This window comes from Larimichthys crocea, chromosome XI (assembly GCF_000972845.2).
Source record: "Larimichthys crocea isolate SSNF chromosome XI, L_crocea_2.0, whole genome shotgun sequence".
Taxonomy (NCBI): Eukaryota; Metazoa; Chordata; class Actinopteri; family Sciaenidae; genus Larimichthys; species Larimichthys crocea.
In genome coordinates this window covers 6,989,367-7,111,787 of record NC_040021.1, presented here as the reverse complement: position 1 = coordinate 7,111,787, position 122,421 = coordinate 6,989,367, and the positions used below count along the sequence as shown (strand labels likewise).

General features: G+C 40.5%; 4 protein-coding genes across 6 annotated transcripts; 1 reads left to right on the top strand and 3 right to left on the bottom strand.

Annotated features, from left to right (window-relative positions):
• Nucleotides 1-1,234: 1,234 nt before the first annotated feature.
• Nucleotides 1,235-5,227, bottom strand: nup43 (nucleoporin 43). Its single transcript, XM_019266459.2, has 8 exons — nt 4,957-5,227; nt 4,450-4,572; nt 4,003-4,080; nt 3,572-3,734; nt 3,282-3,417; nt 3,043-3,194; nt 2,824-2,940; nt 1,235-1,777 (listed from the first exon to the last, which is right to left on the bottom strand). The coding sequence occupies exons 1-8, from the start codon at nt 5,074-5,076 to the stop codon at nt 1,548-1,550; spliced, it is 1,119 nt and encodes a 372-aa protein (XP_019122004.2). The 5' UTR covers nt 5,077-5,227; the 3' UTR covers nt 1,235-1,547.
• A 2,898-nt stretch (nt 5,228-8,125) lies between these two features.
• pcmt (protein-L-isoaspartate (D-aspartate) O-methyltransferase) lies at nt 8,126-14,943 on the top strand. Of its 3 annotated transcripts, none has more exons than XM_027284492.1 (8): nt 8,126-8,374; nt 10,534-10,638; nt 10,738-10,769; nt 11,134-11,238; nt 11,380-11,500; nt 12,928-13,013; nt 13,190-13,315; nt 13,918-14,943. In XM_027284492.1, the coding sequence occupies exons 1-8, from the start codon at nt 8,194-8,196 to the stop codon at nt 13,921-13,923; spliced, it is 762 nt and encodes a 253-aa protein (XP_027140293.1). In that variant the 5' UTR covers nt 8,126-8,193; the 3' UTR covers nt 13,924-14,943. The 3 variants fall into 3 exon arrangements, with proteins under 3 accessions (XP_027140293.1, XP_010738236.2, XP_010738237.2); XM_010739934.3 differs by having other exon boundaries at nt 13,190-13,416; XM_010739935.3 differs by having other exon boundaries at nt 8,128-8,374; nt 13,190-13,359.
• Nucleotides 14,944-16,018: 1,075 nt separating this feature from the next.
• On the bottom strand, nt 16,019-21,995 carry lrp11 (low density lipoprotein receptor-related protein 11). Its single transcript, XM_010739937.3, has 9 exons — nt 21,074-21,995; nt 19,951-20,108; nt 18,593-18,734; nt 18,336-18,461; nt 18,029-18,232; nt 16,867-17,034; nt 16,710-16,766; nt 16,537-16,629; nt 16,019-16,452 (listed from the first exon to the last, which is right to left on the bottom strand). The coding sequence occupies exons 1-9, from the start codon at nt 21,645-21,647 to the stop codon at nt 16,298-16,300; spliced, it is 1,677 nt and encodes a 558-aa protein (XP_010738239.3). The 5' UTR covers nt 21,648-21,995; the 3' UTR covers nt 16,019-16,297.
• A 1,305-nt stretch (nt 21,996-23,300) lies between these two features.
• map3k5 (mitogen-activated protein kinase kinase kinase 5) lies at nt 23,301-87,992 on the bottom strand. The gene is made up of 30 exons (XM_019266486.2): nt 86,960-87,992; nt 70,346-70,485; nt 67,746-67,769; nt 64,109-64,302; nt 60,659-60,827; nt 59,055-59,161; nt 54,397-54,567; nt 51,904-52,016; nt 50,636-50,795; nt 49,113-49,266; nt 48,857-48,964; nt 48,181-48,233; nt 45,980-46,075; nt 43,534-43,615; nt 41,957-42,090; nt 39,668-39,795; nt 39,170-39,306; nt 37,977-38,082; nt 35,263-35,420; nt 32,799-32,976; nt 31,706-31,723; nt 31,002-31,179; nt 29,881-30,049; nt 29,598-29,783; nt 28,739-28,844; nt 27,640-27,883; nt 27,364-27,476; nt 25,898-26,019; nt 25,662-25,738; nt 23,301-24,626 (listed from the first exon to the last, which is right to left on the bottom strand). Exons 1-30 carry the CDS (start codon nt 87,405-87,407, stop codon nt 24,566-24,568), a joined length of 4,134 nt encoding a protein of 1,377 aa, XP_019122031.2. The 5' UTR covers nt 87,408-87,992; the 3' UTR covers nt 23,301-24,565.
• Between the last annotated feature and the right edge of the window lie 34,429 nt (nt 87,993-122,421).

Genomic DNA, 122,421 nt, shown 5'->3' with positions numbered 1-122,421 from the left:
TGTTAATACAACAACATCCAACAGTTAAAACATCCTAAACATCCTAAACATATGGCAGTAATGAAAATAATAATTAAAATATTAATAATACTGAAAAGGACAGAAATAACTGAATAATTAAATAAATGTAGATATAATAATACAAATAAATAAATAAAATAAAATTATAAATAATAAAATAATAAACTGCACTAATTTATCAACAAATTTCAGAGGTGTATTTTTGTTTTTATTTTGTAATACCAGGGTGAAGTTTTGGGAAACACAATTTAATTTACTTTTTTTGTACCTAACCTAGATCTAACCTGAGCACAATTTCCATCCAGGGTGACAACTGCTCTGGAGCTGGTTGTAGGGAGAAGGATGCTCCATACACTTCTGAGCATCATGGATAACACTTCAGATTCAGTCGGAAGACTCCTGCAACTCCGCTGTAAAAAGGACCGCTACAGGAAGTCATTCCTGCCCACTGCCATCACACTTTATGACTCCCCTCTGTGTAGGGAGAGGAGACTCATCCTGTGACAGCTTAATTTCTGGATATGGACAACAATACATAACTTGCACTGACTAAGAATGCACAGTGTGCATTTTTTTCACAAGTTACTTTATAGAGTTTATGTATATTTTATACAGGTATAGAGCTATATGTTCATCCTTCACTTAAAGTTTTTAATTCTCTTTATATTGTAGTCACTTTAAACCTATCTTATCTTATCTTATCTGCCTCATGCCTTTGTATACATCACATGCCTGTATTGTGTCTGTAATACATACAACTGTGGCTCTAACACAGAAGAATTTCCCTTTGGGGATCAATAAAGGTTTTTTCATGACCCTGGCTCTGAAGTCATGACAAAAACAATCAGAAATCAGAAATACTTTATTAATCCCCACAGGGAAAAGAAGGTGAGAATGAAGGCAAAACCAAAAGAAATTTAGTGTTTCACAACTCAAAAACAGAACAAACTTAACTAAACAAAGGGAAAGATGAGGCGTGTTTATTGGTAACATCAGTAGTGAGGGTGCGTGTGTTGTGTGAGTGTAACGCGGTGTGTGTGAGTTAACGCATGAATGAAAAACAAAGCCATGCGGCAGAAAAGAGAGAGTCAATGAGGTGTGGTTTATATATATTGGAAATCACCAGATGCAGGTATCAACTATGGCGATAAGCCTGCTTCTCAGGTACCTGCTGCAATCTAACACAACATAAAAAGAGTAAACAACCGGGCATGCAGTGACTGCAGTATTCATGATACCGTCAGTGGACTCATGAGACATCTGTGTAAAGGTTCATTTATTTATTTCAAAACAGTTTTAAATGACATCCATACAAACATACTGCTGAGTTGAAATACTCTGCTTGGAATGATAAAAAAAAACAAACCTTGATCCATGATGATTCATTACTGAAACTGTAATAGAAATGCGCAAACATGACATGTATGCAACATTAACTGACGAATACACAAGTTTTCAACACTGTTTTTGGGCGTCCTGTATGATCAATAGAGACAATAAAACATGTCCTGACGGCAACAAGTCTTTCAAACCGGGACCTGTCTGTTGACGAAAATAGCCTCTCCGTCTGTCCCACAAACGAGACATTGTCCGAGTACGTCCAAACTGTTGACAGACAGCGTTTGGCTAGGCAGCATGTGAGTCGTCTCCAGGCGGCCTTTACTGGAGTCTCCACTGAGCCAGGCGCTAATGAGCGACTGGTTTCCTCCAGCCGGGGCCATCGCACTGCGAGAGATCATGCTGTTGTTCCTGCCACCTGGAAAACATTAATAAAAACACACGGTGAATATTTTAGAAGCCTATTTGATGACTGTACTTTTATTATGTTGTTTAGTTTACTTAGCATGTTGATAGGCCAGTTTTTTTAGTTCGTGCTAATCTGTATTATGCCAGCTGAGTCAGTGTTTCATGGTTGCTCTGACGACCAAAACAATAACCGAGTTGTATGACTAATACATGAAATATATAAACATGTGCCGTCAGGTGTATTTGTCTAATTTTAACACAGATATTTGCTGATAAAGGCCACTAATGCCTGAATACTCAAGTAAAGCAGCTCAGAACTGTAAATGCACTCAGTCACATTTCTAAAACTGTGAGCATAAATCCTTTGAATAGACAGAATAATATTTCAGAAACTCCAACCTGCGGCACCTACTGCTTTTTTCTAGAGCCTGACTGATATACAGCAACCGGCCACTTCATTAGGTACAATCCAATGTGATCAAATACAACAACTCTGCCATTAATTCGATTTTTACAACATTTATGACGTATGCTACTGTAAGGTCTGCGGTCCATTTTCATTCCATCTTAGAAATTCACTGTATTGGCCACCATATCTGTAATCAGTGAATTTTACCCCGCTGTGGCTCACAGGCAGAGCGGGTCGTCCACTAATCAGATGATCGGCGGTTCGATCCCCGGCTCCTGCGGTCTGCATGTCGAAGTGTCCTTGGGCAAGACACTGAACCCCAAATTGCTCCCGAAGGCTGTGCCATCGGTGTGTGAATGTGTATGAATGGTTAGCTCCACAAACTGATGAGCAGTTGGCACCTTGCATGGTAGCCAATGCCATCAGTGTATGAATGTGTGTGAATGGGGTGAATGAGATATGTAGTGTAGAGCGCTTTGAGTGGTCGGAAGACTAGAAAGGCGCTATATAAGTACAGTCCATTTACCATTTACCATTTAAAGTCGGTACTGGTATTAGTTTCAAAGATCCAATATCAGTCAGGCTCTAGTGTTTTTCTTTGGAAAATAGTTTGTTACCTCGCTGGCTAAACTTAAAAGCAGACTTGCCTTGTAAGAACGAGGGCATCTCTGAATGTGCGGAAGTCTCCCAGTGCAGCAGCGAACCGTCCTCTGAGCACGTGAACAGATGATCTGGGTTGGTTGGATGGAAGTGGACTTCCCACACTGAGCAGAAAAACAAAGAAATAAGACATAAGAAATCTTCCCATTTACAACTTTTTCAAAATTGACTTCAAATTAAATCAGCTGTGCAGTATAAAGCCTTACTTTCAGTAGAGTGCGCCTCCATGAGTGAGAAGGGCGTGTTGCCTTGTCTCACATCCCAGACACAGAGCATGCCGTCCTGCCCTCCTGTGGCCACAATGTGCTGTTGGTTAGGATGTCTGTCCACGCAGTGCAGAGGGACTCGATCACCTGACCTGAAAGCAATGAATTAGAATTGCTTATGATCACGATAACCGGAGGAAAGAGCAGAACAGATTAATGTAAATGTTTGAGGATCTTACAGGGAGAGAATCTGAGACGGAGAGTTGCTCTGTTGTCTGAAATCCCACAGCTTGAGTTGACCGATAGAGTTCACTGTCAGAATCTCTGTTGTCCTCAGGTACGTCACAGCATGAATCGTGCTGCTGTCTGCATTCTCTGCCAATGACAATGCAATAAAAAAATATGTTAGTCACATTATACTTATTCCACATGACCTGAAAATGGTTTCATATGCTAACAATTGTAATTGTGAGTGTTATTTTAATGTGACATGATCGTACGGCTGCAGCAGCTTAATCTTAAATCTCACCTATGACTCGCATCACTCCCTCCTGGTCGGCTCGGAAGAGGATGATCCTGCCATCTTCACCGACCGTGACGATCTCAGGACTGCTGCACACAACGCCAGTACAAGGAGCGTTGTCACACGGGTAACGATGTGCTCTTGCCCAGCGCTGAGAAACTGATACTGTCTGCAGAGAGAGAGGGGAGACGTAGGAAATGAGTATATTTTCCTCTTACCTCTAAATTCTCTTGTTACATAAGAGTTTATAAAGTCATTAATAACATACCTTGAGGCAAATGTTTCTCTAGAGTTCATCCCAAAATATCAAACATAGTTTCACTGTGAATGCCTACAATGCGTCCCCATGTTATAGGCTTATTGTGGATGCCCTCCCACATAGACTGGAGGTGGATGAACTCACTGTGTGTGAAAGACAGAACTCGGCCTTTGCGTACCTGACTGTTTTGGTGGTGGCGGAAGATGGTGACTGCCCCAGTTGACGACGCTGTGACAATTTTGTCTTGGTCCAAAAACTGTAACATAAAAAAATGACAAAGGTGAGATTATCCCTACACAGGGATTCAATGCATTTGGTATGATATTGTGTATTTGTTTTTGTACTTTATAATAGAGATTCTCTCTGCAAATCAAAGCCTCACTGAATTAGGGCTGCACCTATTCAATGTGTATTCAGTAATGCATACGGATTTTAAACACCGAGGAAGAGAGCATCATTAATAGATCAGTTTTGGGGTAAAAGCTGGATTTGTGCATTTCTGAATTAATTAATTAATTGTTGGCAGATGCCTATTTCATACCAACAACCACCCAGCTGTAGGAACTTTAATATTCTTTACTACAGCACCAGTTATTGGCCGGTAAATGAGTTATGGGTATCTTACTTGAAGGTCCAGAACGTCTCCATCATGCTTGTGTTCACACAGAAGCTGTGGGTCTCCTTCAAATCCATCTTCCAGGCCAGAAGGTCCATTATTCCCGATGGACCAGAAGGAAATCTTGTTGTCCTGTAGTAGACACACACACACACTGGGGTTATTATTTAAGTCTAACTTGAACTTGTTGTTGTTTAAATCAAATACAATGTGGAGTAAAGAAGAGAGGACTATCCTGACAGTTAGTTCTAACACAACAGTAACAAGTCAGCCACTGCTCTGTGTCAGCTTTGCAGGATTTTTGCAGACATAGCTCGACCAGTCTTTATGTTTTCATAGTAAATACTGGATTTAGTTTAACATGATGTCCCTACAGCAAATGCAACACTCATTAAACACTGGCTGCATGCAGAGTGAACACCATGAATCGTGTTTAGACAGTTACAAACAGTGTGTAGAGTAAGATTCAGACATCCTCATGTGAAGTTTGGTGATAAATATTAACAACTTGCCAACCTCGTTATCCCACGAGCCTGTCGCAAAGATCTCTGGCTGCTGCAAAGACGAGTTTGAAACCGGTCGCCACCTCGTTTTACTGATTTTCTGGGACACGTATTTGGCGTTTATGCTCTCCATTTAAACGAACAAGTCTTTAATTTATTTAATTTAGATTGAAAACAACGCGATTGTTGGTGTTAGCTTAGCATTCACGGGCAACGCTGGAAACGTACGCGCCTGTTACTTCGTACGTAACTACGGTGGCCCTGTGAGGTCAAACTGTCATCCCAGCCGCCTTTTTTTTTCTTCTACTCTTTCACATTTACTACTAACTAGTGATGTGTCGATCGTGAACGAGCCGGTTCAAAGAGTCCTGAGTCGTTAAGTGCTGTAAATGTAATGAAAACTATTGGCTACAGAAATGTATTCATATTAGAAAATGTAATTTTTTTACTTTTAAATACTTCAGTACAAAAGAAGTATTGAATAATTTTTTACTTTTAAATACTTCAGTACAAAAGAAGTATTGAATAATTCAAGTGATTTATGTGTACACATACAAATCACAAGTCAAAACGGTGCTAAATTTGGCTGTTTTATAAAAAATTATGTTTCACACAGGATCAGGTGTTGAGGTAAGTCGTAGGGTTGAGGGGAGCTGAGGTGTGTTGCTGTGGGTGTGTCTGTACGTGCTGAATGTAACCGCTGTTAAACAATCAGGAAATAACTTTTTATTTCTCTGATTAACAACTTAATCAAGGCCGGTGTTGTGACTTCTCTGTTGCCAATTCCCTATTGAATTTCCTCCTCTCTCTTCTCCTGGGCTAGTTTTATACTTATGGACAAACAACAAACATCCTAAGAATGTCCCCTTATGGAACCAACATCTGTTGTCGCCTTACATAGCTGACTTTGTTATCTCAATCTTTACCACTTATGGACACAAGATATTCTATTTAGAGAGAGAGAGAGACAACAGGTCAGCAAGAACCTATTCCTTACTGAGAGAGAGGTCACCTTGCAAATTCCTTTAGTAATACACTTAACATTCAGCTTCTTCATTGGTGAGATCAATGAAATGTTTGTAAGAAAATACACCACTCGCTCTCTGTTATTGTTACATCGTTGTTATGTCTCTCGACCAAAACTCTTTCTCTTGCTCTCATCATCGAACACAAATCAAATCAAGCCTCTTCGTGTCTCTATTTTAAATAGCTAGAAATTAGATTTAGATTTAATAGATTTAGAAACTGGTACACGAACTAAACAAAGTCAGAATCGTCTCTCAGACATTTCAGGCTGTCTGTGGAGGTTTGACCAATCTGAGTGCCTGATTGGCTTGCGGATCGTGACGTCGCGCTCCGTTTTTTCCAAAAGTTGGATCTGGATCAACTTCTCTCCCGCACTCTGGCACGTTTTTTTTGCTAACCCCCTTGTGTACTGATGTGGAAATGCACGACGCTCACTGAAATGAATGGAAAAAACCCTACGTTGAGTGCCTGATCCTGTGTGAATCCATGCTAAGTCATCGACCTTCATCAAATAATAATTTCTTCATCTAAGCTCTCTCTCTCTCTCTCTCTCTCTCTCTGTCTCTCTCTCTCTCCGTCTGTGTCTGTCTCTTTCAGCGTTATGCCTAGTCATGTCTCATTAATGCATGTTACTAACTAAACTTCCTCTGAGTTTCTGTGCTCTATCGTCCAGCAAGGTCTCGTGAATCGTGGCTGCTGCTGTGGTCCTGCATGAAGTCCACTTCACATATTACCACTCTCATTATGCTACCATATCTCCATTACAGTTTATAGTTAGTTTATGATTTGCTGCTGCTGTGCATCTGTGTCTCTATCTCTATCACAGGTTCCACTGCTACTGTAATCATTTTATCATTCATTGTAATTCATTGTCATTTTAACATTTATTGTAATTGTACAATATGTTTGTGTTGATTTGTTCGTACACATGACATCTATTGCACGTCTGTCCTTCCTGGGAGAGGGATCCCTCCTCTGTGGCTCTTCCTGAGGTTTCTTCCACCTTTTTTCCCTGTTAAAGGGTTTTTTTGTGGGCAAGTTTTTCCTCACTCGAACCAAGGGTCTAAGGACAGAGAATGTCACTCCCTGTACAGATTGTAAAGCCCTCCGAGGCAAATGTACTTTGTGACTTTGGGCTATACAAATGAAATCTGATTTGATTTAAGAACATCAACTCACTCTCACAATTCAAGTCTGCACTTAAAACCCACCTGTTTAAAATAGCTGATTCAATTGCATTGTTCTATTTTAACCTGTTTTTAATGTTGTATTCTTGTAATTTGATATACTTTTATGGTTCTTGGGTGACAGAGAGGTGCCTATGAAATAAAATGTATTATTATTATTATTACTATTATTATTATTATTATTAACATGAAGAGCCGTTTGGGAACCGAAGCTGAAGCTGAGTCAAATGATCCGGCTCACTAAAAAGAACCGAACTACATGATCCTCTGTGGCTCTTCCTGAGGTTTCTTCCACCTTTTTTCCCTGTTAAAAGGGTTTTTTTGTGGGCAAGTTTTTCCTCACTCGAACCGAGGGTCTAAGGACAGAGAATGTCACTCCCTGTACAGATTGTAAAGCCCTCCGAGGCAAATGTACTTTGTGACTTTAGGCTATACAAATGAAATCTGATTTGATTTGATTTAAGAACATCAACTCACTCTCACATTTCAAGTCTGCACTTAAAACCCACTTTTTTAAAATAGCCTTTTTCCATCTGATTCAATTGCATTGCCCTATTTTAACCTGTTTTTAATGTTGTATTCTTGTAATTTGATATACTTTTATGGTTCTTTTTGTTTGTTTCTGTTATTTGCTGTCTACTCTCATTTATTGTAAGGTGTCCTTGGGTGACAGAAAGGCGCCTATGAAATAAAATGTATTCTTCTTCTTCTTCTTCTTCTTATTATTATTATTAACATGAAGAGCCGTTTTGGGAACCGAAGCTGAAGCTGAGTCAAATTATCCGGCTCACTAAAAAGAACCGAACTTCCCATCACTACTCCTAACAAGTGTCGCACTCCCCTTAGCGGCCACCGTCTAAGTTACTGCGGCAAATCTGATAATTCACTGACTGCAATGTTTATTTTAAAAAAACAAACAGTGTAATTAACCTCGGCTGAGGCTTATATTTAAAACATGTTAATTTATTCATAAAATGCCTCCGTTGTGCGTGAGCGCGTTGCGTTAGAGAGGCCGCCCTGCAGTAAAAACATCTCGGATGTCTGGTGACGTACCCGCCGCTCCGCCGTCTGCTCTGGAGGTTGTCAGCTTCATCGGCAAAACAGTTGGCGCAGGCGCGGCACTGACAGCTGCTGTCTACTTACTCCGCAAAGTCTGTGTAATAATGGCCTGGAAATCTGGAGGAGCCAGCCACGCAGAGCTTGTTAACAACCTCCGCAGTAAGTCACATTGTTTTCTACCGACGTCTTTTCCCACAAGACGCCCGAAAACGGTGAAGGTTCTCCGGGAGAGGGCGAGGTTAAACACCGCGGGAGCGGGTTGCTAGGTGGTTGCTAAGCTATGTGCTATGTTGTTGTTGTTGACCCAGCGTTTACCTCTCTCCACCCCTTTTCCAAACCACGTTCACACCGTGGGACCACATGCACACCCTCTTGTCGTTGCAGGAATTTTTAAATTACAAACACACTTTTGCGTTTAATGACCGGATTATTCCCGCAGCTTCAGTTTTAGGTTAACTTAGCCTCGCTAGCTCTATGTGCGTCATTTGGGACGTTGCGTTAGCAGCGCTGCTAAGTGCCCTGCCCACCACAATCCATTGATGACCGATCACTTTTACTGTCTGTGCGTGAATGACACCGGACAGCTGGACATGTGAGGCGGTGTCTAAGGTGCCTTTTGTTCAGTGGATGAGCGGAAATGAACGGTAGTTAGCTGCGAGACAAGAGCAGTGACTCAGTGTAATGTTACCATCATGCTACACACACGGCTGCTATCTGGTGCCATCGACACCACCACATGGTTCATTGTGCGATCAGATACTTGACAGACACTGTAAACAACATACAGATGATATTCTGTGACTCCCTCTCTGTGCGCAAGCCTGGTTTCAATATAAAGTATCTGCTCAGGCTATTTATATTCTGTGCAGTTCAGCAAAGCGTTGCAACAGATAGTCCAAGCTGCAAGCGTTTGGCCAAAAGCTGCACGCTTTGCGCACAGTCATGTCCTGTTTGCGTTTAAAATGCGTTTTTTTGTGTCATTGCGCATGTCGAAATTTAAATAAAAACAGCTCCCCACTATGCAGAATGCTGTAAATCCATTTCCTTTTAAGGCTTTTTAGTCGTCCCCCTTATGATTTGTGCCAATTATGCGAATGAAACTTTTAACTGGCTGTTAAATGTCCTTGACGTTTGAATTTTCTGCTCCTCCTTTATAAAACTCTGAAGCCGGACACTGACCCATTTACACACATGAATGGCTTAATTTTAACCCTCAGTTTGCATAATAAGCTGGATTTTAAGCAGGTCACACTCAGGATGCATACTAATTCACAACTTTTCTTTTTATTGTCTGTGTCCTCCTGACCAGTGCTCAGGACTGCTTCCACCCACGTACATTTTGTTTTTTTTACGACTGCCTCATAAATTCTCAAAGTTCAGCTTTAACTATATAATTGATTTGCTTATCCCGAGGCTCACAAAGATGGGTTTTAAAATTCCGGGAATAATTTTGAATAAGCAGCTTGAAACGCGTTCATTTCATGTCAGAAATCCATCTGGCAGCCCGTGTGGTGTATTTGTAATGTTTCCTAAAGCGGCACGTAGCCCTGAGAGGGAGAGGAGTCAGTAATGAGAGCAGCGCCGGCTGTCGTTGGCTTTTCTAGCCTTTGGCTCCAGCTGCTACAGGAACCTGTTACGACCGATTATTCTGAAGACACTAGCTTCTTCTTTTGGGAGCGTCCAACACTCGCCTGTAAACGTTGACACCGTCTGACCTCCCTGTAAATCAGTTCATGTCAGTGACGCACAGGTGTATATGGTTTCTTATTCTTCGTTCCTTTTTTGTCTCAGTGTTATCCACTGCTATCTCTGCACACATGCATTAATTATTATGCATTCATACAGCTCATTCATCTATAATTATATATAATATGCAAGATCAGGACTTGTCCAGGGTGTGCTGGAATAGGCTCAAGTCTCCGAGACCTTGATAAGGATTAGCAGTCACAGAAGATGGATGCATGGGAGGGTTATATTTGCAAAATCTTCTGTTACAATCTATTGAAAGGTGTCAGGATAGAATCACATTTCTAGTAAATAATTTGAGAAATTGTTAAGAGGTTGAAAACCAGACAGGGACGTCTGTTAAGGCGACATAAGTCATTGTATCACACACCACAAATGTGCCAGTATTTTGGTTGTGTAACGCCAAATCCAAATCCACAAACCCACTCTGTCCTTTCTCGTGTCTTATTTTCCTTTTTGTGTATTTCTATTTGCATCTCCAGCACAATTATGTAACACATCTCCTGCCTGGCGTTTGTACTTGTCCGCGTCTCCACAATGCGCAGTGACACAAGCTCTCTTTGCATCTCCAGAAAATGGCATTATTAAGTCCGACAAGGTCTATGAAGTCATGCTGGCCACAGACCGAGCCCATTTCTCTAGGTGTAATCCATACATGGACTCGCCACAGTCAATAGGTACGTCTGCTCGTTCATGCATCACAGCACAGTCTGAAACACACTCTGATGTCAGAGGATTGAACTAACCCGAATCTGTGCCTCTCTTTTCACCAAAAGGCTATCAAGCAACCATCAGCGCTCCACATATGGTATGACTTTCTACATTCATGAATCACAACAAAGAGAAACTTGATCCTTTTTATTCCAGATCAAACCTAATCAAATCTGTTTAGTGGATTACAATGTCAGTTAACCAAATCCAGGCAGTTTTCTGTATTTGTGTTGATAGTTTGCATGTTAGCTCTGTCAGATCTCTTTAATGCGGCTGTCAGACGTGTCAACAAATAGAAAATGAGCCGATGACTTAGTAATGCTGACAGACGCAGAAAAGACGTAGTAGTAGTGATGTCGGCTGGGTGGGATTTCCTTCATCTCAGTCAGAGCTTGATGCAATATGAATGCCGACTGGCGGGGTTGTAATGCAGTTTCCATGTTGACATCCCCTCCACCCAGCACGCCTACGCCCTGGAGCTTCTACACGACCAGCTGTACGAGGGAGCCAAAGCTCTGGACGTCGGCTCCGGCAGTGGAATCCTGTCCGCCTGCTTCGCACGAATGGTGAGCCACACGTGACGGGTAAAAACATACGATTTCTCTTTGGTGGCATTCTGATTACGATTAATTAGCTTGTCCGACCAATCAACGATAGAATGAGATAAACCATCCCTCCATCTCTCTCTGTCTCTCTGTGCTTCACAGGTAGGTCCCAAAGGGAAAGTTATAGGAATTGATCACATCAAAGAGCTGGTAGATGACTCTATAACCAATGTGAAGAAAGATGACCCCAGTTTGATAACATCGGGCAGAGTCAAGCTAATAGGTAAGACGTCACTGATTAAAGGTAACAGAGCTGCAGAGCTGTTCCTTTGACGACGCTCTTCTCTTTAAACTAAAACTTACAGTAGCTCTGCAGACAGAGCAGTGCTAAATAATTGGGCTACCTACTTTCACTTGCTCTGCAGGGGAGTGAGAGTGGTGATGCCAACAAGGCAATTAATAAAAGCAGGCGTTCAACAGGCATGCGTTGTTTGTATTTTTAAAAATGTTGCAACTACACTGACAGATTGTTAGTGTGGGTGGGCAAACATAGCTGTTTACTTTGGGTCCAATATTTTTCCCTTGTGATCTTACGTCTCCGTTTAGTCAGTCGACAGAAGATAAATTCCAGTTTTTTCAAACTACTTCAGTACCAAGTACCAAACGTTTGCTGGATACTGTATTTAAATTTTATTTCATATTTATTTGGATCTGTAAAAAACTCCCAACAAAAAAGTACAGAAGCATCTCTGTCGACTGAAACAGTGTGGGCTGAAACTGCTGCTGATTGCACCTACCTCGTCTTACAAAACACACTTTAGTTGATGTCATAAAGCAACATCAGAAGCGCAGCTTTGGCTTATTGATATCAGAGGAAGCTATTTTTTAGATTAACAAACGTTCACAAGTATTTACCTACTAAGAAACAAGACGCCGTCCTCAAATTATTGTCATGTCACTGGTACAGAATCAAAAGTGTTGAGTCATAATCTTGTGGCAATATCACCCATCTTTGTATCTTTGAGCTTTTGTAACGTGTGATGGGAATATGTCTGTATTTGTGACAAATCTTAGACTAAATAATGAACCTACTAATTAAAAACATGATCAGTAGATTGGTTGAGAGTGACCACCTCCAAGCCTGAGGTCATGGTTCTCATGGTTGCTGCGCCAAGTGAAGGAGTTCAAGTATCTCGTGGTCTTGTTCATGAGTTATGGGGAAATAGAGCATGATATGGAACGATGATGCTGCGTCGTTAGTACTGAGGACACTGTACTGGCCGGAAGGCAAAGTACTCCAGTCCATCTTCATTCCAACCCTCACCTATAGTCATGAGCTTTGGGTAGTGACTGAAAGAATCACAGATCGCAGATACAGTACAAGCAGCTGAAATGAGCTTCCTCTGTCAGGAAGCTCAGCCTAGATAGATAGGGTGAGGAGCTCGGACATCCAGAGGAAGCTTGACTCCTTCGAGTTCAAAGGAGGTGGTTCCCTGGGTGACTTCCTTTGGAGGTGTTCCTGGCACGTCCAACTAGGAGGAGACCCCGGGGTTGACCCAGAACCCGATCTAGCCTGGGAACGCCTCGGGATCCCCCGGGTGGAGCTGGAATACGTTGTTGGGGTGTGGAACGTCTGGAGCAGACTCCGGATAGGCAGAAGAAAATGTATGTATGGATCAGTAGATTAATCACTAAGTCTGTGTGTTTCAGTGGGAGACGGGCGGATGGGCCATACTGAGGAAGCGCCTTATGACGCCATCCATGTTGGCGCAGCAGCACCGACTGTCCCTCAAGCTGTGAGTTTGCCTGAATACTTTTAAGAGCTGATGATCAAAGTCACATTGTCCCAATTCACTTCAAAACAATCCATGAATACCAATGCCCATATAATTTTTATTTAGTTTATAAACAGGATTAAAATGGCAGTGCTGGAATGTCTTTTTGCATCACGTACGCCTCATTTCTTTCCCAGCTTCTGGATCAGTTGAAGCCCGGCGGCCGCCTGATTCTGCCCGTCGGCCCGGCAGGAGGCAACCAGATGCTCGAGCAGTACGACAAAATGGAGGACGGCAGCACCAAAATGAAGCCCTTGATGGGGGTGATTTATGTGCCTTTAACAGACAGAGACAAGCAGTGGTCCAGGTGGAAGTGACTTCCTTCTCCCCTTCTTCCCCTTCTCTCCTTCTCACAGTGGCAAAGGTGAAATGGTGTGGCTTGGAGCAGGCAATGGATCACAAGGGGCTGCATTTTTGCTGCTTGTTGACATTATTTTGCTTCTTCCATGCCATACCAACCCGCTGCACGTTTCCTTCATCTTTTTTTTTTAACTCCGTAGTTCCAAATTGGTTCAATAAAACCTGCCTGACTAATGAATTTGAAGTCATAGTCATAGTTTTGGAACCGAAACACTAAAATAACCTAAAATAGACAGCAGTGTGAAGGCTTGGTTTTCAAGAGCATGACTACTTTTGTCAATCTTGGATGATCCCAATTCTTCTGTTTGGTCTTCTACTCTGTGAGATGTAGACAAAAAACCAATATGTGTTTGGATTGTGAGAGTGTATCGTAACGTTTTGCATGTCGTGTCTTAACTCTTGACTTCGTGTTTGCATGACTGGTGTACGGTTGTGTTTCTTTCTTTCTCGCATGCCGCTCGTCTCTCTTCCGCCTTTCCTAACATCTTACTTCTGTTTCTCACAGGGATGAACTTTGAAGAGGAAGACAGTCCATAATCCACCTTTAAGTTTGAACCTGGAGAAAACTTGCGATGAGGGGGTCTAACAAGCCCATGACATGACATGCTTGTTTTTTTTTTTTTTTTGGTTTAAGTCTAATGATGGACTAGAGTATCACACTGATGACAGCCCAGAGGGGCTGGGAAGAAAGACTGCTTGAAGCTCAGCACAGAAATACTGCAGAAGGCTTCTTTTTGTTTTGTTTTTCTTTTCAGACCTGCATCTTTTTTTTTTTTTTTTGGTTGTGTTTTCCTTTTAAAACTGCTGGATTTTTTTTTTCTTTTTTTGGGTTTGTTTGGTTGTTTTTTGTGATTTCATCATTTGAATTGCAATCAGCCATTTTTACAGTATTACATTTCAGCAGCATCAAAGCTGAATGTAGGAGGAACGCCGGACTACGACAACGAGGAAAGCCTGAAACTTTTAGATAATTCACCTAGCTACAGCGTGTGTGTGTGCGTGTGCGTGTGGATCATCTAACTGTAGACGTCTCTGCTAAAATATGAGCTTTTTTTCCCCAATGCCAGCAGTGTTAGGAACACACACACAAGACAGGCAACACAATGGCTGACGTAACCCACACATCCCATTTGATGTGCAGCACCCTTAGGTTACTCTACACATAGCGCAAGCAACGCGTCAACGGATCATACTGAATATACTCCAACAAACGTAGAGAGCGGAGCACTAATAACACAGACACACATGCACATACAGGGCTGTGCTTTTTTCACCTGGTGATGTGTTTGCTTTCTGCCGCTGGTTTATTTTCCATTACAGTTTTGCGCAGGCTCTTCTGGTGACTGATGACGCTAAATGGGATAGTCACTGCTTTGCCAAAATAAACTCCAACGATACAAAGCAAATGTCTGTTTTCTTCGACAAAACAAAAAGCACATTTTATTTTGGGTGATCTAAGTCATGGATGATATTTGGCTTTCACAGTGTCTGGAACAGCATATGAAAATAAAGAGATGCTTATGTTTTTGTCTGCCTTTTTGTCCTTGGATCTTTTGTGTTGCAGGCTGGTGTCAAGACAGACTTTAATGATCCCACACCGGGGAAATTCACTTGTCACAGCAGCTTGTTTACACAAGGCTGATAAGAAATGGCTCATAAATAATAAATCTATAGAAAAAGTCATGCTGGTGTTGAAGAGTCTGACAGCTGTTGGAATGAAGGACCTGTGGTAGAGCTCCTTCTTACATGGTGGGAGTAGCAGTCTTGCTGAAAGAGCTGTTTAAGGTCTCCACAGTCTCGTGCAGGTGGTGAGAGGAGTTGTTCATGATGGATGTCAGCTTTGATAACATCCTCCTCTCCTCCACTCCCTCTATGGAGTCTAGAGGGCAGTCCAGGACAGAGCTGGACCCCTTGACCAGTTTGTTGAGTCTTTTTCTGTCTTTTAGAGTCCTATACACTCCAAAGGAGGTGACAAATACTTCCAAATCTTTAAGCAACACTGACATTTTTGACTAGCCACCAAGAGAATAGTTTGTCAGATTGTATGAATGGAAAAAATTTTTGTCTTAAAAACAGTCAAATTTGAGGTACTGACTGAAAACATTGAATGAAAACACCACTTATAGTTTGTGTTTATATGCCCTTTGTTTTTGTGAATTACGTACACATCACACCAGTGTGTTTTTGATATATAATAAACTTTTAATATCTCACATGAAAGACAGCACTCTGGGGGAATACATCTATGCAAATATAGTACACATAAAATATGCAACAAACCTCAGACAGGAATAGATTTTGAAGAATACAATTTGCTTTTATGGCTTTGTATGATTTGGAGAAACCTAAGGAACAATATGTCGTGCACCACAAGAGGCATGTGTAACAATTCTTTGTCCAGTCAGGTAGGTTGACTTAAAATGTACAGCTCAAACAAGTGTCACCCACTGGCAGACATACACCATCTTTTTGTGCGGCACTAGTCAGGAAAAAAGGAGAGAAATAAATGTTTGATATCAAAGTAACTAATGTTTTCAGGGGAGAAAAGAGCCTCTTCATCAGCGGGGGAATATAGTCAGTATCAAACTACGAATCTTGACTCATCATGGATTCACAATCAGGTTTTATTAAAACAACGTAAATATGAATTCACAAGCATCTTAATATGTATCATTGGCTTTGAAGGCAGCATCTACCAGTCAGTGTGAGCACGTTCGGAAACATGACGGCAGAGAGTTGGAGTGAGGACAAATTAGAAACTGCAGAAACTGGGGCTTCAAGAAATACAGAGTGACAATTGAAAAGGTCCTGGCTTAGGTCTGGTGACAACACACAAGTCTCTCTTTCTCAGATAGGTGGGGCTCTTGTGTTTCCCGGCTGATTGGCTACAGGTACATGCCATTGATGAGGTAATCGGACTCCTCCGTGGTGAGTGGTCTGGCTTTCTTCAGCTTGTGACGCACAAGTCTGAGTCGACAGCTGATCATGAGCAGCAGGAGGGCGGTTATGATCAGGCCGAGAACCAGCGGAAGGATTGCACCTGCAGGAGGAAACATTAGTAAGAGGACAGTAGAAGATAACACATGAAATAAGAACAAGGCGTACAGCTTCATCTAGGTCCTACCTGACTCTGGTACTGGATGTCCTCCCATTACTGGAAATGGTTTGGAGATGGGGACGTCACTCTCTGTTTGGCTCTGGGACACTTTAGGGGCAGCTGCAAGAAAAGCACAGATACAATTTAGATTTGGAAACATTTAGTTAACACTATGTTGCTGCCATGTCAGTGAAGTTTACCTATCTCAGTCTGTTTGGTGACTGGAGGAGCCACGGTTGCTGGTTTGAAGGCTGGACCTAAAAGATATTTCAATGATTAGTAAAAAATATATTCCACTTCTGCTACCTGACACACCGGACCTTTAAAAAAAAACAGAAAGAAGAAGCAGGTTCTCACTTTTTTGTATACATTCACTGACACAGTCAGACTCCTGGAGGAAGTTGTTATGGTTGCCCTGGCAACCGCCATACAGGAAGTGCTTGCATTCTCCCGCACTCTGGTCGTAGTACCAGCGTGGGAAGGTGCCTTTACAGGGTCCGACAACTGGAGCTGCAGCACACGGATCTACAGAGGAAGAGGAACACAAACAACTTCTTGTTTACCTTTGACAGCTCGGTTTGAAATATATTACGTTTGCCTTACATGGAGGGTAGAGCTGAATCGATCAGCTGATTGATCGAACTGGTCAACAACAGTTTACAACTACCTCATTATAACTCTGCAGTTCCCCTCAGCATTATGTAACACTTTAAAGTTTTGGGTTTGCAGCCCACAAGCTTTCTGTTGTAGTTAACTCTCCTTGCTCTTATCTTTTTTTCCAGCTGCAACAACACCTCTGATAAACTCACTGTACTGCACCAGTTTGCTGAGCATTTAGACAAGTGACAAGGTGTGCAACGATTCTATATTTTGATGTTATGATTATAATATGAGAAAACCCCCTTTTTTTATTACAGTTTTAATACATTAATTTATTTGTTAAGAGTTAACTTTATGCTCCTTGTCCTTGGAGTAGTCGAGCCTTTATTAAACCGTGGTTAATAGTGAAAGGGGTTAACTGGTGCATCCCTACATGGGACTGAGCATTAAAGAAATGTAGGAAAGACACCTGTTAATGCACCTCGTCCATGTAATACCTGTGGTAAAATACCAGTGGAGGATGAAGCCCTTTTGGTCGGTCTCAGCCTGATTCAGGGATCAGATGGCAGAGGGGACAGAGGCGCTTTGTTCCAGCACTCAGAGGGGACTCAGGCAAAGAGCCGCTTTCCCAAGGAATGCAGAGTGTCCCTGTGGCTTTGCCAGCTTTTTGGGCTCAGTACTATGACTCAATGGCTACCTACAGGGGCTCCATCTGCTTCTATGTCCAGTTCTCTGCCTCGTTACAAAGGGATACTGTGCTAATGGCACAGCGATGGAGGATCATATTGTGAGGCAAACATTTTAAATGCTTGTAGATTCCCATCCAACCATGTGTTAGGACTCTATTTCATGTCACTACACTGCAGGGCAACATGTTCTGAATGTGAATAAAGTGCTTCAAACATAAACACAACCTTACCTTGACTGACTGGAGCGTCCTGCTGACTGGGGCTTTGTGGAGGAGTGACCTTGCTGCTGTCTTTAGGTGGTACGATGTTCTCTGTGGTCTTTCTCGGCACGGTCTGGAGCATGGAGTCATCTCCAGCATCCTCTGTTTGGGCTACAGGCCGACGTGCATTTGGCAGATCAGCAGGGTGGGTCACTGACTTCCTGCTGCTGTCAACTAAAGAAAAACAAATGAATGGTGGAGAGGTTGTTGATGTTTTGCCTCATTCTTTCACTCCTTCAGCTGATCTTGAGATTATATTATCTTACTAGTGTCTTACAGTTTGGGCAGAAGTCTTCATCAGACCGATCTGGACAGTGTTGTTTCCCATCACAGGCGTATGTGATGTCAATACAGCAACCGTCATCACACTTGAACTGGTAGTTTGAACAGTGACCTGTACATACTGTGGGAAGAGAAAGAACAGAAACTGTAACCACAACAACAACAATATTTTAATCCTTTAAAAATAGTACTGTGTATATATTTTTTGACTTTATCTGGACTTAAACAATAACCCTGACTTCCTGGGCTCACCTTCTGCTTGGTGTTTTGGTGCCAGAACAGTGACGGAGACGTTGTCGGAGCTCTTCTGGCCTGCTGTGTCAGTGACAGTCATCTGAAAGGTGTAGACACCCTCCTGGAGGCCGCTGATCTTTAGCAGTCCCGGATGAGTTGCCTTCAACACATACCAAAAATGTTTAAAGAATCACATGTGCACAGATTGAGAGTTTCTTCCTCCAAAGTTCACGTCGCTTAAAGATGCCAACATGAGTCTGATTCCAGCATCTTTAGTTTTAAAGCTTATCTGGCTTGGGAAAATTAATTCATCCAAATCACTGAAAAGCTCTTAGTGTGCAGTCATGCCAAGATTTATTCTCTGCCAAGATGGAGGTGAAATAATTTTTCTTAATGGTTTTCAGTGCATGAACAAATAACATCTGCTGGATACCCTCGTGGCCTAGGGGTCAAATTAAGTCATAAATTGCACAAAAAGGAATAAAATAATACTAATTAAATCCTTGTTCATAGTTTTTATTGTATATTACAGTATATATTTTATGGAAAATCAACAGAGAAAATGTTAATGGATAAAAAAAACAGTTTCGAGTTTTGGCTTCAGCAAAATAGGTTCCTAAAACATCGAAGGACTTTATTACAATGACGGAGAAATCATATAAGAATCCAATAACCATAAAATTGTCCTGAACAATGATTTACAATATTGCCCACAATGTCCTAAACATTATGGCAGACAGTATAGCGGACAAACAGATACCATCACATCACTCAAACCCTGAATAAAATGAAAACAAAAAGTGTTTTCAGCAACCTGTAACTTTCAAGAATTAACAAAGTGATTGACAGGTTGGTGCCATTACAGACGGTTTGTTTGAGCACCCAGGCGTCATTCTTTTTACAATCAGTGAAAACTATATTATGTTAAAGTTGTTTATTTTATACTGAGCTTATGTTGTTATGTTGGCCAAAAGGTGGGGATTGACCACAGATTAAAGTGTGAGCTCTGTAGATTTATTTTAAAAGTAGGACCCATTGTACCAGACGCTCAACGTGTCGCCTCTCAGGCTCACAGGCTCCAGCAGTGCTGCTGTCCTTGGGGCAGGTTTGGACCTAATAAACTCTTATCTCTGCTGGCACAGCGAGGCATTATGGAGCTTTGTTGACTTAAGTAATACAAACAAGAAATTGGACACTAGCGTCGGAGGGCGATTAGTGACTATTCAGGCTGCACGTTTAAATTCAGAATCATCTTTTCCCTGAAAGGAGAAAATAGCAGAGCTGAGTATTCCTCTATATTTTCTTTATTCCTCCCAAATGAAACTGCATGCAGTCATTTTACAGCAACTATTAACATTCACTGAACAGACACTGACCTTCATATTGATGGCTGTGTCCCCCTTGACAAGGGTCCATTCATAGTGGGTGATCCTGTGGTCGTCCACGCTGTCCCGTCCATCCAGGACGGCCCAGTCTGTGGGCAGCTGGATCACCACATCCTGTCCAGCATCGCTGCGTGGAGGCTCGTCCACCTCTGCAGAATCAAACAGGAAAACCAGGCTAATGTAGAGGACGTGTACTACACGCCATGCTGTTTCCCTTTGACTCATTTCTGCTCTTAATGAATATTCATTTTACTAATATCATCTACTAATGAGCTGATTATTTGAGCTGTGAAAAATACACAATAAAGACATCAATCAACGTCTTCGGATGTTAACAGTGCAAAACCCAAATATGTTTAATTTAAATTAATAGCAAAGGTTACAAATATGTACTTTGAAGAAGAGTATTTCTGTGGAGGACTAATGCTTTAAACTTATCATTTCACAATTAAAACTGCACTAGCACATGCACACTTTCCCCACTTTGATGGAAATCACTGGTAAATAAACACAAAGAGATAACTATGGTCATAAAAACACCTGCTGCTGTCCTCAGGTGAATTTGCAGGCACCAACCTAAAAGGTAAATCATTAACTTTAACCTTGCCCTGCTTTATCAAGACAGGCAGCTGCTGTTAGAAACTAAACTTAACCTGCTGCTATGTTAGAAACCTTGTCGCACTTTATATACTGTCCATAAAATCTGATGATCTTTAATCTGCAGCCAGGAGGCTGAAACTGCTTTGAATGATTAAGGAAATGATCCTTGGATATAAAACATACTGCCTTGGGACTATTGATCAGCCTTATGTAGCAACTTTGCTCAGCTTTAAGGAAGAATAACATGTTAATGAATAACTCAATCTTTCTGGTAACCTACAAGGAGTCTATTTTTGTATTTCCCTGATGTGTTTGTTCATCTTAACTTATTTTCCATCACTCACAAGCAATTTTTGCACATTCAGCATGTTAATTAAGTATAAAAACCATCATATTGTATCCATGGTGACGTGTGAAAATCCTTATAAAGGTAACCATGTTGACAAATAAACAAACTAAGCTCTAAAATAGTGATGAATAAATAATCTTCATATGGATGTTTATGTTAAGCCACCTTGTGTGTCAGCCTCCTCAGCTCGTCCTTCCCCGGGCCTCCTGGCCGAGCCGCCGGGTGAAGCAGGGAGGTGTCCCTGCGTGGTGTTGCTGCTCCGGGTGTATGTGGTGAAGGCTTGCTGCGGCGCGAAGGAGCAGACATTTTTATTCCTGTAGGTGCAGTTGAACAGGTAACAGCTGAGACTGTCCCCGGGCTGCCTCGGGTCCTCTCGGACCACCGCCACGGTGCAGTGAGGGTGGGAGCAGCAGGCGTGCAAACAGTCCTTCCAGGTGTACACCCGCTCCGGGACTAACAAGAAGGTGGCTCCCTGCTCGATGGAGGCCTGAGTCCGGATGATGCGCTCCCCGAGGGGGTTGAAGTCGTCCACGCAGGAGTCAATCACATCCCCTACCTTGTACGCCTGGTCCTGCTGGAGCTGCTTGCGGAATTCCTCCAGGAGCTCCTCTACGCCTGATATTTTAGACTTTAAATCCGATATGGGCGAAGAGCGAGAGTCGACATGTTGGATCATCAACAACAACAACAACACGGCAGAGGCGAGCAGCAGCCGCCGAGGATGCTGAGGAAGAGCCATGTTGTTCACGCAGCTAAACGGCGTCTCCCTCTGCCTCTCCGGCGAGTCTCCGACGCATGAGCGTCCTCACAGCAAAGATAACGTCCCTACATGAAATATATCTGCGTGATAGTGACGGGAAACACGGTGTTTTTTACATAATAAATCACGAGAGGCGCTCAGCAGGTAACGGTTTGTTCTCTGACGATGCTAAAAAAAAAAAAGAATCTGGCGTTGTCATGGTGAGGAGGGGTACGGGCACGAGACCACGACGTTTAACCACTGACGTCACAGCGATGGATGCATAGAGCTAACACACCTGTCTTTATTATCACAGATACAATTACATTTAAAAATACGACATAACATATAAAGCATATATATCCAAATTCCATAACAAATGTACCTTTTGTAAAAACCGAACCTGGAAATGTAACTAATTTATTTTATGGTTGTCTACATAGTAGTACATTTTGGAAAGAGCTTATAGAACTATATACTGTGTAAAACAAAACATAAAATCAGCAATGAGGGAAAAACATTATTACTTATTTTGAAAACAAAGAAAAGAAACTATGAATATTGTCAACCTCTATATTTTCATATGGAAATTTCAAGATTCATCACCATCATTTAAGCTATTTTTGATAAGTTGATTATTTTAAGTCTCTTAAGTTAATTACTAATAAGAAATGTCTATCTATAATGAATATTCATGCAGATACTTTCAACCAGTAACCTGTCACAACAGTTATAACTAGAACTTTATATGTAAGATTACAAAGTCTGTCACATCTAGGTTTTATTTTTGCTTTTCTGTTTTCATGCTTTTCCCTTTTGATCCTTACTTTACTATCATGTAACTATGTTGGTGCTATGTTACTATTCAGAATCAGAATCAGAAATACTTTAATAATCCTAGGGGGAGATTATTTTTGTTACAATACTCCAGGTTATGTTAAACAAGTAATCATCAATTACATTGCACAATGTGAACTAGTATGACTGAATTCTTTGTTTGTTTGTTCTTTCAATAATGTTTGGGGGAAAAAAATGTCTATTATCTCTTTATATCTCAGATTTTACTACTTTACTCACACAAATAGACCCAGTACGTAGTTATTGAACACCACAATGCAACACACAAGAGACTAGAATCTGTTGAAACATGTTTTATTACTTTCGATTTTAAATAGTTTGTGTTTTCAGTTTGTTTTTTAACTGAATTGTCTATATTAGCTTGATTTCTTCAAATAAACTTAACCTTTTCAAAATAATTGTGTACAAATGTTTTAAGTCACAAAAATAGTACAAGTACTTCACTATATTTTGCAAGTTTACATCTTTATTTATCAGTTTATATGACTTATGTTTTGACGTCACCACTACACCTTTTAAAAACAAGGCCTGAGGTAGAACCTAAAGAGGTTCTTCATGGTGACGCCACAGGGGAACCTGTTTTGGTTAAGCAAGGAACCTTTTGGCAATTGTTCCTTGAAAGAACCATTTATTATTATAAATTATGTATTTATATTAATTATTATGAATACATACTATCAACTTCTTCCTTGAATTACGTAAAAAATTGTTCTTGTTTTGGAGTTCATTCGAGATACAATTGAACAAATGAATTGAATAAAGTTATTTTCTTGTTATGCTCTCTATAAAAAAATCATAGAATTTTACCCTTACAATTAGAAATGTCAACACAACAATAATTTCTACACACAGCCACAAGTTAGTCAATAGATTTGACATGTAGCATTTACAGTTACAGAATAAATCTAAACACATTTCTTTCACAGTTTCAAGATGAAAAGTTTTATTTTAACAATAGGACACAAAATTCTTGAATAATTTCAGATATGAAACAAAACGGACACACTTCTCATGATTATTTTACCCCATTTCTGACATCATGTTTTAAAATTAAAATAAATAATAATAATAATAATAATAATAATAATAATAATAAAAAGGTAAAGGCTCTTTCTTATGAAATTTGTTTGCATTTCAGATTTTTCAATACAACATAACATCTGATGTAACAATCACAAGTTAAGATAAGCACAATTTTTGTCAGTGTACAACAATAAAAACAGAGCAAATGATCGGATGTAATATTAATTACTAAATAAATGATTTCTGACACTAGAAAATACATTACTATACAATTCATTTTTCAAATGTGTTCCTTACAGACTCTCTCCAATCCACATGGAGATTTACCTGTTGACCAATGTATTTTTTAAGTACATAAATGTCATTCACATATAATTTTGTCACACAATATTTACACATTTCTGAAAAATAAAAATGTGGATTCGTATTAGAAAAGGAAATGTGAAAAAAAGCAACAATTTAAATAAGTCTCAGGATGGATAAAAATAAAAAATAAAAAACTGGGCATGCATTGACATCCTTCAGAATACCATAACAATTAAATTAAAAATGCACTTAAATAAAGTAGTGATAAGATGCCTATGATAAAAACATTAGTACGGATGATTCTGAATGTAGTATTTTGTATCTCAGGCTTGTATTAGAAAACGGTCAGTCTCCAGTTTTGTAAACGTTACACCTTGTAAAGACAGGAGAAACTGTTTTGACAGTTTTCAAGATTTTCCACTGAATTGTCAACAACACGCCTGTAACAAAAAGCTGTGTAATGTCTATCAGGCGTAGCAAAAATTAGTGGCACTTCTCAGTAATTGTTGCTTTCAAAGTGGCCTTTTTTTCTCACTTTTTTCAATATTATCAAAATTCTCCAGCCAAACAGAGTTTCTTGTGTGGGTGGAAAGCTGCTCTGCGCACATGGCAAACACAGGGTCTTCTCCCAGAAGTCTTGCTTTCTTATAAATACTGAGGTAAAGAGGAGAATACTGAGTTGTTGGGACAAAGTCCTGACTTCTCTGAGTGGTTTATCACCACTTAAGGCCTCAGGTTGGCTTCTGCCTGTGGTCTGTGATGGCCTTCCATAGTTTACACAGGATCCCGCCTCTGATAGGATACAGAGAAAAGACTGTTAGAATACAATACAGTACAGAATGCTACTGCTTGTATGTATGTCTGGTTTAGCAACCTGCAGGCACACACACATTGGGATATTTTCATACAAGGCAATACTTGGATTGCTCCCGACAGTACTTGTTGCGGTCAGGAGACTTTTATGTTGTGTGTGCTAAATGTTAGACTGGACTGCATTACCAGAACTTCAAGATATTTTTTAAATCTTTTGGACCTGGGGACTGAATAGTTGAGGTGTCATAGGATTTTGGGCTTCACTGTTTTTTAATGTCAATGGGTTAAATAAAGGTTTAAAAAAAAAAACCCAACACAAATGACACTGTATGTTCTATAACTCATCTTTTCAATATCTTCATTTGTCCATAATAACCCATGTTTGTGCAAAACATCAGTATCTGTGAATTCATGCTGCACGGAGCAAAATCATCCAGTTTCACTTTATAAATGTATAAATATCTCAACAACAGCAACCGGATGCAAAAACATTTTAGGGAACTGAATTCAGAATGCAGAACCAGAACACATCACACATCAATACAGCCACCACATGTTTTTTAATGTTACCACTTGGTGGTGCCAAAGACAGATATGTACATATCCCACACATACAATAAAGGCTTCAAGAGTTTGTATCAATCATGATTTTTTAAATGTTTCACTCTGACATGAACATGATGAATGCAGCTAATAAACATGTTTACAGATGTGATGATAAATCAATCACAGCTGAAAACTATTTCAGAACCTGTGAGCACAGTTTCATACTACTCGCTAAGTCCTGACAAAAGACACTTTGATTTATTAAAGCCACCTCACAGGATTTATGGAGTCAAATTTTTCTTGCTGCCTAAAAAGAAAGAAAGTTGTCACAGCTTCACGTCTGTGTTTCTGGTGTTTGGAGAACTGTTTTTTTACATGTGAGAGTCAGCATGCATTTTAGTTACTAAATACTGAATAGAGAAGTGAAAGAAGCAGTCAACTCAAAAAGGACAAAAAAAGATTGAGTACCTCAGTCTTAAGCTCTTCAGATCGTCTCTTGTTATATCGTGGAGGATGTCGTTCAACGTGTAGTCCTCATTCAGTATCTAGAGAAACAAAGTGCACGAAATTAAGACTTAGTTCTTCAGTTACCTGTCAATCATTGGAACTGTTATTTCGTCTTTATTTCACTTTAATCTAGTTGCAAAGCTTTAATGTCTTCCTGTCCATTTCGAAACAAAGTTAAAGTTAAAGCAGGAACTCACTCGGTCTATGGAGTCCTGGTCAGCACCGTAAAGTCTGAGCCAGTTGGTCAGATCTGGGTCTTCATGTCTCTCTGAAGGTGGACTCCTCTGTCCCTCTGGACCATCTGATGATGTAGGGACATCTGCCAGAGAATACAATAAAAAGACCCATTTAGACACACTGGACCTATTCATAGGAAATAAACAATGTCTGTCCTGCAGGACCAAAATCACCAAATAATAAACACTGGATGAGAAAGCCAGGACCAAAATCACCAAATAATAAACACTGGATGAGAAAGCAATCAGAAAATGTTATTTTCAATGCAGTGACTGTTTTACAGTTTTTTTTTATATAAATTATATAATTAGAATATTAGGACTTATGCATTAATGTAAAAGCAGAATAACAAGGAATGACTCAGAGCCCAACTCTCACCTTCACAATGTTAGTTTAGTGAAACCAATGGTCCAAACCTCATTTATTATTAAAACAGATTCAAATAGTTATAATAAAAGGAGATGCAGCATCTTTACATTCATGAAGCTGCAACCATGAAATCATTACGAGACAAATGATTTTCACAATAACTGTCACAATTTCTTTGCCAATTGATGAGCTAATGAATTGAATGGTTCCAGCTGTGTTTGATATATCTCTTCAACAACAAGTAACTAAAGCTGTCAGATAAAAAGTACAATATGTCTCTCTGAACTTTGGTGCCGCACAATCAGAAAGTGGCCTAAAAAAAGACACAAGTAAAGTACAAGCACCTCAAATTTGTAATCAAGTACAGTACTCTACTACTACTACTGTACTTAGTTACATTCAATCAGTATACCAGCATCAGGTTCCCAATATATCTATCTACAATGTTGATTTGAGTTTGGCTCATCACTAATATATTTTTATTAGTGTACATGTTGGCAGATTTGACCTTCACTTTTGGTTATTATTTATAATTTCTAGTCATTTCCAGAGTAATTTAAAAGCTGTAAAATATTCTACCTCAGAAATACTTTGACATCATTTTAAAAACAAGCAAATAAACAAAACCTGTCAAACATGTTTTGTAATATGAACTGAACATAACTGGCTCAAAATCCAGTAACAACTGAGCGTCACTGCAACACAAACACTAAAAATTAGCAGCGAGGATCAATATTATCACTTCAAGAAACCTCAATATCAACACATCATTAGGACAGGGTGCATACCATGTGTAATAAGTGTGATCACATAAGAAAATGTGAATTAAAGGTCACACCATTTGCACCTCCAATAGGTGTTGACAAAGCTTTGTTTATGTGCATTTGTCATGCCCCTACATGTACATTTAATTACCCTGTGGTTTATCTGTTTATCACAGATCAGCTGTGAATAAAAAGCGATCATGAGTCGGCTCATGGTGCCACAGCTCAATGATTAGTGGTACTACTATTGCATGCAGTCAGTGTGAAAAGGTAAATGAGATAACAGTCCAGACCTGCGGGCTCAGATCGCAGCCTCAGTAGTCTGATCTCCTGCTCTCTCTCCTCCAGCACTTGTTGCAGGATGGCCTGATACTCTCTCTCCCTTTCCAGAAGCTGTTCTAGCAGCCTGGAGTCAAACAAGTGGGATAAAGGAAACACAACAGGAAGATTTATTTTTATTGTATTAAGAGAAAGTGATGAATATTTAATACAATGAATACACAAACATACGACTGAAAGCTTTCTGACTGCTAAATGAGAAAAGAGATCTCGTAAATATTCACGGCTACCTGTTGGTCTCCAGCTTCATCCTGCCCAGCTCCATGCTCACAGACCGCTGTGCATTATGGGACTCGTGTGAGACGGTGGAGCTGAGCGTGCTGACTCCTGAGGTGGCCACGGTGTCGTCGTGAGTGGCCACAGGAGGCGCCCGGCTCTGGTGGGTTGAGTGTCGCTCTGTCTCTGTGTCATCGTCCACGTCGTCCTGCTCGGCTGGGTCACTTTCTGAGGCCAGACTGAAGTGAGGCCTCAGCTCTGATCAAGACACAAGACACAAAAACATAGATTCAAATGACTTCTATTACTTTAGTGATTTGGCTAAAATATTAATGGAATCATCTGTGAAATATCTGACAGACTAATCGACAATAAAACATAATTGTGAGTTGCAGCCTTAATTAACGTTGTCATGGGTGTCAGTGAACAGTTTTTGGTCCATGATTTAAATGCTGTTAGAGTTTATTTTCATCTTACATGAACATTAAATACTTTGATCTGTTTGCTCTGACAAAGTTTGATTTAATACAGATACTGTAGCAGCACAGTACTTCAGATATATAGAAATTAATTGTTATTGGTGCAGGCCTTCAATAAACTAATACAATACCTTGAAATATTACTTCACTAAGACAAAAACATAACTTATGTGTCATTCAGTATTGTTATTTTTTACAGATGATATACGCTACAGTGGAGGGTAGCTTCAGATTTATAAAACTTTGATAATGACGTCTTTTGGGGCTTAGCTGACCTGATTTGGACTCAATCCTACAGTCGGTTTATTGGTGCTGAGGTTTGATTTTCTGGAGCAAAATGTCTTCAAAATATAAAAACTGTCAGACTGAGCTGCACATCAGTCGAGCTTCATAACTGTTATTAGTCCTTCACGTCTTACTTTGGAGCTACAGACATGTTGATTGAACCTACTATATACCGTGCACATGTGGATGAATGATGAGTTTTATCATCACTGAACGTCCCTAAGCCATTCAACAAAAAGCCTGTAGCTTCCAGGGCAAACTTCCGTGTTTATCTGGCAATCAGCGCTGCCCTGAGGGAGCTGCGATAACTTGTTTAGGGGTGATCTGCTCGAGACACTGATGATGTTACCTGGCACCAGGATCGTGATGGCCGTCTGCACAGCTTTGCGGATGATGTTGTCCAGAGCGAACATCCAGTGAGGCTTGATGTTGTGGTTTCGCAGCACTTTGTTCACCTGGAAATGTGACGAGTTTTACAGTTTTACTGCACTATAAACTGAATACATTTCATATTAGTGCAGTTTTACATTCACACCTTTTAACTGTTTATTCATCCTGCTGCCAATGACCAAATCTCCACACATGAACCTTCAAAGCATCACACTATGTTTGCAGATATTTCATTATTATTATATTTCTATATTATATTTTAGTCTTTAATTATTTATTATTATATTTCTATATTATATTTTAGTCTTTAATTATTACAAACCAAGCTATGCATCTTCATGCTACGAGTGTCCTTCTTCTACTATGAACTGTTTGCGCTGAAGACCAACAGGAGGCATCAGAGCTTCGTGATCTTGCCTGCAGGATTACGCAACACCCCTTACAAATATGAAAACAACCACTTGCTCTTGAGTCATTTCATCTGCACAACTGCATTTTCGTTTTTCACAGAATGTCCAATTACTCCTGACAGATATCACCTTTTATCACCTCACTTAAAGGTTACAAGTGTTTCACAGTTAGGAAGAGGTGCAGGAGGAGGGAGTGCAACATGGCAGCCTGCTGCTGCTTTCTGCAGCTCATTTACAATGACAACAATTACAGTGAAGTGGTCAGAGCCCAGAGGTTTATGCAGAGGCTAAGAGCACCTCTGGTAATAAACAGGAACAGCAGGGTAAAGGAGGATTTCAGTCTCAAATAAAAGGTGAAATTTACTGCAATTCAACTGGCTCTGTAATGTTTTCCGTTTCAAGACTCACAGCATCCTGGAAGCCAAACAGCACGACCTGCAGCTGACTGATGGCGGTGCTGTCAAAGTCCAGCTCCAGCTTGAGTTGAGACAGCGTGTTGGCAATGATTTTTCTGTCCGCCATGCGAACAAAGTCAGCCAGACTGACCACAAGGGTGGAGATGTGCTGACGCTTCAGCTTCATTTCTTCCGAGCCCTGAAGGTGAGAAGGTGTGGGTAAGATGGGAATAGAAGCCATAACTTTTAAGGTTAAGGTTGATCTTTTTGGATTTATCTCACTGCTGATAACCAACCTGTGTGAGGGCCTCCATCAGGTTGGCCACCACCTTCTCCCGGTCTTCAGTCAGGATGTGGTGCAAGGTGGCTCGTCTCTCGCTGTCCTTCCGAAGCATAAAGAAGCCTGAATCCTTCTCATCGGGAGATGGAGGCGCGCTGTGGTCCTCGAAGTTCTCCACTGGAATGCTGGGTAGAAAATAAAACAAAACATTTTGGATTGAGGACCGGTGTCCTCGAACTCGTCTTCTAATGCAGCTTCCAATTGGCAAACAATCTTGCATGCAAAGCTCAGAATACTTGTAAAAACAATGCTTGCATCTCTGATTTGGGTGCAGCAAGTTAAACATGATTCAGATATTTAAACAGACAGAGGGCGGTGCAAATATAACTTTCCATCCTGTGTCACGAGGTGTGTCTTACATATTTTGTTCTGCAAATTCTAAATAAATAAAAAGAAAACACATGTTTGGCTACAGTCTGTGTGTTTCTACCACACAACCATCTGTCAGCTAAACCCTGTGAGGAAAATGTTTTACTTTCATTCATAATTTAACATATTTTAAAATATATTAAATTGTGTTTTTACTCATTTCTGCTTTGCATTTCTATCATGTGTTTTGTGTTTCTTTCTGTTTCACTCTTGAACAACAAATAGCTGAATATGAGTAATCTTATTCAAATTTGTTCATAATGTTACATTTTTATTATGATAATCTTCTACATCACCTCCTTCAGATTCATCCAGTGTTGTTTTTTGAAATCTGATACCAACTTTAGACCTTTAATATGTTTAAACCTGGTTATTTTCTTCCTAAATATTCCCCAAACTCAATTCTTTTGTAAATTAATTAATTAATTAATTTGACTTCTTCTTGAGTATTCAAATAAAATAAGGGGAACAATTTTAAGGGGTCACTTTCGAAAAATGTTGGAAACCACTGATTTACATCATCATGGGTCTCTAAAATAGTGTTTACATAAGAATAAACAAAACTAATAACTTCATATACACAGTCAGCTTTATATTAATCAAAACAACCATGGTAAACTAACATACGTCTATCTGAAGCAAATCAAAATGACCACACTGGACCACATTGATCTAATTTAAACCATGTCTCCTTTCCACTTATCCTACCTGAGGAAGAGGGACCTGGGGCCCTTGACATCCCTCTCGCTGTAGCACTTGACACTTGGCTTGAAGATGAAAGGGTTGGTGTTGAGGTCGTTGTCAGGGGAGACAGAGCCATACTCGCTGCTGCTGCTCGTGTCCTCAACCACCACCGGGACCGGCAGGGAGATACTGCGAAGGTACTCTGAAGGACACAGCGAATGGAACAAAATGACAAGACCTTTTTTTTTTTGCTCATGCTTGTTGCATTATTTATGCAATAAGAGTCGGATGAAGACTCATTTCTGTATCAATCAGGAAGTAGGAGCTGAAGCTTTGAAGAGGGTGAAATTAATAAAAGTGCAGATTGAAAATTGCCTTCCTTTTCAGAACAGGCACAAAGAAAAATCAGATAATATCCTATCATCATGTTTAGGGAGAGAACTCTATCTGATGTATCTTGCAGAAAATTACAGACATTGTGAAACAGCGATTATCAAGATATTCAAGCATTTGGAAAGATGAAGTTGTGCAATGTCTATTTTAGTTCTTCAAAAGGACAGAGTCGTGCAAGGCAGGTAGCCACTGACAGAAAAAAAACCAACAGAAAACTGTAGCCTAGATACTCCTCAGCAAAGTGAGCAGATGTTTTATGGAACTGACACAGAGATTATGAAACAGATTCTCTAGTGATAAATATCTGAAGTGTAGAAGAGAGTAAAATACCTTACCTGAACCCGGTGACAGAGCTGTGGGGGCAAACATAAAATATGTGTCAGCGGTTAACCAAGGACAAAGCAGGACACGGTTCCTATGAAGTGGCAGAAAAACATTTCCAAGTATGGTTTCCAAGTATTCCAAGTATATTTATTGTCCTGGTGCCAGGACACATGATAGCACCACTGCTGCAGGGTGGAAACCCAATGAGAGCTGAGATTATTGTGAAATACAGACTATAAAAAAATCAAGGTGTGTTCAGGTTGCATGATAAACACCTATTCAGTAATGAGCAGGTACAGCAGGTGACACTGATCTGCAGACAATGTTTAGGTACGGTACACCTAGAACTATTTATGAGTAGGGATGGAAATCGAGAACCGGTTCTTGTTGAGAACCGGTTCCGTGTGTTTCAATTCCATGGAATCGTTTGGCAGTTTATCCAACGATTCTCTTATCGATTTCAGCAAGCACGACTAATTACGCCACGTAACGTGGTACGTGCAGTGCAATCAGTAATAAACAATGGCACCCACTCGGTTCAAACGCTCCAAAGTTTGGCTGCATTTTACCAAAAAATATTGCAACAGGGTGACTTGCAATCATTGCAAAGTGGAGATAACAGCGTTGGGAGGGAACACGACGAACATGCATAAACATTTGCGCACACCACATGCAATATTTTTAAATGAATGTCGTGTTTTTGACACGCTTCGCACTGGAGATGAATCTCAACCTAGCAGCAGCAGCAGCAGCCAGGCTATGACCACCTCTGCGGTTACTACGGTATCAATTCCCATCCCTATTCATGAGTACTACTCTGTTTTAATGTGACTGGCTGATCATTATGTGCAAAAAACCCTCCAAAGATATATGCAATATCTAACACTCTGCAAAGAAGCAGTCAAATTATTCTTTTAACTTATGTCCTGATGTTTGTATTTTGTTTGTTCTACCTTTTCTTCTTCAACTGGTACTAAGTGACTTTAAATAGCAGTATATTTTTATTTCATGACCTTATGTGGACCACAGGAATGCTCTCCAGATGAACAAAAAATGTAGAACTGCATCAACAAAGCATACTGAGCTGATCTGAACTGAACCAACCTGTGAAGCTACTCTTACTCTTCTTCTTGCGGCTCGTGACGGTGAGGAACTCGTCCGTGAGCAGGTCGAGGGCGGTGGCACGGCGGTCCGGATCGGGCTCAAAGCAGCGCAGGATGAAGGCTTTGGCCTCCAGTGACATGGAGTCTGGAATCTCTGGGTGGATCTTAAACATGCCCACCTGCAGATAAAGGACACATTCTGTTCAGACATGAGCAGGAGGAGCCCTGAACTAAGAGATAAAGAACTTTAGAGTAAAAAAAAAACACAGTGTCTCTGAAAAAGTTTCTGGGATGTCCTGTTCTCGGGGTAAATAATCTGATTCTCTGTAAGGAGGCAACTCAAGTATAAAGCAAATGTTTACCCAGTGAACTGTGAGACTGCTTTAGGAGTCAGCTGTAGCTCCAGGCAGGAGTTAAGACCAGTAATGTTTAAAGTTCAACCGTGAGACTCATGACAATAAGAAGGCTAGAAATTCCTGCCATTGCTGTTGAGGAATGTTAACTTAAGATCGGCGGGGAGATGCTCCTCCCTTGAGACATTCCTCAGGGATGAGTGAAGAGTATATGAGGACTGTTTTACTGAACACAGAGCAGACAACATGAGATCCTTTTACAGATTACCCTGATGTGTTCATACTCCAAACTCTGTGATCTTAGTCCAGAAAATGTGAGGAGGAGCTCCCAGTTTCTGCTTTTATGTTTTATTTACTAGAAGGTTTATTCAGCACTGTAACACACGCCTCCTTGTTTGAATTCACAGCCCTTTAATTAAATTCTCTCTTATGGAAAATTCCATGATTCAGAGCTTTGACAGGAGAGCTATAATGCTTTCCAGACAAGCCTTTAAACATCTTTACTGTCTCTAATGGGCCACACATGGCTAAGAACAATATTTCATTGATGTGGACCTCTTTACATTTACATCCAAAGCAAATACACAGTGTAAGTTGAGCGAGTAAAAGATTTCAAAGCAAATACACATGCACACAGAAACTAGACCCAAAAAAACAACACGAGGGAGTGTGTGTCGGTTCATCTCAATGAGCTACATGTTTGTTTGTGTTCAAACTAATGTTAATGCATAGACAATATTTGGACTTTCTACTGTGCAAGATCACGTTACCGCACGCAGGTGGTTAACACAATGCAGGTGCACAATGGCTGATTCTCTGGTTTTGTTTCCATATAAAGAGGAACCGATAAGTGCAGACGCCAACACTTCCATGTGCTTTCCTTTTCCTTTAGCTGAGAGAAGGCGTCTTTTAAAAGCATTAGGGAGTAAATGGACTGAACACGGTCCAGACATCAACAACTCACTGCGCCGTGTCGGTTGAGCTGTCACAGGGTGGATAAAAGCTAATTCTCTTACAGCGCTCCTAATTATCCTGTCTGGCCCATCATGGAAATCTTGTGGAGATCCAGCTGTGCACAAATGGTATCTTTAATCAGGCAATAAAAAGAGATACTTAAAACATAGTGTGGTAGCGTTGGTGTGGATCATGTTTTAATGAAGATGGCAGTATTTTCTTCTTTTCTTAAGTCTTGCCTTTCTCCATTTGATTACAGTCGTATTCAGCCTGAACAAACTGTTCAACCACCACATGAAGTTTCATATTTAGGTCACAACCAAACCAATTCCATGACAACTTAATCCGCCGATGAAGACTGAGAGATGCAGGTTCATGCGCTATGAAGTGGATCTTAAATTAAGATTATTTTATTTAAAAAATTGCTGTCTGGTTTCTGATAGCTGGGTCTGATTTAGTAATTGGATGTTAATGTAAATAAAGGATATATTGTAGCTGCTGTTAGCTTAGATGGTTACAAAAACGCCAAAGGGGGTGTACAAGAAAAACAAACAAAGACATAAAATATTCAAAACTTATTCATGACCTCCTTTATGAAATATTCAGGAATAAAAAACATACAAGAAATACATGAAGTTAGAATACAAATGGAGTCAGAAAACTCAGAAAACTAACAGGGAAATTGGGTTTTACCATCAATTTGCTAAATAAGCATGACTTAATATTTCTTAAATAAAGTTTTAATTGTAAACTAAAAGATTTTGTTGCATGACTTTGTCGTTTTTAGGTGGGCATGGATTTAAACTCATTGCTGTATGTATGTACAGGCCTGTGTTTGTTATTCATGCATTAGTTTTGACTTTAAAAAGCATCTTCAGGTTTCACTGTTACATGTTAGCTGACAAAGTTTATTTCATTTCTGTTTGTGGTTTGCAAATCATTTATATCAGGGGAGCAATTATCAACTCTCATACCTCAACTCTGACTGATCCTCAGTTCTGTTGAGATGGCAGCGCTGCAGCTGTTCATCAGCACGGTTCATATATGGAAGATGTCACTACAGAAACAGATGTTCGCCTGCCTTCTACACCTTGTTTGCTAAAATTAAACACAACACGCAAAGGGATGATGGGATTTGTGCCTGCTGGTGTCTCTCACCTTGAACATAGCAGCCTGCGGTTCTCCCAGTTCATAGAAAGGCGGTTTCCCAGTTGCCATTTCTATGATGGTGCAGCCCAGAGACCAGATGTCCGCTGGCTTGCCGTACCCCCGAGGACCCTTGTCTATGATTTCAGGAGCCATGTACTGTAGTGTGCCTAGACAAACAAACACAAATACACAATGAATACTAAGACAGAAACATATTTAGATGGTGGTAATAGGTGTCATACACGTAAAATCATCTTGGATCTCAGAAAGTAATGACATATATACTTCAGTGTTTGAGCTAAAAACTATTTAAAGGTGTATAATAATACAAAAGAAACATGATACACTATCATCTGGCTGCCAAGTTATATTCAGATCTGGATAGTTTCATCAATGATAGCTTCAAATTTTCCTTTCCTTGTCCTTATTTTGTGAAATACACTTGAAAGAGACACTTGCTGATAGTCCACCTCTGATGCTCATTAATTATCGGTATCTTGTTTGTTTAACGTCACGTGTGCCAGACTATTTCTTGGCTGAAACCAATAACTTCCTGGAGTTTCTGCTGGTTTCCTGGCAACAGTTTCAAGCCAGGAAATAGTTTGGACCATATCAACCTGTAAAACAGGGAATTATCTTTTTTTTAATTAAAATCAGTTGTACAGATTAAACAAACAAGACAAGCGTAAATTATAGATGAATTTAGAGTTGTCGGATTTGCTCTGTTTGGAACAATTTCCACCATTTCTTTGCTCCAGCTTCGTATTTCGCATCAATCTCCAAGCTAAAGGCCTGTAGGCTCTGGCTTCATACTTCACTGGAGGATATGACAGTGGTATTGATGTCCTCGTCCAACTCTTCACAAGAAAGCTGCAAACTGTTGGAACTATTCCTTCAAGATGCAATCAACCAAATTAGCTGATTCACCCTTTTCCAGTCTTTATGCTAAGCTAAGATAATGGCCTCTTGGCTCTCTAGCTTCATATTTCACAGGCAGATATGTGAGTGGTATTGATCTCCACAAGAAAGCTGCAAAATGTTGGAACTATTCCTTCAAGATGCAATCAACCAAATCAGCTGATTCACCCTTTTCCAGTCTTTATGCTAAGCTAAGCTAAGGGTCTCCTGGCTCCAGCTTCATATTTCACGGACAGATATGAGAGTGTTATCGACCTTCTCCTCCAACTTTCCGCAAGGAAGCTGCAAAATGTTGGAACTGTTCCTTCAGCATTCAGTCTGCAGTCAACCAGATTAGCTGATTCACAGTTTCCAGTCTTTATGCTAAGCTAAGCTAAAGGTCTCTTGGCTCCGGCTTCATATTTCACGAACAGGCATGAGAGTGGTATTGATCTCCTCGTCCAAATCGCCGCAGGAGAGATGCAAAATGCTGAAGTATGCCTTCAAAAAGTAATCAGCAATCAACCAGATTAGATGATTCACCCTTTTCCAGCCTTTATGCTAAGCTAAGCTAATAGCCTCTTGGCTCCGGCTTCATATTTCACGTACAGATATGAGAGTGGCATCGATCCCCCTCGTCCAACTCTCCTCAAGAAAGCTGCAAAACGTTCAACTATTCCTTCAAACTGCAATTTGCAATCAGCCAGATTAGCTGATTCACTCTTTTCCAGTTTAAACTAAGCCAACTGGCTGCAGCTTCATATTTATCAGACACATAAATAAAAGCGGTGGCTTCTCATCTGGCTCTCAACTAAAAAAAGTAAACTAATGCTCTTTTCCAAAATGTCGAACTACTGCTTCAAGGTATGAAGTCTTTTCCTCTTTGTCACCTAATAAATAAGTAAAGAAATGGACTGACAGGAAGAGCTGTGACTAATCTTTTGCATTTGACGCATTTATGTGAAAAACTAAAAGATGCAAGCACTCCAGTCTGTCTATTAAACTAATATTTAACCGCACTTGAATACATTTGAAAAGGTCACAAGTGACATCAAAAGGAGGAAACTTGTGTAAATGCCAAAAATAGCTGAAGTCCAATTATACATTTCCTCTGTCCTGAGGTGCTGACAGAATACTTACAAGGGAACAATCATGTTACAGGATTTTATCTGAACTCGTGACCTGTGTGAGTAACAGCAAACAACCTCTCTGTATTGTCAAGTAGTCACAGCTCAGTCCAAAGTAACATTTTCAGCTCCTCATTGAAAGGACTCTTTTGTTCTAATAATAACCTGCCGAGCTGTATGCGCTGCTTTTAGAAGCTCGTGTGCTGGGGTTAAAAATAGGCAGGGACACATTTATAGCAGAGCTGGCCTATAAAACGGAGTAGCCCAGTTTCCTGAAAGAGCTCGACCGCTCAGGGTAAGTCCTTGTCTGTTTCAGATGGTTTAATCCACAAGGTTAAACTGGGCTTTAATTGGCCGCCGCGGTGCCGACATCACACAGGCACGAACCTGCCCAATCTGACCGCAGACTCGAGCCAAACCCAGCAGCTCTGAATAGAAACATACAGCTATTCTCAGTGATATCACTTACTGGCCAAGGAACTGAGGCTGGATTACGGATCTGGAATGGTGACAAAGAAAAGTATAATCTGTATGGGGTTACCTCAGTGCTCAGCCCAATTAATGGCCCTTACTAAACAAAGTACCTTGTTGTTTCATGAAAATGGGGATTTTTCAGGAGAAGCGAGCATTATTTAAGGATCTGTGTGAACAGGAAGCAGGGGATAATTTAGTCTGTCAGTCAGTGGGGTCAGAGCGTACCTGTGAAAGTCTCAGTGCAAGGGTTGATCCCAGCCAACCTCTTGGATGTGCCAAAATCTGATATCTTCAGGACGCCACTGTAGGTGTTGATGAGTACATTGTCACCCTGCGGATTTAAAAAACACTCATGAGAAAAGATACGCCCGTGTTCCCGCGCTCAGATTCCCTGGTCGTGATGGTATCGGGATAATGTGAGGTGCTTACAAATCCTTACAAAGGGACAAACAGCAGGTTACAAAACACGGCTTGGGAGGAGGACGGGCAACACCCAGCCAAAACAAGGTGATTAACATTTATGCGTCGCTATAATGGCGCTTATATGACCCCGTCATTAAATCAGGTCGCAAGTAGATGCTGACCCTAATGACTGTGTGATGGGAGTGTTATCAGTGTTGGTCTGTCATGGCTGAGATAAAACAGAGAGGGGATTTGCCAGAAGAAAAAGGGAAGTCTGGGCTATTGTTATAGCCAAAGAGCTATAGAGAAAATGTGAATGTGAGTGCTTTGGGAATGCAATCACGCTGAAATCTAAGTTATTGTGCACAAAGAGTCACAAGAAACGAGTTTTCAAGAGTCACTCAAACCTTTTAACATTATTTACTGTACTTATGTTTGTGCATGTCTGTGTCTGCAGGGCTTATTAATATCTTTAGGTGCATGCCTGTATTTTTTGTATTATTGTTGCACTTTCTTGTAACTATTTTGGTCTACTGTGCATGTTTCCTGTTGTTCCTCTTTAGTTTTTCTGTAGTTTGTCTTAAATTGTTCTGATGTTTTTGCAGTGCAACTCTTTCAATCAAACAGCGTGGAGACTCTCCCACTGGATTTCCTGTTGTCAAAGTCTAGGTTTTTAACAGGTGGTGCGCTATTTTCCTTATCTATCGCTGCTCATGGTTTTTCTACCTATTCCAACAACATGCAAATGTCACCTCCCGTGCCCCGCAGGATTTTCCCTTAATAAATGATTGACCAGAGTAGTTGTAACAGTCAGTGTAAACAGTTTTATGACCGAAATTTGATGCAGATCACGGCCACCATTATAAGGCAATCAATGCTAGTTGAAAGAAGCCACTAAAGGCAGCATCCGCGTAGAGTTTAAACATGACAAACACACAAGCCCGCAAGAAGCCAGTGATTTCCCACAGATGATAAAAACAAGAGTATGAATTGCACAGTAACTTCTGCTCAGTCACCTTGATGTCTCTGTGTGCTATCTGGTTGTCGTGCAGGTATTTAAGTCCCTCCAGGATCTGCCGCGTGTAGAAGCCGATGGTGGATTCGTTGTTTTTCAGGGGGCCCCACTTGGACCTCAGCAGTGCAGACAGACTCCCTGGATACCAAAGGGACAAAATGGAACGACAATCAATACACTTAATCTCACATGAGATTAGCAGCACAGCTTTGATCAGTCGCAGAGTCAGTGAGTCTGTAGTAGTTTTCTTCTGCCTCAATAAACACCATAAGATGTTGGAAGTAACTTTTTGGAACTGTCTAAACTTCCAAGACTATCAGCCACATGAGGTGAAGACAACCTCAGTTTCTGAAGTCAGGTAATTTGAAGGATTTCTTTAAGATGACACAGATACTCATGTCTTTTTCGGTTCATTTTGTTTTTGAGCTCGCTTGTGTGAATCAAACTCTTCTTATCTTTCATTCTTTCCTCTTTATAGGAACAAAACAACAGTTCTCACCTCCAGGCACCTGCTCCATGAAGATCTTAATGAAGCCGTTCTCGCTGATGGATCCGAGGTACTGAACGATGTTCTTGTGCTTCAAGTGCTTGTGAAGAGCGATCTCTTCATGGAGCGGCTGAGAGTACCTGTAATTTAAAAAAGCAATCAAATGAAACACTTTGGTGCAGATGCTTAAGAAAACAGGTACTGTGTGTAAATGAAGCTGGATGTCGTGCTGATACAATACAATACATGCAATACATTATTGCAGTACTTTATCACCGTCTTTTATTTTGAAGACTTTAAATTAAAATCCTCTGTTAAGTAAGTAAGTATAACAATTCATTTAAAAATAAAGCTCCTAATTTTAGTTAATTACAGCTTGAAAAATTTAACTGTATTCTAAAATTGAGCAGTACACAGATGTAGGTGAAAAGTACTGAAACTAAGCATAAGAATCAGAGCCAGATGAGCCGGCAACATAACTGAGCTTTTTTTTTGTTTGTTTGTTGATAAACAATTTTTATCTTGAAAATAAAAAATACATTTAAAAGAATCCTGACCTGATAATACACTGTGCATTATTCAGTACAGAAATGGAGATTTATGTGGCGCCCTCATAGCTCACCATGTGTCTTTTACTTCAGGGTAAAGTAAACAGGACATGGCAGCAGAGAAACACCCTCTCTCTCTGTCTGTCTCTCTCTCTGCCTGTTTTGAGATTTCAGTCCACTTCTGTATTATTCACCCAAATTCTCCACATTCTTTTCTGCTGAGCGCCCTGCTGACTCGCTGATGTGATTAGTGGAACAAGGGGTGGCATCATCTCTTCTGCAAGAGAGCCTACTACGAGGAGATAGGCGTTCTGAGTAGAGACAGTGGTGGGAAGTCAAGGTGGAGGGTGGGAGTTCGCCTTCATAGCTCTCCACTAACCAGTCACTCGAGTGGATACCAGTCCACTGAGCGCCAGAAAACCACCAGGGACTCTGCTGATCTGTGCTTCACACTCTCAGCCGGAGAGAAGCAGCACTTTTCTAAATGATGCTCAACTTGTTTCAGAGACTTGTTTAAATCCAGGCTGTAATTTAATCTTTGCCCATGATAATAAACAGAAGATTTGCAGGGATTGCTTAAAAAAGTATGTCCTGAGGGGGTCTTCAATTTAAAAGACTTTAACCTTCTCTGAACACCAATGAGCTGAATCAATCTGATAATCAGATATCAAGACATCTTGTAAGTAAACATGACATTTTGGTTGTTGTTGGCACTACAGTAATACAAAGTAATCAACTGGGGAAGTTCCCTGGTGATATCCAACAGTTAAAATGTTTTTCCTAGTCCCATGCTTAATGGGAATTCATTGTTCACGGGAAATAGTAACAACACCCATTCCCTATCAGGAGCAGGACAGTATCACCTTTGATGTGACTTGACTATGTGATAATACATATCTTTAAAAGGCAGGTTTCTCAAAATTAAAGAGAAAGAGTCAGAAATCTCCCCAGTTTCACTTACTTACTAAACCTTCCAGTTTTATTCCTGTTCACATTCTGAAGGTTTTGACAGAGCAGTTTATTTGAGAATGTATTTTTTATGGCTGATTTATGGAGTCATATAAAGAGATATCCAAAATTGCCTCTGTAAAAACAAAATGAAACCAGACTTTATGAAATGTTTAGATTTCTGTTCTGTAAATGTATGTAACTTTAGTCAGACGCATATTCAAACACAACATTTCAGGAAACTTGTAATATAACAAATATTTGTATTAGTGTAAATAATCAACCGGGGGAAGTTTCATAGTAATACGAAACTTCCCCCTGTGGAGTTTTTGATGATGAGTAACACTGTAGAAAAGTGTATTTATGGAGATTCCCCGTTTTGTTTGTACTGTGTATGCAAAAAAAAGGACACACCTGTGCACACTGTGGAGCGTGAGGGCGATGCGACACACCTTTCTGCCACAGATTTCACTGTTTGACAGTCGGCTATAATGTGTGATCATAGCAATGTGCCATCAAAGGCAGGGAAGAAGCAGCAAACAAGTACGGTTTGTTAAACCTCAGGGATACACACTGTGTGTTTAAGGGAAAAGTTTGGACTGTTGGTGATAGATGAAGAGTTACATGGTCTTTAAACACTTAAACCACGAATATTTATACCAAATTTCCTAAAACTGACAGCTTCCTAATAGCCAGACTGACCTCACTACTGTTAGGCCTGGCTGCTAGTGAGCCTGTCCTGAGTGTTAAACCTTCAAAGTGACAAATAAAACAGAACAGGGTGGCTTTTTCCAATCATTCTCACCTGCTGTCTCTCTCTGGTATTTCTTTGATGGCCAGTCGGACCTGGTTGCTGAGGTCTCGGCCTGCGTACACCACTCCGAATGTGCCTTTTCCCAGCACCACCCTCTCTCCATGCTCATCGTACTCATAGTCGTACTGCAGAGAGAAAAGCACACAACAGATATTTAAATGAAAGTGATGCTGATTAAATGTGAAATCGGCCATGACCTGATATATTCAATTTTAGGGTTTTTGTGCATCATCAAATCTGTTTGAATTTAATCCTCAACTTGCAAATCTGAGCACCAACTTTCTTTCAAATGTAGCGATCTGCACTTTAACAGGTTTTTTTAAACATTCTTTGGAAGATTACTATTCTCTGGTTACATCCATCCATCCATTTTCCGTAACTGCTTATCCTCATCAGGGTTGCGGGGTGCTGGAGCCTATCCCAGCTGACAAACAGTATTTTTCTTTCCTAGTCATGTAATTAAAGTTTACAGGAAACACTTGCGTTTTCAGGCTGACAGACATTGTTAGACCTGTTAGACATTTGATCTGTGCCACTCTGCTTGGTGCTGAGTCAAAATGGGTGCGCCAGAGTTTTGGGGTAATTAGCTTTTCTTTGCCCGAGGCTCTGCTGGGAAGACACCTGCTGCTGCATTCACCTGAATGCAGCAGCAGGTGTCTGTTCTTTGCCGTCAAAGCATACAAAAGTGTACATGCTAAATGCAGGCCTTATCCCAGCAGGTTACTGTTCGCTTTCCCTGGGTTTGCAGCTGGGTTTTGATCCAGTTATTAAAATGCAAATTGCGATGAACTCAATCAGAGAAGCTAGATGGAAAGAGTTCATACACACGTTATAAAACCAGAGGGTAATACGCTGGAACTTGTCCAATGCTAAGAAACTGTTATAATATTGTTTTGTGGTATTTCAACTCTTTGGATGGAAACACCACAATCACATTTCCTGCGACATTTAAGAAGCAGGCACAGTGCACCGCAGACAGGATGTAACAAAACAATGTAACAAAACAATGTAACGGCACCCAGCATTGAGAAAGAGCCTCATTACTGGAAAATTAAAGAATGTTTTTGCTGGATCTGTGTTTAGGGAAAATCCAGTATTTGTCAGGGGATTCCTTCATTTTAATAAAGGGATAATGCCCCTTAATTAGTGAAATATATGGACATAAATGTAGGGTAACTTCAACTATAGGAAGAGATTTTTGATTAACCATGAATCTACATAAAGGCGACCCTAAAATACAGTATAAACAAAAACAAAACAATGTAACAAAACAATGTAACGGCACCCGACATTTAAAAAGAGCCTCATTACTGGAAAATTAAAGAATGTTTTTGCTGGATCTGTGTTGAGGGAAATCCAGTATTTGTCAGGGGATTCCTTCATTTTAATAAAGGGATAACGCCCCTTAATTAGTGAAATATATGGACATAAATGTAGTGTAACTTTAACTATAGGAAGAGATTTCTGATTAACCATGAATCTACATAAAGGCGACCCTAAAATACAGTATAAATAACCAACGTTTAGATGGCTGAAGTGTAGTCTAGTCTTGTCTTCAGTCGTCTCACCTCTAAGGCGTCAGTGTCACAGTCTCCTTCCTCTGGACCTTTCCAGGCCTCCTCTGTTATGCTGTTAACCAGATCGCAGAATCTGCCAAAGGAACAGTTTGATTAGTCCAAAATACAGATCATAGAAAGCATCTCCACAGCTTCACTAGGGTTTTTAGAAATAAAGTCTGTATGTTTTTGGACAATTTGAATGGTTTTATCTCCCTTCCACAACATTCGATTTGTAATAAAACAATAAATAAGTACTTTAAGTATGTCTGACAGTGTAAGACAGAGTGTGTCTTTTCGTGCTGAATGTAACCGCCATGAAACAATCAGGAAATAACTTTTTATTTCTCTGATTAACCGACTTTAACGAGTCCAGTGTTCACTCACTCTCATTCACTGTCTTTGTCGCTCAACCAAAGCTCTCTTTCTCTTTCAAACAACCGGACACAAAACAAATTAAACTTCTGCGTGTCTCTATTTTACAGTGTAAATTGTGAGTCAGACTCAGAAGCTTGTACATGAAATAAACAAAGTCAGAACACAGCAGGTAGAGTTTCAGAGTTTAGATAGTCTCAGTTTCAGAGACATTTCAGGTTAACTGCGGAGGAGTTTGACCTTACTGAGCGTCTGATTGGCAGCCACAGCTTGACATCGCTCAGCTTCTTCTTTGGCAGATACACCTGCAGCCCTCACCACTGCGACCAAAACACTACTGCCACTCAAATGAATGGAAAAACCTGTGTTATCGTCACAGCACCGGATCATATCTGAATGCGGCCTAATTGTATCAGTAGTACTAGATGAAAAGCACAGGCCTTTACGTAGTGCTCCTGTTTTTGGATACAATGATAAAGCAGTGATTCTTACTCTGTTCAAATTAAATTAAAGGTAAAAGTCAGAACTTAAACATCTTTGTTTCATTTTAGTAAAAGCCAACACAACGATACAATCTGTTACCATCTTAAATCCTCACAATCTGTATCACATTTACATTTACAGAGTGAATCATAAGCTTAAATCATACCACATACCACCACATTGTTGTGAAATAATGCAGTTCAGGCATGTCAAATTAATCTGCGGTTAAACTGCATTACCACTCGACATGGATTGCACAATATGATCATGTTTCTGTGGATTCATACAAATGGAAACCAGCAGGAATAAATACAAAAGATCAAAAAGTGCATTTAAAAGTATCACGTGTATACAGAGCTCAAATCTGCACACACACTGGTACAGTCCTATTTTCATTTTGTTTAAAAAGAAGCCATATAAATAAAGTTTATTATTATATTATTAATGCACCTGTTCTTACAGCAAGAGTATACACATTTCCCATATTTTGTCCATAATAAAAAAGTGCAGTGGTGGCTGATATATTTGATTATATTCAGAGTCATATAAACACAGACAATTTGCACACGTTGTCTGTACATATGTTAATTAACTGATGATCTTATCCAGAATGAGGTCGCAGTCTGTTTACACGTACACCTCCCACACAAATATATACATACAGTGACCTTTACAACTGCTGCTGCGCACAAACTGTGAATTAGCACGTGGCCTCGTCATGCTGTCACACATGGGATGTCTGCAGGTGCGCTTGTGCATGCACACATGCCAGTCATGCATATGCACAAACATAATCAGACAGAATCTCTTCCTCTTTCTATCCCCCCTTCATCTACGTTTTCCTTCCTTTCCTCTTCTTTCCTCTCATCTCTTCACACCCTTCCGTTCGCACTGTCACTCCTTTCTCTCGGTACCAAAGGAGAGCAGCTTCACAACAACAGCAGGCATGACTCACTGGCTCTCACACTCCGACATAATGGAACTCGAAGTGCTCGGGAGGCTCTGATGTGAGAGTCACAAGTCTGAACAGTCAGTGCTTCACTGATGAACATGATGGTGCTGAAATGAAACAAGGTGTGTTCGATGCGACGGGAAAGTGAGAAATTTACCACCTGAGTACAGAGCTGACAAGAGCGCCTGAACTGAACAGAAGAGATGAACTCGCTGCAGTGGGAGAGAGTTTCTACACTGATAGAAAATGTGTGATACGAAAATATATCAGAAAAATCAGATGCTGGGTCAGAGATGACATAAGATGACAAGTCATAAAAATCATTTTTCTTGTAAGTGCTTGTTACAGCTGGTTGAGGTTAATCTTAGTGTTGGTGGTTCAATCTCAGGTGCTCTTGAGCAACACAATGAACCACAAATGACTACTGTGTGTGTAAGAAGTTGAATTTTAGATACGAACTGAGCTTCTCGATTGTAGTCTTAAAGTCTTATAACTGTGTACCCTACAAAATGTATATATATGTGAATATATTGAAAGTGGATTACAAGTTTTTGAAATTGACTATTGAATATTCCAAAGAGGGGAATGCTCGTCTACCAACTGTTTGAACACAGACTTAATGAACAAACAGACAGAATGAGAACAGACCTTTTGCAGTGCATCTCTGTGCAGAAGTAGATCTGGAAGTCCTCTGCGTTGTGAAGGACGTAGAGGAAGGCACTGCGCTCGTCAAACTTGGAAATGCTGAGGAGAGAAAAAAAAGCCATCATCAATGGAGCTTCAATATTACGATTCACTCTCACAAAACAGGTAAATAAAAAGACAGATCTTCAATTTCAATCCACTGTAAGTAGAGATATTAAGGCATGTGTATGTTGACTGTGCATAGCTATCTCTAAAGAAAAGAGCCTGCATCAGTGGGAAGTGTCAATTTGTCAAGTTAAAAGAATAAGACATTTGATTTAGTGTTCATCATTTATTAGACTTTTTATATTTTTTATAAAAGATGTTGATGTTGGTGAAATCCGACTGTATCTTACATTACACTAAATCATATCAAAAATATTAAATATATTTGTTTGTCTTTAACACAGGGGGCAGTAACTAAAGATGAAAAACATAACACTTAAAAGATATATGGATTAAAAGCAGAGGCATGATTGTAAGCTCACAATCTGATCCAATTCGGTGATTTGTACTTGAGAATGTGTCGAGATTAAAATAAAATTTTAAAAAAATGTAGAAATCTGTTCATCATAGCAAATTTAAAACACTTTAAGTCACTTTACTGCTTTGACAACACATCCAGACTAGATACAGCCTATTCCAAAGACTCATTTTCAAACCACACTCTGCAGAATGAATTCTCACAGAACGAACGAAGCCTTTCACTTGACTCATGACATCAACAATCAAATCTGTGCTATGAAATAAAAGACTGTTTGTCACTGCCTGTGGGTGGCCTTCGCACACAGACGTAACATCTCTCTGATGTACACAGTAAGTCATGAGCGTGAGCTGTTTGTTTCTCCGCATCTGGAACAAACTCAAAACTTGTTTTGCAAACAGTCAAATTAAACGAGGCTGAATTCCTTCGATTCAACAACTAAGTGGAAACTTTCATCTGCTGGGACGAACACTTGTCCAACACTTGGCCAAGGCAAGAGCTGCTGAGCCAGACAACAAGCAACTGTATGTGTGGTCGTATTGTTGCTCGCATAGCTGCTACTGTGTCCTGCTGGCTGTCTGCAGGCTGAGTGGGCACAGAGAATGAGTCGTTCCCTAGCAACATGTGAGCACGGCCCCTCCACTTCTCCCCGATCTGACACTGAATTCCTGTGAGGACCGTAGAAAAGGAGGCGCAGACATCATGAAAACTGTCTGTGGTAGACTGTCTGTGGTATGAACGGAGCGCTCTGACACGGCCTGGAAGTGACAGTAGTGTAATAAATAATGAAATCTGCATGCTCTTATGTCATTTTCAGATACCTCTTCACATATTACATGTTAGGAACGAATGTGAATCCGTTTTTTTCTTGAGGTTTTCCATTTATCACTAATTTTAGTATATCTCTGATACATGATCATGTTTATATCTGCGACAAACATGAACAATAAAAGAACAAAAACTTGAAATTACATTATGTACAATACTTCGTTACACATTCTAGTTTTTTGTCAGGCTTTTAATTGGAAGGTCTGTTGACAATGGTAATATTAGTCCACCATTTTCGTCCAGACTCAAATATTTCAATAACCATTAGATGGACTGGCATAACATTTTAATTGAAATAACTCTGCTGTTGCCAGCGTTGCTGCTCCCAAGTTGATGGAGTTCTCGGGTTCTTGCTCATGAGTGATGGGAAAATGGAGCATGCGATGGACTAGTGGATTGGTGCAGCGTCTGCAGTACTGTGGGCGCTGTACTGGACCGTTGTGGGGAAAAGGGAGCTGGGTCGGAAAGCAAAGCTCTCAATTTTCCAGTCCGTCTATGTTTCAACCCTCACCTACTATATGGTCATGAGCTTTGAGTAGTGACTGAAAGAAAGTGGATTCAAGCGGCTGAAATGAGCTTTCTTGGCCAGCTGGCCAGGCTCAGTCTTAGAGATAGGATGAGGAGCTTGGACATCCAGAGGGAGCTCGGAGAAGAGCTGCTGATGTAGACTATTCTGTTTCTTTGTTTTGTTGTCCTAAGACTGTTTAAGCTGCCTTATTGACTAGTTCTCTCATGAAAAACACCATCTGATGACAGATTCAAACCTATCCCCCTCTGGAGACGGGTGTGAGGTCACTGTTACATCACTCAGCTGTATTATAAGTGTTCATGTACGTAAAGACAGCAGACCGACCTGACACCTCGTACTGAAGTGGCGCTGAAGTTCCACTCGTGAATCCCCTTTGTCTGCAGGACAGAACGAAACAAGTATTATCACAGCTTCCAGGAGCACAGCACACTGACTGACTGTGGCAGTAGTAGTATTACACAACATGTGCTGATTGACATTACAGTAATAAAAAGACATTAGTGCTTTTTATAGCATATAAATTAAGTAGCTGTAGCTGGTGTAGCAGGTTTAACACGATCAGCCACTTTAGTTCATGTGCCGCTGTGTAGGTGAGCGTTAACGTACGGCGATGTGAGACAATAATCAATGAGGACGCTAAGACGCTCATGGCAGGAAACAAGAGACCATTATCACAAGATGGCATCTAACCACAGATAACGAAACTCAAGGAAACTAACGATCATCATCCATCTGTTAACGACTGCTGGCAAACACGATAAGCATCTTTGACTTAATCAGTTTGTTTAACCATTTACATAATGCAAAGCATTTGTTTTGTTGCTATGGTTACTCCCACAGCATGACACAACTAACACAATAATGGCAACAATGACATTTACGGTGACAAGTGACCAAGTGTTTCACGTTAGTTGCGAACTACAGAGCTTGTTTGACAGAACTGAACACACAGCAAATCAAAGACAAACTGTTGGATGATATAAATGGCAGTGACACCCACCTTGTCATCAGGAGCAACATGCCAGATAGACACAGTGTTGTCATCCACGTCTTTGTTTATGGACAAATATGAAGGCTGGTACACTTTAGTGGGCTCTAATATCAACACCTGCAGAAGGGATAAATGTGTTCATTTAACCAATGAAAATGTGAACACACAAAATCCTTTTTCTTTTGTTTCTACGTATTAAACTTGACATATCGAGCCTGAGCTGCATCATTTGGGGTTAATCAGTTCCTCTTCTGGAGTCACTTACGGGAAATCTGACAGAGGAGACGTCTTTTTTGGTGGCCTCCACCAGAAAGTCCATCCAGAAGTCCACCAGTTCCTGCTTGGGGGCTGGCTGCTCCATGCCAGGTTTCTTAAACTGTTGGTAGATCAATATGGTCTCCACCAGCGAGCGCAGATACCTGAAACCAACCAGAAAGAGTAAAAGAATAAACATTTCACCAGTGTGCTCTGAAAAAGGTCAGAATACAAATTTTTATTGATCCAAATGTAACCAAATCCGTCAATGGAAAAACAACTTATATTACAAACAAAATAACTTCCTGGTAGATCATTTGCATGTGTACTATATTGTTTTAAACCCACGAGCATAGATCAAGAGAGATCACAGAAACAAACAATACCATATGATAGTGTTTCCATGCTGGGGCTCATTTTTCTTTGTGACATTAATGAAAACTTAAAGAGTTTTCACAGCACCAACACAAATAAAGAACAGCAGGGTCTTAAGCACTGCAGAAAAAACGAGCTGCAGATGGTTTACTGTGCTCCTCTACATTTTTCTTATTTTGTCATTACAGTACAGCAATACCAGGACATAAAGTAACTAAAAGTCCATCATGGAGGGAATTTGGCTGGAAGACGAAAATGAGGTATCAAAATACATGTCAGAGGGGCTGTGACTTGGTGGGGGACTTTACACACATATTTTGGGATTGCCCAAAGATCTTAGATTTCTGGAAGAACATTTAAAAGGAAATTAAACAGGTTCTTTGTATAAATTTCTACTTTAGATACAAGGAAACCGGAGAACAGAACAGGATGGAGAGACAGACAGGTTTACTGAAAGATGGTCACCATTAATACAGGAAATGCCAGAACTCTCTATGATTTTATGATTTTTTTATTGTAGTTCTTCCTGTGTCTGTGTGTGTTTTCTCTCCATGTACTCCGGCTGCACTAAATAGGTTAACTGGTGACTCTAAATTGCATGTAGGAGTGTGAACGGTTGCTTGTCTCTATGTGTCAGCTCTGTGATGAACTGGCGACTTGTCCCAGAGTGTATCTCGTCTCTCGCCCAGAGTGTAAATGCTACGTGTTGCTCATGTTTAGATTTCATTATAAATTCTCATTAAGAAAGAGGAAGAATCATTTCATGACAGAGTTCGGAGAGGACATGATTGCATGCTAGTGTAACTATCTTGTGTGCTCTTGTGTATATGTACTTTTTTATTTATGTTCAATAAAAAGTTTAGGTTATTGGCTGTGGTTAAATAAGAAGATATTTCATTGACACAAAAATCAAAAACACGACTTTTTCACGTAGAAATCTGCTTGGTAACATTTAGAAAATGTCATCAGAGCTGAAGGTAAATATATCAGCCTTTCCTCTCACTAATCTCTGCACCATTTTGAGGTTAAACGGCCTGTTTCTAGTTATACCTCCTGTCAAGGAAATTATCTGCAGCTCTTTATAAAATGTCCTGACATTTGACTACTGTACTGCGGCTTCAAAGTAAATCAGAGCACACAGTTTATCCGTGTTCTTACCAGATGGGGGCTTTGAGTTTGAAGAGTTTCTCAGAGGCCTGGATGACCCTGGTGTTGTCACAGGCCAGGATGCTGGCGCCCAAGAAGAAACCAACATCCCAGTAGCTCTGCAGCTTGTCCAGGCTGCCTTTTTTCCCCAACAGACTGCTCAGCTTCACTCCTGGAAAACAATAAAAAGTTTTTAACCTCTCAAACTGGGATGATTTGAAGCAAAGGAGACACTAAGTGTTCATACTCGTCTTGGATATGTCACAAGTTGCAGCACAGATATTTAGCTTTATAATTCTCCAGTGTAATATAATGGTGATAATGTTCTTGGCTTCTGCTGAGAGAGGCTGTTGCTCCAAATGGAGCATCCTGCCTACGAACAACACCATTTGGAGAGGCAGGTGGGGCTTGCAGGGATAAGTGTTGGGGTAAGCGGGGTCTATAGGAAGCGAGGGTGGGCCTAATTTAAGGAGCCACAGGCTGATTCCCAGGACCTCTTGCTCTATTTCCCACATTCCTGAGCTCATCTGTGCCTCAGATTTCAAGAGAAAAGAGCTTCACAGCATGTTTACTTGCAAAAGAGGAGGAAATGTCGCAATATATAATCTGATTTTTCTTTATTAAAGTAACTCCAATGGATCAGATGTGTAACATCACTGCTTGTAGTGATGAATCCACAGAGCTTCATCACCAAACTCTGCAGCTCCCGTCATCTCGATGCAGCTTAACAGCTTCTTTGAGCTCATTGTTTACCATCAATCCTCTCATTGCATCGTTTTCAGCTGCGGCAAACGGCTGTTTTCAGGGAAAAAGCTCTAAAAAACCCAATTCTGTGCTTCTTTTCCCAGCACCAAACAGCACACAGACACAGTTGATGATTAACAAGTGAACGCTGTGGAGCTATTCGCTACTAAAGAGCCAGATATTTCCCCCGTGAGTTGGGAACATTAGTGTGTTATGATGAATCAAAGTTGAAATGGCGGACCTATTAGGAAACTTTTGCCTCTTTACACATCCAGCAGCCACAGAGAAACATTATCATTAATCTGGAGTTGTGAATATATTCACTCTCCTTCCTTTTTTCAACAAATATCTGGCTCTTTAGCTGCTAAATGCTCCAGTAATATTGTTTTTGCTGAGAACAGCTGCCTGCTGCTGCAAATACAGATGATGAGAGTGATGAGAGAACCAAACCAAAACAATCAGCTAAAAGACCCTAAAATATAAGCTTTCCTTTGGACCCATCTATCAGAGCGAGGATAGCTACAGCGTCCACTCACCCACTTTGCGAAGCTCGAAAGACGTGTCAAACTGGTGTCCGGCCGCCAGGAGTAGAACGGCGTAGTTGATGCCAGAGTGAAGCGTTGGCTCTGACTCAAACCCCTTTTTAAACCTGAGAGGAGAAGAAAATGCGACACCAATAAACAAGCATCTCTCTGAAAACAATGAACGGCTTCACAGGGCTCCCCCGGCTTCATGAGACACCTCAAGTTAGAAAAAAACAATTACAGCCATATTGAGTTGGGACCACAAAACGTTGAAGTGCAACTGTGAGTACCCTCACAAAACAAGAAATTTCATTTAACTTAATGAGCAATCTGTTGTGCTGAGGGAACGGGTGTGAATGTTATTAGGGGCCTCTGCCAAGTTGTGACATGGAAGTGAAAATAATAGCCAGATTGAAGCTCGAGAATGCAAACAGCATATTCAATCGACAGAGTTATGAGGTATTAAGAGTTTATTTCTAGATGAAGGCAATGAGCAGCCTTGTGTTATTATTACTGCTCTGTCATGTCAGCTATAGCTACCAAATAAAACTGTGATTTGCTTCAGAAGAACCTCCCATTCACTCTCACACACACACACACTTAATTGCCGACGGCACAACCATCAGGAGCATTTTGCGGGTCAGTATCTTGTCCAAGGATACTTTGGCATGCAGACTCAAGGAGCCAGCCACAAGGTGCTGGAAAGCCTCCACATTCCTCTCACTCTTTGCTGACTCATTAGCACCAAGCAGATCCTGCAGGTTTTTCAGCAGCTTACTTGCATGCTGTGAACACCCAGCTCCATCATCTGAAAGGTCTTTACAAGGTTTAGATCCGGACTGAACACAGATTGAATGCTGGGATATTTTGAGGCATGACATCTTATCCTGTGAGAAGATTCTGAATGAAAAGCGACTGAAATGAAAGAAAATGATTATCACTTTGAGCTCTGGGTTGGGAGAAGTGTGTAGTTTTACAGTTTACAGCACACATCACCAACTATCTAACTGATTTTGGTGACACTGGAGTTTTCTGATGGACAGAAAACTTTACTTGTTGCTAAATTAATTAACCACTAAGCTATTTCAAATTCAGTCTATTGAAATTACAATAGACGGAGACCCCAGGTTCATTTTACTGAAGTGAAAAAGCTCACAACCCTGTAGTCACATTCTGTAGTCACGTGAAAACCTTAAATTGGTGCTTTTTGTTTCCCTTAAGAGAAAGTAGAGAAATTTAACCTTTTTGTATTATGCCTCCACTAGTGTTTAAATTGTCTGCCAAATAGACAGATGGAACGCAACTTAACTTTTAAGTAATTATTCTAGTAGTGGTGCATTAGGCATAAAAAAAATGTTATTATAACATACATTTCCATCTATCTTTAACAAAAAGGGATGAAAGCTAAAAGAGGGAAATGTTTCACAGACCCATTAACAATACAGCTTGATTGGCAGCATTGCCATTTTTTTTTTTTTTTGTCATTTCCATTCTTGAATCTTGGTTTTTATAATTCTCACCCCCTCCCCCGCTATTTTTAGCTGACAGGACTGGAAACTGGTGGTGGAAGAAGTATTCACATCCTTCAAATAAACTCAGTGATACCACGCTGCTCAAACACTTCACTGCAAGTAAAGCTCCCACATTTAAAACCTTACTGAAGTGTTATCAGCTAAATTTAATGCAAGTATGAAATCTAAAATGTTTACTATTATATCTCGTGTTTTTGGGGCGATATTACTGCTGCATTAATCTGTGTGCTGCATTTTAATGCTGTGTATGTTTAAAGTTGAGCCTATCTAACAACTGTTGGGTAGTTTAATGTTCATTACTGGATCTATAAGAGCATCATTTGGATTTTCCAGCTTATACAAAGAGGTTTTTAAAGAGTTTATTTATCTTAAGGAGTAGGAACACTTCATCCTTCAGTTTGTCAGAAAGCTGGAGATACACTGTACAGGAAGGATATAAAAAACTGTTATCTGCAAAGTAACTAGTAACTAAAGCTCTAAGACAAATGTGGAGTGGGAGTATAAAGTTGCATAAAATGGAAAAACTCTAGCACATTGAATTGTACTTAGTTAAATTCCACCCCTGGGAACGTCTGCATGCTTTTGCATGTTTGCTTTCAGGTGTAACAAGTCGTGTGGTCTTAGCTGCTTCTTTTGCATGTCACAGCTGTAACTAACTGTCATTTGCAGACTTGTGGCACGCCTGTTTCCTTGAACGAGACTTCTAATTCTCCTCACAGACAAAAAGGTTGCAAATAACAGCTATTAAGAAGATCTCTGTGCAGTTGTTTACGGCTAACTCTTAACACCGCGGTGCCATGATGCACGGTGTATAAAAGGCATCTATCTTCCATCATGCCCTTCGAAACATTTCTTCTAACAATATTTATATGTGACTCAGTGTCTGGAGGAACCAACTGTTTGCCTGAACAGAAATATCACACACACACACACACACACACACACACTGTGACATCCTGCCTGGCTCTCTCACCAGAGCGAGCCGCTGTCTCTGCTCTCCGTGTCAGTGAAATGAGACTCCAGGAACATGTCCTTATAGATCCGTCCCACCAGGCAGTAGATGTCCGAGGCTACCTGCTCATCGCCTTTCACCAGAGGCAGCATGATGTCCAGAGCCTTCTGTCTGTCGCCCGGCAGGTTCCTCCTTCACTCACAGACAAACACACACACACAAAAAAAAAAAGACACATGCAAAGTCAGAAAGGAGGTAGATTTGATTCTGACTATTAACACTTAGTAAGTGTTAAGATATCACACGCCATCTTTATCTATTCAAAAGGGCACTCCACCAATACTAATATTGTGTTAGTCATGTGGAGTTCCCAGACTGTGAAAATAGTTGTATAGAGTCTTCTGGGGCTCTGGAGGGAGCTGAAAACATCCTATTGAGCTGCATTATGGGACATGATGATTGTTTTTATGAGAGCTGACTGATACCTAACACTCAGGATATCTTGACCACTGCTAAATCGATCTGTCTTTTGCAAGTCCCACAAACTTATAGAAGTTCAGTACCCTTCAGTATTGTCTAGAGATGATATAAGAATAAAAGAATTCACATTTATCACGCAAACACTCCTTTCCGTTGCTTTCTGTTTTTTGTTTTTTTTTGATAATTACACAATAACCGGAGGAGTTTCCACCAGATTCCAGATCATGAAGGGAGTAACGGGTGGCACGCCTTGTCCCATTCAACAACAATGGGAGTGTTAAAACAATGGAAAGCCCAACAATAAACCAATCCTATTTCCAAGCACTTGATATGTCTTCATCTTTGTCAAAAGGTTGCATGTGACTGAGAGCACTGAATGCATTCCTCTTTCTAATATCGTTCTCAGCCATCCAGGTCATCTTCCCTCAAGAAGGGTTAAATCTGGGGCAACGGGACTTGGCTGTAGATCCGTGAAGACGTTTCGCCTCTCATCCAAGGGGCTTCTTCAGTTCTGGCTGACTGGTGGGGAGATCTCTCTCTCACTCCTAAAATATTGTAAGTCTTTTTTATTCCACACATTCTCATCAAAATGTGGCACCTATATTCCCCACAATGTAGTAGCTTTGAGTCCAAGTGGCAACCTCTGTGGCTGTGAAGTGAAGCCCACGCAGAAGTGCCAAAAACTGCAGTTCCTCAAATTTCCACTTGAGTCAGTCTCCATAAGTCCCCATGTTAAAATGTCCAACTTCACAGCAGGAATAAACATGTTTACAGCCTGGTACAAAAAACTGTTTTGGTCTCTATAGCTAATTTCCTCGTTCATGACAACTGTACTGAGGGTGAATTTTTTATGGAACTCACCTGTTCAAATTATATTAAGACTTAAAGTTATGCATAACTAACAGCGTGGCCATTTGACAGGTAGGTACTGTTACAGATGTCAGGCGTCATTCAGGTCTGCCAACATGGCAGTGGCCAGAGCTACATATTTTGGGCTTCAAAATGTGACGTCACGCATCTGCCGTCCATTCTCTGTACTCTCAGTGGACCTGATCAACAGATCAGATTTTATGCAGCTTCCTCAGGAGACACAAAACGCTTTATTTTTGTTTTTTTTTGTTTTTTTGCTTAATCAATTCAGAAAACAATGCTGCTTGACAGCATAAAGAATACAATTTGTATAACCTAATCAGTTGTATACGGTGTATATGGTGTACAGTAAAACTTGCACAAGACTTCTAGAGAGCATAAAATAATCACTGGTGTGAACAGAGTGACTTAAAATTATCAACACAACTGTGTGTGTGAGCACATACAGTAATTATGTGTATATTTGTATGTGTGTGTGTGTGTGTGTGTGTGTGTGTGTGTGTGTGTGTTTGTAGATGTAGCTAGGGAACAGCTGCACAGCTATTGTTGTGGGACACTGACACGAGGCACAGAGCAGACCAGACTTAAATTACTGGAGGTTACTGGGTTCATTTAAAGAAACACCACTTTTTTTTATTTCCCTTCGAACTGTACTACAGCGGATCATTCAAGTGCTGAAGGTTCTGCTGTGACTGAACAGGAGGGAAATAACACAGGCTCTATAGTGTAATGAGTAACCCATTCAAAAACATCACAAAGAGAAGAGAGAGCCTCACACTTGGAAATTAACTGTGCCCCGTGTTGATTAATTAAATTACATGCCTGTCCATGAAAGCTTTTATATTTCCTGTTCTGGTCTGTCCACATCAGACAAAAAAAGAGCAGAATATTAAAATGAATGCTTCATCAGACAAAACACAGGAAAACAGAAGTACAGCTGGACATGTTTAACCGAGCGGCACACAGTCCTGTCCACGCACTTCCATCATATATGGAGGACTTGTTGCACAACTGACAACTAAAGAATATAATCAACAGCGAGTCCACATGACTGGACAGATTATTTAAATCACAGGTTTCATCTGAATTTCAGTGAAGTGAGCTGCATAACGTTCCCTCATTAACAGCCTGATGTATTAATCAGTCAGGATAAAGAGACCATTAATTATGATCATTTTTGCATCTGGATATTTTGAAACATATGGAGGACTAATATTAATAAATATATTTAAGAAAAAAAACAGTTTCCTCATTTTTATGTTAATATATGCAGCTAAGTGCTTCAGAGCCTCTACTCCATGGTCACTTCTGCTCTTGAGTTACTGACTGTGTGAAAACACAGACTTAATAAAGAAACAAGTGATGCTGTGGAGTCAAGTCTCACACAGGCACAATGTGTGATAGTGAAAAGAAGAAGAAGAAAAAAAACACAACTAAGTTCCTCTCCAGGCCTTGAAGGTTAAATAAAACATATGAGCTGACAGCTATTACCATGGAGACTGTCCAGAGGGAAGAGCGCTCAGGGAGACAAGACCTCCTATCTCCTCATGCATCTCTGTATTTCTGTCTTTCTTCTCTCCGGAGAAGCTGATTGGTATTTGGATGGAGGAGATTCTTCGCTCGCTCCTGTCAGGCTCCCAGCAGCGAGCCCCCGAGCAGCTATCACATGTGTGATGCTGCCCTGCTGCATACAAGAGGCTGGAGCCAATTAGTCCACACGCGCACTTAAACCTGGCAGAGTCATTTAGAATCAGAGCACCTACTTCAGACCAATCGGAGTGTTCGTTAGGCCTGAATATTGATGGTTGGTGCTGCTGTGGAAGAACTCGGTGAAAAAGTAATGATATAGACAGCTCAAACATAAAAGAGAGATTGCTTCACTTTATCACCATACTGTCCAACCTCTTACAACCTTCACTGTTTGACAGGTACGCCTTTTTTTGGAGACCGCAGTATAATATCTGTAATTTTGTATTCAAGCTTTAATATAGTTATTTTCACTGGTTTAAATGTCAAAGAAATTACATGTTTTATTTCAGTAAAGACAGCTGTTTGAGTCTTGGAGAATACTAGCAGAGGACCACATGGATAAAATCCTCTCTGAGATAACACCATTAGATTTCACCATGGCAACAGAGGTTATTATTGGGGCATCCAAGTGGGTTGGAGGTGGAGAGGCTTCAGAGAGGACCACCCTCCCAATATTATATAAGAATACTGCAATACCTCATATATCACATATATATATATATATGAATATAGGCACTGGTATTCAGAGATGTGGAAAAAAGTGATCTGGTCAGATAAATGGCTTCACTAGATGATGAATTATTTCTATTATGATGAGAGCGGTTGCTTCCAATGACAGTGTCCCCATCTACACGAAGGGTTTGATGAGTATTAAAGTGATGTGAATCAGATGCTATGGCTGTCACAGTCACCAGATCTAGCATTTAACTGAAGAAGAAATAGAGTACTTACCATGGTATAAATTTTATGAAACTGCACCCTAACCATCAAATATTAATCATATCAGAGCTGGACAAAATGAAGATGACACCAGCATCACATAACAGTCACATGTAACAGCTTGCAGTGACTCATCTCCTTTGTTGAACAGGTTAACCGTACACAAAGAGCTCCCACAGATGTTTGTCTCTACTCATGTCGTCCTGTTCGAAACCTGAGGGATCTCAAACTCACGATGGAGGCGGCGTCATCCGTCACTACCACTTATTTTATGAATTCGTCTTATAAGATGTCTTAGCCTTGAGCTCTCAAACATAATATTACATCCTGGGCCAGACAGTAAGAGCGAACACACAGGCATCTTGACACCCTGCAGAAACATTTTCCAATCGTTTGCCAAATAAAAGAACAGCACGCTTTATTGCTGTTCGAGGCAGTCGCGCCACAAAAACCGCAGGAAGTTTACAAGAAAGGCAGCTGGTGAGAAACAGGCAGTCAAAACCTCTCAGTCTTTTTCCTGAGCAGAGTAGATGAACACATGCTACCAATATCACCACCGCTTGGAAGCTCTTAAGGTGAATTTGCTGCCGTTTGTTCCACTGCAGATACAGATAAACTCAAGAAGACAAAAAACAAATATCATGATGGTTTCACTGAACATCTCGATGATAAAGAAAACATGGAAATAAAAGACGAGGTCGAGATGGAGACTTTTTTCAGATACCTCAGAAACCATCAGTGACCACTATAAGGGAACACTGCATATCAAATGTTCTCAGTCGCCCAGTTGTCAATAGGTCTTGCCAGAAATGAGTTTGAATGTGTGTATCTCTGTGTCATGCATGTTGTAGCCATCTTACCGATTCAGTGCAAAGGCGTAGTGGAACTTCACATGTGGATGAGCGACGGGGTCGAACGTCGGAAGCTTCTCCAGAGTCTCCACCAGCTTCACGACGGATTCATAATCCTAAAAGACGATAAGTAAGGAACACATGGATGAGTCGTTGGTGAGCATCTCTGCACCAACGTCCTCCAAACATACACTCTAACTCATCAAGGTGTTGAGCTGGTCTTAAGCCAGCGGGGGAGCTTCTGATGTCCCTTTTATTCATTCTGTCTGAGACTTGACTGTCTGCTAAACACCAAAAAGCACTTCAATAATTGAAGGGGCCCCTTCATCACATTTCTGTTGCTCATACTTGCCCATACAGTCACAATACTGATAGCATGTTGAATAATTCAGCACATCCTCAATGCTTGTTGTTCTAATAAATCATTCATGAGCTGAACGCTGCCTGTGGTGAGTGGGAGGATCTGGACGGTGGATGCCATCACAATGTGGAGACTAAAGAGCGAAAAGAGCGGTAGATTTAAGACGGGCAGACCAAAAGCTTCGCCGAGAGCTCTCTACGGGCGATCTGCGATTGGTCTCCTGTTTGAGAAAACGCTGCTCGTAAAGGGATTGATGCTGAGGCAGTCACCTCTCTTTAACAGTAGGTTGGTGCAGTGGCTTCCTCTGTCAAGGTCAGGGACATGAGCGGCACACTCACAGATCATCTGCACTTAGTATGCGATTTGTTTGAACTTAAGAGGCATCAGCTGAATGTTTGATACAGAGTTTATCCTCCAAACTTTTTGGGATGTGCTGAAAGCGTTTGTATGTCACGTTCTCAGGGTGTGATATCAGGGTTATGACGAGCTTTGGACATGATTGGTTAAGTTTTTCCATGCTGACTAAACACATTTTTGTCATTTGAGATGTTATTGTTGGCTTCTCAAAGTCTGGTAAAGATATCAAATGTTGCTTTACAGAGCTGAAAGTTTCTAGAGAATCATTTTTTAGTAATTCAATTACTAAAAGCTTCAATGAGGTGATTTTATTTTGTTTTGAAGTGTTTGTGGGACAAATAAAGAGTCAGCTTGGTCTGTGACATTTTAGAGGCGAAACGATGAACAGATTCATTGAGAAAGTAATTTCCAGATTATTGAATAATGAAAATTATTGTTAGATGTGAATTATTATTATTAAGTACTGCTCCCTCATTGTTTTATTTGAATAGATGTGCATGTTTTCCTCTAGTCAGTTTGTGAGGGTTTGAACTTGCAACCTTTCAATTACATGTCCATGCTGCTGTCAAACCTCATATCTGTGGAGCAGACCAAGAGTTTAAGCATTTGAGCAGGTCTCTCTGGTCGCTTTATGCCAGAGAAGAAAAGGTTTTCTATCAGAGTAATTTGACTAAAACTGTTGTTTCTGGCAAATGCACATGTTAAACTGTGTGAAATCCAATTCCAATGTGCCAGCTCTCTTCAGTAAAACACCAGGAAGCAACAAAGCACCAACATTAGCACTGCTATCCAACCAGCAACTAGAAATTATCCAATTATCCTAAAGCAACACAGTTAATTTGGCAAATGACAACAGTATGTGAATGTTTAGAGAACCTGCACGGAGCAGGTGTACCTGGATGTCTCTGTATGTCAGCAGCAGGTTGATGACGATGTCGACTGAAAGGCACTCCACGTTGTCCAGCCGCTGTTGGATGCGGCTCAGCTCGGCAGCCAGCTCCATGCCGGTGTACAACTCCCGAGCCTTACGGATCTCGTTCAGAATCGTCTCACGGAAATACTGGCTGTGAAATCAGACACTTCCATATAAAAATCCAATCAACATCAGATTTATCAAATTGTTTTTGGTGTTTTAGTATCATTAAATCTCCCTGAGGGATAATTCTGTCAAGTTTTAATTCATTTCCTACCAATCATTCTCTAGTAAAATGAACTATTTCCTAAATGTTGTTTAAATAATGTATGCACTTTCAATGAAGAAGGTAATTTGAAATGTTAATTGTATTAAATATAACTCTATTCTTATTTTATCTATCTGTTTTATTTTATAGATTATGAACTTCTGATAAATTAAGATTCGTTTTGATAGAGGAAAACCTCTTTCATGTTCATAAATACACATAAAATGATGACTAAGAATCCTTTTTTACAGCCAGCTATGAGTGTTTTGATGCAACCTCGCGAAAGGCCATTTGCTGGATCTTCATTCATAACTCCATATGGCTTTTATTACACTTACTTACTTACTTACATTTTCTGCTGAGTTGCTGAGGAGGTCCTCTTCTAAGTTTTAAGTTATGGTTGGATTCAGGAGCACTCACTTCCAACTTATGATTGGATATTTAACCCCTAAAACCTTGCACTGAGTGATCAGTGGCATTAGTAACAGGTAGTTCTTTAGACTACTTACTTATGTATTAGACTAAGAACAAGTTTCCATGTTTGGGTTACATTTTTAGTCCAAGTTCTTGCGCTGATGATCAGAGCTGCAAACTTTTCAATCCAGAGTGTGCCGTAAAGGTCAGGGTCATCGCTGTTTTTAAAAAGTTCAGCAGCCAAATTCACATGTTCAACGCATTTACAGATGATAGTCAAAAATCCTGGTTCATGATGTATAAGTGTGGCTGATCACCACATGCCAACCTCCAGATATTATAGCCTAAATCAAGAGACCAAACCTAGACAGGATATCAGCTCCAGGGTGACATGATTGGTGAGCCTAACTGAACATAACAAGTCTTAATTGCACTAAATGTTGTTTTTTTCTGAACATTTCTATTCGCTATAGATATGAACATATGAAAGGTGTGTGTTTGATGTTGGAGAGCATGTGTGCACGCCTCTCAACTAAAACCGAACAAACTGTGTGTTTGAGCTCTGGAAAAAAAGCCTGATGTTCAGATTTTGTTCTGTATCGTTCACATATTCATTCATCCATCCATTTTCTCCCACTTATCCGAGGACAGGTCGAGTGGCAGCAGGTTTCACACATCCCTCTCCAAAGCAACACATTACCAGCTCCTCCTGGAGGATCCTGAGGCATTCCCAGGCTAGATGGACTATATACTCCCTTGAGCATTGTCTGGATCTGCTCTGTCTTGTTTGTATGTATGCTTGTCCTCACTGTGACGTTATCAGTTATGAATTTGTTTTTCACTGCGTGAGAAAAAGTATGCGCAGCATGAAAGAGTCAATAGAGTCTCACGGTCAATGTGTGAGAGTTGGCAGCCCTGCCGATGATCGTCTGCTGCAGATTGTTGTCCCCTCCCCGCTCTTCGGTTCTGAATTTGATGTACCCTTGTGAGGAGTGATGCCAAATAACTAATAACTTAACTAATCACTGTTCCATGTGAGTTGGCTGTGTTTGTTGTATCAGTACCAAAACTCACACAAAATATTTCAAAACTTCCACTTGTTAAAGATCGTCTGCAGATTATTGTCACTCCCCATTCTTGTCTAGCAGCAACCTCCATGGCTGTGAAGTAAAACTAAGGTGAAGTGCCAAAAACTGCAGTTCCTCAAACGTCCACTTGAAGCTGGCTACAAAACAAGTCTCCATAAGTCCCCATGTTCAAATGTCCAACTTCACAGCAGAAATAAACATGTTTACAGCCTGGTTCAAAAAACAATTTCCCCATTCATAAAAACTACTGATCATCATGTTGGGATGAGGCAACATTGACACTGACTGATATCTTGTCTTCATTTAGGCCAATGTCAATCCAGCAGACAGTCAAGACAACGCAATTACATAAAGAACATTATCAGTCGATAGCACAGGTCTCTGTACCATAAGACAGAGTACATTCATCTTTACTTGGCAGCTTATTAAAAATAGCTGTTATAAATAGTCATGCTCCTTCACACAATGTGCAGAATGTATTGGAGTCAGATACCAGTGATGGCTGAGCTAGATACTCTCTGTGCTGTGCTGTGCTGCGCTCACTGGTTAAAACAAAAGCTTCATCAGAGTGCACGTTTGTCTTTTCTGCCTGTAAAAACCTGAGTCACTATTCCTGGAGCTGAGCAAGAACGAACTGGCTGCTGATTCGTCTATTGGCAGGAAAGCCTAAAATATTACCCCAGCAACTGAGGCGGCAATAAATGTTTTTATTTATTTATTTTTTAAATGTAGATCACCACGCAAGTCAAAGGTGAGGAATGCACGACGTACAAATAATTACAGTAAGTAAAAATAGGAAGAGTGGGATCTTAAAAACAAAGGCCTGTTTATGCGCTGCTCGAACATGAACACCTGTGAGCTAAATTTAGCTCCACAGGAACTTGAAGAAATCACACCATAACAGCTTCTTCCTCATCTACCTCAGCTTTAATCAATAAAACCGTCAGTGAAACAATGTTTTCCCGTATCACCTTTGCTTTATGATAACCTGTATACGGAAACGTTTTGTATAAGGAAACATTTTGGGCATTCCACACGTACAACGGGGGCTGTTCAGAGGAACTTCTTGTTAGCAGGAATAGATTTTTTATTTCTTATGCTTCCTCATCCTCCGACAGTTTGGGTAACAATGGGCAATAACCTTTAAACCCTATTCATCCCTACACAGCTGAAACGTAGCACTTTTAGACTTTTTTCACATTTGTTTTTACCGTGTACAATTTTAAGGCCATAAGAATTAATAATTTTCATAACAATAACATGTAAAATTGTGACAGAGAGTAAAAAAAATAGACCGCTAATGCAATGGAGATATATGCTGTGCCTTAAGTCTCAATTCGATACAGGCGTTGTGCACTTATTGGAAACGACGATTGCAACATTATACCGCTTTTTTTTGCAACTGTGCAGAACATCAGTATGTACAAGCTATTTGAAACTTTTAGCAATTTAACTGTTTCTGCAGTTTCATGGTTGGTGGAGCAGCACTGCACTCAAGAACTTTGTTTAGCCCTCTCTTTCTGCATGAGCAGCATGTGTGCAGGGGGGTGTAATGCTGATTTCTAAACATCAATTCTAATTCTAATGAATGAAAAGCTTAAAACAAAAAACAGCATGTGCAACATGTTACATGCTCCCCTGTCAGCCCTTTAATATACTTACTGGGAGTTGGCCTGTGACACTTTGAGCAGCTGGATGAAGCGGTCCAGCAGCGGCATGCAGATGGGACCCAGCAGCATCTCGAAGCTGGGCTGCATCAGCTCGGTCAGGCCCTTCATCAGGCTGCTTTCACAGCAGTACACCTTGTTGTGGGGCGTCACCATATACGGGATGAAGGTGTAGTTGGCTGAGCATGTCTGTTGATTCAAGAGACACAGAGCTATCAGTATATTTAAATATGAGAGGACTCCACTGTGGGTTTGGTGTGAAAGAGACATTTCAGCCAAACGTGGGTGTATCATTCTGACTGGAAAAACTTTTAATGAATTGTATCTGTATTTTATTGACACTGCAGAGTGAGGAAGCAGATTGCCTGGAGGAAGTCTGGGTCGTTTCCCCTCTTTGAGACAGTTTCAGGTAATGACATGAGGCTTAGGCTCTGATCTGTCTACACAGACAATAGTGTTATTATGTGCCGTTGTCTTCACTGAGCCAGTCTAAACAGGCAGCAGCCAGCAGGAGAGATGTGCATCGGTGATGACAGCCCCATTAGGAGCTGCTTTCTCACAACCACAAACACTCACAGCAGAGCACTTTGCGCTTCATGCAGCCTGGTTGCTTATGAGAATCGAGCAGTCGATCTGCTCACCTTGTACAAAGATCTACCCTGTTATTTGCTGCAGATGTAGCATTCAGTAGTTTCATTTCATTTTCATGTCTATTCCAGTTTCAGCTGCAGTCGTGGCAAGTGTTCCTCTTTATTTACTCTAATTCTACACACATGTGTTATTTCTGGACGGTAGATTTCTTTGTTCTGTATCTGTATTTGTTTCAACTTTTAACATTATTCTGCAGCAGAGGTCGAGGCGCTCCTGTTGCGGTGGACTGCCACTGATGAATAAACAAAAGGAAACACGTGCGTGTGGTGTTTACAGACAGCACAGAGAAAAAGAGAGAGAGAGGCAATCCACTACTGACATCCTCAAGAAACGGCCAAGGTTTTTTCAAGGAGAGCTATTCCCAGAATGTCAGATGTGTGGTGATGCACAACATGAGAGCGTCTGAAGGCGGTTGGGCTGTTACCCAGCTGCATCCTGACGGCTTTAATAATCTATCATGGTTTCGGCTTTTCAGCAGCCTCTTTGAGAAACACACTGCTGTCACTGCCAAGAGAACAAAACAAAAAAAAACAAAAAAAAAAGGAAGTGAAAGGAAGGTGCGGTGTTGAAGCAATAAGATAACTACTTCCTCCTGTGCAACAGCGGTTCATGACATCACCGGCTGGTGCAGCGGCGGTGCATGCCTTTCAAAAATAAACCTGTGACCCTTGTTTCTGCTAGGTGGAAGAAGACAGGTTGCAAAATCCTGATGCTATATTTAGCTCCTGTCCCATTGTATGATTCACGCTGTGATCACATGACAGCCATGCCATGTGTGGAGTTAACCTCCGCTTGTCTCGTCTTACAGGTAACAGACTTCTCAGCTAAAAGTGAAACACATGTGACAGCACCGGCTCACGGGTATTTGGTGAATGTGACTGAGAATGAGTCAGTTATTCAGAGAGTGAGTCATCTGGTTTGGTAGTCTTGCCTATGGTCCATCTGTCGGTTTTTGCAGGAGAGCACTGGAGCTGCATGCCCACTCATTCACCTTCTCACACACACACACACACACACACACACACACACACACACACACACACACACACACACACACACACACACAGACTTGACCACATCTTGATGTTAGCACTTAATTTATGCGACCACTCAAACAGTCATTAACCTATTCAGGAAGTAATCATGACTAATAACCGCCCATCGTGTCCTCTGCCCAGGTCTCAAGCTCTCTTAAGAGTTTGTACCTGTGAGCTGATTTGAACTGAGTCAGTGGGTATAGAGTCAGTGAATTCACACCAACACAGACAAAGCAATGTGCATGTAATTACAGTCATTGGACGTACACCAACAGAGGCTAATTGCCTGGATTTCCAGTATCATTGTTTGTAGTTAAATGCACTTAGTTAAATACAATTAACAACACATGCTTTTGTAACAGCAGGATAATCCGACACTTGTGTAACCTGCAGATTGTTTTAATACATTTAATGGCAGGAATTCTATTCATCAGCACAGAAGAGTGCTGTAGTTAAAGGGCAACTCGCTGTTGACTAATAAGCCGTAACTACATGCAGGCATAGGCAGGCCTCCGAGTGATGCTGTGCAACATTGTGAGACCTGCTCTAACCAAGCTGCGACCTGCACGGCTGTGAAATAAAGCCAAAGCAGAAGTGCCAAAAACCGCAGTTTAATTAAACGTCCACTCGAGGCTGCCTACAGAATGAGTCAGTCTCCATAAGTCCCCATGTTAAAATGTCCAACTTCACAGCAGAAATCATTTTTTAACTGACCTGGAGCCGGCGAGCTTCACTACAGCTTTTCAGAAACCTATGAGTAGTTTTCTGTAGTATTATACAGTCTAACATAAACTGCAAAGGAGTACATCATTAACTACTATATCTTTATTTATTCTGTGGGTTTTCAAGGGTTAATTATCAAGTCTGAGTGAATACAGCAGCCTAAAGTGTCACGCTTTGGCTTGTGGCTCACTTGCAGGATGCTTGTGTTACCACATAGGGAGTTTGCAATTGGTTCTGCTGATGATATTCAAACATGCATTTTAAACTGAAATGCTTCGATGAGGATGCAAACTAATTAAATCTGATATATTTCATATTTTTAAAAATGAGAAAACTGTGCTGATACCGGGCTTGTTAAAAGCATGTGCACCAGTGCAAAGGGCAATTAAGGGCACTAACATAAGCAAGCAAGAGAGAACGAAGACAGCGAGTGCATATGAGGGCGATCAGTGAGCTCACGCTCTCATACTGTGAGTGATAATCAGCTCTCCCCGCACAGCGCAGTCGGTGTCAGAGATCGGTATGTTTCATGCAGCACTTAGGAGAGCTCAGCCTTTCATCTTACTCCTGATTATGGACTCCCGGACAACAAGCAGCCTAACACCAGTGCTTCTGTCTTAATCATACTCTGTTTGCACTTAATTTATGTGTTTGTCTTTATCTGTTAGACAATTAACAGACTGGTTTTAATAAGCAATTCTTTGTATTTATCAAGCAAAACATTGTGTTACTTCCAGATTCTTAAATGAGAGGATCTGCAGCTTTTCTCTGCACAGACATAAACAGTAAGGTGTGAGTCAGTAAAGAGCAGCATTTCCAGCCCCTTATTTGAATGTTGCACTTTTTGCAAGTAAAATTTTCAAATGCTTGTGCCTTTTTATGCAGATCGTGCTCATGCAGTCTCTGCAGCTCATGAAACAGCTGTCACATGAAAAGAAAGAAAGAAAAAAACACCTTCATAATGGACGAGAAGATATTTTACATTTCTGTGAAACCAAACATTCATCGAAGCTTTTAAACAAAAAAGGGAGAAAACCTTTTTAACACTAAGAAGAGAAACATAAGGTGTTGAGCTGAGCTCCCTGCATCGCTGCAGAAAAGCATATTCTTTGCACCACATAATATGTGTGATGTCTGAGCAATGGCTGAGTAATGTGTGAAAGGCAAAGGCGAGGAATGAAAAAAAACAAAAAAATGAAGAAGATTGCTTTGTGTACTTACAGTGTTCTTCTGGCAAATTATCTCCTGAAAGATGAGAAGAGAAAAATACATTTAGAGAACATTTTCCCCCGAGGGCAATTTTGTTTTGGGTGCTGTGTTACTGAATACAGAATCAAAGTAAGAAAACAAAACTCAAGACATCATATCCGAGAGAGTAACGTGTTATCAAGAGGGCTGCTTGATGAATATATGTATATATATGTTTCATGGCTAAACGTGTCACTGTAAAAAGAAGAAATGCACCAATAAAGTAAAAAAAAACATTAGCTGACGGGAACAATGTGGATTTCAAAATAATAAAGGAAAGTTTCACAAATGTTTTATGACGAAATACATTCCCTTTATTGACTTTATTAAAAACTAGCTTCACTTCCTCTGAACACACACAGAAACTCAAGGCCTCAGTGTGTTTCAAACAAAGCGCTGAATCTTGAATCATCCATTTTCGTGGAAATCAGGATGTGGTTGTGTGTCTGGCATTTTCTGTAACTTTACAAGACACAATCCTACAATCATGCCCGCTTCATGAAGCGATTAGTTCGGTGCAGAGAGCTGTGAAAGTAGGATGGGTTTGAACTTCTCTCTTAAAGTCACAAATATACTTCACTACACGGATTTTTATGTATACAAGTGCGACACCATGAATGCCTTTGATGAAAGAAACTGTGCCCTTGCCTTGTTGTGTACAAGAGATGTACAATCTACTCTGAAGCACACTGAGACCTTCATGTTGCACAATTAAAATATTCTGCAACTTAAGGTATGAGTCTAATATATCAACAGTGTTTGCAGGCTCGAACTTGTCTTTGAATATAGATAATCATCCAACTTCAGAGCAGTCTCAGTTTTACAATTTCTAACTCTGGGATAAATACCATTGCCAGTTTTAAATGAGCATAATACACGCACACACAGACACACACACACTAGGGCGCTATTCCTCTGATGACATGCTGACATTTACAAATATTAAATGGTGCAAAGCATTACTAATATATGCCGCTCACTGAGGAATACAAGGCAGTAATGGGTCATTTCATAACATATCATATCAATATGACATTACTTTGAGTGTGCTATAATGATCTTTAGTGTGTGCTATAATATGAATCAATAAGAGTTTTACTCATGCTGGTTGTGATACAAATCAGCCGAAAAGAAGCATGTATCCAAAGTATTTCAAATGGCAGATGAAGGTCAAGGTTTATTTCATTCGTGACTAAACTGGACATCCTTGTGCTTTTATTCTGCATGACCAGTCTGGGTACACAGAGTACACAACGGCTCTTTGGATCTTCAGAGTTCTTGGTGTAGAGCTCCAGTATTTGAAGAAAACTTCTACGACACTAACACAGCCCCCTCTTTGAAACAATTAAGCTGCCCCGATAGAGATCAGAGGAAACCACCAGAGAGAAGTGGTCTTTTCATGCAGGGTGAGATGCAGTTAGCTGACAACTGAGTCAGGCGGGCGGGCACCAGGGCAGACCACAGGAAGAGAAAACTCTTATTAGGCAGTAGCTTACATTAAGACAGGAAAGATTGCCATCTTAAACATTTTTTTACAACTTAAAAAGGCAGAAATAATAGCACCGAGAATGCCCATTAGCTTTTTATGTCATGACTCTGGAGACACTTAACTCTCCTGACAGCCTGTACAGTACGATACTGTACGTCGGCTATACAGTGTGGTCGCTGGCTCAGGATCCCTGTCGCCATAAAAGTCCTCTCACTACACAAACAACCTACAATGAAGGCTCCAGTGTTCCTCTGCTACAAGGAGTTTTTAAATGTGTTAAGGTCGGGCCTCAGACTGTGTGAACTACGCCTTGTCTGCTGCACAGGATCTATAAGACTAAGACACTGTTGTCATATGCTGACTCAGCCAAAATGTGCCACGATGGATTTTTGGATTGCAGCCCATTAAAATAACAGTCTGACATTCATGTTTGAACACAGTTTTGTCACTGTCATTGCAGATTGCTACAGTGCAGCAGTGATTCAACACTTATCGGTATGAACTCCGGAGGCTCTTTCCTGGTGAAAATGTGTTCACAGTTTTATGGAAATTCTGAAATAAAAATTCACCGCCATGGATGAATCACTTACAAAGCATGCCCCAACCATGGGAAGCACTAAATTTATCATTATAGTAATAGAAAATGGTGTTATCTGTATGTCTGTGGTAAATCATCGTTAGTTGATAGCTGATCTTGTAGCTAAAAAATAATAATACATAATATATGTATATATTAAATATAGAATTATTTAAATGTGCAACTACATCTGAAATTAAACTTGGTTGAGGTTAAAATGTACCACCTAAAGACATCAAAGTAATGGACACACTGACTGACAGAACCCACCGGAGACGACAAAATAAAAACAAATAAAGAAGGATGCAGTGGATTACCACTTATATGAACCTACCTTCCATCATATTAATGCACCAAATTACATTTCCGTCAATCCTCAGCCCCACCACGCCTCCTCCTAAATATAGCCTTTAATCACCGCCCTTGTGAACCTCAGTGATTGTTTGGTTCACGTGTTTAAGTGATGAGGACAGATTGTCCTGGTTTGTGTTCATCATGACGGCTTACCTGCAAGGACTGAAGGGAGTCGGAGTTAGTGTCGCAGTACAGGATGATGTTGTTGGCCATGCTGAAGCTCTCTCTGACTCCCAGGTGGTAGAAGAGCGAGGGCTGGCGAAAGGCATCCGTCATCTCCACAACGGCTATGTCTGATGGTGAGAGGTACAGATGTTATGTTAGGTGTCAGTGTATCCCGCTGAGTGAAGATCAGTCATAAGAAAATGAAGATTTATCTGGTATGAATCTGCATAATTCTGCGATACAGGTGGTGTGAAAGTTGATTAAATGTGAATTGGACCATTCTTCTACACCAAACTGGGAAAATCACTTCATTATAAAGCTCTTTGTGTATGAGGTCATTGTCATGCTGGAACAGGAAAACCCTTTCCCAAGCTGTTGGTACAAATTTGAAAGCACACTTACTGTATGTTGTAGATTTCCCAACAATGGGACAAGGGGTTTTGTTTAAACCATGAAAAACAGCCCAAGATCAAAAGAATGTGGCTGTGCACTGTATATAGCGTATATAGTAGTCATATAGTATATTAGTATAATAATACCCCAGATTCTAGTTTTATGTTTTCTTCCATGATCTGGCCTCCAATTGGCCAAATAAACCAAAGAGAATAACTCTCAGCTAAAAAGTTACAGTTACAACAAAAACAGATTTCTGTGTGGAATAAAAGTTTTACAACCCTGATTCCATAAAAGTTGGGATGAAAACATAACAAATGTGGACTCGTCAAGTCACAACACACTGTTTTCAGCCCTTATGTGCAGAGATTTCTTTGAATCTTTTTCTACAATTTTGGATTGTAGAAGATGAAATCCCTAAATTCCTTTTAATGATGTGCTGAGAAACATTGTTCTTAAACTGTTGGACCATGCAGTTTTACCTAAAGTTCTGATTTTGATTTTTGAATAACACGGACACAACATCCCAACTTTTTTTTAAATCAGTGTTGTAATTGTCGTCTTACAGTAACTACAGTTAATATTTGCTGGTTTCACGTTGTCAAGCTAAATAACACCAGTTCGACGTCGCTTTAGTGAGTAAGGTGCAGCTGGTGTTATTTTGTAATAAATGATCTGACCCCATGCATCATATTAAACGGAGATGTCACTGCTGTAACTGTTGATGTCTGGTTTTCATTAAAGCAAACATGGACTCGTCTTTATTGTTCTGGGACACAGACACAGCTCCGAGGTCAAAGGTTAACGGACAGATACAAAAACACATCACGTGTGTCAGTATTACAAACTATAGATTGTTCACAGCAGCTTTTACTGCAGTCTCTGCATGATAATGAGTGTGTCGGCAGCTATGGATTCTCGTGTCAGAGAGACAAGTGGAGCTAATTCAGAAGTGCACTCTTGAAAAAACAGACGTTTCCACAGATGGAGGTGGTTTGAACCACCTTTTCAACTCCATCAATGAATACAAATACACTCAATACCACACTGACTCCAGCTGGACTCCAGCATATCATCTGGATCAATAGGTCAACAGGAGTAAATATTACCAAATGTCACTCAAGCCAGCAGGGACTGCAGCTTCTGGTAAATGGGTGGAGAGTTCCCAGCCTTGGACCAGGAGCCCTGTGCTTATACTAGCATAACAAACTGCTGTGTAACCAAAGAGCTTATTCATAGGTGTGCTTTTGAACTAAATCATAATATACAATCCAAAAACCATATGACCCTGCCAGCAGCCTAACATCTCTTAATTCCGGCATTTAAAGTACATTATGATGGGTGTGTGGCATTAGGAACACATGAGGTGGGGCAGTACACGCTGTCCCTGACGCCGCCTCGCCTCACTGATAACAACAAAAACAAATGAGCCCGGTGGCTGCGTTCCAGAAATGACAGAAGAGCTCAGAGAGTCGTGGAGATAACACCGCATCCTGGTTTGCTCATCTGTTTCCCAACACCCACCTCTCTGTGTCAACAAACACATTACGTGGAGCTTAAGAGCAGAGAATCTTTGATCACAGCCCAATGAATCTTTTACAACCTAATGGGTCATTTCAAGTAAGCGTCCATTAGAGTTTGTGGATTACGACAGGAGGAAAAGCACTAAAATATTCAGTCATGTTGAGTCAGTGGGGGCAATTTAAACATGCTACAAGCGAGTCAGATGAAACCAAATGCTGGTGGTGGAACAATCCCTGTTTGCCTCTGTGTGGTGATCATGGGTGGTTTTGAACTGATTCAGATTCAGTTTATCGTCAATTTATTGTACTATTTTGTACAGACAGACACATTTAAGACTGACTTAAGTAAAAAACGAGAAGAAATGTTTTGACCAGAATAAAATGAAATAATAATAAGAAGTCAATGTCAAGCATGCCTAGCGTAGCTACAGTATATATTACATACTGTATATTTAATTATCAGGCTCATGTACTGAAAGGTTTCAAACTGTCAAAGGGCTTACTCATAGAGATGTAACCACAGAAAATGATCACATTCAGCTCAGTGCAGCGTTTTTAAGTGTATCTTTTTCTGCCGTCTGAGGCAGATGTTTACAGCAAAAACACTCTGATAATCTCACTGTACGCTACCTCCCCAGCACCAAATGACAGACAAAGTTAGAGACTATCGGCTGAACATGTGGAGCGTGTAACAGATAAGAAGACAGATATGTCCCTCAAAGCTTCAAGAAAAGTGAATATTGGGCTTATAGTATGTTTGTCAGATGGACAAATGAATGCTCATGTTCTGTCTGCTGGATATGTAAGTCATTTCAATGCATAGTTAACACCAAACATGCCAATGCAGAGGTTTTATGGCTGCTTGCCGACACAACAACACTGCAGAGAGAAGCCTACGAGAGGCCGGCTGGTTGTAGCGGTGGAGAACTTTTGTCAGTGATGAAGGGCCATGAAGCTCCTCACACTCACCATCAGCACATGCAAATTCAACCAGGAGGCAGGTACTTGTTGCTGGCCCTCAGAGCTTCTCATCATCAACCCCTTCCTCCACACAAGCTTTGAAAAAAATAAAATAAAACAACCTCACATTTTCATTACAGCCAAGTAGGCCGAGGACAGGTTATAAGGGATTTTAAGCTCCGCAGCTCTGTGCAGTGATGCAGAATATCAAGAGGGTTTTGTTCTCCCGGATGAGCAGCAAGCATCTTCACATTAAGATACCTGCTCTGTGATTGAGTGCAAGTTAGGTTTCACTTTCTGACGTAGCAGACGGAGAGGGAAGGTACACTTTAATCCTCGCTCACTGACCTCTTCCTCACAACCACTTGTTACTTCCATATCTATGACGCATTTCTATTAATGATATCCTCGCAATCATGCACAACATTCAGACCCACTGAGTGACATTACCCGGGTCATTAAAAGTTCAAACCAGTAGAGAGCTTGGTGAAATAAAAGGCTGAAAGACAGACACCAAGCTAGACTGACTGTAGTAATGTAATCAGCACAAATACAGCTGTACTGCATTTTGGAACTGGGTTGCTAAATCACAAAAATACCAATTTCTATGCAGTGTTACTTTCAGTAGAGAAATATTTTGCACAAATGTAATCGTACTGCAAACCTAAACAATCCCGAGCACACATGGAAAACAGGCTGTTTAGCTTCTTCAGTGCTCTTTATGCACACAAGGTGCAAGTGAATGTCAACATCCAGACAGTGCAGGTTTGCTGATGAATAAAATATGAGCTTGTCTCATTTCTCTGCTAGCAGGAGACCCCATCAATATTACATCTCAACGAGACTTAAATGCAAAAAGGCCATTATAAGTCAACAGTGGAACACATAGCCGTGTTTTCTGACAGAAAAAAAAAAGGGTTGCAGTCGTGTTTTTGAAATGCAGCGTCAACTTGGGTGGGGAAATTTTGCATCGCTCTGCTTGGAAACCTCACCTGCTTCACGGGGCTACATCTGAGCCAAGGAAAATGTTTGCTGTCATGGGGCAAGGCTAATATAGGTGAAGAAGGAATGCTGCTGACTCTGTGTACTAATAAATTAAAAAAAAGGGCAAGACACAAGTGAGTCCTCTGTTCAGAGATTGAGGGCAGCAGCCTGTGCTCATGAGTGCTTTGTACTCACAACAAAGCCCCTGAGAGCTGACAACACTTGACTAAAGACGTATGATGTTATCACTGTGGAGAATTTCAGGCTACATGCACACGTGCTGAACAATAATATTATTAAAACCAGGAGAACGACATGTCCCGGCCATACAGAACCACATTCATCTTTCATTTCCTCGACAGATTTATGAAATTGAAACATAATAACAGCTGTCTGTGAAAAAACACAGGGAGTTACTGTAAAGCTGTAGAGCTAAGATCACGGATTAGAAACTATTTTGATAGAAAATGAATGAAACTTTTTAGTTACACTAGCGGAACGACAATGTCAGTCATCCACTTTAGTCCAGACTGAGATGTGCAGACATTCATGTTCCCCAGAGGATACACGCTTATTGAATTGATTACTTGTCATCGCCATTGTCAGGATGCTTTTCTCCATTTTATATCAATGTAAAGTCAATATATTTTTTTACATTCTGCATTGCTGATCTAACAAAATAAATAATTACAATATGATTTGGACTATGGGAAACTGTGGGAGTCACTATTACAATATGATTTGGACTATGGGAAACTGTGGGAGTCACTATTTTCTTGGTGTACGGTCGATAAAATGACGAGTCCATTCACAGACAGATGAATCAATAATTAAAATAATTGCATGCATCTCCTTATAGAACATCCTTTCTCCATGACTGCTTATCCTGCTCCAGGAACCCTGCTGTGAGGCGACAATGCTAACCACTGCAGCACTGAACAAACATCGTCTGCGACCTGAATTGCATTCGTATGTACTGGGAACATAATCCATAAACGATCATTTGACTGTATGACTAAAACCAAAAAGAGGAAATGCTTCATGCTTGATTCAACAGCAGAGCATCTGAACAGCTCTGGAGAGCAGTCAGATGTCGTGATTGCTTACCAATGCAAAAGCACAGCCGAGTGCATGCCAATGTAACAGCAGACCTGCCAACGTAGTGTTGACAGAAGGCGGCGTAAAAGCCAGTAGCAGAGTAACTTGAGTCATCCAGTCACCCTTTCAACAGGCACGGCTACCTGATCACATGTGCTCACCTCAGCTGTTGTCGTAGTCACAGCTACGGCCTGAAAGTTGTAGTAAACCCACCAGGGAGAGATATGACAAATCTGAAATAAACTAGACCAAAACATGCATAATGATGCCCTGATAAACCTGCTACACCTCCTACGGATGGACCTGCTACTGTTGACCAAAACTAAATTGATTCCTTCGCCTACTGCTCAAAGCAGAGGAGGAGAAATAAGTCAATACTCTCGCATGCTGTTTGGTTTTTTAGCTGTGCTGCTGCTGAAGGTTCCTCAAGCCCAGTGGTGCCTCTGAGGGGGGAGAGGAAGGGAGGCGAAGGGTGATGAGCAGCTCGGAGAGTGGTATGGATCCTTCTCCAACCTTACCTCCACCAGTTACCATGTTCTTTTTGGGAATACGGGTGAGGGAAGGTCTGCTCAATATTATAATCTCAGCAGGATCTAAATGGCACAGCAGACTGTTGGAGTGCATATGGATTATTTCAGAAACTCAGAGTGTCTTTTGTTTTTGTCTCCTGCGCTTGGAGCCAAATGTAGAGCATACATTTGGACACAAAGAAATCTATTTTAATGAGTGTGGGCTGTGGAGCAATGTAAAACCCTCAACAGCCTTCAGCTATAAACACTGAGACGGTGTGTCTATACATCCCTGAAGCTCAATGCTCATTAATCTGCAGATATGAGAATGAAGGGTTCATTCCGGTCCTTGGCAACACATACATATCTGTGATCAAATATTATAAACTCAAGGTTCACTCAAGTTCACTAGATTTTTTTTTTTACGACATCTTACATCACACTGCCTCCTTTCAGCTGCAGCTTATGTTACACGAGGACACCTGAGTAAGCTCCGGTCATTAAAGAAGGCCGACAGATGAAAACTGAGAAAAAAAGCTCAGAAGAATCATGAGTTTAGAAAACTATGTTACAAAAATAGCAGGCGATGTCTCCCACAGATATAACAGATAAAAATAGTTGCTTAGGTGCCCTACGATGAAGCTAAAGACTATGGGATGTGGTCAAAAACCCTGGAAAAAGACTCACAAGTGAACGTTTAGTGTAAAATACTTTATCACAGATGTACCCAAAGCAATTCTGACTGTCCCAATGAATTGATTCAATCCCCAATTTGGGCAAAATACTAAATCTCACACTGCTACTGATTTTAGCTAATGACTTGATAAAACAGAGAACAAACATTTAAGAAGTTGAAAACACAGAATATTTGGCATTTTTGCTCGACATAAATGTTCCCGATTAATTTTCTGTTGATACAGTAATCAAATATGTAAATATGTAATGACAACACTGTAAAACAAAGACATGAATGGAATCAAATCTACTGCACACAAATCAAAAACTATCACTGATATTCAAATTTTGCTTTTTTTTTATACAAGTGGTAAAAACAAGAACAAAACGGATGTTTTTATGTTTAAAATTTCAGATCCATTAGGGATAAAGGACTTATTATAAATATTCTTATGTAGCCAGAGGGTCAGAAAATACCTCCCAGGGAATAAGTACCTGCATATTTGAAACAAACAACCACAGGCTGCATATTTATTCACAGAGCAGTTCTGTGTTGTGTGTGTTATTTTGACAGTGAACCGTTTTTTAAACCATTCAACAAAGCACGTTTAATTTATTATTATGCATTCTGTTTCAATTGCAGGGCAAGGGAAGAGTAAAATGTTTGCATGTGTAGCTATGTGCAATTACTCTGGCCTATAACATTTCATATTTGTGAGAATGGCATCGCACTGCGATGCTAAAAGCACTACAATTACTACACTTGTTTACACTAGTTACTCAGAGACCCGCTATAAAGGCCTGTGATTTTATCGTGCTCGACTCTGAGTAGGCAGAAACAGGACAGGTACAGTAGGTAAATAAAGCACTTGTTAAAATCAATTACATAACAGCTACACATAATAAGTTGTAACCATGGAGACTCAGCGAGGCTGAGTGAAACCCTCAGTGTGCTGCTATTGAGGTTTTTCCTCTTATCGCTCATGGAGAAAGAAGGAACGAGGTTCGTGTTATTGGAGCGGAGTGCAGTTGGAGGATTGCCCTGGACCTTGTCCCACACCAAGGACAGAAAGACACAGTGGAATTACTGTCTCCAAGCTCCACTGGAAATCATTTCCCACCCTCAAGAAGACTTTTTCCTGCCCCTAGAAAGGGAACCTTGGAGAGTATAATGTCCGAAATCTCTGCCAAATTTCCAGGAACGGCAGAAGATGTGTTCCTGTGTTGTGGCAGCTGTGCAATGATCATCTTTTGTAGTCGTGCCACGGATGACGCTTCACTGCTGTCAGGTTGACGTGCAGGATAGCAGAGCTGCACATTTGAGACCAGACACTTGGATGTTCCCTGTGGATTTTCTTGTAAACAAACAGCTATGTTTACATGCGTTTCTCATCAGAATGCATCGTGTGTATCCTTGAAGCCCAAGTTTCTTGGCCTGTTATTGACACTGTCAATCAGTAGAATATAAGTATATATGTGTATCCCTTCCCCTTAGTAAGTCACCCCGTCTACGTGAGTGTGCAGAGCATGAGATGTAAACAAAATAGGGCCCCAATAATCAAAAAAATGCTCCATAGTACCATCGTGGAAAGATTTACCCAGGATCATAGTCATAAAAATAAGAAGTTGAGAGTTAACTACAAACACGAAAGAACATTCAAGAGTGAAAATTGTGCAACAGAAAGTCACTTCAATTTGTTTACGAGCACTTGTGACTTCCTCAGAGTCTTGACTTTGCAGGATGACGGTCTTGGTTTTCCTCGACAAAAATATTTATTTAATATTCTTTTTTAGGAGGCGGATTTTGTTCAAAGCACGCCTGAAACTGATTTTTGCACCTAACATTTTAAGATGAGAATCTCCTAAACTTGTTCATTTTCAGGTAAAAACAAGGTGTCGCATGTTTGTCCCTCAGGGAGACTCAATTATTTATGCAGAATGGCATTTTTGCTGTTGGTATTTCGATTCTTTAAATGTGTTTCTTAGTTGTGCACCACGCTTCCAGTTAACAGTAGAGACAATAAAATGTAAACTCTGATAAAAAGTGCATTCAGGTAAATCTGGAACAAAACAAACATCATGATGCACATGTGTCTCCGACAGCTGAAGAAGAGAGAGTGTGTCTAGAACTAGGCAAACATCTATAATGAATTCCAAATCAGGTTCAGCTACATGTGAGGTCAAAAAGCCACACAGAGCCAGTTTATCCCAAAAATACAACCCTGGGAATGGAAGAAAAACACCATACAAGTCTTGCAACTATGCATTTTTGTCCACAAATACATCTCTACTCCCAGAGGATAATATGGGAAACACTAGACAATGGATATTCTGTTTGGTTTAGATGCCCAGCCCTGCAGAGAAAGATAAATGCTTCCTTTATTTTTAGACACAAGTGTGCTTGAATGCTCGAAAGAAACAACCCAAAACCCTGAAAACACCACGATGCAGGAAATGAGACTAACCAGTTGCACCGTTCTCCTGCCAGACTGGTCCTTTCTTTTTCTACCTCTACTCCACTTTGTAAAATCTCTCTGTGTGAGAAAAGACAACAAACTGCAGTGCCATGGCCCCGAGGGGGAAAAGAGCCGAGAACAGAATGTGAATTCATCCACGGCTGACAAACATGTCGTGCTGCTGTGCAAGTTGCCCCGACTTGCCTACTTGATTTACTTCCTGCCTACTTTTTCACTGAAACTGAATTCACTTGAACAAGAGGGATTTGTGTTTATGCCATGTAAACAATGTTTCTCAACCTTATCTCAATTACTTCACATGATAGGATTGAGGAGCAGTGCTGATTTGCATAATACTGCAGTGAAATAAAGCTGCACTGAGCAGGAGAGCAGAAAATTCACCCGAACATCCTGATAGGTGGGAACAGATAAGAGTTTTCCTTCTGCAAACGGTTGATCCAAATCTCCATATTCTTCGTATTTATTTTGGACTACTTCCTAAAACTTTAAAAGTTGCTGTATACTGTGCCGGCTGTCAGTGTATGGGGCTGCCTGCTGAGGTTTTGAGGCCTTCAGACTTTTAGTTTAACATCAACGCCTTAGCATTTTCATTGTTAGCATAGTAAAGAGTTTCAGTATGTCTACATGTACAGACAACTAAATTACAATGAATAACATTGTGGTGATCCTTTGATAAAAGAGTTAACATGATTTGAGGTAGCTTGTTTACATATTTTGTCAGAAGGTTGGTCAATGCCCAGAAGGGTGTTGGCAGCCTTCAGCAGAGTAACTGAGCATGAGAAAACTCAGCTGGTGTGTAAACTCGCAAGAGCACCATAAACGCCCTTTAGCACGTAGACTTCATAGTAAATTAAAGTAAAAGTAACATTTCTCTGTTGCCACCTCTTCCTCCCCGCAACCACCCATGTTTTACTTTCATCACACTCATTTTTGCATCATTCTTCACTCCGTGACCTTTGCGGTGCATGCACAGGATCAAAACCCTGAAGCAAACAAGCCTGAAGCTGCAAAGCCTATGTGAGAAAAGTGTTGTAAAGCCCGATGAGAATCGTCCCTCTGTCAACTCCAGTCTGGTTACGCTCTTATTACGAGACACTTCTGTTTTACAGCTCTAATATTTACACTTCCTCAAAAGGATTCTACTTAAATGTTCTTGTACGTCGCTGTACGGCACTGCTCCAGATATTGTGCCCGTACAGCAGTGATCGAGCCTGTTACCGCTTCAGAGAACCTTATCATCACACTGATATATGAGTCACTCTCTCTCACCCTCCATTGTCTTCTAAAGAAGGCTACCTGTTCCTGATGCTTTACCACAAATGAACCCCCGCCACTTCTGTCATTTTTCTATGTAGCACTTAACTTTACCCTGAGGTTTATCCAGCACTATGCTGCACTTACAACATGTTCAGAGTATGAAGAGGCTTAACAGACTGTTTGACGTTGACATACTACATACAGGCATGTAAGGGATTACTGCCTGTCTGCAGAACTGTCAAAGCAGAGGATCTGACGTCATGTGTCAGTTAGCTGTCAGCTTCCGATTTTGTGTCTACACTTTACTTCCTGTTGAGAAACATCAGTATCAGCATAAAACACAACCCTGTCCTCACTAACACTGTGTTTCTGACAAACAGTGTAGCTCTTCCAACTAGGTGAAGTCACTTTTACCCAGACGCTGGTGTGTGACCTCTGGGCTAATTCCTTTTGACCTTGTGCTCTCTAACCTCTGAAGAGCAGCCAAGCATGCAGAGAAAACAGGAGGGAGGATAAACAACTTAGCTGAGGGCCGGCTGATGGGATTTCAGAGCATAGTGCACAGTCTTATGAGGGTGAATCCAAAGACGCTCTCAACAAGAAGCTGTGAAGCTGACGCCCGGCGGTGTTGACACTCAACATAGTAGGACCTCTCCTACTGTGCAAGGATTACATCTGAGTCCTGTTTGGATCTTCCGTTTTTTATGCCACATGATTTAAGAAAACATTAAATGTACCATATAAAAGCTGAGAATACTCATCTGAAAATGTTGTTACAGGCTTCACCTTGGGGACAGATCTGCAGCTGCACCTGCTGTGTGCGCGTTCATTACTGCATGACTAAAATAAAAGCGAAATAGTTCCACATGCTCCAGTTGTAAGAATAAATCGTAAAATGTCACAGAATTGTAATCACTAACGGGAAAACGGCAGTTTTTTATGTCACGCTGCATCATCTTTTCATCATTTGCAGTCATTCTGCAACACACAGTAATCCAGAGGAGAGCTCATTTATTGATATGATATTTTAATAGCTGACTTTGTTACGCTACGATGCCAAGTGGCTCGTGGCAGTCAGATGGCTAATGCAAACAGTAACAATGACAACGGGTTACCATGACTATCTTTGATCACTGATCGGCCACTCGCTTCAGTTACGTCACAACAACTTTAAACTCTAACTTAGGAGAGAACTTAAAGGTCCAATTACACCTATTTATTTACCTTTAAAACAACAAATCTGGCAGTAAAATAAGTTAATTTCAACTGAATCTTCAAAACCTTTGGCCTTGCTCACATAGGTACATAGGAAAATGTGGTAACATCACATCTATAGTGCATAATACATATAATAATACATTCATAATGCTTTATGACTACATGAAACAGCAAAGATGTGACTTATAATGAATTATAACTTCAACACACCTATACACACACCATAGACAATCCGCCATAGTGTGTCATAAGCATCTATTATAGTGCATGCTTCATCACTGGTTGGTGATAAGCTCAGTCATTATACATCACATCTATAATGTTTTATGACTGCTGTTATAGTGCATCAGAAAGCTTTATGAGTGTTTTCATGAGTGTAGCCATAAAGCATCATGAAATCATTATAGTTCACTACGAATGCTCCCATAGTGCGCTATAGATATGGTCTTCTATGATGACATAAATGTATTGTTTGAACAGTTCAGGGCCACTTCAGGCAATCCAGATATGATGCACCCGTGAGGATATGTGTTTACTTTGTCTTAAGCGATGTAGTAGATGACAAGCTTTCAAAATCGTTGGCGGCTGTGCTCGACAGTGTGCTTCTCTGAGCCTTTTCAATATAACACCAAAGTAAAAACCCGAGTGCACAGCCTGAAAACAATTTGTGAGTTTGTATCCGCGTTGCTGGCAGAGTGCTGAGCGGTGGAGTCGAGCTCTCGGCACAAAACAAGAGGTAAGCAAACACCGAGGCAGAGCTTTCAAAAGTGCTCGCAACCCATTGTGTTATCTGGAAATTACACAGTAATAGAGCATAATGATCAAGTGGAGAGACACAGCTCTGCATACCACAGCAACAAGGCCCAACCTATTAATACAGGTGGAACAGGCTGCACGATTCATCCCTGATGAATTTAAATATTAAATTTTAACATTGTAAGAGGTGCTTTGAAGCACTGTAGGGATTCCCTGTCACGTAAATCACATGCAAGTTCAAATCATTCATTTTCTTTGGCATGAATTGTCGTTTCTGTTAACGCTCCGTTATTTAATGTTACATTTACTCCTGAGCTGCTGCTTCCTATTAAGGAGGCATAAAAGTTGCATTAGTGGTGACACTTATAAAGCAAGTCTAGACCGTACTCTTTACAACGTTACCCACCGCGAGCAAGCACTTGCCGATGGTGGTGGAAAAAAAACGTCCTTTCACCAGCAGCAGAACCCAGCTCACAAAGCTATTATCACTCACTGTCACTTCAGTGTTTATTCCTTCATTGTTGCTGTGCACTACAAGTCACACAACCTGTCACTCAAAACCTCTTAGCTTGTTTTACTTGATCCTCTATCGAGGTGATCAAAGGTGAAGCATCTAGAACCACTTAATCATCCTCTTGAAATATCAGATGAGTCAATTAAATAACCGTTGTTAAATCTAAAGGAAAAATCTTCAAATCTTCAATCTGTTTGCTTCCATACTTTCAATTATTTGGATTCAGGGACCGGGTCAGTAAATGTTTGCGGCCAATATCCAACAAAGCTTAGCTGTGTGGTGTCCTACAGTTCGGTTTAAGGTTTCAAACGATGAATTGCAGTGAGTCAGGCGAGAAGGAGGAGTGAACCAGCAGCTATGAACAGATGCTTGCATGTGTATCGATCTTAGCTGCTGCTGTTTCTTTTTGTGACCTAGAAAAAAAAACAACCCCTCTCTTTGAGACCACTGGAAACAACCACTCACTGCAGCAAGGATGAATTATTTGCAGGTGGCTTAAGAGTGGTTATTGCTTCTGATTACTGCAATAAGACCCTGCTGTTACACTACATGTATGAAATCCTAGGCAGGGTTAAAATGGACAGGAAACTGAGTTCAGCTAAGTCATAGTTTCTTCACACTGTGACTGTGCAATGTGCAGATAAAAGCTGAGAACTCTGAAACTAACATCTTTGGTCAACAATCCAAAACGGTGGTCCTACTTTCCGACTGTGAGGCAAACGTACTGACAGATTTTTGGCTTTTCTGTTGTCTAATTTAGAGATTAGCAAACAAACATAAACACGTAAGAACAAACTGACACAACGTGACTGCTGCTCTGATAGCACACATCCACAGCTGACAAAGCAAAACTGGAATATGACATGAAGTGATGCAGAACGTTTTTTAATCAAATGAAAATCAGAACAAAGGTTTAATTTTTTTGTTTCACTGCAGTTTCAAAGCAAGCACAGATGACTGTCACTACTTATATACTGTCACTCTGACATGCCTCGAATAACTAATATCAGACACAGACATCCACACAATGTGATGTGAAATTACCCTGTAAGGTCTGTGTTATAGAGCTGAACACTATTAAGTAGTGCTGAAACGCTTTAAGTAATTGATTTATCATTTAAATTAATTGACAACTATTTGGATAATCAATAAAGAAACGAAAGATTCACTTATTCCAGCTACACAAATGTGAGAATTTGCTGCCTAAATGATTTCAAATGTCTTTTGGACTGTTGTCTGGACAAAACAAGACATTAGAGGACATCATGCTGGGCTTGTGATGGACATTTATCAGTTACTTGTGACAATAAATACCAAAAACAACAACAACAACAACAAAAATGATAATGAAAATAGTAGCCATGCTGTTAATCAAGAGTACATTTTTTGCTGAAGCCAGAGCATTTATCCACTTCATTTTGATGTCAGTCAATAACATGTGATCACATTGTGATTAAGACAGACTGATCAATATGACTTCAGATCTCAAGTCTGACTCCAGGAACAGAATCGATAGCTGGGCGGTGAGGAACAGAGCTCCTAATGATAAACATACTGTACTCATTATTGTTGGCGAAGGTTTGCGTCTACATTTTTTCCAAGCATTTCCCGTGTATCGCGGCCTGAGGGTCGGCCTGTGCCATCTCTCAGCAAAACAGCCTCTTTGTCCGTATTCATCATGTGATGATGAACAGCTCGCCGTTGTGTTGGAAGTCTGGCAAATCATCTTTCCAAATGAACAAAAGACCCACGAACTTTCTGTCTGGCTCTGAGCTCATTGTTTAAAGTTTTTTGTTGTCTGGCCTTCATCCCTGCTACGCACTTGTGCAGGAAGAGGATGAAGCAGTGTGTGTTTGAACACATACAGCAGACAGTGAGCGTTTCTGGGAAAATGCCTGTACCCTCCCATGTGAATTATGAGAAAATTCCACAGTAGTTCGGAAGACAGCCAAAGAGAACTCAGTGTTTGTACAGATAATAACGTGATGTTATGACAAACAACAAGCCTGTACACAACTGTCTGGTTTCACTGGTACACTTCTATCATGAAGGACTCTGACTGTGTGATGTGGGTGAAATAAAAGCTTAGTGTAGATTGTGTACATTTTGGAATTAGAGCAACACTGTTTAACTTTTTTCCCAGCACTAGTACCACCAACTATTTCACTGATTTTGGTGAAACAGAATCATGTTTTATGGAGAAAATGTTTCTGGTTTACCTTCTGATGTCCTCCACTTTCTCCTCAACTCTGTGATTTACATCTTCATTTTTGTTACTATATATTACTAGTTACTGCAAACACTTGACTCCATGACTCAACAGGCAGACAGATTATTCACAACCTGGCAACTCCAAAGTTGTTCCTATAGTCGATGTGTAAAGTATTAATGAGTAATGAATTACATCCTATAAATGCTTTCTAAAGGGTGACTTGTATAAGCACCACTTTAAGCCTGATCTGAAATATATATTCATTACACTGCTGTGTACACAATAATAACATTTACTTTACTTTTAGCAAAGTTACAGACTTAAATGCCCGGACAGATTCCAGGTAGATTCTGTCCCTGTCAACATCATTTCTGACTCCATGTTCTGTATTTTGTACATGCAGAGTTTATGATCTACAGCTTCCCTAGTTGTTTTATTGCCTTTAGCATTGCTCAGAAAACAAATGAGACCAAATGTTTTCATATTTGCCTTTACTTTAGGCACTTTAGGACTTTACTTGAAAAAAGTTGTATTGGAGCTACAAACTAGAGTCTGATACAGTGATCTCATCAGAGTCTGATGAAGCCTAGTTGTATCCTTGATGCTTATATTCTGGTAATTTGATAACACTGCGTAGAAATTTGTATTTTTTACAAAAATCTCTTCTTCCCAGCGGTCCAAAACACTTGCAGGACAAACACTAACACTGCCCAGCTGCTCTGAGCTCACAGTCTGGGCACCCCGGCTAACAAACAGAGCTAACAGCAGCTACAGTTTACTTCACTGTCCATCAGGAAACTCTGTAAACACAGAGAGTTGAGTAGGAGCTGCCGGGAGACATCAGAGGAAAACAAACAGAAAACATTTTCTCCATAAAATATGATCCACTTACACCAAAATCAGTGAAATAGTTGGTGGTGTGTGACTTAGTATACACCAAAATCAGTGAAATAGTTGGTGGTGTGTGACTTAGTACTGTAAAATCGTACGTACTTCACGTGGGTGTTCAAACCTGGAAAACAAAGTTATGTAGTCCAACAACAGATGTACGAATGATTACAAAATCTGTAATTTTATGGTAGAAAAGTCATGCAGTGTTGCTTTAACAGACAGGCATCTGGGCTGTGTAGTTTTATTCCTGCAGTATCTGCTGAACAAATGCTGATAGCAAATATCTGAGTGAAACGCAAACACACTGGCCGGCTCTGTGCGTTACAGCTGCTTTTTATTTGACCACAACCCCTGAAAGGACTGTTTTCCAGAGAGTGTTTTTTCTCTCTGTGTTATTATACAACTGAACATTTCCAGTAGGATTAGGAGCCAACTACTACACATACAGTATGAATAAGAGAAGGGGGAGGAAAGTGCTGCTTCAAGTGTGTTTCTCGTAGATTCCACTGGAAAATCCAGCCTCATGGCTCAACCCATGACACTCCGGCACAATACTGGAGGCGCACAATAGGAGAAGGAAACTATGCGTGGGGGGGGAATATAACAATCACCCCCACATTTGTGGAGTGAATTAAACAACCCCAATGAAGGCTCTCTTACTCAATATCTTCCAGCTTTCACAGTACGGTGTGGAAATAACTGGGACACGAAGGCTGCAGCCTCAAGCTGTGACATGCAGGGCTGGTGTGTTGTGTTCTGGGAGCTCAGAGCAACCTGTCCTGAAGGCAAACAGTTTCCAAGAGAGAGAGAGAGAGAGAGAGAGAAAGGTAGTCCTGACCTTTGACCCCTGACACTAGTCTGAAAGAGTGCTGAGCATTCCTGTGCCATGCCATCATGAACTAATCACACTTCAGGGGTGACTGGCTCTTCCTAAGAGGGCGTTTAATCATTAGAATGGAGAGAAAAGTTAAATCCTGTTACATGCATTTAGTGGCTCGATCCCAACAGGCAGCATGTGAGATCAGGACTGACCACATGCAGGATCCGTCCTTACTACATGTTGGCATATTGTCAGTCAGCTGTTTTCCTAAATTTCAGCTGATGCACTCAGTTTTTTGTTTTTGTTTGGACTCACCTGCGTTATAGAAGCTGTCCAGCACCGTGGTCTCCCCAAAGTCCAGTTTACCAAAGTTCACCGTCTCCAGCTTGCTGCCCACCGTATCACAGGCGTCCTTCAGGCACTGCAGAGCCATGCTCTCCGCGTTGTTCTGCTGGCTCGCCTCTCCGTTCACCACATAGGCCACCGTCACCGGCCTGCTTTTGCTCGACTTCCCGGTGGAGAGCAAACCCCCGCCGTCCATCGGACAGCTGACAGCGGTCGGGCTGAGCCCCCCGCCGGTGACCACAGAGTCCTGCCAGTAAGTTCCAGCTGCGGGGATACCGGTGGCGCCACCACCTCCACTTCCACCACCACCACCACCGCTGCTGATCGTGCTCTCCCCGCCGCCGCCGAGGCTCTCTCTACCGGGACATGCACCGAAGCAAGGCACCGGTAAAGATATCCCGTCTTGGTATTGACTCATCTTGATTCAAGTGTCACTCACTGTCTTAAAGTGTGGGTTGCGATGAGCGGCTCCTCCAGCAGTCCTCCATGGAGAGCCAGCGTTACGCACGGCGGTCACCCATGGAGCCTCTGCACAGGCGACGACGTGCAACCTTGCTCCGTTTCAACACAGGTGAACAGCGTGTCAGAGGCAGAGGTGAGACGACACATCATGCTGCATGTTTACCGTCGATTGCACGCTAGTGGACACCGCAGATTGGCCGAAGTCACGACACTGAAGGGAAACACAAGAAGGAAAAGCCACCAAAAAAAAATCTGCGCATTCCTCCTCAGCTCTCACAACAAATCCACATACTTCCCAAAGTTGAGCGACGCCGCCGGTGTCAACGCAAGCGACGCCCACCGGGGTCAGGAATGTCAGAAGTTGAGCGCAGTTTAAAGCCTCTCGGATCGGATCGGATCGGACTCGGTGCAACGACTTGTCAGCTCTGAAAAGAGAAAGCACGCTGCGCACGCATCGAGGCTGCCTTCATGTGCAAAGGCGAGACCCTGCCCAGTTTCCACTGTTATCTTCCAGTCCAGACTCACGCACTGGGGAGGAGACACAAACAGTGGGATTCTAGTATTAACTGGGCGGAGACACGGTGGCCATACGTAGAGTTTTGTATTTGAGGGGGGGGAGAAAAGGAGCAGTTCACTGAAAAAAAGCTGATTAGTCACAATTAATAACTGTTAATTCATCAGCTGTATTTCAAAAGTGATCTGACAGGATTAAATTAGATCTGATCTGAAAACTGGGCATTTCAACACAGATCCAGAGATCAGGAATCTGCGCTCGTCAGACAATCCTCCCTTGAATCCAGATAAAAGCCTGGATTTTTTCAAAAGTTAAGGCAGATATCTGGATCAACTTGATACCAAAATTTCTGGATCATCCTCAGAGGTGGATTTCACTCAGACTGACAAAGTCTCAGCTCCTAGATATTGTTACTCAAGCTGCACATTGAAGCACTTTCAAGGTATATTTTCATCCTTCTGATTAAATAAAGACTAATTTGACTTCAGTCAGAAGCTTAAAAATGCACTTTTAAAGCTTGAATGTGATTTTAAAACACGCAGCAATGTATTTCAGTAAGTGTTTGTGTACAAACTGATTATTTCACGTCATCAAATCAGATCAGCTATTTTACTATAAATGACCATAATTATGTTCAGTGAGAGCCTTCTATATAAGGGAGACAAATTAGGATGGATAAATGTTTCTAATTGTGTCGCTGACCGAGCTCCATATACCATGAAAGTAATGCAATTACAATTTCGAGCACTTTCAAGCACTTTATTCAAAATCCATTGAATGTATTAATACACTTAAAGCGTTTCCAAGGATTTCCAGCACTCCTTAATTGCCTTAATAGCTGAGTGGTCCATGGCTGTGAGTGGAAGACAGAGAAGGTGTATGAGTATATGTTTGTTTATGTGCACAAAGGCATGACATCATCACCAGCATCCCTGCAGCGCTCTGAATGAACCGTGTAGTTCATACCCAAGGTACTGCAGCAGTCTCAGTGCATGTGGTCTTAAACCCGCTGCACATCAGACAACAGTAAACTTACACTGTTGACATGAAGTCGTGCTCCCAGCTGATCCTTTCCTGAGGTAGTCCGCCATGTTTCCATCCGGAGGCGGAGAAACAAGATTTGGATGTTTTGAAATAGTCTCTGTCTTCCCTGTCGTAAGGAGGACCTCTTGTGGTCAGGACTTGATATTACAGGTCAGAACATAAACATGCTGCAGATGAATAACTCATAAATGTTGATGTTACACTGACTTATAATCAGGTGAGTGGTGTCCTCTGTCTGTTCCCACACTATGCAACTTTGTGCCAGCAAGAAGTCGCACACCACCAACAACTCTTTCACTGATTTTGGTCAAACTGGATCATATTTTATGGAGAAATTGTTTTCTGTTTTTTTTTTCCCTCTGCACATCAACTCTCTGTGATTTACAGAGTTTCCTGTCCTCTGCACATCAACTCTCTGTGATTTACAGAGTTTCCTGTTGGACGGTGAACTGTAGCTGGGAGTCTTTCAGGGTTTTCAGGCAAATGCTAACAGGGAGAGCGGAGTCAGTGTCGTGCCAGAACCAGAGCTGGGCTAGCGGGGCAATGCAATCAGGCTCAGCAGCCTCTGTGGATATATTGACAGAGGTGAAGCATTTCATTGTGAGTTTCCACATAAAAGATGGGAACACAGAATAGATCATGATGCTCCATGCTCAAGGTCTCAACTATTTTATATTTAGGTTTAGAAGAAGGTCAAATATATCATAAATACTATTTTATATTTAGGTTTAGAAGAAGGTCAAATATATCATAAATAATCAAAAAATATTGTCAAAAATGTAGTTAAAATGAAAAGGCAGCTCATTTCATGAAGCCAGACTATATTATTTTGCTTTATGACACCATGTTTTTATGCCTCTCTTTGTAAATTAAGATTATATTCCTGTATTTCCTTCCCTTTTTGTTTCACAGATCTGTAGAGGTGAAGTAGAGGAGGTCAGAAGCAGCACTTTTAAACAGAACAACTTTATTGTTAGACCAACTACCTCATTTTACAACTCCTCCAGGATTAAGTCGATTTACCTGTGCTCTTGTGTCCTCTTCTTGTTTTAGAAACATCTTTAAATTAAATATAAAGCCACAAATTATATCCAGAACTGATATTAAAGAATTTGCAAACAGTTTGTTTCCTCTTTAGTAGAAGAGAGGATATGAACTGTACAGTTTTTAGACCACATAAAGCGGCACACAATTGTTACTCTGCTACCAGTTGGTTTATTTCTTGTCTTGTTTATTTGCACAAAATCAAATAGAAGATAAAATATAGAAAAGTCTGATAAAAGTTATAAGAGAGTAAAAGACAAAGAAATATTCATGCAGTCACAAAAGATACACAGTCAGAGCCAAAAAGCCAAAAAGCTCATCAACATCAACAACTTCATATTTCAGGAGCAAAATAACGACTGAATCAACATTCATGTGCTCATTAGTGCAAATCAAAATCTATAATAATGTTCCAAATACAGAATATTAAGAGTTGTCCATGACATGTTTTCTAAAAACATTTCAACACATTTGTTTATTTGTACATTTAAATATCTGTCAGTTTTATATAGATTTCAGTCTGACCATTACCAGGATTTAGACCCCCCAAAAACAAACATTTTTTAAATCATGCATTCAGTTATTTCTGGATTTCTTACAGTGATTAATAAGTTATTGCTTGTCTTCCATTCTTCAGCTGCACACTATCAATCCTCCCATCCTATGTTGTTGTAGAGAAACTCGCACTCAGTGTTTGGTTGTTACTGGGAGTGCTTAAAAGTATAGCTGCGACATAAGAGCCATTTGTATATAAAGGACAGTACACGAGTACAAGAACACGAGTATGCTACATTGATATACAATTTAGATTTTATAGGTTGACAATTATTTTCCTGTTTTCATTGCTTTAATTGACAAATGCTAACGCCAGTATTTGATGGATGATCAATTTAAATACTGAAGTTTTCTTATCAAATAGACATAAAACATAAAGACATAAAACAGGTTAGTGTTAGAATCATTTTAAACCAGAGAAAACGTAATCTGGTGTGTCTTGCCTCTTTTTTGCCACTAGATGTCCCACACTGATCACACATTCATCCAAAACTAGCAGCAGCTCAGTGACAGGGCTGCCAAACCAAACTCATCCACAGGGCTGTGTCATTCCACCGCCTTTAAACACATCTGTCTGCTCTTCATCATTTAGCTGGGGGCAAATTACAGATAATCACACCCAAACTATTTATGCATCACTGTGTCTCTTATTGACACTCAAATCAAGTGCTGTGAATGTTGAGGTTACACCGTTGTGACTCAAATTACATGTTTTTGAATACAAAGAACATTTACATTTTGATGTCTTTCACATCTTTCTTCATGGTTACTCTTTCTCGTTCACACACGTCAGTCTGACATCTGCTCATACTGATAACTGACTTCATTGCATTCATAAAAAAACTATAAAGACACGAACAGTAGAACAATGGCAGGAATATAACAACTATAAACACTAACAGTCATCTTGCCTCTGCTTGACACATCTGGCACACAGATCCACGAGGCTGCTGAGCCTCCACATCCTGCAGTCGAGCCTCAGAAAGTTTGTGGCTCCAGGCGGGGCAGACTTTCTCCTGAAGCTGTGGTCCAGAGCTTCTCATATTTTCAAGGTATTGCAGAATATGACTGAATAGGTGCTTGCAGTGACCTATGTTTGAATGAAAAAAGATAATTTTGACCATAATTATCAGTGCTGGAAGAAGTATCCAGGTCGTTTACATAGTTAAATTGTGAATACAATTATTGAGACTCTTGTACAAAAAAAGTGCAGTATTCAGTTTAGTGTGGAAGTCTTTCATCATGATAAAGTATCAGAAGTAAAAGTACTTATCAGGCTGAATCAGGAGTGTCGTGATATACTGGTATTGATTATAACTAATATTTAAAAATGAAATATTGATAGTATGATAATATCATGTAAATAATCCAGAGCCTCGAAAATTATTCCTGTTTCTTCCTGTTCTCACTTTGTGGTTCAAACGCAGTGTAATTATTCTTTTTTTATACGCGTTTGTGCATTTATGGTAACAGACTCTCTGAACTGAATGTCCCCTGTCAGTGTTGTATCATAATATATTGTATTATTAAAACATTATTCGAGCAGTGTTAACATGTAACATGCATTTTATGTTGCAGCTGGTCCATGAAGTAAATTTAAACTATTGTGAGGTATTGTTGGTAGTTTATTATTTTACAGTCATAAAAAGATACTTAAGTAGGCACTCTACAATTTTGAGGTACTTGTACTTGAGTATTTCCATTTTATGTTATTTATTTATTTATTTATTTATTTATTTATTTATTCCACAACAGTTCAAAGCGAAACACTGTACCTTTTTACACTACACTACATTCATTCAATAACTTTAATAACAATAACTTTAGTTACTGGTTATTTTGCATATTTAGATGATCAGGATAAAATGTAATGAACTCACTATTAGGACACCCAGTAATCATTTGCTATCAGCCTCCGCTCTGCTCGCTGCAACATTAAAGTGATGCACACTCACTATTTATCATCCAATAATATGATATACTGTATGTTATAAAATGGGACATTCTGAATAATGAGTAGTTTTACTTTTAATGCTTATACTTTTGTGCTTTTACTTAAATAACATACAAGTAGCAGAGTAAAAAGTACAATATTTACCTCTCAAATGTACTGAAGAAGGTGTGTAAGCAGTACAAATTTAAAGTTCTCGAGATGTGTAGCGTTCCTAACGTGTACTTGTGTAAATATACTCTACTACAATCATCTCTTCCTCACAGATGGAATTTGTCGGCAATGGCGATTGACGACTAAATTCTCTGAATATTACATTTCTCAAAAATGTAATATTCATGACCAAATAAGCAAACAAAATTCTAAAAGTTAGGAAAAATAGTCATTATATATTCATTTATTCATATTAGGAGTTGAACACTCATCTAATCAGGGCTGTGTTGTTGTGTCAGATTTGATTGACTGTGGCGTCTCCCTGGCTTCACAAGAAAACGTCAAAGTGTCATCATGTTCTGAACTGGCAGAAGCTATTTTGGGCAACTTGGTTCCAGATATAATTTTTCAACGTTACATCATCACAACTTCTATGGCTTGAATCAGCACAAAACTCCTCCTAATCAAATCATTATTACAAAATATTCAAACTGTATATCTGGTATATTTGGTTCTTTAACACAAAATGTACACAATCTGATGCTTAAATGAATTCTTTCTTTACAACTTCTTACTGCTTACCGGTCTCTTTTTCAGGCCATGATAGCAGAGGCTCATGGGTATTGTAGTATTTAGTAGTAGTATCTGCTATTCCAAAACTAGGGACAAACATGATTTGTTGAAGTCATCTGCGAGACTTTGACTTTTCTGTGTTCAGTATCTTGAGAACATTGTTTAAAGAAAAAAAAATGAAATGGGAAGACAGAAAGGAAGCCTATTAACATGATCCTAAATTCTGAGGAAATTAGTGAATTTGCATGTTTGTAGAAGAGTCAAACACAGTAGTTGTTAATGCTCAAACTGAATTTCACAAAGAACTCCATCACTCATGGCAAGATCAGGGAATTCAGGAGCTTTAAGTAAAATCTGAGCAATAAGATCAGCTATTTTAGCAGTTTTGCATAGGATTCATTTCTGGTACATGTCCTGTACAATAACAGACATTTTTAGTTCATTAACCTGTTTCCACTTCCAAATAATTTGGTTTTGCTTTGGCACTGGAAATTAGGCTGATGAGAGCTGTGAACCAAAGCAGCAAAGCTGTGGGCTTGTTTAACCAAAACAGTAATGGTGATAATTCTCTGTGGACCCGTTTTTAATTAAATGTTAAGAAAAATGTTGATTATTGCAACGTAGCGGGTTTTTCTATACTCTGGTAGTCTCTGGTGTAGACGTGTACTCCAGGGTGTGGACAGTACACAGTGACCTCACTGAGTGTGGTCAGAGGTGCAACAGACTTGAAACTTTCATGCAGAGGTCGCCGTGAAACACTGGCTGTAAGTCACTCTATAATCAGGACTTGATTATACATCATTCCACGTGGATCTTGTTGGATTAAAGTGCACATAATGACCTTTCTCATAAATGTCAAGCGCCAAATAGAAGTGCCGTTGCTCAGTCTGGAAAATATTTTAGGGTTCTTTCTTCCCCCCCAGAATGTATACAATGTCTAATAAAGTGCAGATGCATGTGCATCTTTTGGAGTAACGGGTGAAGTTTGTTAGGGTTTCAGTGTAGTTAACCATCAATTGGCCGTCCGTGCTGCACCCTGCAAATAAAGCTTTCCATTCTGCTCTGCCACAGACCATGAAATAGTCACTCAGCTCTGAAATGGAGGGAATCACTCACATGGAGAAACAGCGAGAAGTTCAGTTAGTTCTGCCGTGCAGGTAGGAGATAGATACTTGGAGGCACAGACTTATTGCAGCCCTCCATAGATATCTGCCAAAGTCTACACAAACATTAGAGGGAAACGGGGAAACAAAATTACAGAAATCTGCTAAGTTTGACAAATGGCAGGGCCAGCTTTGCCACTAGCTATTAGCCCTGCAATGATTAATAAGTGAGAAAATAATTGCACTTCATTGAGATTGATGACGCCCCATTTAACCTCCACTCTCATCCTGGCTGCGCCACAGAGCACCAAGATGAGCCTCGGACACACTGCTGCTCTGCCGGCCTCATTGGCATCAAACACACACACATACACGCACAGACAGGGTCTGTAATGATCCTGCGGGGCATTTTTTAAAAGCCTTGCGGCGCTCTGATCATAAGTTCATTGTTAGTAAGTGAAAAACAATGATCTCAGCGCTAGGAGGCCTCTGGGAATCTCTCACTCCACCAATATAGAAGCATTTAAGTCAAACACCATGGGGAATTAATGACAGTGGAGTCACCATTAACTCCTACGCTAACGAGTTTGTGAGCTTTGGCCCTCTTGTTAGACACATCTTGTTGTGTGTGTGTTTGCTTGTCTGCCTTTGTTTTTGTGCTGGAGAATCTTGTTGATCTGAAACACACACACGCAAGCACGCACGCGCGTGGCAAATATGTCTGAATGCGATTTTCACGGGCAAAATGCAAACAAAAACAGCGGCGATCAGGCGAGGCGCTAGGAGTGCCGTGGCGTCTTATCCTCTCAGTCTGCAAAGAGACGTGGCCAAGGTTATTAAAGAAGGATGTAGCAGAGCAAGATGGCCGCTGTTGTGACCAGAGGCGGTGTGGAGAGATAAATGGTTGACCCAGCCTGGTGTCAGGTTAGGATTGATGCCACTATCAGCCCCACTGCTTTCCCAATGATTTTCTCAAATCTCTGATAGAGTGTGTTATCTAGTTACTGGCATGAGGGCAACGGCCTGCAGGCACAGAGAAGGTCAATCTATGAGGACAATCTTTGTTGGACTAAATGAGAAAAAAGACCTCACAAAAAAGAATAAAAAGCAGCTGCTAGGTCTCTGGGATAAGATAAGCCAAATTACTTCTCTTTAGTAGGATAGGCCTTGGGCAAAACATCAAAAAAAAAAAAAAAAAAGAAGAAGAAGAAAAAAATTAAGCGAGGCAGCTGGTGTGCTCTCTAACTTCAATGTTGTAGATTTCACCTGGAACCTCAGCTTCCTTGAACTAATGTTGATTCGGTGGCATCAGCACCTTGAGGAACGAGCCAGGTGAGTGTGTGTTTGTCTGCTGTTTAATCTGCATTCACCTAATAAATGTCCTTAAACGCAAGCACCCATATATACATATATATTACTATATATATAATACTAGTGAGTAAGCCTTACAGATCGCAGAACTTCTCCATGATCTCACTCTATCAACCTTTCGCTCTTTGGTCTCTTTCAAAACTGGGGGGAAAGAGTTTGACTAATAGGTTGTAATTTACCAGCCGAGGTCCTGATCAATAATTCTGTGTCAATAATGATGGAGAGGTCTGCGTGAGGGGGAATGATTCCACTCATTGTCTGAGAAAAATGAACGTGCGGACATGGCCTCGGGCTGTAGGCAGATGTCCACAGGTGCTCGGTTAGTATGATGGTGGAGTTGATGAGTGGGAAGACAAATAACGCACACGTAGACACACACGTACAAAAGAGCACTGTGTGTTTTCCACCTCATGGTGCGCAGGGATGTAAACTTTAAAAAGAGGCTCACACACACACACACACACACACACACATGCGTCCTTAATGGATGTATTTTTCACTGCACTTTTTCCACTGATGTTTTAGTCGACGGGCCTTTCTCATGACAAACTCATTATGAAGGCAGTCTTCTGACAGAAATATTGACCAAACTACTATAAATGGAGGGGACGATCTGTTTCTTTATGATCCAGAAAATTGCTAAAATGGTTTCAAGGAAATGAATGGCCCATTTTGAATCCCTTCTGATGTGGCGTGAAAAATACAGCATCTCTCATCTGCATGTATATAGCATAGATAATAAAAATACCCGAGTCGAACATCGTGTTTATTATTATGATAATAAAATGACAATTATCACTAAAAACAGAGCGTCCGTTTCCTGTTTCAGGTTTACAGTATTCAAAAACAAAAAAAGCTGAAGGTTTTCAAGCTCATATACACCCATTCTACATCAGAGCATTGATTTAATGGTGTAATGTAGTCGAGATGAATTAAGATATGCAAAAACCTGAAAAACTTACTACCTGTAACCAAAATATTATCTGTATTCTAGAATATAGAAGCTGTTTTAGAGCTTTCTATCAAATCACATGAGACTTTAAGACTTTAAAAATCTACACCTCCTATTGAGTTCTTCTCAGCATAGCAGCATGCATATTATACAGTATGCTAACTAGTTAATGCATGATATCCACACACACTCTCAACATGTCATCTATCTAAAAAAATCTAATCTGTGCTGCCCAGCCCTCCATGTCCAGTTTTATAGTTCGCAGCTCAACTGGCTTAAAGCTTGTGATGTAATATTCAAGATATTATATCATAAATGAACAATGCTATTGCAGCCTTTCTAGACAAAGTTGAAGATTACTTAATTGCCCTTCATTAAACTCTGTGCTGCAGCTGCAGACCAAGGAAACAAATCGACACCATAACCTGGTGAGATTTGTTATCTAACCTAATTCTTGTCATATTTACAATTATGTCACTGATACAAGTACAGCAGCAGCTCACTGCTTCCATGTTTCACTCACTACAATAGGAGAGAGTATTCCCGTTGTACAAATTCCTCTCTGTTACAAGTTTGATATAAATCTTTGCTTCACGAGCTAAGCCACACTTTAACGCCTCGATCTGTCAAAAATAAATGTTCGCTCACTCCAACCAGCACGAGTGCAGAGAGTTTCTGAAAGCAGTCTAAACATTTTGACACAAGCTTTCAGTACAACGCCAGCAGAGCCAGAGCTCAGACTGCGAGCAACACACAGGAAACAAATGATTTTAATTTCATTAAATCAAAATTTGGGATAAGATGAAATAGTAAATAATCCATTGTTTTCTGATGATGTGAAATAGCTCAACATGATAAGATGAGATTGGCTGTGTCAAACACCGAATGTACAACAGGAGCAGTCTCACATCCACTTGCATAAAATTTGAGTTTTGCACTTATTTTTCGCTGCTCTTTGCTATATCATATCATAAGTTATGTCATGGCACTTTCTCTATAGAGCAGGCTTTACTCTTATTATTATATTATTTACAGAGACCCAACAATTCCCACCATGAGTAAACACTTGGCTACAGTGGCCAGGAAAAACTTCCTTTAAGAGGCTGAAACCTCGAGCAGAACCTGACTCATTGTGGGCAGCTGTCTGTCCCTGAGCCAACGCAACAGCAATAATAATAATGATATCTACATCTCTCATTTTAATGGAAATCTGGCTAATCGTACTAATAATAGTAATATCAATACATAATATGTTTGTGGATGTCAAGCAGGCGACAGACACAACCACCGATCTAGGCGTAGCCACCATACATGAGAACCTACGAGACATGAAAATCAGGCATTTTGTATTATATTGTGGCTATAACACTTTTTATATTTGTATTCTCACTAGTGATGTTTTTATGTATTTCTTCACTTGACTGGAGGACTGCACAACCTGCAAAAATGATGCATGAACACACCTAACACACTATGTAACTATACCAGTAGTTATCCCAGTTTTCCACACGGTGCTAAATTCACTCATTCAAATCCATCATATTTCTGTTTTGTTTATTTTAAGTCGATTTCATGTTGAACAATACTAAAGTCTGAAAGAAGTTGTATTTCTCATAACTATCCAGAAATTCTTTGCAGGCTCAAAGATCAGCACAAAAGAAAAGTGATGGTTGCAGTGTGTGTGTGTATTTTTTTTTCTTTGAGGTGGCCAATAAGCAATGCACTCACTTTCCATGGCACTTTGTAGTGCTGGTTGACAGTTTGGAGGCTTAAAAATATGGAATAAATGTATGAATTTCATCATATAGAAAAAGAAAAAAAGCTATTGGTGTATAGTTCCCTCATGATCCGTATTGATTTGGAAGCTTTTGCCCTGATTTTGATCATAACTCAACAAAATCAAGCCTAACACTCTAACCAGCATCAGTGTGTAAAACATTAATGATAAAAATCGAGGTTTGAAGATCAATGAATTCTTTGTAAGATAAAAGCTACTCTTTAACTATTCAACAATCCATCAAAAATGAGACCAGATGAGGATGCAGTTGTTCTCCAATGACAGTAATCTTTCACTGACAGTAGTGTAAATAGACATTTAGGTTTTGAGTTAGCGTCAGAACACAACAAGGAGGAAATCAGGAAGGCGTTTAAGAGCAACAAAGTCCACATGGGGAGGTCAGAGTGGATAGATGGGCGTCAGTCTCTTATTAAAAGCATGACAAGGAAGCTCCACTAACCTGAGTTGAGTGTCAGATCAGTAAATGTGTCGGTCTAGAACACAAAGAACAGATTTTTTTGTTTCATTTATAGAACTTGTTGATCAAAAACCCCCCAAACAAACCACACAGTAACTCTTCTAGAACAGTTTCTGGTGATCTGATGTTTACCCTCTGACCCCTCCAACACATCTCCCGGCCGTCATCCCAGCTGGGCGCTCCTCCTCTGAACTGAGCAGAGGTGTGTTTTCTGAGCAGGGACCTGAGCAGTTTGAACATTGCGCTCTAAGTGGATTGGGTTCCTGTCAGAGCTGAGTGTTTGGACATTGATAAATTTCCTCCTGTGTTGGATCGATAACTCTCACCTTTCAGCCCAGGGCTCCTTCAGAGTGGGACGTCATAATTACTCTGTCAAACTGAATGCCTGTCTGTGTTAAGACTGACGACCGTGCGTGTGTGTGTGTGTGTGTGTGTATGTGAGAATGATATACAGTCGGTGAATGTGTGCACAAAGCAGTAAAAGGTAGCTTTTTTATATGAATGTGTTTTTGGGACGTATGCATGAAGATTTATGGATTATGTTTGAACGCGTGGGTCTTAAAGGTTGTGTGTGTGTGTGTGTGTGTGTGTGTGTGTGGACCCTGGTGATGCTTTGTTGAGGCTGAGCTGCACTTGTGACTGGCAGTGATTGACAGCTGGGCAGCCCGCCTCCTCCTTTCTTTTCCCACGGCACTTTTTGATGCCTGTCACACCAGCCAATCAGCCGAATGATCTGACAGCTGTCCTGACAACAATGTACACACACATTACACACATACACAGACAAACATACACATAGTGTACACAGGCAGGCCTAATTCTAAATTTTAAATTCATCATTATGCAGGGAAACAACAAAAATTTGAAGGTTTTATTCATTTCATAACGTCTTTTTAGCCACATTGAAAGCCGCCATATTTACTCACCGATTAGCAACAACGATTAGCTCCAAAAACAACACGGTTGGGGATGACGGGGCCCCTCACGTCGATCATGTTAACTAAATTAACATATGACGTTCTTTTCAGCTGGTTCCAGATCTGTTATCTGTCCAGATGTAATGATGATTTATTTATTCTGTTTCAGGGAAGGCCGGGAATTGCCTCCATCTGTTCCATCAGACATTGCTGCTTCGTCGCGTGCAGCCTTCCTCCAGGTTAGTGCGGGTGTTTTCTGTGCATATGTGCGTGTGTGTGTATCCAGGCATAAAAGTGTGTGTTTCTGTGTGTAAATGTGTGCATTTTTCTTTCTGTAGCATAATGTTTGTGTGTGTATTTGTGCCTGTTAACGCAACTTTTTGTTTTGTTTTGCATATGTGTGTGTAAACATGTGTAACTGTTCTGTAGGTTTTCATTAGATCTGTATGCATACGTGTGTGTGTGTGTGTGTGTGTGTGTGTGTGTGTCACAGCGGCCATGTGGCGCTGCTGTCTGTAAAAGAGGCAGCCTGTGGAATTAAAAGTGAATGAAGCGAAGACGAGCGAGGTTTCCTGCTTCTCATAACGCTGCCACAATAATAATAATAATAATCAGGGCAATAATAACCTCAGCGCTCATTTAGACATCAATACTAATCACTCTCATTTGGAGGACAATAATAATAATCAGGCTCATTTAGAGTGCCGTTTCTCCACAGAGGCTTTCACTGCCTTTGGGGTTGGTTGGTGCTTAACCTAATGATAATAGTCATGATTCATGGCTCAACTCTCCCTCCCTGCATGTTACTTTCACTCCATGAAATACAGGAAATGTGTGTGTGTGTGTGTGTTGGAGAGAGAGAAAGACAGTGTGAGGGAGTTGTGACATACCAAAGCTCTTTGTACTCACATTTTCTTTTCTCCTTCTCCTCGTTATAACTTTACATCAACTAACTAACCATTAAGTTTAAAGAGAAGTTCTGGTTTGCATTTTTTTTATTTTTATAGTTTTGGTCATCATAACGATCATAGATCTAAAGTATGATCTTAGATGATCACACAGGTTAGTGAAAGTGGTTTCAGTGATGTGGCTAAGCTGTTTTCATGCCTGGTTTAACTTCTTTTTAGCCATGTTGCTTAATCATATTACAAATATGCCCACTAGCTAGTGAACATAGTGGAGCATTTTGGAGCTAATGGGCCAGGCATTTGGCTAGGAGTTGGCTAAGACCAAAACAGAGGTAAAAGGCGACTCTTCACCTCTGCCATGCTCTGCCTCTCCTACAAACCAAGCCTGAAAACCTCCTCTTCTAGAAAAGTTCTTATGTAAACATTAAACTTATGTAAATGCTCCCCTAGTACTCTGAGCTTCACAGCCCGGGTGGCACGGCTAACCAACTGGCCTAACTAGCTACATAACGGCAGCTACATTTACCAAGAGCAAGGCAGAGCACCTGAACGGCATCAGAGGGAAAACTAGAAAACATTTCCCAGTTTCACCAAATCAGTAAAATGATGTGTGACTTGTCACAGGTGATCATACCCACATCACAAAGTTACATTAAGGACAGACGGATGGGACACAGAGGGTAAATGAGATGAGATGCCAATCACCTGATTACACACTGATGTAGCTTCAAAATGATTTAAAATCTGTTATTTTATGGTAGAAAAGTTACACAATATTGCTTTAGTTGTAGATAATTCTAGCAAAATTTGGCCCCTGTTGATTCCAGATTGCTTCGTGAATTGGTGAACTTATTGATGCCCCAGATTCATATAGATACAGACGAGTTATACAGATTCAAATGTATCTGTTGCATTTAGACTTTCTCTGGTGCCTTTTCATTGGATTTTCTTCTGTTTCTGTTGACCTTTGTACTTTAATATTTATGTGGTCAAACTGTCTTTGTTTCAAAGATGCAGGTTAATGCCACAAGAATTTAATTGTTGCAGTAACACTCTCTCACCCCTTTACAGCACTATATGGTCATCCTCAGTACATGAAAATATTCTCTTCTCTTTCTGATGTATTGCGTGCCGACACACGGGACTGTCAGGCACTAATGTAATTCCTCTCGAGTGGTGCTCATCTCATCTGGGCTCCAGCTTTGAACTCTTGGCTCAGCGGCTTTTCAGAACGAGACAGAAAATGGGGACAGAGGGAGAGAATTGTCCGGCACTGATTTGCTGTAAAAAACTCGGACAGAAGATCATTTCAGCGCCACTCGGGAAGATCAAAAGCTCTGCTGGCAGAGAGCGGGCGCGAAGGGAGATGGTATCGCCGGGCTCTCATTTCATTCACAGACGAGTGTGAAATGACTTCATCTGTTGTGTGGACTCACACTAGACACCATTATACACTACTGTACCCTGACCCTCCCTCCCTCTCTCACTTTCTCCTGCACGCTGGCAGCTACAGGCCAAAATCCACTGCAGCTGTGCCCTAATAATACATCTGTAAGGTATTGCTTTGTGTTTCTATTAGCCACACTGTCAGCTTTTACCTACATTGACATTAAGAATATTAAAGAGCCTGATTTTCTTTAGCACTAATTGCATTGTGATTATCTGTAGAACAACACCAGTGGAGTTCAGGTCTGCCGTTAATTGCCTGTTTATAGGAGCTAGAGATCTTAAACCTTAAAGGAGGAATATAGGATTGCTAATAAGAAGAGATCAGACCTCAAGTCCAGGCCTACAGTAGCTTTTTTTTTTCAGGCCCAGCGGTGCACATCGTTACCACTCTGCCTCTTGTGCTTAAAATAAGAGGAAAGGCAGGAAAAAAAAAACAGCAATTTGCTCAAACTTCTGAGCCTTAAACACTTGAATAATTTAGCGATGAATATTATAAACCCGCTTAATAATTTCAGGAACGACAACAAACGGGTTTTAACACCAGAGCTCTCTCTCTCTCTGTGTCTGCTAATGGAGATCGCAGGAACACACACACACACTCAAAAAAAGATATAGTGTGAGAGGGGAGGATAGCAAGATAATAAGAGTCGACTTTCCTCCTCTTTCTTCTCCTTCCTTCATCCCTCGTCTTCATTTCCTCCTTCATTAAAAGAGGAGTCCGGCGCAGAGCCGGGCTGTAATACTGCTGTTGGCCGTGAGAGCTTTCTTCCTCCATCTCCGTCTCTTCTCTGTCTCTCTTCTTTAACATCCCTCCTCCTGTCTTCCTTGAACACTCTGTTTAGCTGTTTAAGCTGATGACACAGAGAATATTGCATGTTGAAAGGTTGTTTCACCACACACACGCACACACACACACACACTCACTCACTCACACACACACACACTCACACACACACACACACACTCTTGCCCAGAGCGAAAGGCCCCAGGCAGTCTCTTTCCCGCTAGCCAGGGGCGATCATTCTGCCTCTATGATACTTTAACTGTGAGATGTCAGGAAACATTAGGCCTTTAAAAACACAGCTACGATGCGGTGCAGATGCACACTGACAACACACACACTCTCACACGCACACACAGTCTCAACTGTAGTCCTATCCGGTTTCCTCCAAGGCCAGGATATTTGTGCAATCCTCAAGCACAGAAAAAAGTTTTATCTTTTTTTTTTAAAAGATATTTGTTTTTGAGCTTTATTGTATGGAGACAGCTGAAGAGTGACAGGAAATGTGGGGAGAGAGAGATGGATCAGCAGGAAAAGGAAGTTATCAGGCCTGGGGTGCAGGAGAATACTAACAATGTCGTGCCAGAACCGGAGCTGGGCAAGCGGGCAATGTAACCGGGCTCAGCAGTCTCTATGGACATAATGACAGAGGCAAAGAGACTGAACGGGACATTGTTGGAAGAAGCTATGACATGAGAATGTGACCAAGAAATAAGTCGCTAGACAAGAGTAAATCTGGGACTGACTTTTAGTCGTTGGTGGAATAAAAGGCTGAAACACAGTTGTGACATGGACTTCTCGCTGTTGGACTATAAGTAACATTAGTTGGCTGCCATGTCTTGTGTTGTTGACCTTGTTGATCTTTGACTGTTAGCAAAGTTGTCTACTCACTAAATGTTGATCTTAAGTACATAGATAAGTAATATAATCACATACCACTGTCCATATTTACAATATACTAAATCTCTACAAAATTTCTACACAGCATTGCTGTGACCTGGTGTCAGAATGCATAAGGGTAGCTAGTAGGATCAATTCAGTGTTGGTTTTGGCCTTTTTAGAGATTGGTTGACAATCAGAAAAAAAAAATAGAATATCACCTTTCTTCTTTAAAACTGTTTCCAGTGGAGCAGTGTTCAGAATTTTTACACTGACAGTGCTGGATGTCATATAATGTAGTATTTGTAGTACTTGTACTGTAGCTGCTACTTTCCCAAACTAGGACAATAACTTCCAGCCTTCTGGATTTTTTACAGCTGGATAGTCTGCAATCTTTAAAGCGATGTGTAAGGCAGCAGTGATGTAAGATGCATACCACATTGCAGCAATGTCCGGAAAGTCTGGGAACTCATCCCCCTTTTTCTTCCCTTATTTCCTGTCTGCCTCTGTGCTGTGCACTATTAAATAAAGACAGGAAGGTTTCAAATGTAATGTACTTCAAGAGACCCAAGGCTTTTTTATTACAGTAATGTCAACATTTTTATTTGTGTTTGTCATTTCGCAGAAGTTGACTTGTTTATATCTGTTGGTGTTGAACGATCAGTTATCTGGCATTATGAATGACTCCAGTCTGTCCTGTCTCTCTCTCTTCCTCTCTTTGAGCCTCTTAGTGGACTGAATGTTTCAGAGTTTTAATAATAAAACATCTGACATCAGGATTTAGAGGGCTCTGCGCTTGAATACTTTGTGTATCCCTCCAATAACTCCTGTATTTTCCTCCAGAATCAGGCTGAGATCTATCTGTGAGCAAAGACACAATCAGAGAGAGTCTGCAGAGCTCCTCTCAGATATTAGCATTTAATGAAATGCACATTTTTTTCATTTAGTTTGAAACGTTTCCAAATCTGGGGAAATACCAGGATGACCCATGTTTTGATATGCTCTTTATTAGTTTGCTTTCTTCTCATCCATTCTCTGTTCTCCACTTAATGTTTCACTGCGTCTGCTTTGAGCCCTGCGTGCCAAGCTGCCGTGAGGACGGGCTGTGTGATTTCAGTGTGTTCGCTGGTCGCACAGTCAGTTGAGTACACCTGTAAAGGATGATCTATAAAAGTGCAAGTCTGTGCTACCTCAGGGAAAAGAAATCACAGTATAAACATTTAGCTTCATAGTTTTAGTTGCTTAAACCGTAACAGTAAAATGAATCTTTGTTCTTTTAGCTTAATCCAGATCTGAACCGAAGTTGTTCCCCCTGTCTTGTTTTATCTTTTTGGATATCAGACCTGTAGTCCATGATAGTTTATAGTTTTTTTCTTTTTCTTTCAACCATTAGTGAAGTGAAGCCAATGTGGAAGTATCTTAAACCTGCATTTTTTCCAGCAGGGGGCGGCTCTGTTGGCTACAGAAAAGTCAGATTGCATTGAGTTTCATGTAAAAATGACCTTACTTCTCACTTGATTTAGTACCTCAGTAAACAGATTGCTTATGAGTTTATGGTCTCAATCTCTAGTTTCAGGCCTTCTTCCACACAGCATGATGTTAATTTAGTAAATTATGATCCCATTTTGTTAAATAGCGGTAAAGCAGGTTGTGCTTTAGGGTCTATAACTAGGCAGGTTGCCATTTCTTTTGTCGAAATCAGGTGCAGCACAACTCACAGTACATCAGCCACCAGCTCCACGCCCTCGTCCAAACATGGTCACTTTTGGCTGTGACAAACAAGATGTTGCCATCTTGTTTGTCAAACTCAAGGATTCAAAATGGTAGTCCATAAACCAACGGGTGATGTCAGCAAGATACATTTCATTTGTTAATATAAATGGTTTCTCAACCTCTCCATACAAAACTTTAAGAACAGGTTTAAACATAACACTGCCTGCTGCCTCCTGCTGCTGGCACGATATGCTAAACCACGTTCTGCTGAGTTGTATTTATGGTTTTCGTTATGCAGCAGCTGGAGCTGGTTGGCCTTGACGTGGTGGAGCAGCTTGTGCACAACCCAAAACCTGTCTGATCTCAAGTGGTGTGAGACTGTAACCCATTAGGCTAGAGGGGAGGACTAACAAATCAAATCTAAAAACCTCCAGAAGCCAGAAATGGTTCTTGGCCACCCTCTCACAACCACTGAACCACTAAGATCTGGTACATTATTTATGGATTATTATTTAGCAGAAGTTCAAAGTTTTTATTTTACATTCATGATTCTTGACTTTGGCTCAAATACCAAGGCAGACTGTGTGTATACTTGGCAATAAACCTGTTTCTGATTTAAGTAAGTATGCATGTTTGAGTGTTTTGAACCTGAAAGTCTGTATAATCCTTCCTGCAACATGAACCCAGGCTTTACTTAGCAAACTTACCCAGATAACTCTGTAACCTTAATCTTGGAGCAGGCCTCCAGGTGTTTTTGAAGGTGGGGGTATTTTAAACGCTCTGTGAGGTAGATGGTAGAGGATGAAGTCACATTGTGAATGGGCCAACAGATTAATATATATGTATATATTTATTTTAAATTGTTATCTTCATTCTTTTATTGGCTCACTTCTCTCAAGTCTGTTTACCTTTCAGTGTCTCTGCTTGCGCCCAAAGTAACAACAAAGCAGCTTTAAAATAATTACCAATCCTTCTAATGATCAGGAGTCTTTAAATTTAAAAAAGAGAAAGTTTAATGTACCAGCGGCTGGCAGCAGAGCTGAAAGTTTCCTCCAACATTTCCTATTTTAACTTTGTTGAAACCCACATATTAAAACAAACACACACACACACACACACACACACACAGGAAGGTCCAGTGCGTGTGTGTGTGTATGTTTGGCCGCAGGCCCACATGGTCTTAATTGGATAATGAGGTACAATGACAAATCCCTGTTGCTGCGACAATAAGGTGCTGCTGTCCAGGTTTAATATCACAGACCTTGGTGTAATGCTGTTTGGACACACACACACACACACACACACACACCTACACACACACACACACACAGCTCAGGTGTCTGTCGCTCCACTTTTGAATCTAATCTGGCTCTTCCTCCTAGCAGCCAATCACATGCAGCCATTGCTGCCCCAACAACCAATCAATTATCTTTAAGTCTGGAAAAGCTTTTCTCTCTTTCCGTACTCCTCCTCTCCTCTCATCTTCTCTCCTCCATCCTCCATCATCTCCTTGTTTCCTTTTCTTTCCACTTCCTTTTCAATTCTCATTTCCTTGTCCACCTTTCTCCTCTTCTTGTTTTCTGTCTCTTCTCATTACTCTTCGCTCTCCTCCTCCTCTCCTCCTCTCCTCCTCTTGTTTTCTCTACCATCCTCATCATTATCATCCTCTGCTTGTTTCCTCACTTTTTTTCATTTAATTTTCCTCTTCTCTCCTCTAATTAATTCTCCTGTCCCTGTCCTCATTTCTTTTACTTGCTCCTCTCCTCTCCTCTCCTCTCCTCTCCTCTCCTCTCCTTTTCCTATTCTCTCCCCTCCTATTCTCTAGTTTCTTTCTCTTCACCTTTCTTCTCTCCTTATTCCTCTTTTCTATTCCTTGCTCTCTTCTCTTTTCATGTCCTCTTCCCTCGTCTCTTTTCTTCCCTCCTTAATCATCCTGATTTTCTGTTTTCCTTTTCTATCTTCTACTCCCAGTTTCCTTTTGTTGTGTTTTTTCTGGTATCTCCTTACTTGTCCTCTCCCCTTTCCTTTCCTTATTCCACTCTCCTCTCCTCTCCTCTCCTCTCCTCTCCTCTCCTCTCCTCTCCTCTCTCTTACCGAGCCATAACTGGGGGGATGATGGGCCATAATTCACAGGTATCCGGGCCGCCCCAGACGTGCTCACATTAATTGGATGTCCATATTAAATGGAAAATGAGAGCGGCGCTGAGGGAAAAAGTGAATGACTGACTCTCTTGGCTGCTATTGACCTATGAGGAAGAGATGCTGCCCTTTTCCCCAGCGCTCTCCCTCGCCCAGTTTTCTCTGCTCCCGTCAGCGTGATGGATCTCAAAGCATTCATTTTCTGACCCCTCACCTGGAAGCAGATTAAGCGCTCTGATTCAATAGGGCTGTTAATGGGGGCGCCAAAAGTTTATGAGGATTTCTGGAAAAGGCCAGGGAAATTAGATTGTAAGCTAACAGATTTATTGCTCTGTTTCAACACATTGTAAAAAGATTATAGGACCTCGAGGCAGGTTGGAGGGACCGAGGGGCCACGACGTGTCTCTCGGTGGGAAGTAGAGGTATATGAGGGAGAGCGACAGAGTCCTGCTCTCACATTTACCAGCTATTCTACACTGACAGGGCAAAGACAAGCATGTCAGTCATCAGGGGATATGTTCACATGTGACTGTAACCTGAAGGACAGATGTTTAGACAGCATGCCGTGCACATATTAGTTGAGATCCTGCTGGAGGTGATGTGATGTGAGGCGATGCTGTTTTGTCTGTAACTATCACTCTGCTCGCTCTTCTTGTTTCACACTTTTGTTCCTGTTTTGTGGTGATTGAATACAGGTTGAATTTTACCTTCAGAGGTTAACCAGAACACAAGACCATAAAATGTCTGTGTGAGTCTTCTTAGCTATCTGGTCCAAACAACAGAATCCATTCTCCATCTCATTAAAACTGAGAGGTCTTCTCATCTTCACGACTAAACAGTTTGAACCCCCTCACACGTCAAAGAGGGTATAGGGGTCACAGTGATCCACTTTGCCACCAAAAAATATGTGACGTTCCTTTGAATACAACAGTGAAATCTGGCACATCAGGTACAACTGTTCACTACGGGTTCAAATGATCATAATAAAAGTCTAATAAAATGTTTGGCAGAACTGTAGGGATGTGAAGTATTTCTAGATAATGCATGTAAAGAGAAACTGATACTGTGCTACAAGATGATTGCATTCCAATCCAAGATGCTCATTGGACTAATGTGCTGAAAATGTTTTCTTCAGTATTTCTGGTCTCATCGGGCATGCACACTAAAGTCTCTTGAGCTTTTAAAACTTCACTTCCTGTTGGCTCTCTGCATGACATTGTTTTTAAGAAAGAGCAATGTCAAAGAAATGTCCAGATGTGAATTTTCTTAAACTGCACCGACATAAGGTGAAAACACCATGTTGCATGTTGTCAAATACTTACTTTGAGTACTGATTACATATTCAATATTATCATTAACTGAAGTATTATTTCTTTTAAACGCACTTTATAAATCATTTCTCTAGACTTTCTGAGACATGTATTTACATCATTAAAATATACACAAGACTCAACAAGTGGTTTCACTGACTTCAGGTCGATTTCTTCTCCACAGCACTTGGCTGTGTGTCATGTTGGCCTGTACTTGAATGAGGAGCCTCAGGCAAAGATTAGCTCTTTTTGATTTTGATTTTCAGGGTGAAAGCCACTAGGGTACAAATAATTTAAAATGGAAACTGTGAAAAGAAACAGAAAGCACTCACTGATTGGTTAATTCCCTGGATTGTTTCGGTATTAGCATTTTGGCATGAAAGTGTTTGTTGTATCACCAACGTTCAGAAACATGACCGAGCGGGTATGTTCCTATATACTGTATAGACCTCTCGGTAACTAATTGAATGCACTAACTCAACTCAGTAATTTAAACAATTTTGGCCACAAAACAATCAGTAATTCAAACATTGATTGATTAAAGACACATGTTCTGAAACTCTTAACTCCCCCCCGTTGCTTTTCAAACATGGTTGAAACCAGGAAGTATGTATACCACATGGCATCCAATGGAGACCCTTTTGTCTGAAAGCTAGAAGGCAGGTGAGTAACAAGGTGAGGGCTCTGTTTAGCATAGCAACAGGGGTGACAGATCAGTGTGAGCAGTTTGTAACTGCAAGGAAATGCATTATCTCCTCTGCATTTTAGCTTCTTTCAGCTTATTGTTTTGGTCGTGTGGCTCAAAACTTGTTGTTTTGGTTGAAATCCGCCATGTTTAATGCTGCTTGGCAGCTTCAGTGAGATGAACCCACCGTGTGCTACCTGCTACAACCAAACAGGAGGTGTGTTAGCCAGCTAGTAGCTTGTGTAGCATTTAGCAACATGTCAGATATTAGGATTATTAGTTACCGGAGACCAACACATGAGTAAAAGAAGTGACTATATGACTTAACATTTATTTGGTTGGCCGGTAACATGACTACAAATGATTGCTTTGTCTGGATGTGTGCAAATGTTTGCTAACATGTTCTGTTTACAGCATATCCTGGCAAAACAAATAAATTAATTATTACAGGTTTATTGTTTGCCATGTTCTAATTAATGGAAAGAAGTGTTGGTACAGTACTAACAATAGACCACCAGTAAGCCTGTTTGAGGTACAGGCCCAACTGCTCAGTCATGTTTTACACTCCATGTACACTCTATAAAACTTCAGCACTTTGAGTTCTCTGGAGAACCTTTTTATCCTTAAGAACATTTTTTTGTTGTTTAAATATTCGAAATCAACAACTGAATCCAAAAAAAATTGCAGCACTTTTGGTGCTATGAAGAACCTTTTTATGTGTAATGTTTTTTCCTTTTTAAAGATTCTTTGGAGTACCGACTAGTTCTTTAAGTCAACTTTTGCAGCAGTGTGACCTGATTTTGATTTAAAACAACAAAGGGACAGACTTAACAGACTTTGAACCTGAAGTACACATGGCTTTAACTGATAGCTGCTATATGCTTAACCTATTGACCAACTTGTTGTGTAGAAATTGTGCCCTTTCTAATTGTACAGGGTGATATTCTACATTTTTATAAATTAAATATTTTAATTAAAATCATTATATATTGCCCCTTGAATTAACTCAGGGATAAATACTATTTATACTAAATTTTGGGTGATAATCTTTGAAGAACCAATAGGTATGGCATTCCAATGTAGAACAACTTTAGGTTCTAACTTGAATCTTTATTTTTCAGTGTGTACGCTGAAAGAAATCCTGAAATCTTTCTTGTTGCACAAGCATTAACAAACACTTAGCATGAAATATAACACCATGAGATGGAGGAGACTCTCTGTAAGTGTCAGCTAAAAGCCTGCAGTAAAAAGTTCTGTTTGCTTACACATCCCTAAATTCTCAACCAACATTCGGCGCTCAAGAAAGGCCTCTGCAGGAAAACAGTTTTTGTCGATGTCAGTAATGATGAGATGCCAACACAAACAGATTCCCAGTGTAATCGGCTCAGGAGTAATGTAAAATTCTGTTATGCGTCTTACTTTGGCTGTTTGGTGGGGGAACTACGTGCATGGCTCAGTTGAGAGAAACTCACCAGGGCTGAAATGTCTCTGTGGGCTGAGCTGCAAGAGTTTGGGTTTAACCCTCTGATGTCTGCTGTTGGGGTCTACACCAGCGCCTCGGGATCTTTTTCTGTAGTAAATTAATTTACATTTGGAGGATTTTCTAAAGATGCTGGCTTCCTGTGGAGCCAGCGAGATCAAAGTGTCTCATTCTGTGTGTTTGATGATGTTTGATGTTTGCTTTGAGTGTGAATGTTGCTGACTTTCTGCTGTCTTTTTCTCTGCACAGCGGGAGGTGCTCTTTCCTGCCTTTTACTTTCTGCCCTTCCTCGCCCAAATTCGGTAAGTTGCGTTTTACTTTTTTCCGGGTCTGGTTCAGATTCTCTTTGCTGACATATTCTTAATCACCTCATGATATCTACCCCAACAAGCACTTGATGGATACTGTGTGAGCATGAGGCCAAGTTCAGCTGTAGCCCTAAGTAGTACAAATTCTTTGAAATTTAGTGGATCATGGATCAAAAATCCAGCTGAACTGACACTGGAAAAATTTAGGCTCTGCCCTCATGTCATGATGCTGCTATCCTGATAATTGTACTTATCAGGATAACGTCTGTTTATGAATGGAGGACACCTTGTTTCTAGCTCTTGCACAGGTACATGGTATCCCCATTCCTAATCTTCATCAACAAATCTAAAACAGAACTAAGCAAACAGTCAGCACAACCAATCAAAACTGATTGACAGAGCCAGTCAGTTCATAACGCTGATGTTCCTCCCACTGTTTTATTGAAGCTGACGCTCAAAACGATCACTATCAATCGTCAGCCCCTCCTTGTCTTGCTGAGCAAACCATGTAAGATGTGTCAAGTTTGCTTGCGTGTCTCAAACTGAGGAAAGAGGCTGTAGTTTATTGGTTATGATGCTTTTGTACAGACATTATTCCACAGTGAAGGAGTTGATCCTCGATCTCACAGAGCACAAAGATTAGGGACATGGTTTGACTGGATTACAAGTAGCTACTCTGTGTAGAGGTTTGTTGTTGTGCTTGCAGAGGAGTAGTCATATGTGCATCCTGTCCTACCTTTAGTCATAGGTCCAGGATAATCTATTCTATCTACACAATAAATTAAAGATGAAACTGGACTGTAAAAAGGCAACATGACAGATTACACGGACGGGTGCCTCCCTTTATCTTGTGTCATTTTATGTTGTATTCTTTATTTCTGTGCTTTCTATAACTTATTTTTACTAAATTAATGAACTATACTTTTTGATGTTTCATCTGGAGAATTGTGATGTGTGTTTTTGTTTGTCCATACCATCTTTGCCCTTTTCCGGATGAAGATCTAGTCGAACAAGAACATTGTTTTTTTTTTAAGTTCAGAGTTGTTAGCCAATAGCTGCTGTCACCAAAAAAACATTTAGCTGATTATGAACTATTTTCAAAAAATGTAAAAACTGCTTTGTGCTATATACAACTCTGCTCATTACAGGTTTCATTTTAAAACAGCCCTGGGTTTCCTAAAAGAAAATGTGATATCAAGGCTGACACAGGCTCTCGTAGCAACAAATCAATGCTGAAACATCACTGATCACTGAAAAACGCACAATTAAGGAGTGAAAAATGTGCAAATTTTCAGCAGCTACGACGTGTACACACATGTATCAGTGAAAAACCTCACAAACACTTGACCAGCATGCCAGATTTCAACCGAACTTTTGACCACCCGACAGACCAAGCTGTAGAGCCGGTGGTTGCGTCCTGCAGGAGATTTCTTTCCGTCCTTGTAGCTGTAATCGTCGTGATCACATGTGAAATGAAATAAACAATAGCTGAAAAAATTACAATGCAAGGATAACAGTTTTCACCAAGCAGCTGTGTTGATGGACTCCGCGCCCACTCTTTTGTGTGTGTGTGTGTGTGTGTGTGTGTGTGTGTGTGTGTGTGTGTGTGTGTGTGTGTCTCTGGGGCTCACACAAAGCAGACCCTCTTCACCTTTAACCTGCTCCTCCTCGTCTCCTCTCCTCTCTGCCTCACACATGATAATCCCTGACCATTTCACTCATTTAAAGAGGCTAATCAGTTTAAATACTTTGATAGACCATAATAATTTGGGGCAAGTGTGCCAATCTTTTCTCTTTATGACGTCTGTACTCATGTGGAATTGAGTCCAATTCTGCTGCTAAATCTAGAAGCTGTAAACACAGTTTGTGATTAAATAAGTATTGCAGGTCTCTGCAGAGTGCAGAGATATGCCTCCCTATTGTGGCTGTAAAGAAAGTTCTCGTAATGATATATTTATTTTTGGACAAACTATATAAAGCTGCAAACAAAATATTTGCTTCTCCAAACACAACACGGCATCCGGTAAGTCTTTCCTGAGAAAATGACTCGAAGGAGAGATGAGTTTTATATTTCTAGTTTGCTTTGCAAGCTTTGCAAAATAGGCTGTGTGTGTACTGTTTTTAGTCATTCTTGTGTTATCATGCATATATATATCATGGCCAGTAAAATGTTTCATTCGTTACATGTTCGCTCTGGAGCGACCTGCCGAAGGAGATCAGGCTCTGTTTTCTCTTAAATAATCTTCTTTCTTTGCGTGTTCATAGTAATTCAGATCTTGTTTGTCATTAACACTGTGGAAATTCAGTCTGGTAATTTCTTGTTGTTTATGTTTTAATTAAGCTCTTAAAGGGTTATATAAATTAAGTGGTGTGTGTGTGTGTGCATATAATTTATATCATTTATATTTATATATTTATATAAATGATAAACCGAGGATGAATTCTGAACATAGTTCATCATCTACTCTTCTAAATATTGCAAAAACAGTCATTTATTGATTATAAAGGTGTCGCTTATCACCTTGAACCAAACGGTGTGTGTTCATATTCACATCTGGCTCATGTTGGTTTCATTTGCCTTTTCACTGAACTGAAGACATTTTATTTTCTCACTTTTTAAATCTTTTTTTTTTACAGTCTGTCGTCTCAGTGTGTGACAGGAAGACTGACGGCGTGCAGCAGCTGCCGCAGACATGTGTTTAACGCGCACTTTGAGGCTTGTAGACATTTCGACGTCAGCTCTGTCGGTCTTGTTGGTTTAGCCTCATTATCCGACATGTTTCCAGCCAAGACGAGTGTTGGTGTGTTTACTCCTCGCTGCTTCTCTCTCTCTCTTCACGGTCTGAACTGTGATATTCAGCTGACCTCAAAGCTTAACAATCGCCCATTCTGTCTTTTCCTTCTTCTCTCCCTCCTGCACCCATCACACCCCCTGCCTCCCTTCTACCTGGGGCAAAGTCTTATGTAAAACACATTTATTTTTAATAGATTTTTTAATGAATTTTTTAGTTGACTATTAATAATGCCATTAGAGGTGGCAGAGCAGCGTCAGACAGCAGCCCCGGCCTGCTAATCCTGCCCCCCAGCCCTGGCAAATGCAACTAATCCAGGCCCCTGCTTCGGCTCCAAGTAGGCCTCACACACAAACACACAGAAGTATGTGCAAACACGTACTGTATGTAAAACACACCACCACACACACACACACACACACACACACACACACGAGTGTTGGTTAATCCTGTATGTGTTCAAACAGTCGCTCTGCTTCACCATTATTTCTTTCTCGCTTTTTCACACGCCCCCCGCCTTTCTTTCCTCCTCATCTTCTTCTTCACTCGCTCACCAGTCCTCCTCCTCCTCCTCCTTTTAATCCCTCTGTCGCTGCTCCTCTCCTCCCTCCCTCATTCATGTCTTTCCTTTGCCTCCCACCTTATTTCTCCCTCATCCCTCTTTCAAGCGCTCCCCTCCCCTTCCATCTTGACCTCCCTCATTTTTTTTCTCCTCTCCTCTTCGCCTCCCTCCTCAACCGCCTTTCTTGTTCTTCTCCCCTGGGCACCCAGCAGGCCTGGCCTTGGTGCTCGACTCCTCACGGAGGCTCCTTACCTGAGGGCCCTGCGAGTGTGTGTACACACACACACACACACAAACACACACCCACACAGACAAAATGTGAACGCTACGAAAAGTCGGTGCAGAGCAGGGAAATAGTGAGCCGCTTAACGCCTTAATAGAATTTGAGCCTGGCTCAGAGAGTGCTGGAGAAAAGGTGTTAATTACTGCTGGTTTTAATGCTAATTAAATGTTTCAATTAATGGCGTGTTTGTTGCCAAAATGTGTGTCTTTAATTGACGAACGGCAATAAGGTGTTTGAAGGCATTAAAGAAGGAGACAAAGAGAGCGTTCTACCTCCTAGATGGTGCCAGAGCCTGGAGCAGTGCAGCATGGGAAATTTCATTCATGAGGTGTAAAGGAAAAAAAATAAAAAAAATAGCTGGAACAGATTCAACACAGCTGTTTTCCATAAAACCGTTCACGGCCTCCTTCAAATGTAGTGTTTCTGTCTGGGGCTGAGCTGCTGGACTGTTGGTGCATACAATGTACTGGACTGAGGGAAGGCTGGAGCTTTGACAGGAGAACAATAAACACGGGCAGAGAGCAGAAGAGTTTGTTTTTCCTTGTCCAAGTTTTTAAATTGCAACTTTTAAATTGGTAGAGGGTAAAAATGCCAAAACTCTGAGATGTGAAAGGTTTGTTTTAGGTTCTACTGAAGGACGACTTCATCCCAGACTTTACCCGCCAACATGTTCTAGTTTAGTCAATGAGAAAAAATATTAAAAAGGGCAAAAGTCCCTTTAAGAAAGTTATGAAATAATAAATGGTTGAACTGTAAAGTGTTCAAGCTGCACACGGAACTTCATTTTTAAGCTGAAATCTGTGATTTAGTTTGTTTTTTCTTTTTCTAGATTTTTAATATTCAGACTTTACACCCTCGTTGCTATGAAATATTGAAAGTTCCTGCATTACAACCACCAACAGATGTAACGCCCACACACTTACACAATTCTCCATTTTGCATCTGGATCTGCATCAAAAAAAACAACAGCTCATGAGAAAAACTCTAAAAACATTGTCTGACAAAAGGCACGTTGAAGCTGATATCACTCATACAGACTCACTACAGACTTTCACTGTTGTACTCGTATGAAAGACAAAAGAACACAGGAGGAGGAAACGGAAGAAAAACCTACTGAAGATGTCAAAAGAGGTGACCGACTTCTTTGCAGTGCTTTTATTTTGTGTTTCTAAAATGGGCTAATAGCCTAACTTTCAACCAGACCACATTGTGATCAGTGAAGAGGAGTGTGTGATTTAAAAACACACACAGGAGCAGGGACAAACCTGTCCGTGAGCACAGATTTTCTCTGCTGTGTAACAGGCAGGTGGGTCGCCCTGTCTTGTCTAGCTAAATGTCTTTTAAATGCTGTTTCAGAGGCTTTTCCACCTCATGAGTCCTGGCTTGACAATTCAGCATCAGTCTAAATGAATAAAGCATCAGTGACTTTAAAAAAAACAGCTGAAGTTCTCTCATAATGACATGAACGACGTGATGCCGTTAAAGACGTTTCTTTTGTCAGCGAGGAGCAGCCCGGCGTTCATCTTCATGTAGTCAGCGTGTGGAGACCACAGGTTTGTGTGTGTGTGTGTGTGTGTGTGTGTGTGTGTGTGTGTGTGTGTGCTGCCCTAGGTGATACACTGCAGACACACAGTCCATCATGCTGAATTATAACCTCACTGAGGAGCCGGTGACGCACACGCAACTGCTTTGTGTTCACTTTACACACATTCCCTCTGTGTGTGTGTGTGTGTGTTTTTTTTTGCTTGTGAGTACTGTTCTATATGTATACTGTGTGTATATATATGTATGTGTGTGTGTGTGTGTGTTACACTTGCTGCACACTGATTTAAATTCTGTCTGACTTGGTATGCAAATAAAAAGACAGGTGGGGTAGTGCTAATCGCCCAATGGCTCTTTGGGCAGTGTGTGAACTCATACACACACACACACACACACACACACACACACATAGACGTGTGCGTGTGTATAAGAACAAGATTTTGCGTGTGTGTCCTAAGGCTTTCGGGATAAGGATGTGAAATTCCAGATCAGCGTTTCGGTGCTGAAGCCTTTAGGCTCCTGTCAATCCTGCTGACATGCCCGCACACACACACACACACACACACACACATATATATATATATATATACGCACACACTTCTCTGTGAGTTTCTGGCTCAGATTAGCATAATTAAGTCATTTGTTGTGGTTGGTGCTGATAAAATCATTGAATTATTCAATACCAACAATATCACAGGGCAGATAAATGTGTGTGTGTGTGTGTGTGTGTTTGATTTGTGTATAAATGTTTGTTTGCACGTATCGTTCAGGTGTAACCGCGCACACCAACACCTCTTCTCCATCACCCACAATGCACTGTGCTTCTGGCAATAATCCGGCGGGCCTAATCAATTGCTCCTCCACCCAGCATCACAACAATCCATCACAAATACACACACACACACACACATTAATTTGTTTCCATGGTGACAACATTGCAGATGTTCTAAGACCATAAGCAGATGTTAAGACTTCTAAAATGTTGATGGTCCTCATTTCAATATTCCTCCGCTGCATTTGAAAACAAAGAAACGGTGGTCGCTTTGTGTTGCTGTGATGAACTGGCGTCAGCATCTTCTGCATGTCTGAAAGCAACCAGAAAGTTTTTTTTTTTTTTTTTACTGAACACTGGCAGCAAAACAAAATGGATTGTAGGGAAGACGACGAAAGAGGAGGAGGAGGAGGAGGAGGAGGAGGAGGAGGAGGAGGAGGAGGAGGCGGCAGAAGAGGGTGGTGGTGGTAAAAGTACTTTGAAGTACAGCAGTTATGTGCCAAGGACAATAGAAAGAGTTTGATGAGAATGCTGTAATTGTGGGGGTGCGGGGTGTTACAGTGAAAATGAAACAATGTTTGTCGAGTGAAATTACAACTCAGAGGAGGTGTGGGCTCCGTGTACACGCCGTTTGGGAACATGGAATGAGATTTTAAAACATTTTCATCATTTTCCTCTTTTGTTCGTCGGCTTTAGGTGATGTGATTGATGCTGTTTAACTCAAAAACTAACTAAGGCTGACTCCAGGTTTGAAAATCAAACACCATTTCACTTTATGGTGCAAACTCCGTGTTTTATGAGCAAACAAACCTTTAATATTCAGTGGATATGACAAGAGTGATGAATGTAAATCCTGTCATTGTGTTATGAGTGCAGTGAATCAATTTTTATAAAACCCAAACTGTCCAAAGCAAACAAAGCCATGTTTGAGGAGGCATTAACACCAACAAGGTGTGCAACAGTTTGAGCTGGGAGGAATATTATCATCTGTTTATCCTGCATGTAGTGAAGGACAGTTGATATGCTAATATCAAACTTGCACAGTTGTTAAATTCTGTTGCCTGAAGTGAATTTGTTCTTCGTCTTCAGGATACAAAAATTTATATCGAGCATAATTTAGCCAAAAGTCAAAGATCTCCGTGTGCACATGGGACAGGAGACAAAGTTTTGTTCTTGTCTGACAGATGCAACGGTGTTTTATTTATATTGTTGGAGTCTCGTAGGCTTGACAATTTTTGTAAATATTTTAAATGAGACCATTCTTTTAAAATATCTGTTACTTGTGAGTCCAACACTGATATTAAAATGCAATAGCAATTAGGTGCTATGCCCCTTTAAACTCCTAACCTTTAACTACTATAAGCAATCAAGGGACGTTTCCCCCTTAAACACAGTTTTAATCTTTAATATTGTGATTTAAAGTTGGCGAAAGGAATGAAAGGCAGATATATAAAGTCACTTCCAACAAGTTTATCAGTTTTTGTTTTTAAAATTAAGCCACGACAAAATCCTTCACCAAGATTTTACCTCAGAACTGAGTCAAAAAGTTGATGCCACACATTTGAAGGATTCATTATGCTTTTTTAAAAAATATTTTCTTTCTTAAAAATTCTACACAAAACACCTCTGACTTTTCCCATTTCCCTTTTTTGTGTGTTCCCGATCACATCCTGTCTTTTTTTCCTCCAAGCTGAGCTGAGATTGAGCACTCTGGCAGAGAGGTAAATAAGGAGGGTGATTAAGGGGAATGAAGCACGAGCCCTCGTTATGTTTGCGTCGTCTTTCTTCCTAATCAACATTAGTTCAGAGTCATTATTCCTCTGAAGCAATTGAAGCTTCCACACACTCATAACCTCGTCCATTACTCTCTGCTGCCAAGCAGGAGGGAAGAGACCAGAGGAGGAGAAGAAGTGCAATCAAGTTATTTTCAAGGCAAAACAATGATAATGGTCTTTCATATAATACTTGGTCATATGTCTTATTGCACACTGATGGTGCAAAGGTACAGTTTATAACTCAGGAATATTGTCAACAGGTTTTCTCTAGAAAATTTCCAAACTAAATGACAGAACAGCTCCATGTCTGATTTGACCTATGTTTTTACATTTTTTACATTTTTTATTATTTATTATATCTTAACGTGGATCAAATGTGATGAACCTGAACAGATATAGAAGTATTTCCATCCTACAGTTCATCACAGTTTTATGGAGCGTTTTAGTCTCTTACAGGTCATTGTTTTGGTTTCACAGCTCTGCATCTTTAATACTGTTTTGATTCATTCACGGCTTTTATCTACCTACAGCTTTAGTCAGTAGTTTTCAGTGAAAAAGTTCTGATAATATAAGTTGGTGGAGACCAAACAGAGCTAAGAGTGGTCAGAAACATGACTCCAAATTAATGACGATGTTGCGTCACGTGTGGAAGATTGTGCAATAATTCTATGAGCTATGTGGGTGTGGTTGTACTTTGGGTAAAATTCCCACCCTGCAATGGTCCTGCATTTGTTGATTTTATAGACAGGTAACTTGTCTATAAAATAACTAACTTACAGCTTGTTGCACTGGCTAAAAAGTCAGGTAGCAGCTTGGTTGGGTTTAGGCACAAAGGTGACTTGGTTAAGATTATAAAAAGTCTACGGTCATGGTTAAAAGAAACCAGCACTGACACTTTGCTGTTCATTTACCTCAGCTCGGCTAAAAAGTGGCTCTGCTTCACTCTCCTGTTTACACAGGAATTCAGGTCAGTGTAAGCACATGATACACACATCGTTTTTTTTAATGTCAAAAATAGTTTCCTTTACTGTAAAATGATCGAATCCTTGTAAACACAAAGATTCTTGAGAGATGAGATGAACACATCAAGACAGTCTGACAGTGTGAAGAGGTGAAGTCAGAAGTTTATGCTCACCCGGAGCTGTGTTTGATCCTGTAAGACGAAGAAAGAGAGAAAAAGAGAAGGGGAAGAGGTGAACGACGGAGGTTTAGAAGCACGGCGAATAATGTTACAGAGAAAGAGAAAAATATGGACACAGAGCAGGAGGGAGAAAAGAGGTGCATGATGAAAAAGTTGAAATATTAGACACCCTCCTGTGTGTGAAATCTGCAGGTCAGGAACGCCAAAATGTATTTTAGTTGAATTTAGGAAGGGACAGAGCTGCTATTAAAACATGTTGTGCATCATAAACTGTTTATCTGAGTTTCCTCGCTGAATTTGAAATCTGAATATCAAATCAGTGTAAAAAATCACATGGAATCAGCCGTCCAATCAGGACGTCTGCCTAATGGTTGGCTGTGGAATTGCAGGCACGCACACACACACAATAAAACATTGTTGTGAGCTGCCACTTTAAGGAAACAGTAACAGTAAAGTAAGAAAAAAAAAAAACTTTAGCAGCAAAAACTAATAATTGCAAAGCAGCCAATTAAATTGTGCGGGAGAGATGAAACCGCTCATATTTCCCCTGGTAATTTCATGCTCTAAACTCGCTTCCGTGCGCACATAAAAAGAGGAGAGAAAATATCATTTCAGAAGCTGACAGAACTCATTGTTCGTGGAATTTTAAATTCAAAAAAGTTAATAAAGGCGAGTGTGAGATGAAGGGAATTTGCATTTCTCAGATTAACAGCATGTAGAGCAGCGGCGGCGCGCGCAGCCTCGGGTCATCATTTAAGAAACCTTTGCATATTTTATTTAAGAGTGGCCCGGTTTGGAGCGTAATAAGACAGACAGATAATGATTAGAAGGTCGGGCCTGCAGGGCACAGCCGGGCTGGGCGCTGTAACGCTCTAATACCCAACACACACACACACAGACACACACGCACACAAAGCACAGCACAGCCTGTGCTGGCTCCTCTAATTGGCTGCTGATGGTTTATGAAATGTTTTCCAAAGGTTTTATTATTGTTGTTGTTGTTGTTGCTTTTATTGCTTTCATTATTTTAATGGAGGGTTCTGCTCGTGAGCATTGGTTTAGCTCAAAGCCACCTGGTTCTGCTAACATGCTCCTTTTTAATCAATGCAACAAAAAAAAAAAAAACTCAAAATGGTCCAGATATGCTGGTACCAGAAATGTTTACTGGCAAGGTGGGAAACACCTCTGAAGCATGAACATGCAGAGCTGGTGAAACTGAGAGTCTCCTTTTTTAAACAAACAGTCACAGTTTCATTTACGTCCCATCCATTTATAGGTAAAGATATCCATGTTTTTTTATTTTGACTGTGACTGTTATGAGTGATTTACACCTCTGATTTATTATCAGTCCATCCGCACGTTATAACTAACACTACCACTAACTATACAAAGCCACAACGAGACAAAATATGTTTAGATGTTTATATCAGTGGTTCTTAACCTTGTTGGAGGTACCGAACCCCACCAGTTTCATATGCTCATTCACCGAACCCTTCTTTAGTAAAAAATAAAATATGATTTTTTTTACTGGTGCACAAAATGAACCGTGCATTAACATCACCTTGTTCAAATAACAAAACCAACACAGTGCATGAACTCACAACAACTTACCTCAGTGTGACTTCTGCTGTTGCCTTTGAGAGACCAGTTCAGATATGCGTGGCTTCACCTTGGCAAGTGCCAGTCTCATGTCATTTTCACAGCAAAGTCTGTTCCTTTTCTTAGTTTTTATGTCCAGCATCCTCGAAAACGATTGCTCACAAAGATATGTTGTAACAAATGGTATAAAAAATTCCAGGGCGGAGGCTCCACCGAACCCCTGAGACCGTCTCACCGAACCCCTAGGGTTCGATCGAACCCAGGTTAAGAACCACTAGTTTATATATTGTTGTAACGTTTCATTGAACAGTTAAAATATCTGGCAGTATTTTTTTTTTAAATAGATGACCTCTTTCATGTCTCAAATATAATCAGAACCTGATTTTCGGTGGATATAGTTCTGTGGGACTTTCACATTTT

What these genes read in the sequence shown, in the direction of transcription:
- map3k5 (XM_019266486.2), bottom strand. Translation starts at nt 87,407, where the DNA reads ATGAGTCAATACCAAGACGGGATATCTTTACCGGTGCCTTGCTTCGGT. An exon ending in ACAGAGATGCACTGCAAAAG is followed by an intron (nt 43,616 to 45,979) that starts GTCTGTTCTCAT and finishes TTCCTTTGGCAG; the next exon opens with ATTCTGCGATCTGGTTAACA. An exon ending in CTGAAGAGCTTAAGACTGAG is followed by an intron (nt 24,627 to 25,661) that starts GTACTCAATCTT and finishes GTATCCTATCAG; the next exon opens with AGGCGGGATCCTGTGTAAAC.
- pcmt (XM_010739935.3), top strand. Translation starts at nt 8,194, where the DNA reads ATGTCTGGTGACGTACCCGCCGCTCCGCCGTCTGCTCTGGAGGTTGTC. An exon ending in GGGCAGAGTCAAGCTAATAG is followed by an intron (nt 11,501 to 12,927) that starts GTAAGACGTCAC and finishes TGTGTGTTTCAG; the next exon opens with TGGGAGACGGGCGGATGGGC. An exon ending in CACCGACTGTCCCTCAAGCT is followed by an intron (nt 13,014 to 13,189) that starts GTGAGTTTGCCT and finishes TTTCTTTCCCAG; the next exon opens with CTTCTGGATCAGTTGAAGCC.
- nup43 (XM_019266459.2), bottom strand. Translation starts at nt 5,076, where the DNA reads ATGGAGAGCATAAACGCCAAATACGTGTCCCAGAAAATCAGTAAAACG. An exon ending in GGAGGCGCACTCTACTGAAA is followed by an intron (nt 2,941 to 3,042) that starts GTAAGGCTTTAT and finishes TTTTCTGCTCAG; the next exon opens with TGTGGGAAGTCCACTTCCAT. An exon ending in GATGCCCTCGTTCTTACAAG is followed by an intron (nt 1,778 to 2,823) that starts GCAAGTCTGCTT and finishes AATGTTTTCCAG; the next exon opens with GTGGCAGGAACAACAGCATG.
- lrp11 (XM_010739937.3), bottom strand. Translation starts at nt 21,647, where the DNA reads ATGGCTCTTCCTCAGCATCCTCGGCGGCTGCTGCTCGCCTCTGCCGTG. An exon ending in GGACGCTCCAGTCAGTCAAG is followed by an intron (nt 17,035 to 18,028) that starts GTAAGGTTGTGT and finishes CTTCCTCTGTAG; the next exon opens with ATCCGTGTGCTGCAGCTCCA. An exon ending in ACATCCAGTACCAGAGTCAG is followed by an intron (nt 16,453 to 16,536) that starts GTAGGACCTAGA and finishes TTCCTCCTGCAG; the next exon opens with GTGCAATCCTTCCGCTGGTT.